Source organism: Populus nigra, chromosome 13 (assembly GCF_951802175.1).
Source record: "Populus nigra chromosome 13, ddPopNigr1.1, whole genome shotgun sequence".
In the NCBI taxonomy this organism is placed as follows: domain Eukaryota; kingdom Viridiplantae; phylum Streptophyta; class Magnoliopsida; order Malpighiales; family Salicaceae; genus Populus; species Populus nigra.
Window position 1 is genome coordinate 12,232,915 of NC_084864.1, and position 126,144 is coordinate 12,359,058.

General features: G+C 32.0%; 6 protein-coding genes, 9 long non-coding RNA genes and 1 pseudogene across 16 annotated transcripts; 12 read left to right on the forward strand and 4 right to left on the reverse strand.

Annotated features, from left to right (window-relative positions):
* Positions 1-1,569: 1,569 nt before the first annotated feature.
* On the reverse strand, positions 1,570-3,361 carry LOC133671131 (uncharacterized). The gene is made up of 2 exons (XR_009834209.1): positions 1,993-3,361; positions 1,570-1,908 (listed from the first exon to the last, which is right to left on the reverse strand). It is a non-coding gene; the product is annotated as an uncharacterized LOC133671131 (long non-coding RNA).
* A 3,445-nt stretch (positions 3,362-6,806) lies between these two features.
* Positions 6,807-7,592, reverse strand: LOC133671009 (uncharacterized). Its single transcript, XR_009834194.1, has 2 exons — positions 7,335-7,592; positions 6,807-7,226 (listed from the first exon to the last, which is right to left on the reverse strand). It is a non-coding gene; the product is annotated as an uncharacterized LOC133671009 (long non-coding RNA).
* A 6,365-nt stretch (positions 7,593-13,957) lies between these two features.
* Positions 13,958-16,063, forward strand: LOC133670563 (small ribosomal subunit protein eS8). Of its 2 annotated transcripts, none has more exons than XM_062091078.1 (5): positions 13,958-14,099; positions 14,209-14,281; positions 14,367-14,697; positions 15,500-15,672; positions 15,763-16,063. In XM_062091078.1, exons 1-5 carry the CDS (start codon positions 14,096-14,098, stop codon positions 15,842-15,844), a joined length of 663 nt encoding a protein of 220 aa, XP_061947062.1. In that variant the 5' UTR covers positions 13,958-14,095; the 3' UTR covers positions 15,845-16,063. The 2 variants fall into 2 exon arrangements, with proteins under 2 accessions (XP_061947062.1, XP_061947063.1); XM_062091079.1 differs by having other exon boundaries at positions 15,503-15,672.
* A 5,088-nt stretch (positions 16,064-21,151) lies between these two features.
* On the forward strand, positions 21,152-23,251 carry LOC133670949 (protein trichome birefringence-like 19). Its single transcript, XM_062091548.1, has 2 exons — positions 21,152-21,671; positions 21,948-23,251. The coding sequence occupies exons 1-2, from the start codon at positions 21,204-21,206 to the stop codon at positions 22,758-22,760; spliced, it is 1,281 nt and encodes a 426-aa protein (XP_061947532.1). The 5' UTR covers positions 21,152-21,203; the 3' UTR covers positions 22,761-23,251.
* Positions 23,252-23,547: 296 nt separating this feature from the next.
* On the reverse strand, positions 23,548-28,229 carry LOC133670536 (uncharacterized). The gene is made up of 6 exons (XM_062091044.1): positions 27,873-28,229; positions 25,855-25,977; positions 25,453-25,641; positions 25,277-25,358; positions 24,086-24,150; positions 23,548-23,972 (listed from the first exon to the last, which is right to left on the reverse strand). The coding sequence occupies exons 1-6, from the start codon at positions 28,155-28,157 to the stop codon at positions 23,676-23,678; spliced, it is 1,041 nt and encodes a 346-aa protein (XP_061947028.1). The 5' UTR covers positions 28,158-28,229; the 3' UTR covers positions 23,548-23,675.
* A 5,664-nt stretch (positions 28,230-33,893) lies between these two features.
* LOC133671384 (proline-rich receptor-like protein kinase PERK8) lies at positions 33,894-40,340 on the forward strand. The gene is made up of 8 exons (XM_062092143.1): positions 33,894-35,667; positions 36,560-36,970; positions 37,493-37,579; positions 38,050-38,120; positions 38,392-38,474; positions 38,852-38,999; positions 39,574-39,735; positions 39,829-40,340. The coding sequence occupies exons 1-8, from the start codon at positions 34,668-34,670 to the stop codon at positions 40,036-40,038; spliced, it is 2,172 nt and encodes a 723-aa protein (XP_061948127.1). The 5' UTR covers positions 33,894-34,667; the 3' UTR covers positions 40,039-40,340.
* A 4,748-nt stretch (positions 40,341-45,088) lies between these two features.
* LOC133670745 (cinnamoyl-CoA reductase-like SNL6) lies at positions 45,089-47,164 on the forward strand (annotated as a pseudogene).
* A 4,852-nt stretch (positions 47,165-52,016) lies between these two features.
* Positions 52,017-57,822, forward strand: LOC133671643 (uncharacterized). The gene is made up of 9 exons (XM_062092451.1): positions 52,017-52,293; positions 52,948-53,068; positions 53,230-53,330; positions 55,125-55,250; positions 55,381-55,501; positions 55,643-55,727; positions 55,948-56,061; positions 56,213-56,252; positions 57,354-57,822. Exons 1-9 carry the CDS (start codon positions 52,117-52,119, stop codon positions 57,504-57,506), a joined length of 1,038 nt encoding a protein of 345 aa, XP_061948435.1. The 5' UTR covers positions 52,017-52,116; the 3' UTR covers positions 57,507-57,822.
* A 4,220-nt stretch (positions 57,823-62,042) lies between these two features.
* Positions 62,043-67,738, forward strand: LOC133671681 (isoprenylcysteine alpha-carbonyl methylesterase ICME-like). The gene is made up of 11 exons (XM_062092506.1): positions 62,043-62,891; positions 63,670-63,746; positions 64,343-64,412; positions 64,518-64,598; positions 64,911-64,985; positions 65,232-65,333; positions 65,422-65,562; positions 66,286-66,351; positions 66,471-66,614; positions 66,957-67,047; positions 67,330-67,738. Exons 1-11 carry the CDS (start codon positions 62,521-62,523, stop codon positions 67,489-67,491), a joined length of 1,380 nt encoding a protein of 459 aa, XP_061948490.1. The 5' UTR covers positions 62,043-62,520; the 3' UTR covers positions 67,492-67,738.
* A 2,941-nt stretch (positions 67,739-70,679) lies between these two features.
* On the forward strand, positions 70,680-71,578 carry LOC133670447 (uncharacterized). Its single transcript, XR_009834088.1, has 2 exons — positions 70,680-70,820; positions 71,111-71,578. It is a non-coding gene; the product is annotated as an uncharacterized LOC133670447 (long non-coding RNA).
* A 5,627-nt stretch (positions 71,579-77,205) lies between these two features.
* Positions 77,206-78,144, forward strand: LOC133671134 (uncharacterized). The gene is made up of 2 exons (XR_009834211.1): positions 77,206-77,357; positions 77,647-78,144. It is a non-coding gene; the product is annotated as an uncharacterized LOC133671134 (long non-coding RNA).
* Positions 78,145-86,706: 8,562 nt separating this feature from the next.
* LOC133671161 (uncharacterized) lies at positions 86,707-87,572 on the reverse strand. Its single transcript, XR_009834214.1, has 2 exons — positions 87,230-87,572; positions 86,707-86,957 (listed from the first exon to the last, which is right to left on the reverse strand). It is a non-coding gene; the product is annotated as an uncharacterized LOC133671161 (long non-coding RNA).
* Positions 87,573-90,326: 2,754 nt separating this feature from the next.
* Positions 90,327-90,958, forward strand: LOC133671477 (uncharacterized). Its single transcript, XR_009834300.1, has 2 exons — positions 90,327-90,469; positions 90,761-90,958. It is a non-coding gene; the product is annotated as an uncharacterized LOC133671477 (long non-coding RNA).
* A 4,059-nt stretch (positions 90,959-95,017) lies between these two features.
* Positions 95,018-96,085, forward strand: LOC133671480 (uncharacterized). Its single transcript, XR_009834303.1, has 2 exons — positions 95,018-95,326; positions 95,769-96,085. It is a non-coding gene; the product is annotated as an uncharacterized LOC133671480 (long non-coding RNA).
* A 3,923-nt stretch (positions 96,086-100,008) lies between these two features.
* Positions 100,009-100,798, forward strand: LOC133671479 (uncharacterized). Its single transcript, XR_009834302.1, has 2 exons — positions 100,009-100,250; positions 100,478-100,798. It is a non-coding gene; the product is annotated as an uncharacterized LOC133671479 (long non-coding RNA).
* An 8,163-nt stretch (positions 100,799-108,961) lies between these two features.
* On the forward strand, positions 108,962-109,988 carry LOC133671478 (uncharacterized). The gene is made up of 2 exons (XR_009834301.1): positions 108,962-109,397; positions 109,687-109,988. It is a non-coding gene; the product is annotated as an uncharacterized LOC133671478 (long non-coding RNA).
* Positions 109,989-126,144: the final 16,156 nt, after the last annotated feature.

The window sequence follows — 126,144 nt, forward strand, 5'->3', positions numbered from 1 at the left end:
TTAATTTATTCTTTGAAAATAATTTATTAGACTCATTTACTGTTCAGTTTTAACATGATTCTTACATGCTATTATAATTTTTTTTTAATTTTAATAATTTTATTTTTTAATTATTATATATCTGATTTGAAAATACTAATATTAATAATAAATTATTCATGAAAACTTGATTGAAATCAATTTTTTTATTAAAGTATTTTAATAGATTTTAAACATAATTTATAATATTTATGATTTTTTTAGCTTTTGATTACATATATTATACATATACTATCTTGATACTTTTTATTGACTTACTTAACGATCATAAAATATATTTTTTAACAAAATAATGATTTTAATTAAAAACATTACATTGACTAATATAAACAAAATATACATGAATAGAAAATTTTCTTAAAGTGAAAATCAAACTAACTTTTTGAAGATAAATAATGAATAATATGATCCTCAAACGCATGACCATCTTTTTTTTGCCTTTTTTTTTTTTTCTTGTCATTCATATTGAAAAGGGCAAGTCATCTGTGCTCTTTTTTGCTGCTTTACCTCACATTGAAAAATATCACCAGCATTTAATCTTTAAGTACAGCTTTATCATCTCTATAGCTTTATTACGTGGACAGAATTAACTTTTGATTCAAGCAGTTAACGATGATCCTCACATGAACATGAAGTATTTGGGTGGCTGCTGGCTGCAGTGTCAGCGCCCCAGTTGTCAGAGAAGGATGGTATGCAATGATGATCAGATCTGTACGTAGCTGTTTATATCAGAGGCTGATAAATTTTAGGGAAAACACAGGAAGCATATTAACTTGCTCGAAGATGCAATCTTTAGCCATAAAACTAAAAAAGAAGAAGAGGGTTTTTCTTTTTTCAAGTAATTTGACCAAATTAAGTGAATCGCTTTAATGAGGAAACACGTGAAGCATATACTATTAGTTATTAATGGCTTCCGAAAGTTCTTCATGACTGAGAAAAACAAGTCTTTAAAGTCCAAATCATGTGATACATATGCAACTCAAACTAGACCACCCATGATCACTTCCCAAAGGTTTGTGATCCACGTCCAAGGAGGAATCCACACCATATGTTGTTGATAATTTCCTAGGCCCTGAGTTACATATATACACCAGGAGCTCTTGAGATAGCGAATCCATGGATCACTGCTTGCATACACTCTATGTTCTTGGCACATTCATGTATGTGCTTAGTATAATTTCAATATCAGGGTATATTTGTATCATTTTCATGCAGCCATTCTAACAAAAATTAATTTTAAACGGGTGGATTATACATGTTATGACTGCTATATATCCCCTACTTGGATTGAAATCTAAAATGATCATGTGAAAAGTAAATTCGACTGATCCAATGCATTCAACAAAGAGTTATGCCACAATAAATTAACGTCGAGTACTATTTTAATTGATTAAGTTATTTGTTATGGTAAAAATGTTGTAAATTGCAATTATGCTCAAGATTAGAAGGATCGGGGGGGGAATGGAGCTGTGCTATTGTATCATCCATGACAGAGCTTAGCCATGGAGGAACTGAAGACAAGAGACGAGATTAATAATTAAAAGAGAAAGGACATGTAAATATTATCTTCAATATATATATACTACGTACATGTGTTGTAGCAACTAAACATCCGGGAGGAAATACTCAAGAACAGTAGTACTGATCAGAAAGCATACGTCTTGGTCTTTGGAGAATCAGCGATCTTCAATGTCTCTTCAACGAGCTTCCTGGCCTTCCTGCTTCTTATTTCAACTCTCATGCTCTCACTCTTCTCAATCTTATCATAAGGTTTCTTCATCTTCAAGAACCTCATTCTGGATTTCAAGAACACCATCAACCTCTGTAGTCCCATCATCACCATGGCTAGCTCTAGCTATTTAAAATTACCTGCTATTCAAGTAATCAATGATTTTAACCGCTTTTAAACAAACACAGAGATGAAAAGGGGAAGAGAAGCTAAAGAGTACCTACCTACCTCAAAGGAATTACTTGCAAGAAGATAAAACTTTAGCTGGGAAAAGAGAAATCAGCAAGATTGTTTTCTTATAATTATCAGAGGACTAGTATCAAGGAGTGAATGGCGGTGCCACTTTCGAAGAGGAGTTAACCAGGGAGAGCAGAGGAGAGAAGAAGTGGAAGGGAACAAGTGACAGGGATGAAGTGAGTTAATGTATGTAACTGTAGAGGCAGACAAACAATATTTATAGCTTTTTATGATTTTCCATAGTTTTGATACGATGATATCTCAAGAACAAATTTAAAAAAAAACAAAAAACCTATTACTTCAATTTATTTTTTAAAAATAAATTCACTTCTGTGGCAGATTCCTACTGCACAAAACATTAAATTAAAATAAATACCCTGGTCAGGAATTAATGGGGGGGTGTGTGTGTGTGGTCCTAATTAATAATTAGAAATCAGCATGACTGAGGGCCGGGCTGCAAAAAAAAATTCCTGCCATGTACAGAAGCACTGCAATATTAAATTTCAAGATCAACAGAGGAGAAAGGTCAAATTATTTGTTAATGGAGGGAGGCGTGACATTAGCTTACAGAGGCCATCAAGTTGTTCGAAGTAGCTTAAGAAGTTTGACTTTACACTTCAAGTAGCTTAAGAAATTTGAGTGATAAAATTATTTAAGATGTGATGTTCGCAAAATAATATGGGGAATTAGTTCCTTGGTTGTCTTCAAAGGGTGTCCGTGGTAATAATAATTAGATAGGAGTGTTGTAATCCAATTTCAACTCCTTTTTTTTTAATTTTTTTTTTCAATGTATGTCGGTTATTTGCATGCTTTTTTTAGAATTTTTAATTATTTCTTTAATTAAATTGAAGTTAATGTTGTTTATGTGAGAAAAAAATATAAAAAATTCAAAATAAAAATAGAGAGTAAAATAGAACAAGCGACTAAAGTGCAATAAATAAATAAATAAATGATTAAAATAAAATAAAGTTGCTTGAGGATTAAGTAATAAAAGTTCAATGGGCTAAGGAATAAAATAAAACAAATAAAAAACCAAAATAAAATTAAGTTACCTGAGAATCACAAAAAAAATATATTATTCATCATCTCTTCCATCAAAACCTGAATCATCATTATTGTTTTTAGAGAATATGAGCTGAAAGGTATAAAATAAACCTTAGAAGAACGTAATTCATCTTCTCCTAGCTTTTTCTCACAAAAACCCTAACTTTATCTTTCTCTCTCTAAATTCAAAACTTCCATCCTTAATTTCTCTCACATTTGATCTCCATTTCTGCAAGACTACCACCATTTTCTTTGTTTTGAAGCCCTATACAAGCCCTCAATTAATTGAATCCAACAATCCTTACATTATTATCAATTAAAGAGACATAAAATATAACTCTTAAAACTTCTCTATTTGATTTTTCTCTCCTCCAACCTTCAAACAGGGTGAGATCACTATCATTTTTCTTCCTTTAATGAACATTACACAACCATGGAAGCTTTTAACTTAATGAAACCTTTGTGAGAAACTAGAGAGAGGAAATCAAGAAATACTGAAAAAGGAAAAATCTAGTAGCACACTGCTATTTAATGATGCTAAATCTCCTTATATGGCCGACAATAGCTTACATCATTCATTTATTTTAGTTTTTTTTCCTTTACATTTTCCTTTTGAAAAAAAAAATATTTTTTTTATTCTTATATTTAACCTATTTATACCATTCATTTTGTTCATTTTTTTATTCCTTTGTAATTTTTTTTATAATGTTTTTTTTCTTTAAACCTTTTGTTTTGAAAAATTTATCCAACACGGACTAAAAAAATAGTGTTTTACCGTAGTAATTACCACATTATTTTATTTTTTGGCTACATTAAAAATTAACTTAAAATTTTATATACTTTTATTAATGCATATGATCTTTATTATATTTTATTATATGCAAGTTTTGACTTTGTAATTCACGGTTATATTTTTTACTTCATATAAAAAATATGTTAATAACACGTGTATATTAATTCTTTTACGTTAAATAAACATGTTAAAATTTTAATTTTTGCATGTATTAACACAAATAGTTTTAATAGACTTTTTAATTTACAATTAGAATTAAAAAAAAAAATTAAAAAAAACTTACATTTTTTTTTTGTTGTTCTTTCAAGAAAACTTGTCCGACCGGCAGCAAAACCCAAATCATATAACTATTGCACTTTCTATTGTGCGTAGCAGTTGAGTTTTGTTTTTGTTTTTTTTTTCTTCAAGAAACCTCAAGAATTTTATAATCGACTCCTTGCAATACGAGACAAGGTCTTGCTTGTATGGACATGAATGTAGCATATGCACTCTTCTTGTGTTTATTCCCTTGTCTAATTCTGCAATAAAAGAAGAATCTTACCACTTGGATTTTCTTAAACCACCCACCTTTGTTTCGCGACCCTCCTGGGCTGCCGTGTCCAATTTTATGTGGACACTCCTCTTTTTTAAATATAAAAGACAAGTGAAAATGAATTTTTTTTTAATAAATAAATAAATAATTCTTGAACACACGACGTGTCCACCTTCAAATCTTGATTTCATGTCCAAATAAGTGCCACATCATGACCAACTTTCCGTGTTTTGTCTCGCATGAATATTCTTAGCCTCCCTTCCCTTTTACATTCTCTCTTGTATATATATATATATATATATATATATATATATATATATATATATATATATATATATATATATATATATATATATATATATATATATATATTCGGATTAATTTGTGATTATATAAACCTTCAATAACTATTATATGAGGCTTTAAATATAAAACCATAAAAAAAAAAAAAAATTTAGTTCCATGTTTTTCCTACTGACCGCCACCTAAATAATTGTTAATATTAATATTGAAAGGGCAAGTGGGATGCGATATGGACCCCTTTTTTATGCTTTATATTCCATTATCATTCATCTCCTCTTATCACCATGGACCGTATTAGTACTCTTTCAGGCATGGATTAATTAATTAATTTGTCGTCTTTATTAGCTAGCTTTATAACGTGGATTAACTTAATGATGATCCATAATATGAACATATAGTAAGTGGGTTAGCATTGACCGGAGTACAAACTTGAAATTCTTTCACATTGAGATATTTCCTTCTTATCCAGGAAAATATATATAAATATAAGTATAGTTAATGTGTACCCTTTTATTATATTTTCACATATTTCACCTCTTCTCCTCCTCATTTTACAAGAAAGACCATAATTTTTTTTTATCTAAACCCTAATGATATCTAAAAATCCATAAATCTCGTCTAATTTAATCGAGTCGAGTCGGTTCGGTTGATTAAAAAATAAACTTTTTTTAATAATAATATATTTTATTTATAAGATTAGATTATTCTCATTAGAATATTTTTTTTTATTGCTATTTTTATTTTTGTGTGACAAAACACAAAAATCAAATTGTTTGGTTACATACCAAATATAAGTTTGTGTTATGAAATCCATTATAATTTGTGTTCAACCTAAAAAAGCAACATCAAGCTGCTTTTTAGTGGGTTGCAAACTCAGTTTTTTCTCCTCCAGGAACTACTCTCTCGCACAAAAAACTGTTGTTTTGAAACTTGTCAAAATACCCGTTCATCTTCCCCATCCTCTTCACCTTCACCAGCGTCTTGTTGTCTTGCTTCTGTCCTCCTCTCATCTTTCTTCCCCCAAATATTATTGCAGACCTTCCCGATATTCCACATTAATTGAGATATTCATTAATTGAGATATTGACTTCATATCTAGGGAAAATATATAAAAATAAGTATAGTTTAAATGGACCTATTGTATTATTTTCACATATTTCACCTCTTCTCCTAGTTTCAAAGAGAGATGAAAACCATCGTTAATTTTCGAATTTCTCATTAAATCATGTATATGACTCACACATGTTGAATTGTTGATGGATTTTACTTATATTACGCCATCACGAGCTAGCAGTACTGGCCTAATTAAGGATTAATGCAGCTTTTAGGAAGTACGTAGTTATTTTATTTATGATAAGCAAACAGTGGAAAACTACTCATATTCTACTTGTTAGTTAACACATACCTATATGAGGATTCTGTCACAGATGATGATCTATTACTTTAAAGCAGAATGTTAGCTGCTCTACAATGAAAGAGAACAAGTCTTTGTTTATTTATGATAAGCAAACAGTGGAGGCATATTCTACTTCTTAATTTGCTGCCTTAACAAATACCTAGAGGAGGATTCTCTCACGGATGATGATCTATTACTTTAAATTAAACAAATGTTAGTTGCCCTGCAATGAAAGAGAACAAAGTCTTTAAACCTTGTGATATAGCCTGCAAGAACATGACCCATGATCACATATACGTACATGAACAACATAATTATGAATATAAGGAAAATCTATCTCTTTTTGGAGCATCCCAAGCTCCAGGAGGAATTCACACCATATGCTCTCAGTTGTGATAATATTTTTGAGGTTGTTTGTATCATATCCTTGAGCTCTTTGAGATATATATATGGTCATCGTGAAAATCCATGGACCATGACTTCGTGACATAGTTTGGCTGGAGCCTTGCTACATGTGTACCATGAATTTATCTTGACATGTTTTTAAGGTGGATAGCTTTATGGCACAATTTGTGCCACCACATGAAAGAGTTATTGATGAGGTACAAAATGTACTGCAAATTCAAGTCATCCTGGGCATCAGAAGGATTTATTAAGGGAAATGGGGTTATTTATATGTGCTATATATATATATATATATATATATATATATGGTATGAGCTAGCCATGGAGATGAAGAAGAAAATAAGAGTAACGCATGCCCCTAACAAATTTAAAGACAACCTTCTTGTATCATCTTCTATAATAAGAACATGCTTAATCAAGAAGGAAATGAAAGAAACATCAGAACATGACACAACTACGAGATGTCTTCCCTCTAATTACTTGCGGGATCTGAGATGATCATGATCAAGAACAGTAGTACTGATCAGAAAGCATACGTCTTGGTCTTTGGAGAATCAGCGATCTTCAATGTCTCTTCAACGAGCTTCCTGGCCTTCCTGCTTCTTATTTCAACTCTCATGCTATCACTCTTCTCAATCTTATCATAAGGTTTCTTCATCTTCAAACTTCTTATTTTCGATTTCAAGTTCATCACCAAGCTCCCCAGTCCCATCGTCATCATGGCCAGCCACTACCTTAATTAAAGCACCTGTTAGCCACAAAAAACCCAACTATCAGCACCTTTTAGAAAAACACAAAAAGCCATAAAAAGGTAGATCAAGAAAAGAGAAGAAAGAGTGCCTTGAGGAACTATTACTTGCAAGAAGATAACTTGTAGACAAGCAAGGAAAGGAGAGCGAGAGACTGTATAATCTATGGCACTAGCACAAGGTTGGAGAGAGAGGATGGAGAAGTGGAGGGGTTGGGGAGATGAAATGAATGAATGCAAGTGACTGTGAGAGGTCACAATGTAAGCATTAAGAGCTTGGAAGGCAGACCACGCAATACTTGAGAGCTATATTGACCTTCTGACCTCTCTGGCAAATTCTTGAGCATATATAAAATATAGTTTGTGGCATTTAATTAAATGCACTCGAGAGTTAATTGGGTGTGTTTTGTGGTATTTAATTTAAATCCATCTAACCTATCTCTAAATCAAGATTCAAATGATTAGGATTTCGTAAGCATCGTATTTTAAGAAATCATACATTTCCCTTGTATTGCTACCTTTCCAGGCCTCATAATTTTGCAATTAAACATTTGATCTCATTTAGAAGATACGATTATTTTTTTAAAAAAAGATTTTGAGGTCAATGTGTTCATACCAATTTATTAAAGTTGGTATGAAACCATTAACTAACAGAATTGACAGAACAAATGATAAAGTTATTAATAATATTTAATTTATGATTTCACAATGATATTTCTTTTTCTCTCATTTCTTATTTTTTATTATGTATTTTCTTTTGCAACAAACAATTACTCTTTCTCTACCTAATCTTGACACAATTCAACTTTTCACAATAAATTTAGTCGCCACAACACTTGATTTGTTAGTATCTATGTTCAAATTCAAATTTTATTGAGGATTCTCCACTTTATATAAGCAAATCTACCCCCTATTTCTTTTTTGAACTCAATTTTAAAATGTTAAATTTTTTTGCATATTTTTATAGTATATGTATTTTTTTTTTGTTAACTTGTTTTATAGTTTTTTCTCATACAAATTTGTTGTATGGATTTATAATTTGTACATGTTAAGGTTTGTTTTAGATTTTGTAAAATTATATTTGTGTGTAAATTGATGAAACTCATGTCGAATTTTTTACTTAGATGTTTTGTGATGAAATAAATAATTACTTATTTAACGAGTCCGTTTTATATTTTGTTAATTTTATTTCTGAGTTGAAATTTTCAATAAATATGTAGAAATTTGAATTTATGTAAAGAATTGATAACAAATTAAGAGTACTATTAAAATAGATTGAATAAGTTAGATCTAAATTAATATTTTTGCAAATTTATTTAGTTAACGTATGTAGTTAATTAATACATGTTGTCATAATTATTTTATATAGGTTTGATATAAGTAATAGATGATCATTCATGGATGTATAGAGATCCATCTTAAGGGTTGCAAAGGATGAATTATTGTAATAGAGTTCAGAGTTTTATTAATTATGCACTATCTAATCCTAGAAATATTAGTGGATGGGGTATTAGAAATCTATGCAAGATGTGTAAAAAAAAGGTTTCTCGATCCAAATGTTGTAATGATACATCTTCTACAGAAAAGGTTCATAGAGAAATATATGTGTTAGTATATATGCACAAGAAGAACCATATGTTCCTCACGATATCACGGTAGAAAAGATGGTTGACTCAACTTCTAGTTCTTACAATATGCATGGAGTTTTAGATGACAATAATAATCCTTATAAGAATATGATTATGAATGCGACGGGAATGAATCAAAGTCATGCCGGTCAATATCCAATGATAGATGAACAATCTAATGTACACGCGATCATGTTTTTTGATCTTTTGAAAGATTTTGACGAATTATTATGGGATAGTTACACAAATCACAGTCAATTATCGGTCGTTGTACAGGTGTTCACCATCAAGTCAGATCATGGGTTAAGTGGGGCCAGTTATGACAGAATTATTGAATGGACAATAAGCATTGTACCTAAAGAGGATAGACTGGAAGAGAACTTTTATGCTGCTAAGTACATAATGAAACCCCTCGGTTTATGATACCAGAAAATTAATATGTGTCCAAACTTCTGCATATTGTACTACCTTGAAAATACAGAATTGACCGAGCATAGAACATGCAAGCATTCTTATTATAAACCTATAATTGGCAAGGAAAGGACTATTGTCACATACAGAAAACTTAGATACTTCTCAATCACATTTAGAATACAGAGGTTATTCATACCATTAAGGACTGATGAGCACATGACAAGACATGAATCACATGATACGGTAAATGGAGTGGTGGTATACCCTTTCGATGGTGAAGCCTAGAAACACTTTAACAATGTGCATACTCAGTTTTCAGTAAAGATAATGAATGAGCATATTGGGTTATATACAAATAGATTCAATTCATTTAGGTCATTTACTACCTCTTATTTTTGTTGATCGGTGATACTCATGGTTTACAACTTGCCATCGAGGATGTCTATGAGGTTGAAGTTCATGTTTTTATCTACGATCATACCTGATCCTAATAGTCTGGATTGGAATATAAATGTTTGTCTTCAATCGTTGATTGATAAGTTGAAAGAGTTATGACCATTAAAGGCTTTGACTTATGATATATTGAGGAAACATGATTTTATGATGAAGGCAACTTTAATATGGACTATCAATGATTTTCTAGCTTATGGAATGGTTCTTAGTTGGAGCACGCATGGAAAACTAATATGTCCATATTGTATAGAAAATAATAAGGCATTTACACTAACAAACTACAATAAAATGTCTTTTTTTTTTCCTGTCATTGGCGGTTCTTACCAACGGATTGCAAGTTCAGAAATGACTTCTTTATTGACAAAGTTGAAAGGGATATTGCACCACCTCTTCATTTTAGGTGAAAAATTATATACATGGTGTTAGAGTATAATGACATTGTGTTTGGTTTTCAATCTAGTAGGCAAAAGTTTCTTGATTTTGGTTTGATCCATAATTGGATAAAGTGAAGTATTTTTTGGAAGCTTTCTTATTGGAAAATCAATATCCTTTGCCATAACCTTAATATCATGCATATAGAAAAAATCATGTGTGAGAACATTTTTAACACGGTTATGGATGTGAAGGGGAAAACAAAGGACAACATTAAGGCTAAAATAATTATAGCTTTTTTTTGTCACCGTAAAAATATAGGTTAGTTTATGTTTGGTCATGGGTCGCAAAGCCCAAAGCAAGTTTTGTCTTAGACAATAATGCTTAATAACTTGTCTATCAATGGCTTAAAAGTCTGTATTTTTCTTATGGACATGCCTGAACATATCAATGTTGGTGAATTTAAAGGATTGCAAATTGTATGGAACGAAGAATCATAATTGTCACGTGTTTATGCAAACACTCATTTCATTAGCTTGCCAGGATTTATTGCCAAAAGGTATATGAGATACATTCATAGAGATCAGTCATTTTTTTAGAGATATATGCTCCAACAAGTTGCAAATATAGCACATGGAGAGGCTTGAAATGAATATCATCCAGATAATATGCAATTGCAAGGCTTAGTAGAAGGACGATCTTTTAATAAAAGTTTGTTTTACTTTCACAATAACATGTTTAATAATTTTTGAAAAAAATAATTTCATTTAATGAATGCAATTTCAGGTTTACAAACATTAAGACTACAAGAATAATAACATCGGCCTTTAAATCGTCGATGAAAATTTCATTATTTCAATGACACCAGGTTTCAAAACATCCTAAATGAAAACCATAGGTCGATGCATAGTTTTCAAGGTTCAAGGTTAGTATTAACTTAAATATATTTTTTTATATTAATTTGGTTAGTTTATTGAAATTATTGAAATTTTTCTTTTATAAATTTTTACTTCAAGGAAAAATTTGAATGCGAGAGAGCTGATAATAATATTACGAGAATGGTTTAAGAGAATCACGCTGCAATTAGGTAAGATCGAATTCAAGATATTTTTTTATTCCAAATATTAAAATTTTATTTTTCATTTACTAACAAATAATTAATTTGTACCATATAAATTGCATAATTTTTGATATGAGGTGCAAAAGAAAGCCAACAAATATACAAAAAAGAGCTTCATAGCTGGAATGACATGTTGATTTAGAAGGATTATAAATCATTGTATGTCGTAGAGGCTGTATGGATGGATTACTTGTAGTTTCTATGGATTACTCTTAGAAGTTAGACACTTGGATGATTTATAGTTTGCAACAACTCAGCCTTGAAGAAGTTGATCACATCTCCAAAAGAAGATATGATCTTCAGGTAATCTTAAAGTGTTATATCTATACAACCATTGAACACATTTACCTTTTATGATAACAGTAAACTTGTACTCAAAAGGATTAACATAGTTTAAATAATTTTTTTTGGTTAAGCATCTTTCATGTTCTCTTTACACTTAATCCTTAACTTATCAACGAGGACACTATTCATGACTTCATCATTATCATCATTATCATTGTTCATGCTATCATTATTAACAAACTCATCATCAAAACATACATCAAAAATTGGTGGAGAATACAAACCCATACTTATCTTATTATAAACGATATTATCAAAATCTCCATAATACTCATCTTTAACAATAAGTTGATTTCTTTGCTCATGTCTTTGAAATAAGTTCTCAAAATTAATTATTGATTCATGATCACCCTCCTCATGATTCTCTAGTTTTTTCTTATTCATATCTGCTAATCGACGAGATAATTCTTCAACTTTTCTCTACAACTTTATCACTACTAATTAACAGGTCAATTTTGCAATCTATCTTTACATGTCTTATATCATCAGTTCCTAAACATCTCTATCTTAAGGAAGAACCTTCTCATCCCCTTTTAAATGAGAATACCATATTCTGTGATCACCTATTACAATCATGGTTATTCAACAATACATAACAACAAACCATCAGAACTCGTTATGCTCTAATACCAATTGACATATACAAAAACAACACTAGAAAAATAAGAATAACAAACAACATAAAATTCTAATACATAAGGTCACCTCACCAAAAATTCTAATTCAAAATTTTATTTCTCGATAATTCACCACACCAAGTACCTTTATTTTCAAGAGGTTTACAACTCTTTAAATAAATATAAAAAAAAAACCTAAACAACCTAGAAAACTTGAAAATAAAGGAAAAACAACAAAAGTCCTAAACAAATTAGAAAAATAAAATTATTAAGCATAATATTTAATTTTCTAAACTAAATAGAAAAAAATAAAAATAACCAAGAAATCAAGTAGCTTTTTCTTAAAAAAATCCTTTTGCATCAGTGTTAAAAATGTGTTTATTAAGAATTTTGGTAAATTTTTTAGGTATTTATGTTTTTAGAAAAAAAAATAAATTTTTGAGATTCTAATACTCAAACCTCGAATTATAGGTTACCAAAGGTGACAGAAAATGTAGAAATGGAAAACACATCGTTTGTAAAGCCAAATAACATGTCAACATTTAAAATACATCATTTTCTAAGCCAAATAACATGAGGAACTATTTTCTTTAAGTTACCAACTAGTCTTCCTTGCAAAAAATTATCACAGACTAACCATATAAAAAAAATATATAGCAAAACTCACCTTATTTCTTCTTCGTGAATTTTGACATGTTTGGAATTATGGTAGCGATGTTGGTTTAAAATATTTTTTTATTTAGAAATATATCAAAATAAAATTTTTTCACCTTTTAAAAATTATTTTTGACATCAGCAGATTCAGTATATTAAAATAATTTGAAAACATAAAAAAATTACATTTGAAACAAAAAAAAAATTAATTTCTAGAAATGAGGAATCAAACCCTTCATCTCCCTCATTTTCTTATTCACTATGCAAAGCATTTATCTCACTTTCTACCAAGAACATTTTTGTTATATACTTGTTTCAGGTTCTTTTTAATTATTTTTTAAAAAATAATGATAATTTTATAAATATTTAAACAATGTTTATTGATTTTTTTAAAAAGAATATAAATTTTTTAAAACTATGATGACAAAGTGTAATTCACACCAAACTATATGATGTTAAATATAATTTCCTCATTTTATAATACTTCTAAAAAATATTTTAATTTATCTTTGATTTTTTTAATCTCAAATCTTAGATAAATAAGTTGTACTTTCATACTTCATTAATAAGAACAAAAATCATATATCTTTATATTTAGTGAGTAGAATTAATCTGGAAGATAAATTAAAAAAAATATAAATTGAAAAGGATATATATAAAAGATTTGCTTCTTGATTAAATCTTTACTCAACTTGACGTATTATTTGATTTTCTCTGTTCTTATATTTTTTAATATATTTTATTAAACACAAATATTATCTTTTCATTCATAGTTTTTAACCCGATTCAAGATTCGAGTTTCAAGTTTTGATCAGGTTTTTAGATTACTCGGGTCAATTTTGTTTAAATCAAAACGATTTTATTTTAATAAAAAAAAAGATCAACGAGTTACAACCGGGTTTTTGATCAGGTCAACTAGATTACACAAAAAAAAAATTTTCCTATATTTTTTTTTAATTTAGCCTGATTTTAGTTCTAAATCTACCAGATTCTAGATCCATCTGCCAGACAGATCGAGACTTGCATGCTTTAATTAAAAACTTTTATTATACTAGAAAATATATTCATAATAGCGTCGCCAAAAATAAATGCCTTTGGAAAAGAAAAGAAAAGGAGGGGTATGTACAATGACAAGACTACCCCGTATTGACAGACAACTAGGGTTTTACGAATAGCAGAGCTGGAAAGTCGAAGGAGAGGCGCTTAGGAGCAGATACATAAATCAGTGGTCTCTGTAAAACCGCAACCGCAACTGCAACCGCAACCATGGGTAAGTAAAATCTCTCTCCGTTTCTTTGTCTTGAAATAAAAAAGTAGTATATCTCTGTGTGCTGTGTTGTGTTCTGCTGTAAAATGGTGTCTCTGTTTATGTCTTGAAGGTATCTCACGTGACTCTATGCACAAGAGGCGTGCCACTGGAGGCAAGAAGAAGGCCTGGAGAAAGAAGAGAAAGTACAATTTCGTTAATTCTCCTTAGTTTCAATATTTATTTTATTTATTTATTTATATTAATTACTTGCTTATTGGATTGATGAAGGTATGAGCTAGGCCGTCAGCCTGCAAGCACTAAGCTCTCAAGCAACAAGACTGTCAGAAGAATTCGTGTGCGAGGAGGCAATGTGAAGTGGAGGGCCCTCAGATTGGATACTGGGAACTACTCGTGGGGCAGTGAAGCTGTCACTCGCAAAACCCGTATTCTTGATGTGGTTTACAATGCCTCAAACAATGAGCTTGTCCGAACCCAGACTCTTGTCAAAAGTGCTATTGTTCAGGTGGATGCTGCCCCTTTCAAGCAATGGTACCTTCAGCATTATGGGGTTGACATTGGTAGGAAGAAGAAGGCTGTGGTGAAGAAGGAAACCCCTGAGGTATTATTGTATATGCTTTACCAGAATAATGCTTCTTTTCTGTTTCTTCTATATTTGATTTTTGATTTCACGTTGAGGATGTTTGCTAGATGCCCATGATCGTTATTAACATGATTTTCCCAAGTGTAAGAATGGCACTTCTACGGGATCTACTGAACGTTGTTTACGAGTAGGATAAGAGAAATTGATCTGTTTTTTTACCTTTATGGAATCAATATGAACCCTCCTCACTTCAATGTTTCGCGGCTCCTGTAAATCCTTCAAAACTATCTAAAGCATGAATTTTGATTCAGTGACTTTGACCCATCCGTATATTCTCCAGAATAAGATTTTCTTGTACTAAGGGCTGTGTGGTGTGTGTGTGTTCAGTGTCATTCCTCATTTTGATTTTTTTTTTCTTCTCTTGTATCCTGAATATTCTGGTGAACCGTTTTTCCTCCGAAGTTTCTCATCAATAAATTTGATATTTAACATAACTTCAATGCAAATATTGAATGTTGTGGATCGTCCTGTTTGTTTACAGAATATAACAAAACTGCCTTCTTCTTTTTTCTCTTTTTTTTTTAAGATTAGCAGAACTGCTTGTTGATGATGTTTTGCCATGGCTCATTTGTGTGCTAGGGTCATTAGTGTTGTTCATGTTGCCAACAAGATAGAAACCATGCTATATTTTAATTATTGTTTTTGCATGGTAATCGGCTGTTTTATCTTCTGCTTGTTTCCTGATTTGGTTTGACATATTATTATCTTTTAGTTTCTTTATGTGGTGTTCTTAATTAAAATGTTCTGTCTTGTATATCAGCAGGAAGGAGAAGCAACTACAGAAGAAACAAAGAAGAGCAACCATGTCATCAGGAAGCTTGATAAGCGTCAACAGGGTCGTAAGCTAGATCCTCACATTGAAGAGCAGTTTGGAAGTGGTAGGCTGTTGGCTTCCATCTCTTCTCGACCTGGTCAATGTGGCAGAGCCGATGGGTGAGTTGATAAGAGTTAGTTATATACTGATAGTACATGGGGCTTTCGATGTCAACTTATTTATTTTCTAACTTATCTTTTCCCCAACAGATACATCTTGGAAGGAAAAGAACTTGAATTTTATATGAAGAAGATCCAGAGGAAGAAGGGAAAGGGTGCTGGTGCTGCTTAAGCAATTCAATAACTGGACGACTCTGCTTGTTTTCGAGTTTAGTTGCTTTACTTTTCATTCTATTATGCGTAGGACAAAAATTTTGTATTTCAGTACTGATGTTGGAGCTTAAAGACCAAATATCTATATTTAGCCTTCTCCAGTGAATCGTGTTTTGGCTTGCCTGGAACTCATAAATCAATTTTCGAATGAAATTAAAACTTCTATTTTTTTGTCTCAGCCATCAATATTATGGTCACAGACACAGTTACTGAAATTGCTTCCATTGAACATCAGATGTGTCAAGTTTGTCAACATTAGGAGTTGGGAAATTGTAGGCAACGGCCAACTTGAAGAAAGATTTCAGCTGGAAAATTAATGCTATGTTCTTTTCAGATGTTACCATAAGATTTGCCTTGGTAGTTCTAGGTTTTGGCCAACTTCAGGTTCAAGTGCGCCTCTACTGATGAAAGTTTCAGATATTGCTCTGGCGTGTAGATTGTCTCCAGGAAAATTCCCTGATGCCTTGTTTGTTTTCTCCCCCGTGTTTTTCCTGACAGTAAAAAGACAATAAAAGATACTCACGACTCTGCTGACTCCAGAGCTCCAATCTACTGCTCCATGCTGTATTTTCCACTAAAATCTTGTCCCGCAATGATGCGTGTTTCTTTAGGACATTCTAAAGCATAAAAGATGTAGAAACTGAATTGGTTTTTTGTGGTGTTGGTATAACTCAGTCCAGAACAAGTGCTGCAAGGAACCTCAGCTTTCTTGATAGCTACTCCCCGTCCATTACAGCAAACTTCTTTCCTCTTGAAGAGGAGGACCATACGCAGAGGCTAAAGATGGAGATCATTCATGGAACTCTTTCCTCGAAGAAAAAAATCGACAGGCCACTAATTCCTAGGACCGAGACTAGACATAAGAGAGACAAAAGAAGATAATGCAATGAAACATTGGTCACTGCTCCAATCCAAACCAAAGTGATGTAAATGATTTAGCCTTGTCCATAAGATGCAGGGATATCGACTTTCATGAATATACAACAGCAATGCGAAGCACACGTTCCTTTCTTGGCAATAAAGACATGTCAGGAAGCTCTCTCCACTTACTAACGACATGTTATTATGACAACAAAAATTATTGCAAATCTTTATTAAAGTAAACACTTGCAAAACAGCCCAATGATGAGTACATCTCAAGGGATTCTTTCCATATCAACCAGAAGGGGCTCTTTATTAAGCTCATGAAACATTTTAGAAACCGAGGCCATACGACCTCACAGTTTCAGTTTAAAGGGGTGTTTGAGGTTATGGTATTTGAAAGCACGGTAATGATTGTTTTTCAAAATATTTTTGTTTAAAAATATATTAAAATAATTTTTTTATTAAAAAAGATTATTTTTAATATTAGTATATCAAAATAACCCAAAAACATCAAGACATATTAATTTAAAATAAAAGAAATATAAAATTTTTTAAATATTTTTAAAAATATTTTTGAAATACAAAAATAAACAATTCTGATTTCTATCATCACTATCATTGGACTTATTTTGGGTGATCTTGACCGATAGACGCCCCTATGCAATGCTAACCTAAATGTTAGGCTTTTAAAGATTGATGTGTATTCCCGGAGGTTCAGCTGGAGCTTAATTCATGGATCATAGTTTTTAGATCCGGTTCGGTCTAAAATCTAGGTTTCAGATTTTGATCGGGTTACCAGGTCATTCAGGTTAAATTTTTTTAAAAAAAATCAAAACGATGTCGTTTTAGTAAAAAAAAAGTCAATGGTTTGCAACCGGGTTTTTGACTAGGTCAGCCCGTCGGGTCACACCGGGTTTTTTCTTTTTTTGTTTTTTTTTCAACTCGATCCAGTTCCAATCCCGGATCAACGGGTTTCAGGTCGTCCCATCAGACCAGGTTTTAAAATTATAACATGGATGATGGATCCCAATTGTGCAGTGATGTGTATGGAGGATTTTATTAGGTGTATCATTTTAAAAACCAAATAATGGGTTATGGGTGAGGTCCAAAATTATAAATTGAATAAAAGCCTACAAGAGAAGAGGCCCATTTGACAATTACCCTAAAACAGGCCTGTAAAGAAATCCTAATTCATAGGCAAAATCTCTAATTCCAGTTCCTAGCATGATCATCTCAGTGTTAGATTAAGGTCTTTTCTTTTCTTTTCTGATATTAGCTGTATGAATTATAAAGGTGGGACTCAAATTTGAGACATACTGTTTTTGGCAAACCACAAATCCACTCGTATGTTTTTATTATGCATTATCTTGCAAAATATTATTAATTTCAATAGTATTAGTTTTATTTTTTAGCTTATAATTTATTAAGTATTAAATTTTATAATTTATTTTTTATTAAGTTCTATTAACCTTATAACCTGGATCGATTTAAATACTAGAAGATTGATTGAAGAAAGTTTTTATAAATAAGCAGTAATAAACTTGCTGGCTTTGTATAATTGTAAGTGTACTATATTCTTATTATATTACATATTTATGAACTAAACAAGTATGCTGTTGGTGGTTTTTTGGGCAACACCTTCAAGACCCTCCTCAGCCTTGAAAGGTTTAATGGGGTGACATTCTTTAGGACTTTTGTCACCGTCACATTTTGAAAATGATGGGATAAAGGAGGCAATTGTGTCAGGACGCAGCCGTTTCCAGTGGAGAAATGAAATTGGAGGGGTGTTTTGGAGCTGTCGTTGACTAAAGGAGTTCAGGATATTAAAAAACGGAAGGGAAAAATAGGGCTTAAAGTTCAGGTTGCTAGACATAACTGCAGCAATGGTTGTGGGACAAGATGGACACCCAAACCATTATGGACACTGGTCACCTGAGAATGTGACTATTGCTGATTGTGTTAAGTATTGGTGCTTACCAGGCCCTACTGATACTTGGAACGAGCTCTTGCTTCAGATGCTGAAGAGGGAAAGGTGGCGAGGAGCCGTTTGGTTGCAGAAAAAAAAAAGCATGTTGACGTATCTGAGTCGGTTTTCACACTGGCAAATGGCTGGGAGGAGTTTATGTGTGGAATGTGAAGGAACATGGTTCTGATTTCCAGTTTTTATTGTTTATTATATATTTGTCATCGTTTCTGAGTCAGTGTCGGCCATTTGGCCATGCTCCTAACTCCTGAGAAACGGCTGGTAAAAATTAGAAAAGCATCATAAAAATCTGATAAGTGAATGCCATGTGCGATCAACCGAAGGATAATATTGTTAATTACCTCTAGTTCTAGTTCAGAATTTCCTGTTCATGTGCAGAGAAGATCAACAACAATAAAACTAGGCACTAATCAAGGGTTCTATGCATACCCCACAGGCACCGTTAATGCCAGACAGGTAACCCTACTTCATCATCACCTTGTGACCTAAATTCTTGATCTTCCAGAATAAACCGGGGATATAATGTGCTTGATGTTTGCTAGACTGCTAAAATGCTTCTAGCCATTACTAGATAAATGAATGCAGTCAGGCCTTCACCCTAGAAAAATGTCGGTAAGTCTTGCCTTGACAGCAAATACAAGGATTCTAGTATGGTTCTGAAGAATGAACTGCATATGATCGCAGTCCCAATATATTTTGTTTCTTCAAAAAAGAAGTCCAATATTCCTTTTTCTTTATCTAAACATCAACTAAGATAACTTCATCATCTTTAAGTAACCCAGCCACAATATCGTTCAAATTCATGTGCAAGAACATTTCGAATGATAGCTGAGAAACCAAATGACCAACAATGGTTCGGCAAACCATTTCTTCTAATTCCCAACCGCTGGTTCCTTTTTCTCAGACCAATTTGATAGTAAAGTAATTTACAGCAAAAAAGGAAAGTGCTTCCATATCATTTTTCTCGTGGATATAATAAATTAATAACAGTCTACCAAGTCCCACCCTTGGTTGTCACACTGGGCAGGGAGGTGTGTAATAGGTCCCAGCTGATATTTTATTTCAGAAAGAAGCAGATGACATGAATGATTAGCACTCTATTATCAAAGCAGAAGGTACTTAAGTTTCCACCGAAAAGAAGTGTTGAAATGTGCATAGAATGAACCCAATTTCACTAAAATGCGATATGCAATCATCCATAACTTTGCTCCTAAGCCACGCCAGGCTCACTTGGCTCTAAATATAACCAAAAGAGCAGTCCAATACTTACAGTTGAAGATACCTGCAATGCTAAACACCATGAGGTGGCGCAATGTTATTCACGAGCCTTGTGATTGCTGCCAATTTCTTACTGTAAAATGTGATCATTGTTTGATTATGTTATAATTCTTCTGCAGCGCTATTCCCATGTGACCCTAGACAAAACTATGTGCGCATTTCTGTGCCTAAAAAATGAATGATAGAATCAGCATAAAGGAATGCAGTCCATTTTCAGCTTGCTCTATTTGAAGACTTGGCTTGAATCATTTCCAACTTCATCAAAAGTGTGTCAGAGAAAAGTTAATGCACATGGTTTGATTTTCATTATGGTTGCTGCTGGTTAATAGGATTAGGTGCATGTGTAATTGTTAAGCAAACTAAAAATCAAGTCTGTAAGGTACTTAAATCCTTTATGCACAGAGAATACTGGCAAAATTAGTATGAAACTAAGCAAAACTAGTACGACAATGAAAAAGGCCAAGTAGTACTCAGTTATGATCATGATGCTTTAACGAAATAAAGGGCATTTTCATCATGATGTGTTTTTCTACGCTTGCTGAAGGGCATTGATGCGGAAACGAAAAGGCTAAGAATTTCCTACGCTCGCTATCAATTACTGATTACGATGCCTCACCAAAAATAAAAAGGTATCTGTTGAAAGAAAAAAAAGGTGTAAAACAATAAGCAAAAGTAAAGAAAATACGAAATTTTAGAGGAAAATAATCTTATTATGTTTTTCTGTATGCATATTAAATTATGTTTTTAATTACAAATCTATTTATAAATATCAAGTACTATATAAATAAAAAATTAAACTACTAAAACAAATCCTATTATGAACAATAATTGTATTATACCAACTTAACCAATCAATCATTTCTAAACCAGTTAATCAATTTTTTTATTTTTTTTTTAAAATAAAATTTAATTTATTTTTAAAATTCCCTTTTAAATTTAATACCCTTATAACTCTTCATATGTCTCTCATCTTAACAACAATATCATACTTGAGAAGATTTGTGAAAATATCTATAACTTGATTTTAAGCCTTTACATATTTAATTTTAATTTTTTTATTTATAATACATTCTCGTAGATAATGAAATTTTCTTTAAATGTATCATACATGTCCAGAAACAATATAAAAACATCACTATAGGCCGTATAGAGTGTGCACAAACGCAAAGTTAATTTGTTGTTTTGCTTCACCATGAAGTTTAGTGACATCGAGTTTTCCAATGGAAAGAACACACAGCACAGCGCCCCCAAAAAGCTGCTGATGCTAGCCCTCAGTCTAGTTTTCCTCACCATAGTCCCTCTATATCTGTTGACAACTTCACGTTCACCACTACCATCTCCTAAGATTGATATCAGTCATTTGAGAAACATGGGAATAGTGAAGGAATGTGACATTTTTAGTGGAAAATGGATTCCTTATCCTAATGGGCCTTACTACACTGATGCAACTTGTAGCCTAATCATCGACCAGCACAATTGCATGAAATATGGCAGACCTGATACAGAGTTCATGAAATGGAGGTGGAGACCAGAGAAATGTGAGCTACCTTTCTTTAATGCAAAGCAGTTCTTGGAACTTGTTCGAGGGAAGATGATGGCCTTCGTCGGAGACTCTGTAGGAAGGAACCAAATGCAATCATTGTTATGTCTCTTATCCAGTGTAAGTCTTCAATCACTCATCGTTGCATATCTTCATGTGCATTGAATCACCAAGCACACTCGATGGCTCGAGTTACAAGCTTCACATCATAATGATTCGCACCATTAAAACTAAACCAGAATTTGCTGAGATGTAATTATTTCATTGACCAGACGATCAGTGTCTAAACTCTACACATCAAAATTAGATGCATAATGTTGATTGATTCAAGTTATTGTAATTGCACCAAGAATTTCTGATACAAAGTTTATTCTCATTCCTGCTCTTGTCTTTCAGGTGACCCATCCTGAGGATATTTCTCATAGGTATACAGCAGACACAACATATTTCAAACGCTGGTTCTATGCTGATTACGGGTTTACTCTAGCAACTCTTTGGTCTCCGTTCTTGGTTAAGTCCCGTGATGCAGACCCCAATGGTCATTCCCTCAACAGCCTGATGAGCCTTTACTTAGACCAAGCTGATGAGGCATGGGCTAGTCAGATTGAGAATTTCGACTATGTGATCATCTCAGCTGGACAATGGTTCTTCCGTCCTCTTATATACTACATCAATGGTCAGATTGTTGGTTGTCATAACTGCTACATGGAAAACATTACTGCTGTCACAAAGTATTATGGCTACCGAATGGCATTTCGAACTGCGTTTGAGACCCTTCGAAGACTAAAGAACTACAAGGGCATTACATTTTTAAGGACATTTTCTCCTTCACACTTCGAAAATGGAGCGTGGAATGAAGGAGGGAATTGTATAAGGACAATGCCCTTTACAAGCGAGGAAATGAAGTTTGATGGGTATTACTTGGAATTCTACTTGACACAAGTTGAAGAGCTAAGGAAAGCACAGAAAGAAGGGAGGAAAGGGGGTTTAAAATTTGAGCTACTAGCAACGACAGAAGCAATGCTGCTGAGGCCAGATGGGCACCCAAACTATTATGGTCGCTCACCTCATAGCAATGTGACTGTAGCTGACTGCGTTCACTGGTGCTTGCCTGGCCCCATTGACACTTGGAATGAGTTCTTGCTTTATATGATGAGGAAGGAAGCGTGGAGATCTTTTTATGAGAAGCTACAGAAAACTATTTCATGAAGATATGAATATATTGTTATATCTTCAACACGTTTTATCAACACTATTCATTATTCTTTGTAATCTTTGTTCTGTAATGGGTTATCGTTTACAAGTAAATGATGTTTTTAAGAACATATGAGACAAGAACATGGAAAAGCTTTCATGTTCCCCTCACATTACACATACCAACAGTCAAATCAACATACCAATGGGGTCAAATCCACTACTTCTAGCTGTTATCAGAGAAGCACCGAAGCTTTCAAATAATTGCATTTTGAGAAGCCATGGACAAACATATGTATCAAATAAATTGAACAGCCCAGTCATCCTCACCTCTGGTGTTTGGTATTGAACTAAAGAATAGAGTGCAAAAGGGGTGCTCATGCAAGATCTTTATTCCTTGGTCCGGACCCCGTTAATCCTCCCTTTCATGTTACTATCCACTGTATTTTACTGATTATGTCACCACTTACAGATAATGATGAATGTTTTGGAATTGGATTATGTTATATTCATGAAGTTCTCATCCAACTAAATTTTACATTTCTTAGGTCTATCTCAATTTGAGAACATCGAAAACTCTACGAATCACAGCTGTAATGTTGTTTCCTCCCTCTGATGTCATTGCTTTATCTTGTTTTTTTTTTCCTATTTTTCACCCACTAATCATTAATTAATTTTTCGTTTATGTGCAAGTCTGCGGAAACCTATCATAAAATTGGGAAGTGGAAACAGCTTCTTTGCATATATATATATATATATATATATATATATATAGAGAGAGAGAGAGAGAGAGAGAGAGAGAGAATTAGAACGGGCAACCAACTGCATTACGAAAGAGGAACTAGTCACTCCGTTACAAAATAATGATTTACACAACGGAAATATCTCACATTCAAATATGGAGAGGAAAATGAATTTCCTTGATGCTACTCAAAATGAAAGCTTGATGAAAACCACAATGTGCAGGAATAAAATGTAAATAACAAAAGCCGACCTCAGGAACATGAGTCTCTGTTGGTGCTCAGTTCGGCCACCAGTGGAATACGGTAGCTTGTCGACAATATAGTCTGCAAAAGCAGACCCCTTGTCCGAGGTGCTTCTTCCAAACCGGTTCCTGGCAGTATTGCCCTCTACATTGCTACTTTCAAGCCTCCTCCGCAATCCATTCAACCTTTCTAGCTCCATCTCTTTCAAATGAATTTCACTGACCAGGCCCTCTGCTTGTGCCTACAAACAAGACACCATTTTCAAAGGTTGGTGTTTATTCCATGAGGTATCTACTCCACATTGATACAGAAGTCTTAAGTAGTAGCCAATTTGTAATAAATTGTACAATCCACCTGTTTAGCTGCTAGTTGCTCGATTAGGCTATGAAGCTGTTTATCCAATAACTTCTCTCTCTGAGCTGTGGCAAAATCACTTTCAAGTCAAATTCCCCTGTGCAAGTTACTCCTTCAAGAGTGATAATTTTTCTACTAAATACCAATTACATAAGTTATCTTGTCACTAATTACAAAAGGAATACGTTTAACCACTGAACATCAACAAAACACTGTGAGAGAGTTACTGAAAGAAACACCATTTCGCAATCAGATCAAGAGATCACCATGGAAAATCCACTATAGACAACAAATCTAATCCCCATCTGCAGGTTGTAATCCTACCTGAAGCCTAGCATAAGACTCTTTCCCAAATGTTGCAATCCTATTCCAGGGAAAGCCTAGCCCAATGTTATTAAAATCACTTTTTTTACTTGGATCACTAGAGGGTCCTGAAAATCGGATTGTAAAATCATAAGATTTTACAAACTCAAAATAACTAACAAAATTAATAATATACCTATGCTCAAGCGATAATATTAGTAATTAATCATTTCTCAAACAACAATTGTAACCAATTAATTTCACTGTTAATCATAGATATGTAATTTAATCATACTTGTGTCCATGGACCAATACCGTGCTCATGCAAAACAAGGCTTTGGCCACACTGAACAAAAGAAAAATGTCGTTCCAGGTAGACAAACATACTTGGGCATATCAAGTCATTCTATGGTATAAGGTTTCATCAAAATGGAATTAGATTAGGTACTCTCATGACACCAAGGTCATATCAAATCATGTGACTCAGGCCTCTAAACCATTGACTCATGGAAGTCCAAAATAGCCCAAATTTCTTATTTACCCAAAATTCCAAAATCGTAAAATCATAAAGTAAAATTGGGATTTTACTGATTCAACAACCTATTTTACTAAGATCTTAACCAATTGTGATTGTTAGTGTTTTGAATCATTAACGCTATTTTAATTTTAAGATTTCAAAAACTTTTTTAATAACCATGGCCTAGTCTTTGCAAACGCTGATCTCTTGGAAACCAAACTCAAGTTTGTCCCTTTGACAACCTTCCAGAAAGCAAGGAAAGAAATGTAAACTAAAGTCTGATCTCAGCTCCCTCTCTTTTTCTTTCACACACACGCACACAAAATGAAGAAAGAATATCAAACTTCAAGAAGATTTCTGATATTTGAAACCTGGAGCAGGCTGCTTCAGTGCATTCTCTTGAACTTGCATCCACCTTTTATCTAAATCTTGAACAATTTCTTCCAATGAACTCTGAAGAGAATTAGGGAAGATTTTCAAGACCTTATAACAGAAGGAGCTGAGTTGAGAAAGAAAACTTGTAAGAAGTAGACAAATGCAAATCTACCAATTCTTTTTTCTTGTTATCCAACTTCTCTAATATATCAGACTTTGCAGCTTCTGCATCTGATCCAGCTTCAACTGTTGTTTCAGATGCATTAACTGATTCACCAGAGTTTCCGTGTTGTCCACCATCCATTGCAGTTTCTGCATTTTCTAGCTCCTCCATCAAAGCTTGTTCAGTCTCATCCATTTCCTAACATTTCATTACATAAAAACAAACATTAAATTACAGAAGAAAAAAAATAAAGGAAGTGAAAGGCGAACAAAGTCTATTTATTGAAGCAGAAAAAATAAAGAATGCCAGGACACCAGGAGATGTATGGTTATGACTAATGACTGAAGCGATCATAGAAAAATTGCACATCACTCATCAGAGAAGCATATAGACATGGCAGGCAAGTCTGACCTGTAACTTCGTAAGAAGTAAATCTGCTTCCCGTATTCTCTCATGTATGTTGTTCTCGCAATTTAATATAGCCTTTTCATACTCGGCATTTTCTTCCTGAAGGGTCACCTCTCTCAATTGGGCCTGTAATAAAAATAGATCCAAAATACTTGAAGGTCAGAAGGGAATAATCATTTAATGTTATTATATAGAAATTAAATCAGCCTTTGGACCAGAACTAATCCAGGTTCCCAGCAATACATGTCACTGGCTCACCATCACAAATTAACATTACACTAAGAAAGAAAATTTCTTTTTGAAAATGTGCTGATTCATTTACATTATTAGATTCATCTTGTCAAGTAGAAATTATAGAGGGAAAAAATAGAATTGGCAGAAGTAGCCAGCCTCTCTGAGTTTACAGATATTCAGCAAATGATAATGCTTAAGTTAACCAAATATTTTTACATTTAACCATTTGGAAACTAATGTTGTGCAATAAAAAGGTATTGCCAGTTATGGCCCCACTAGATTAGAGAACATAGAAGGAAAGTTTGAAAACTATCCTACTAATGTCCTTCATTGCATGAATGAATGCACTCTTATGGTGACAATCTGAGACTTTTATAATTGCATCATGCAATGGACATCAAAATTTCCTCTAATAGGGTCAACTTATGGCTTGGGGAAAAGAAAAGCTTTCTCTATGCTGTCAACCCAGGTTCCTCCAGAGTTTGGTCCTCCAGTGTACCAAGAACAAAGGAAAAGGAAATTATATAAAAAAAAAATTACCCAAATCCATAGTAACTGAATTTCAGTTTTTATTTCAATAGTTTCTCACTTGGAAAGGAAACGAATTCATGATCATCCCATTTCACATGTTGTCCTCTACTGATGTAAAGGTTGCATGCCACATATATTATCAGAATGGAATGTCTTGTCACTAACAACTCCTAATAGCACTTTTTTTAAACAGAAGAACTAAACTCTATTCACATCTTTAGAGAGATACTTCTAATTGAGCTTTGCCTAGATAGATTCATAAAATGCCAAGAGTCAGCTGAGTATATGGCTTTCTATTGCAAGAAATTTAGAACACAACTTGAGCATTTGATTCACCCAGTAGTAGAACTTTGCATGTCCAAATTATCTATAGTAATCTGTGCATGCTGCATATTGACATTTTACTCCAGAAGCCGCCTAGCAATTGGAAACTCCTTCTCAAACACAGTCACTACTCACTACATGACAGATTAGACCTGCACCATCACCTTCACCCCAAGTCCCCAACCCAAAAGAATTTACATGCCCTGTAGATCATGCTCTTTCTTTGAGCATGTAGATTAATTCCACCGCCAACTTCCCTGATCCCAAGCAATTTCTCATATGGAGCTCAATCACTCTCAAGATTGAAAAAAGTGTAAGTTCACGAAGTGAACCCACGTATCCCTACATCGAACCCCCCCCCCCCCAAAAAAAAAAAAAAAAAAACAGAGAGAGAGAGAGAGAAGCCCAAAGCGAAGTAGAAATACCCATCACCTATTTCTTTACAAACCAAATGTATTACATGCATATCCAGTAACAAAATCTCTTTAAAGTGTCGTATAAATCTTAAATTCATATATATCATTCAAAACTTCCAAATGGAAAATCTTAAGGGTATAAAATTAACCACAATGAAATCTCCACTTGAAGAGATCGACAGCAATAAATAAGCTAATATACTTATCCCCTACGCATTGCAATTTTTTCTATATTTATCAAAAGAATAACCATCCATAAAAACTAAACCAATTTTAATATCCCAAATGAGAATAACAGGTAAAAAGCGAACCAAGAGCATAAAAGCAAGACAAAACACTAACAAAACCCATCGCTTCACCAATATCCAAAAACACAAAAGACCCAGATGCCATAAGCCAGAAACACAAAAAGAAGACCACACAATTCAACAACAACCCCATAAATAAAACCCAAAAAAAAAGCCCAGAATCCAGATACAAATAAACCCCAGATTACCTCAACGACTGCATTTTTACCTGCTCTTTGGTAGCAGAATGAGCATTCAACTGGAGAGCAAGAGCAGCATTGGATGCAATGGAATGAGCAAGAAGGTGAGGTAGACGTTGAGAGATATCAGGTGGAGGCAATCTAAGCCGTAGATCTTGGATCGTACGGCTCAAAGATGAAGCCTTTGAATCTAATTCTTGAACATACTTTTGTTGGTCATCAGTGAACACAATTGGTATTCTGTCTTCTTCTAATTCATGGTTGTTTCCATGGGCCCCAACGACATCTGCTGCCCATGCCAGCAATCCCGCCATGCCTGTATTCTTGAAGACAAAATCAGTTAAAAACTGTAAAATTGTAACTGTCTGAATGTCTCTGCAGAAAAATATTGGAAGTTGAAGAAGAAGAATAGGCTTGGTCTTGGTCTTGGTCTTGGGCTTGTTATTGGGCTGATTTTAAGAAGATGAATCTAAATGGACTGGTCGAATTGGATTATCATTTTTTGGGCTTTAGAAGAAAGTTGGGTTAGACTTTTGGGTCCATGGAGATAGGTAGACTAATTATTTTGTCAAGTAAAATGAATTAAACAATTATTTAGCCAAAAGAATGAATTAAGAGATTGTGATGTTAGGTCCATTTATTTATTTTTTATTTTTTATTTTTTAAATGAATTAAAAAAATATTTAGACAAAAAAAATGAATTAAGAAATGGTGATGTTAGGCCCTTTTTTTTATTTTAGAATTTATATTTTTTTATCAGAATATTTAGAAAATAATCTTAGGATTTATTGCACCAATTATTTTTATTGGTATTTTCATATAATATTTTCTTTCGTAAATTATACAAGTCTATGTAACATAATTTTTCTTCACATACAGATAATACGAATAGTTTTCTCCTTTATAATAGTAAAAAAATAATAATAATTGTAGATTGCTTAGTGTCATGGTTTTCAAAAAGATTTTTTTTTGTCAATTAAATTAACTGATCTCATGGTTGTGATGCATTGTAATTCTTGGTATTTGCAAGCTTGTGGATTGTGATTGATAAAGTATAAACTTTGCAGCCGAAAGTTGTTCTAATTTCCAATATAGTTTTTAAAGAACTAGTTGTTGCCATTTTATTTAGCTTTGCTATTTTAGCTGAAACATTATATAAGAAACTAATACATTTAGGGGAAGACGACATAAATCAAGATATTGTTTTTTTTTTTCTTTGCATTTCAATTTTATCTTTTTAAATTGAATTTATTTAGAATCAGACTTGATGGTTTGATTTAAAAGACTTCATATTAGGCGATTACAATATTAAAAAAGAACTTCTAGTCCTTTCTATACTTGGTTTGAAAAAATATTTAGGAAACTATTATAGATCAAGACATAAATTTAATATGGATCGTAATAGTACTATAATTTTTTATTTTTGTTCAATCAAGTTTTCTTTGCTCTTCAATTTTATCTTTTTAAATTGGATTTGTTCGAAATTAGATTTGATGGTTTGCTTCAATTGACTTCATGTTAGGTTCTCGCAATGTCGAAGAAAAATTATAATGCTTGGTTGATACTCGATTTGAAAAAATGCACTTTGATTTCATTGATTAAGAATAATTGATACTTTAGGACCAAATTCAAAAATGAAATTCTCATAGTTTTGATTTCATTGATTAAGAACAATTGATACTTTGATTTCCTTTTAAAAAAATTAAATATTTTTTTTTCAGTTTCGTCCTTTAATATTTTGTTGATTGAGAATTAAGATTAATGATTTGCTTTCTATGATATTATCATAGTTTTATTTTTGTATCAAGGATTTGGCAAGTTATCTCAACCTCCAAAGTTAACATGAGTTGATCTAATACTGCAGGGTTGTGTTCCTCTAGAAAAGGATCCTTGGAAGCAAGAGGGCATGCCCTTAAACAAAGAAATGACATGATTGATTAGTTAGGATCACTTTGAATCTTTTCCTTTTATTAGAAATTCTCTATTCTCATACAACACAATCTCATTTTTAAATGCTTAATTAGAATGCATCACATTTAATTAGAAATAACTTAAACCTCACTCTAGTCAATTCTTTGTTTCTTAACCTCCATACCTCTTTTAGAATGTCCAACAAATAATTGTTGGCGCGAATGACTATGTAGCTTAAGTAGTTGTGGGGTCTCTTTTCCCTCAAGAGATTTCGTGTTCAAGCCTTTTCTTTGTAATAATAATAAAAAACAAGTAGTTATAGACAACAATGTTAGCTAGTGTAACTGTATTTCGAAACTCAAGCAATGAAGAAACCACAACCAAGATTACCGGGGAAAAAATAAGTCAATACTCATTATCTTTTCCATTCCTTCCACAAAGCTAGGTGTATATTGTTCATGTACAGGCTCTCACACGTCATACTATAAAGCTAGAAAAAAGAAAAAACCTTCATCACAGCCCAACCGAACCTCCTCCGTGAGCACACGTCATACCATCAGAAAAAGAACAATACATTGCTCCTAACATCGATATGGAAGCATGATTTCGGTTCATGTAAAGGCTCTCACATGCCATTTGAATGGCATAGAGGCCATCACATGCTGACGCGTGAATAACTTTTTTTTAATAATATTTTTAAACCTAAAATTACCGAGACACCCTTGTCAAAATCCAATAATAACAAAAAAAACTAGTCTAAAAAGATCTAAACACCCCCAACAATTAGCTTTTGATTTTTTGAATTCCAAGGGTAATTCTACCATTTAATTGTTTTAATAAAAGAAAAGAACGAATAAGCCTCTCTATACATGTATATTTTTTTCCCTCCCACTAGTATGGTCATACTTTTACTGTTTATTTTTTATTTGAAATGACAGAAGAGCCCTTCAATGCTTCTAAGGGCAAAATAATATTTATATTGTAGCAAAAGAAAGTGCATGTACCATTTTGCCCCCAATCAGATATGCAATGCCAAATATATCACATGAAAAAGACATCTCTACCTCTAATTGCATGCTTAGTCATTTTTTTCGCAGGGTAAAAATTATCTTTACGTTGATCCAATCCACGATAATATGTCTTGATGAATAATAAAAGATTGATATCTTTTAGTTTTTTTGTAATTTGGTTTATAACAAAGATAATGTTGTTTTATAAATATTGTATTATAGTTAACTGTTTTTTATTAATATATATTTTTTTATTCTTTGTAAGGCATTATCTATTCTTTTAGGTTAGTGAAATTCTTTGGTAATAAAACGAAATGCAAAGTTTGCTGACCCTTTTTCCAGAAACCAATTAAGTTACATTTTCAAAATCCAAATTGAAATTGACATTTTAAAATATCCCATTGTTGTGTTATTTGGTCTATATATTAATTAATCTCTTAAAAGCTTGTCAAAATTCTATTCATATAGAGTGATTATGTCCTTCAAGTGCAGGTCAGGGAAAGGGTGGGAACCTTGCTTAGGAAATTCCTTCAAGTTTTGCAATCAAACTTGTTATCTGATATATATTTTTTATCAACTCGAACAAAGAATTGCAAAATGTTAATTTTGGCATCAAATTTGTGTATTTTAGGCTTGTTTTAATATATTAATATGAAAAATAAATTTTAAAAATAAAAAAATATATATTTTTAATTAAAAAACACTTTAAAAAATAATCTTTACCGCTCTCGTAAACATCATATCTAGATTCAGCCCTAGCAATAATAATTTCCCACATATGAGGATGCCTTATTCGTCTTTACAATTTTTGTTTGGACAAAGAGTGGTGATTATAATCCTTCAAGGTGGTGTGTCTGAATTAAAGAATATTGGTAAAAGTATATATGCATGAAAATGATATTAGAATAGTACTGAATACTGACCGAAGAAAGCTGTGGGTGAGGTCGCAAGAACATGCATGGGAATAAAGGTTGATAATGTTGTACCTTTGCCTTTGCAATTGGCTGGTATATATCTCATTTCAATTCAAGAAATCAAATAAATTGGAATAAATTTTATTCTTCTTAGAATTTTGATCTATTCTGAAAATTTCCTTCAAATTCCAGCTGAAACATTTCAGTTTTATTCTGATTGTTTTGTTCTTGTTAAATACTGTTTTTTTTTTAAAAATTATATATATTTTTTAATTTTATCTTTTTAACACTTAGTTTATTGAATATTAAATTTTATGATTTATTATAATTTACTTTTTAATAGTTATCCAATTTTTATAATGTCAAAGAATTATCTTAATCCAATAACTTAAACTGCTAGTTAAGGTTTCAAGATATAATTTATATTATTCTCTAACATATTTCCTCAAATAAAAGCTCTTTTAGCTTGAAACTTGTACATATCCATTTAATTTTTATTAAATAAATGAAAATAATGAGATTCGAATTCGTGACCGCTTGATCATTAAGATTCTGATACCATGTCAAAAAACTATCTCAATCCTTAATTTAAATTAGCTTTCATTTCATGTATATATAAATATAGACTAAATTCTTTTTAAATTATGACTAAACAAGTTATATATAGACCTAGACTTAAATTAGTGCATTGATGATAAAAAAAAATTTCAATTTCTTCCTAGAATAAATTTACTGCTATCTTAAAATAAATATTAATTTTCTAGGAGATGCAAAATCCAAACCTCCCCACCTTCTGTTCTATCTATTCAAACAAATAAAATTAAAAATGCAGAGGCATATAAGCAATCTTACTTACCATTGAGTGTGGTTTTTATAAAATAATTATTCAAATAATTTAAAACAGTGAAGTTATATATTATACGTGATGTATAAGAATTATGTATATAAATTCTTTTCGAACCAACTAGTGTATATATATATATATATATATATATATATATATATATATATATATATATATATATATATGTATATATTCAACTTCTTTTTACGAATGCTACAAAATATATATTTGCAATTTTCTTCTGCCTGGGTAAGGCAGCACACTCCGGCACACCTGACCTGTATATCCTGGCTTAAAACTTCAAGCAAGAAATAAAATAAAAGGCAAGAGACCAAGCTTTCATCGTTAGCTCAACCAACTTGCAGAGGATCCCACCATTAACAACACCAGAAGAAAAACTAGCAGCTACAACTTGGCAGCTAGCTTCTGCCGAGTTCTGCATGGTAGTATGTGATTACTGATATCATATGGTGTTGAGGGCTGGCTTGTTTTTGTTTTTAAATACTCCATTATTCTTTCCAGCCATTATCTGTGTGTTCTGAACGTTACCTTCAGCCTGTATTTTTATAATCTTTCAGAGCCAAGTACTGTCATCACATATACAGTAACAATTATTGCACTCGTACGTGGATCAATTATTGCTAATCACATTAATTACAGTAACAATTTGCTAATGATTTAAATAAATCTGTCTTCTGTACTGCTCAAATTAGGATTAATTTCTTGCAAAATTACTTGGTGGTAACAAGTTCAGAATTTGATGCGTAAAAGAAATTCAACAGTCAAATTTCGTTGATAAAAATTATGGAAGTAACGAAAGAGATCGTGTAAGTTAAACATGGTTTAAGGGACGTTTATATATCCAGTCTAACTATATATTTAATTAAGGATATTCCACTCTTGGTTTAAAAACCTTAATTAATTATTTTTTTAATAATAAATTTTCTTATGATAAATTAGCTTGGATGTGAATAATCAATCTAAATCTAAAACCTGATAGGAAAATAACCTTAATTCAGTATAGAAAATTCGTTTTTAGATATGTTGTCATTTAAAACAAAATAAGTAAAAAAAAAAAAACAAATCTTCTTCAAAATGATATTATGCTATTGAAATTTGAAACTGTTATTTTTTCTACTTAAAATCACTGTTATTACGAAGATTAAAGGTTTATTTGGTATTATTATAGTAAATTTTTTTATAAATATTTTTTACTTAAAATTTTATTAAAATAATATTTTATTTATTTTTTAAAATTTATTTTTAATATCAATATATTAAAAATATTAATTAAATTTTTTTTATTAAAAATACTTTTAAAATATAAAAAAGAAATAATCGGTGTGGTTGAATTACCAAAAGCAAAAATTCCTCTCTCTGTCTCTCTGACACACACACTATATTCTATCGATCCATCCTCCATTCCTTCCTGCTACATGCGAGTAAAGACTAAAGGTTGGCTTTCTGTAGTTGCCCCCACGTTCTTTGCATATTTTGTGGGCACATACACCTCCATTTGCAAGAAAAAAGAGAGATACTTTCTTGAAAGAACACCATTAGAATGCAAAGTTTGCAACTTGTGAGGAACAAAAGTGCCAAAAAATCTTCATTTTGAAAGACATGCAAGAGCTTTTTTCTTCTGTGTCTTCTTTGCTGTCTTTTTGGTGATCTGGGAATGGTGCATTTGCGCATTAATGTTGAAAAAAAGAAGAGATAGTTTTGGAGTCAACTGGCTTAGTTGATCTCATTTTCGTTCAAGTTTTGAGGGGTTTTTAATCTGGGTTTTGCTCGTTGTGGAGCTTTGAGAACTGGGTTTTTGTAAATTTAGGTTGTTTGAGCTTTATCTGGGATTTAGAGGATCTGGGTCTTCCCTGTGAACGAGATAAAGTGAATTACTTTTGCATGAATTTTTGAAGTTGGTTTTGTACATTCTTATCATATGTTGAAGAACTTTGGCATTTGGTAGTGGAAGAGTTGACAAAGCTCGAGTCTTTTGTTTAGTTGGAGTATTCTATCTGACAAATGATGTAGTATTGATGTTTGTGTAATAAGCAATTTAAGATTTAGGTTTTAGTTACCGACTTTCCTAAAATTGGAAATGGCTTCGTAAGAAATTTAGACATCTTGTTCTTGTTAGATACAAACATGGCTTCCTTAACACCTTCACCAGATTCTTCCCCCTCTTTAATACCAATCTCTATTTCACCACCATCACCACCAGATTCTACAACCAATTCACCACCTCCTTCGACATCTCAGCCTGATCAGACCACTGGCCCTCCAGTGCCTTCAACACCATCTAACCCTGCAACCCCACCACCAACCCCACCTGCTGCTTCCCCACCATCTCAACCACTATCACCACCACCACCATCAATAATTCCCTCAACACCTCCACCATCTGCCCCACCACCATCACCCCCGGCATCCCCACCACAAGCCCCTCCAGCATTAATACCTCCTTCACCACCTGCTGCGCCTCCCCCTGCTTCTACTACTTCACCGCCCCCTCCGAATGAATCCCCTCCACCACCAGTGAGCACCTCCCCTCCTCCACAAGCCTCTCCAACACCCCCACCTCCCCTTCAAGCTGTTTCACCTTCTCCACCTCCTCCTGCAAATGTCCCGATACCCCCTTCTACAAATTCGCCTCCTCCGCCAACAGCAAAGTCCCCTGAAACTCCCCCTGCACCTCCTACAGTCACTACTCCAGCACCTAGTTCTCAATCTGATAGTCCTCCTCCAAAAACAAATTCTCCTCCTCCTCCAATACCCACATTGCGTTCACCACCTCCATCAGTTCCATCAGTTCCATCAACCTCATCAACACCTCCGTCAATATCTCCTCCTGTTCCTCCAGTTAATTCATCAGCAACAGGAAGTCCTACCTCACCCATTCCCTCTATCCCAACAGAGAAACCAACTGCTAGAGCAACTAATGACACCAATGTCTCTGCGAATACCTCATCTAGTGGTCCAAGGGGTTCAAACACTGGAGGTGCAGTTGCAATAGGCATTGTGGTTGGGTTTGTAGCACTCATTCTTCTAGTGATGGCTGTGTGGTTTGCACAAAAGCGAAAGAGAAGAAATGGAGAAAATATTGGTTACACCATGCCTTCTCCATTTGCCTCCTCACAAAATTCAGGTAATTTATTGAACATTGCTCTATTGTAATCGGTCGTGCAGCTAGTTTTGATTGATTCTCTGAAATTTTCGTTGCTGAAGCAGTTATGGTGTTGTTTAAAAGCCCTTAGAGTTTGTAATTGTTTTGCGAATGAGGATATGGAACATGGCTACTTGATGCAAAATCTGGATCTTCAGTGAAGAAAAATCTTTTTTGTTGGAGTAATAAGCCTTGTGAGGGGATATGTGCCAATCAGTGTAAAAAGATGATACTTGTCTGTTAACACAATCCCCTCGCAAGACATTCTCAAAGACCGATCTGATAGCTTTCCCTGTTTAGAGATATGAAATGATATTGGATGTTCAATTAATGATTTATAGAGCATCTCTAATGCATTGATTCACGCTGTTGACATCTAGCAATTTAACAAATTGTTTTGGGGCTGTAAAACAAGTCCTGGAGGCTGGATTGTATCTAAGCCCTTTTGAATTAGTGCAATTACTTGTCTTCCAATCACCCTTTTAGACAATATCATATCTGAATCATAGTTACTTTAGTTGTCTCGGTCTTGGTTTCTTCTTAATTATTTATTTTTCTAGTACTTGGCTTGTCATTTTTTGGCGCCTTTACTTTATCCGGAACAATCATCTAGTTCATTTCTGGTTTCCCTATCCTATTGACCTTAGTTTATGGATTAAAGCATAATGTGACATTTATCTCCTTTTATCATCTGTTTTCAAATGAGCGGCTATGCCAAATATTGTTTTTAAGTTTATTGGCTTCAAAGTTTTGAAGTAATGATGTTTTCTTTTATTTGAAAGACATACTGAGGTTATGCTATTAGGTTGTCCAGAAAGAATATTTAAATGCTTGCTGATATGTGATGGGAATTAATGAAAGTCTTGCTTTACAGATTCACTATTTCTAAAACCTTATCCTCCAGCTCCCTTGGTTGGCAGTCCTTCTGGCAGTGATTTCATCTATTCACCATCAGAGTCAGGTGTGATAAATAATTCAAGGTCATGGTTCACATATGAAGAACTTGTCCAAGCCACAAATGGGTTTTCAGCACAGAATCGTCTAGGCGAAGGTGGATTTGGTTGTGTATACAAAGGTGTCCTGGTTGATGGAAGAGAAGTAGCTGTGAAACAATTAAAGATTGGTGGTTCTCAAGGGGAGCGTGAATTCAGGGCAGAGGTTGAGATTATTAGTCGAGTGCATCATCGACATTTGGTTTCACTGGTGGGTTACTGTATATCCGAGCATCAAAGACTGCTTGTCTATGACTACCTTCCCAACGATACTCTTTATTACCATTTGCACGGTAAGCTCATAGTTTAGAATATGAAATATTAATTTATGCTAGTTTCCTCCATGAATGATTTATCTTGATGCATCTGACATGTTACATTTTCTTTCAAATTATCATGAGATATTTGCTTGGCGTAAAATTATCCAATCATATTGGAATTTTCACTGCAGATGTTTTAAAAATGTCGTATGCCTTGAAAACATTTTTTTCCTGAAAATTTATGTTGGCTAAATCACTTGCTGAATTATGATGCCGGCAGCTAAGTATAATATTTGTGAATAGGTTTTACAAAAATGGTTATGTGACTTGTGGCTGTGTTGGTTGCAACAGGCTATTATGCTTACTGGGTTTTAGATGTTTTTGTGCTGGCTTGGATTCTTACCAATCTTTTGCTATTTGCTAATTTTTCCCTCTTATCCTATTCAATTAATGTTAGTAAAAGTATTTTCATTTTAATTATTTTGGGGTTTTCATGCTTCATGCTTGAAGCTCCACTGCAAATAGTATTTCCTAAATTCTTATAGACCTTTGCAGGTGAAGGCAGGCCGCTTATGGATTGGGCAACAAGGGTCAAGGTTGCTGTTGGTGCAGCTCGTGGCATAGCTTATCTGCATGAGGATTGTAATTTTCCTGTTTTTCTTGGACTTGACAATTTACGTTTTTAATTTTGACAACAGAGGACATAAATGATTTGAGTCCTAGGACTAGAAGCTTTGTCCTTCTATTTTTAATTTTGGCATACAAGTGCCAATTATAATTTCTTCATCGTTACTTGATCAAGTGTAAATCCAAGACGCATTCTAGAACAGTTTGATAATATGTTGAAAACCTTCTTGAGTAATTTGAATAGGAACAAGAACAGTTGAAGTGGTTCTTGGTTGTTAGCAGAATTAACATGTTGGCAACATGCATTCTTCATCCTGCAAATATTATATGACGTCCTGTCCTCATCACACCAGTTACATATCACTTGGTACTTGCATAAAAGCTCCTGCACTATGTTCTCCTTATTGTCGCCCATCTGTTTCTATTTGTAAGTTTGCAACATTGACAGACTTTTTGGTCTCATTTTTTTGTGTGATGTGTATCAGGCCATCCACGAATTATTCACAGGGATATCAAGTCATCTAACATCCTTCTTGATGACAATTTTGAAGCTCAGGTATGTCTGTTTCTGAAAATCCTAATATCACTAAGAACCAGGTTTTGCTCTGGGGAAACTGCCCCTATGGCCAATTACTTTTTCCATCAGAATTCTGGTGTAGTATTTTATTCCTTTATCAAGTAAACAGTTTTCTTTGGCATTATTAGACTTGGAAGCTGTCTAATATGTTCCATCTCTGTGCACTTGGAACATGTTTCTGTTTTCTTCTGTTTCTATGATAAATTCTTCAAATTCCAATCTCTTTATTAAGCACATTTTATTATATTAGGTTTCAGATTTTGGGCTTGCTAAGATAGCTCTGGAACTGGATTCAAATACACATGTATCCACACGTGTGATGGGAACCTTTGGGTAGGTGCCCTAACTTATTTCTTTTATCATTTATTGTGATGCTTATTCATACGGGTAAAGCTGGGTAAAGCTTGTGTCGTGAAAAGCAATTTACAAAGGTTGAAAAGAAAGCTAAATCTACCGTGTTATGTGGAAGGAAGCTAACTTTACTTTAATGTTTACTGGTATTGTTATCTTTTAACTGTATGATTTTTTTTAGAGCACACATAGCACACAAGGAAAATCGTATTCTTTTCATAGCTGATGGAGTTTAGATGGCATTTTTGTGCTCACGTATTTTGTTCATAGCACAGTGCAGATGTAATTCTTAATGTTGATGTCCTGGTAATGTGTGCCCTAACATTCTTTTATTTCTATTTTGAACATTGATTTTCCAGGTACATGGCGCCAGAGTATGCAACAAGTGGAAAGTTGACTGAAAAATCTGATGTTTATTCATTTGGGGTTGTGCTTTTGGAGCTAATTACAAGCCGTAAGCCTGTGGATGCTTCTCAGCCAATAGGTGATGAAAGCCTCGTTGAATGGGTAAGTTCAATAACCATTCCAACCCATTTTCTAGTTGATGCTATACATTCAAGAGGTACAGATATGTTTATTTGGTTGATAAAATGTTGGAGACGTCCAATTATTACCCTGAGAACTAATTTCCCTATTTGAATTCTCTAGGAATGTCAAATTTTATCTTTTAATTAGTTAAGCATTTTACAAGCTCACAATTTAAACAATGGCTCAAGATCGAACTTTATGTACAGTCATGTTTGCAATTTTGTGCACCTAATTTCACAGTATTAATGTGAGCTTTTACTAATCTGGCTTCAAAGTTTTTCATATTCATCTTGTTTAAAAAAATTAAACTTTCTAAATGCGAGCAAGCTTCTTTGGGCTCAGAATTTCTGGCAATCCCAAATCCAAAAGTGTTAGAACTGTGCAAAATATTGACTACTTTTTAACATAAGTCAGTCATGCACGTGGGCTACTGCAAGTCCGCAGGATGTGTTCATTGGTGCTTGGTCGCAGCTTGGCAGGGTCTTGGCATATATATTGCCATTTGTAACATTAACGACATGGTACACTTTTATTGAACATTTCAAATTGTCAGGCTCGACCATTGCTCACAACTGCGCTTGAAAATGAAGACTTTGAAGCATTGGTTGATCCAGAGCTGGAGAAGAACTATGTTCCAAGTGAAATGTTTCGGATGATTGAGGCAGCTGCAGCTTGTGTGCGTCATTCAGCTGCAAAAAGGCCACGAATGAGTCAGGTTGTCATGTGTTTGTGTGGAATATTTTCCTTATTCATTACCTTATTGGACAAGCCTGGCTAATAGTATTGTTGTTTGTTTTTTCCATATTAGGTGGTGAGAGCCTTGGACTTGTTAGATGAGTCATCGGATCTATCTAACGGAATGAAACCTGGCCAAAGTGAAATATTTGATTCAAGACAACACTCTGCACAAATCAGAATGTTTCAGAGGTTGGCATTTGGTAACCAAGACTACAGTTCAGATTTTTTCGATCGCACTGAGAGTAGCTGGAGGAGTAGAGATCCTGGGGATTATGTTTAGTCCTCAGATGCATAAAAGTTCCTAAATTTCCAATCTATAACATGAAATTTGTTGTAGCTGATTTATAGAGTGACGGTGCTCATTGGTTGGATTTTGAGACCCTTGATTGAGATCTCATCCAATCTCAGCAAGAATTGCCACTGCCAATTCATGTACATTCTCTTCCATTCACTTGTACTGCTTTCATTGTCAGCTAACACGATTTCACGTGTATGGCTGCCGCATTTTGTATCCTCAGAGTCCATATTTGTATTCATATATATTATAGCAATGAAAATCCCCAATCCACTTATTCCTGCTGAGTCTTGCTCTTTTCCTAGCGTTCCTCCGCTTTTTGTTTATTGCCAGTAACTTACTTTCATCCACGGTTTAAGACCTCCCAAGTTCCTAACGCAGATTGCTCTGGAAACGTACTTATGAAAGCTTTTCCTACCACACCTAGAATTTTGCAAAGTAGATAGCTAGGTGTTGCACATGGGACGAAGATTTAGGAATGTAAAACTGGACAAGGAGTCTTAATCTAGAAATCCTTGCAGATAACGAGAGATTCCTGGATAAGAAGAAGGTTCTATTGAAGAGAGAATATATAACCCTAAGGAATTCTATCTAAGATATGATGAATAGTAAATTATGTCTATTAGTAAATTTGATCATTTATTCTCAATGGATTTTTTAGGGTTACGATGATCTAGTACAAATCAACTAATATTATAGTACAAAGAAAATATATCCTAAAACTAAAAAAAATTCCTAGTATGCATTCTCACCAAAATAAATAAACAAACAAATAAATAATAACTTGATATAATACAAAGAAAATACAAAGTTTTTCTTCTCCCTTCTTTTTTCTCTCTCCTCCACCTCAAAAAGTATGTTGGCCTTGCAAAATTACAAAGTGATTTTCAATCTTTTAATTGTATTGAATTTGATTTAGTTGTTTTTCAAATTCATCTCTTGACATTTAATTTTTTATGGTTTTTTTTTCAAATTTGATTCTTATTCTTTTAATTCCTATTTATTTTGCTTTTAATCTTTTTTCTAATTAAATTTTATTTTAATTTTTTCGTTGAATTTGATCCTTATTTCTGTGATTGTAATTTTTTTTTTATTTTGATTTCTTTTCTTTTCTTGATTTTTTTTGGAAATTTCATCCCCATTGTTTAATTTCATTGAATTTTCATATCATATTTAATGTTTATTTTTTTTTTATCATGCTTTTAAAACTCGGCCCAAGAGTTGACCCCCGTCATATCTCGGGTCACGTGTTAGGTTGAATGATTGGAGTTACCGGAGTCAATCAGATTTTTTTTATTATGCAAGAAGTAAAAATGACATTATTTTGATAAAAAAAAATGGTAAAATAAATTAGGGGGTGTTGACATGATTTCCCTCTAGCTAATCACTTGATTTTTTATTCAGCTAAAAAGTAAAAATAATATTATTTTGATAAAAAAAAATAATGGAGAAAAAAAATTCAATTATAATTCTCTTTCTTTTGATTGGTCTTTCTTTCTTTAAAATTCCTTTTTAGATTTTTTTTTATCATTTTCTCGGTTTTTTTTTAATTTTGTCCCTTAATATTTTTTTTCTAGATTTTGTCCTCATTTTCTTAATTGCTCTTTTTTAATCCTTTTCTTAATTTTTTTCTTTTAATTTTGTCCCTTGAAATTTTATTTCATTTGTTCTTTTATTCCAATCATGGTTCTCATTCTTTTAATTGCTCTTTTTTATCTTTATTTTTCGATTAATTCTCTCATTATTTTCTTTCATTAGTTTTATACCAGGTTTGGTCCTCATTATTTTTATTATTATTTGTTTTCTTTTTATTTTTTTAATGGTTAAGAAATTAAATTTGTTCAAGATTTGTTTTGGTATTTGTCATCTCAGTCTCATTACTAAAGTTGTTTGTTTAAAAAATTAGCCCGATTTAACTTTATTTTTTTTTATTTTATCTTTTGATATTAGGCTATTAGACCTTAAATTTTCTTTTTCTTCTTCTTCTTCTTCTTGTTCATTTTTTTCTTTTAAGGTTATCTCGGATCGCTACATAGTCAAGTTAATCCAGATTCATTTAGGGTATCACCGTTTGAATATTTTTTTTTATGCTAGAAAAAAATCAACATGCCTGGAGGCATAAAAAAATCTAGTTTATACCTAAAAGATCTAAATTCAATTAAATCCTAACCTAAAAAATCACTAAAACATAACAAATCTCACAAAATTAAAAATGAGATAAGGTGGCCACTTAAAATCATTAAAGGGGTGGTGATGGGAATGGTTATAGTGGGTTAAGAGAAGAGGGTGTCTTTTTTGTGGTGGAAGGAGGCAAGGGAAACTTGCATGAAGGAGAGGGAAAATTTCTAGTCTAGTGAGGTTGAAGGAGAAAGAGAGAAAAGAATGTCACTGAATTTTTAGGCTGTGTTTGTCAAAATACTCCATTGATGTAATTTATCAGTTCAATAATGCAATTTATACCTAATTTATCTAAATTCAATTAAACTCTAACACAACAAAATAAACCCCAATATAATCACCAAATACCTAATTCATTAATTATCATTTGTACATAATTGATGTAATTTATGCACTCAATTAATGCAATTTATACCTAATTTATCTAAATTCAATTAAACCCTAACACAACAAAATAAACCCCAATATAATCACCAAATACCTAACTCATTAATTATCATTTGTACATAATTGATGTAATTTATGCACTCAATTAATGCAATTTATACCTAATTTATCTAAATTCAATTAAACCCTAACACAACAAAATAAACCCCAATATAATCACCAAATACCTAATTCATTAATTATCATTTGTACATAATTGATGTAATTTATGCACTCAATTAATGCAATTTATACCTAATTTATCTAAATTCAATTAAACCCTAACACAACAAAAAAAACCCCAATATAATCACCAAATACCTAATTCATTAATTATCATTTGTACATAATTGATGTAATTTATGCACTCAATTAATGCAATTTATACCTAATTTATCTAAATTCAATTAAACCCTAACACAACAAAAAAAACCCCAATATAATCACCAAATACCTAATTCATTAATTATCATTTGTACATAATTGATGTAATTTATGCACTCAATTAATGCAATTTATACCTAATTTATCTAAATTCAATTAAACCCTAACACAACAAAAAAAACCCCAATATAATCACCAAATACCTAATTCATTAATTATCATTTGTACATAATTGATGTAATTTATGCACTCAATTAATGCAATTTATACCTAATTTATCTAAATTCAATTAAACCCTAACACAACAAAAAAAACCCCAATATAATCACCAAATACCTAATTCATTAATTATCATTTGTACATAATTGATGTAATTTATGCACTCAATTAATGCAATTTATACCTAATTTATCTAAATTCAATTAAACCCTAACACAACAAAATAAACCCCAATATAATCACCAAATACCTAATTCATTAATTATCATTTGTACATAATTGATGTAATTTATCAGTTCAATAATGCAATTTATACCTAATTTATCTAAATTCAATTAAAGCCTAACATAACAAAATAAACCCCAATATAAGCACCAAATACCTAATTCATTAATTATTATTTGTACATAATTGATGTAATTTATCAGTTAAATAATGCAATTTATACCTGATTGAGATTGATCTAAATTTAACTAAACCTAACATAACAACAAAATGAAACCCAACAAATCATTAAAACACAATAAATCTCACAATATTAAAAATGATAAAAAGTGCTAATTTGAAATTGTTGAAGGTGGAGCTGATGGGAATGGTGACGGTGACGGTGGGTGAAGAAGGAGGGGGCGATGATATTGCGGTGGAAGAAGGCTATGAAGCGACAAAAACTAGCGGTAGAGAAAAAGGGGAAATGGCTGGTCTAGCGAGGGAGAAGGAGAAAGAGAGCAAAAAATGGCAACACAACCATTTAACTCGGCATTTACGAGTAGCATAACTAAGTTGCTCTATCAAGAATATAACTAATAATTTTTTTTGTAGATTGTGCTCCTCCAAATAGAACAATTAATTAAAATTTATTTTTTTAAAATTATTTTCAGTTTACTACTTTACAGTTTTTTTCAACTACACTACTTTGCGAATTTTTTTAATATGTGCTAGTTTTTTTTAAAAAAATTTCGAACTTCTAAGAGTTAATTTGGTTATACGTTTGAAATTAATTTTTTTATATTTTTTATTGTTTTGATGCAATAATGTAAAAATTAATTTTTTATTTTAATATATTTTAAATAAAAAAAACTTTAAAAACAAACTTATTACACTTCTAAATATTAATTAAAACTAATTAGTTAGCAAATCCGACAAGACAGGTGCAATAAACAAAGAATGTGATAGGTTGGGGCTGGATCTATGTAATAAATTGTTTGGAGGAAGAGTTAGTTCCCTGGTCAACTTTTTACCGTGACAGGCATAGTTTTTTAATAATATCCGCCCCGTACAAGGTCATAAATCGAGTATATTAATTCAAATTCATTTTTTTAAAAAATCAAAATTAGTATATTTTTTTAACAAAATAAATGAAAGTTAACAGGTTTTCATTCGAACAACTATAAGTTAATTTTTTAAATTCGATCTAGAATAAAAATGGGCTGGACCGGATTTAATATATAAATAAGAGTTCTTATTAGTTATGTGCTTATATTAGCTAATTTCAATTATAAAACAATAGATTTAATTTAATCAAAGTCACGTTTATGGTTAATTAAAGTTATGGCAGTGTGTGGTCGCTCATTGAACACCAAAGCCATCTTCAACTCTTCATAATTATACAGATTCTAGATGATTTTCTACGAGAATTAATAATAATAATAACAATAATTCGTGAATGACCTTGGATCTTGACTTGACAGCATCCGGGCTTCTGACATAACGGAAATTTCGGTCTTCATTTCGAGCCAAAGACTATACTTACCACCCTCGTGGTGTCTTGTGTTCCATACAGCTAATGTTCCCATCTACCGCTTCCGAGCATTTTTATAGCCAGCTGCCAGTCCTCTTCCTTTAAATGCCATGCACAATAGAGAGATCTAGACAGAAACAGAGGGAGAATGATGGAAGACGAAGTGCTGCTTTTATCAAGACCTTCACCTGTGCCAGCTTTCTGCTGGGACGAGGGGAAGCCCTATGTCGGGGCGAAATTCAGTTCTTGCTTGAATGCAAGAGAGAATAAACTGGTCTGTGTGACTGATGGGAACTCGTTCTTGGGTTCTCATATAGTCAAGGAGCTCCTTTCTCGTGGCTACCTTGTTCGAGTCACTATCCAAAACCAAGGTGAGTAAGTATATATACAGTTTCTTGGGGGGTGTGGATTACTGCACTTGTAGGGAAATGGATTGTAGAAGAGTTCGTTTTCTTGGGTTCTTCCTTTATATGTCAGAGCTGAGAAGGATTTGGTTGGATCAGCAGCCTAGCTTGTAGTTTTCCACCAGATAGTACTAACTCTGTGTTTGTTGACCATGGTTGGTTTTCTGTTAGCAGTGGATTTTGAGGACTTGAAAGGGCAGATGAAAGAAGACGACATGAATAAACTAGAGAGTGTTGTAGTGGCAAAGATGAAAGACTTGGAAAGTCTTTGTGATGCATTTAGAGGTTGTCATGCAGTTTTTCACACCTCTTCCTTTGTTGATCCACACGGGATCTCAGGTTATTCAGTAAGTTACTGCAGTATTATAGTGCAGGAACAAGCTTTCATGTTAATCATGCATGGAATTTGAAGTTTTTAGGTGTGATTTGTGAACTTTGCAGGCACAAAAAATGTTAAAACTCCAAATGCTTTTCAAACATAGTATAATTAGAAAAATCCCGGACTCAAAATGCTAGTCATTATGTCTTACAGTTGCATGCTGTTCGCGTTATAATTTGCAGGAACAAATGGCATTCCTTGAAACTGAAGGCGCAAGGAATGTTATTGAAGCATGTGGTAGAGCAGCATACATAAGGAGATGTATCTTCACTTCTTCTCTTCTTGCTTCCATCTGGACTTCTTCCAATTTGGACAGGGTTGTTGATGAGAGTTGTTGGAGCAGTGAAGAATTTTGCAGAGAAAATAAGGTACTCAAACCTGTTGCATAAATCTTTTCTGTAGGAATTTTCTTGGTAGGACCATTTAAACCATTGTTTTGGTACTTGATTAAAAAGTGAAGTATTCATTCTCCATGGATTTTCAATATGTGAAACAGCTTTGGCTTGCTTTGGGTAAGGTGAGAGCAGAAGAGATTGCTTGGAGGAAGTCAAGAGAATTGAAAGTGAGACTCGTAACTGTTTGTCCTGGCCTTCTCATAGCTACATCGTTCCCCCATGCTCACAAAGAAACCTCTATACCATATCTTAAAGGTAATAACAACATTTAATCCATTTTTGTTCCACTTGGTTTGAGTTCGAATCCAAGATTCTGAGAAGTTGTTCCAGTTTTTCAAGTTTGTCTCTGAATCACACTTATACTTGTATTTAGAACATAACAACTAGGCAATAATTCTGAAAGAGTAGGTGGTCTCAAAGAAATAATTGGATTTTGTTCACTACAACTGAAACTTAACATATAAGATCTCATGGATAGGTGGTCCAATCATGCTACGACAGGGCCTCCTAGGAATATCAGATGTGAGGAAGGTGGCAGAAGCACATGTCCATGTTTATGAAGCTATGGATAATGGAGCTTGTGGACGATATATATGCTATGAAAGAGTAGTACAGAGATTGGATGAAGCCATTCAACTTGAAAATGAATTGAATATACAGGGTCTGGTGTCAGGAGGAAGAAGTCGAATCTTATCAGAAGAAATACACAGCAATCTAAGTAATTCAAAGCTTGCCAGATTGTTATATCAGACATCTCAAATGTCTTGCAATCAATGAAACAGAAGTTCAGCATTCCCTATATACACATCTCTTATTGGGATGGGGGATTGTTGATCAAAGTTAATTAGCTTTCAGGTCGTGCAGGAGACTGCAATCATTCTTGTATTTTTCTTCAACGTATGGTGGAAGCTGAGTACCAAAGCAATTGAAAAGTGAACAAGAAATTGAATTAGAATAAAAGTTAATGGCTGCTGTTAGTTTTTACCAACCATGAAACACCTGTTTCTAAAAGGTTTTTTTCATATTAAAATTTAATATGTTTTGGATTATTTTAATATGATAATATCAAAAATAATTTTTAAAAAATAAAAAAATATTATTAACACAAAAAATTATTTAAAAAATACTCACAGCTACACTACCAAATAAAATGTTATGGTCTCCAATGGAGCCTCCCGGAAAAACTCATTGCTTCGGAAAGAAACAGGGGGGATCGCTTAAATAATCACTTACAAGAATGACGAACCACCGTATCTTAAACTACAGGGAAAGTAACAAGTAAAGATCATTTCATGCTGATGGCATAACAGCCGAGGAAGCTGATCTGAGCCAAGTCCATTTTGATCCGTTACCACCCTGCTTGATTTACAGCTCTTAAGAACATTTTTCACACCCCAGAAATGAAGTTTTTATCATGGCAGCGACATTGACAGGAAACAATTCGGCTTTAGGAAAACCAAAACTAACAAATATAGTCAGCTGTCAGATTCTCAGAGCAGCAACAGAACAAAGATATTTATGTCCCATATAGAACTTTCTGCAATCTCTTATCATGATAAAGAATAGTTTTTTTTTTTTTTTGGAACATTAGCATCAGATTCATATATATACGCTTGCCCCTAAATGGGTTAATCGTGGAAAATTTTCACCTGACTCCCTTTAGAGGCTCCAAACATCTCCAGGATATATAATATAATCACAGAGATTTCCCTCTCAAATGGAATAATACTTCACTCGGTGGAATCGTATCCCATTAACATAAAAACCTCTATCTTGTGTTGATTAAATTGTTATCTTGTGAAGGCATTAATCAATCATGCTTCTTTATTTGAGTATAAGATTTTAGAAAGCATGTCGATATTTTTTAAAAAATTATTCATACTCAATAGGAAACAAATACTAAAATATAATTATTAATTTATAGTATTCATTATTTTATCATTATATCATCGTTCCTATCACAACAACTATTATTACATCACTACTATGATTACAACCATTAAAAAAAAAAATACTACCATTGTTACTTTACCACTATAACGTAGTCACGATCTTATTATAATACAACCAACACTTCATCATCATTCCATCATAACCCTTTATAACTAGAATTATCTTCATAATTATCATCACAATCATTATCTGGCCCCATCAGCTTTCACCACAACCACTATCTTATTACTAATATAACCATCATTTTATCACCATCCACGATAACCTTCTAAAAGCTCCATCACCACAACAACAACCAATAACCATTATCTTATTACAATTACAACTATCATAACCAGTATTATTACTATTACAAACACTACCATCATAGATAATGTTATTATTGGAAAAAGTTTATGGTGCTCATGCTATAACTAGTGATATTATATTAGTTACTCAATGTGATTCACTTTGAAGAAAAAGATAAACACAAGTGAGAGAGAGAGAGAGAATCAAACCCATGACCTACAAAAAATAATAAGAATATCTCCATCTATGATTTCTCTTTCCTAATTATATCTATTTATTTCTTTAAAGATGAAACCATTAAGTAACTAATAGGATACCACTAGTTATAACTTGAGTACCATAAAATTTCTTGTTATTATTGCAACTAACATCAACACAACCATTATCATTTTCTTTATTACAAATATTCAACTTTCCTTATCTTATTATCATCATTCAAAAATCATGAAATGTAAGATAATTTATTTTATAAGAAAATATTTTCATTGATACATCGAAACAATAAAAAATAACTTATTTTTTTAAAAAATACTTTTTTATAAAACAAACATACCCTAAAACTTTTGTTGTCTTACATGTAAATTACTAATGTATAATATCATTTAGTTAAATAAATAATAGAACATTCACCATATATTATTTCATTAAGAGTAGTTGTGAAACAGTAAGAAAAAGTATTACTATATTACCACTTCTATACTAAAACACTTGGAAATGAATATGGAGTTTTAGTATTCACATAAACAGTGAAACTCCTTTTCTTTTCTTTTTTAATTGTTTTTTTTTCATTTAACTTTTTTATATCAATTTTGTCATTTTTTTCTCAAATTCATCCCCAGATTTTTCTTAATAGTTGTTTGAGTTGTCTTTAAATAAGTTTAGTTGGCTGGATCACATTGAGAAAACTCTCATGTAGTTTAATTTTAAACCTGATCTAAGTAAGGAATCAAGTTGAGAGATTTTTTTTTCAATTTCATCATTTTTTTCTCTTAATTTCATCATCATTTTTTTTACTATTCGGCCAAGTTGCTTTTGAACTGACCAAGTTGATTGAGTCGTGTTGGAGCAACTTGCACAAGATTTAATTTTAAACCCGAGCTAGTTAAAGATTTTAGTTGAGAGGTTTTTAATACCAATTTCATCATCAGACTTCTTTTATAGGTTAACCATGATGCCATTGGATAGGCTAAGTCGACTTGCCCATAGGATTTAATTTTAAAATTGGGCTAGAAAAGGAGTTAAATCAAGAGGTTTTAAGGTTGACCAATTAGATCGTGTTTAATAAAAATGCAAATTACTTCTCTACATCCTGGATATTTTTTATTATGTTAAAAAAATTTAATTCGATGTGCAGCGTAGCATGGACTTGTATACTAATATAACTATAAAAGATTTATAGTGCATGCACTGTTCATATAAACAATGAATGGGGTTGTTTTTTTTTTTTTTTTGCATTTCCCCCCTTTGTTTTCCTTTCATTTGTGTCATTTTTTTAATTTCATCATTTGATATTTGCTTGATTATGAATTTATCTTTATAAATTATTTTGATTTTCTTTTACAAGGTTATCGTAATTTCAAATAAACATACAAACATTTGATTTGTGCTTAGTTTATGCTCGGTTTTCTGAGTATATATTTTTTATCTTATAATTAAATAAAAAATAATTTAAAAACTAATTATTAAATCCAGTGGAGTCCATCACCTAAATCATGGATTTGATGGGTTTAACCGCGAAGTCTGGGTCAATCCAATATGTCGTCGTCTCAATATAATAAAAAAGTCATCTTCATTTAAAAAAAATTATATTTTTTACTAGTCGTTAAGGTTGTATTTGGACCCTCCAAGTCGATTAAATCACATCAAGACAACTCTTATATGGTTTATTGTTAACCCTTAGTTAGATAAGGAGTCAGGTCTGAATGATTTAAGATTGAATTGTTGAACCGAGTTTAATAATAATATCAAATAACTTTTTATGGCTAGAACATTTTTGTTTTGCATTAATTCTTTTTTAATTGAAATCTCAATTTAGTAAAACCTTTAACCTAGTCTAATACTATAAGATTATAAACCTGGGACCAACGATGTTTAACAAAAAATTCAAAATTGATAATAAGACATTAACGATTCTTATTTTACTATCTCCAAGGACTAAAAAAAAAATTTGATTCATTTTTTCACCTTATTCAAAGTTTACTAACATAATGATGAAATATGATATTATCCTATGAACTTAAAGGCCATATTAAAGCTTGTGATAAGATTGTTAGTTTTCTAATTCTAGCAATTTAATTTATCATTCTTTTGCTGAGTGGCAAGTAAATCATGTTTATTATCTACAAAAAATTATTTTTTATATATTTAGAGACTCTCCAATAATTAAATTAGTGTCGATTAAAAGAGAGAGATCCATTATAGTTTTTTTGAAAAGAAAATGGCTTTTTAGAATAAATATGCCATTATATGAAAAATAAAAATAAGAAAAAACTCCCTCCTTGAAGGTTATCGTTTATCTATCTTTATATCTATTCTAAGGTCCCTTTCTCCGTTCAAAGAGGAAAAGTCAGTGTACTAGCAAAATATATTCATTTTATCAAGATAAAATCTCTTATGTATCAGGATAAGAAATTCTTGTCTTGTCAAGTAGAATATCTCTGATTCATTAAGATAAAAATATCTTTAATTTATCAGAATAAAATATTTATAACCCATGATCCCATCAGGAACTTGAGATTTCTTTGAAGTTAAAGAGAGCATAGGCCTAGCATGGCTTAGGTGAATTGTAGACTCATAAACAATGAGAAATGGTAAGTTTAGCAGCTCATTAAACTCAGTTGAAGGCTTGGTTGAATCAGAAAATAGTGGGTCTCACGATTTATCAGACCCAATTAAGTTCAGTATTTAACTGAACCTATAGCTATTGAATCATAATTTTTTTTTGTACTATATTTCTAAAAGTCAGTCCCACACAAACAAAAGATAAAAATTTAGAACCATCACATAAAAATCAATCATAACTTATGCAAATATCAAATTCTTTTTATTCTTAAAAAAAAAAACCAGCTTACTTTTCTATTCTGAAGTGAATATATAAACTTAAAATTCTCTCAAATACTGTCTTTCATTATATATTTATTTTTTAATAAAAAAACATAATGACCCAAAATTCAAACTTATTATCATAATTTTCTAACTTATTATAAATTCAATTTATTTCGACCAAATAAGTAAGTAATTGAGCTAATTATATTTAACATATAGGTGTGGAATTACAATATTAACACAAATTTTTGTAATAGATTTAGATTGATATATTTTTTCATATGACGGTCATTAATTTAAATATAGAATGTTGATACAACCCTAATATTATCAAATTTGCCAATATGTGCCCATTCTCATATTCCTAAAACTCAACCTAACGGTCAAAATTTGGTGAAACCCCAATTAATTTTTTAAAATAATATAATTTAAAAAAAATAAAATTAACCCTCTAATTTTAAACTGTGTAGTGAACGGGTTTAGGTCAATGTAAAATGTCACTCATTTGTAAAATAAAAATAAAAATAAAATAATAATCCATTGACTATACTAAATTGTGTCCAATTGTACCATTTGTGTCGAGTGTAGAAAGTTTTCAACCTCGCAAGTTTATTCATCCTCCGGAGAGAGATCAGATACTGCTAGCAAAAACAAATGGGAGAAGAAAGGGAGGATCCACAGAAGCTTAAGAGGATAGCAGCGGCTGCTTTTGATTACGAGAACGACCCTAGATGGGCTGATTACTGGTCCAACATCCTCATCCCTCCTCACCTAGCTTCTCGCTCTGATGTCATCGATCACTTCAAGCGCAAATTCTACCAACGCTACATCGTCCGTACACCATCTCTTTCTTTCTCACTTTGATTTGCTTTTGGTTCTTGACTCTTGGGTTTTTCCGGATTAATTTTAAATGGGTCTCGGTTTTTTAGGATTTAGAATCTTACTTACAATCTGATTGCTTTTGCATGTATGTAGTATTTTGATTGAATCCCAGATTTTCTTTTTATTTTTCTAATATAAGGTTTGGTACTGTTATTGGCAGTTCTAGTTTCTTGATTCTTGATTTGTCTAGAAGCCAGAAAAAATAATTAAAGTTTGAATCTTGGTTGAAATTATCAGTGGGTTTTTGGCAATGTTTGGAATTTTGGTTTTGAATTCTTTAGTATTGTATAATACGTGGGTTTAATTGAATAATGCACTTGTTTCTGCAAATGGGATTTTGTGATACGATGGATAGAGTATTGCTTAGTCATTTGATGACATTTGCAATGTTTCTTTTAACATTTTATATCTTGTCCGTATGACTAACTACTCGCATATACATGCCAAATGATGATTTTTTTCTTGCCTTTTCATTTTGCTGTTTTCATTTGTGCTTGCATTGTCACTTAGTGTGATTGTTGGTTTTCTTGGGGAAGTAATTCTTAAGAGGTGCTGCATATTTATATGCTGTGCTCATAATCTTTGTACACATTTAATTGGCAGGACCCTGATCTAGTAGTGGAGGCAATGTCTACAAATGGTTCATCTCAGTCGACAAAGTCATCTGGGTCATCCTCTTCATCATCAGCCCCTTCAAATGACCAGCCTCGACCACGCAATACAGGTCTGACACTCTGCTCCAGTTATTTAATTGATTAAAATATAGTCACATGGATCCCATTGTCTGCATATGTAATAAAAGTTGAGTTCAATTTCTTGTTATTGTTCTGTCATTTTGCTTCTTCCATATGATTGAGTAGTTGTACCAAACTATTTCTCCTGCAGGGTCAACTACTAGAACCTCTGGGCCATCAGCTACTGCAGGTCAAAATCCAAGCCCTGTTCGCTGGGATCGACAAACCATACAATTTTCTATCAATGCTTGGGTAGGGTATTCTTTTCCTTCATATGTTTGCATGTGTAATCTTTTCTGGAAATACTTTGGCAAGTGTGCTACATATTTCTAGATGTTTATAGACTGTCATTTTTTACTTTTTTACGAGTTGCTGACTTTTTCCACAGGGAATGAGAAAAAACTTATAAAACTTCATCAATATTCTGTACTTTTTCTCTACATTTAAACTAAATGATCAGAAAAGTTTAGAAAATCTGCTTTATTGACCCGAGACTATCTAGCATATTAATTATATAGAAGTCAATGGAGGTGAGAGATGATTGTTCTCCTTGAAATGCTATCTTTATCCCCTTCAGCAAGTTCAATTTTTTTTACTGTAGATGTAGCCAAAAATATGACTTCTTCTGTATTGATCATACACTGGGTAATCATTTCCACTACCCAAGTAAAGCTCATGGCTCCATTCATAACTTTACATTACAAAATTCTCTAGCCTGTTAGCAATGGTAAACTAGATGGTCAACATATTCAGCTGATTGTTTGTGCATAAGCTGTTCTTCTTTTACCTGTTTAGACTTTACCAATATCCAAATCATTCTCTTTGAACTCCCAAGTTCTCATAGAACTTAGATGAAACCTCAATTTTGATTTCCATGTGTCTGTTCTTATTTAGGTTGGTAGTTGAACTCCTTGAATTACTAGTAAAGTTTTGATCAGATGGGACATCAATTTTGGATAGACACTCAGTATAATGGAGCAGCTCTTATCAGATGTAATTTCAAATTTCATGTTTGTCAGATTGGTCAAAAGCTGGTTCTGACTATAAGAGCTCCTCATTGTACATGATTAGCTACTTCCTTCTCCACCCACCCTCCTTCTGCCTCTTCCCACCTCCTAGGCCTTTTGAACATAGCATTTCAGGGTTGATAAAATAAAAAATTAGATTGAGTTGGTTTCCTGGTAGAATTAAGAAAAGTATAGAAATTCGGAGTTTTCCATCCGCATTTCTCAGGCATTGCAGTCATGGTCCTGACAGCTTTGCTCTTAGGTTAGGGCCATGAATTTTCTTAAACTTTGTGTAACTATTCCTGTTTTTGGATTAAAGCATTATACGGATGCATCTTATAAGTGTCAATTAATCTTAACTCTGAAGCCTGTATGAAGCTTGGTCAAAACCCCAAAAATATGAACGCATTCAATTTATGAGTCTCTGATAAGCATTCATCCTGTACCTACAAACCTGGAAACTCAACAATTCTCTTGGCTTGTAAAATTAAATAGACCTAATTTAGATGAATCAAATCTTTTTTAGTCTAGTTGGATATAATCAGAAAACACTCTTGACTTCTGAAGGGCTCCATGTGGCTGTCCTGATTAAATTTCAAGAGAACATTTTAAGATGTTTTGATTTTAATTTCGCATGTTTCAGAGCTTGTTTCAGGTGTGGTAAGATTTGTTAGGTTTTCTCTTCTGCTTTTTTTTTTTTTAAAAAAAAAAGAAATATCCCATGCAGAAAATAAGAATGAGATAAGAGAACTGAAGGGGGTTCTGGTTCTGGTTCTGGTATCCCATCCAGAGATATTCTTCTTTAAACCTATAGCTATTTATTTATTTATTTTCTTTGTCTTGAGAATAGGTTTTAAGTTTCCAATATAAACTACCACTTAGTTGGTGTTAGAGAACTAAAAATTCTCACCTACAAGTTTTGACCATAGGAAATCAACATCTTGAATAGCCCTCCTTGTAATTTGGGCTATCTCTTACCCCTATTGTACTTTCAACTCAATACATGTTTCTCTTAATATGCTTCCATCCTTGCCTGCAGGTTTTCATTGTGGCTGTGCTTGCAATTATTCCCCTCGTACCTAAAAATCTTTCAAGTAGGGCATCTCGGCTGTCATTTATGGGCACTGCATGCTCATCTCTGTATTCCTTATACGCACTACATGGGGTAACCAAAAATACATATGCTTCAGTTTCTTTTTTCCCCTTCCTATCCTATAACTCATATTTTTCAGTCTTATCTTCCTGTTATTACAGTTGCTGTTATTCATCATTAACTAGGGTTTTGTCTTTTGTAGAGACCCAGAGCATGGAACTTGCAGGGTATTCAAGCTTACTTGCAGTCAATAATTGCGACCAAAGATTTTATCTACGTCATCTACTGCCTTACATTTGTCACTTCACATCTTTGCCTCAGATGTGAGCATTAATTGGCTTCTAATTTTTTTTATTCTGATTTTCTATTTTCTCAGTAATAATTTTCTGATTCTGAATTCCATTAATTGGCCAGTTATTTGGTTTCAGTGTTATGTGGAATATTGATGTTGACCTTTTTTGCAGTTGCTTTAATTCCAATTTTGTGCCGATCACTGGAGCATGTTGCCAAATTCTTGAGGTGTAATTTCAGTCGTTCCACCTTGTACAGGTAGAGAAGTAACATATTTTCACTTATATTAATGCGATATTTAGTTTCAGTAGTTTGACTTGCACAAGTTTTTATAGTTTGTCCTTGGTATTCGACTGGAGTTGATTTATTGTTACTGTTGTTTCAATTTTAGATTGTTTTCTTAACTAATGAAGTTGTAGCATCCATCTTGTAATTCTTCTTTTTTCTATTCTTAAAAAGCTTGCATTTGGTTATGTAGGAAGTACCTTGAAGACCCTTGTGTATGGGTGGAGTCCAACACAACTACCCTCAACATTCTGTCCTCTCATTCCGAAATTGCACTTGGCTTCCTCTTAATTATTTCCCTGTTGTCGTAAGTTGTTAAAGTTAAAACTATTCCTTTCTTTTTGATCTGACCTTCTATCCTTTTGGAATTCTAAGTTGTTAAAGTTAAACCTATTCCTTTCTTTTTTTATCTGACCCTTTATCTTTTTGGAATTATAATCATGGTTTGATGCATGCAGGTGGCAACGCAACATAATACAAACATTCATGTATTGGCAGGTAAATTACTTTCTGATCTTAGAGAATAATATAAATTACATTTTGGGGTTTTTTCTAATAACTTAAGGTTTTGGGTTGAGATGATTTTTTAACAATGTATCATAGCCTCGTTCACGAGTTTGAATCTCACTACTCCTATTTTATTTGATAAAATTAAGCACAAGACAGTAGTGGATCTATATAAGTTTCAACTCCAAAAGGCTTTTACTTGAGGGGGTGTGTTAGAGAATAATATAAATCATATCTTGCGACCTTACCTAATAGTTTAAATTTTTGGGTTGAGATGGTTTTTTGACAGTGATGAGTGAATTTTATTGTTGAATGTACACAAACTCCCTTTTGCCCTTTCCGTTCCTTTTTCTTGTTTTTTTTTTTGGTGGGGGTGGGTGGGGGGGGTCTAAATAGGACATGCCTATTGTCCCGACATTCTTGTTGGGGAAGCAAGGAAACAATCAGAGCTCATCCATTTAAACTGAATCAAAGTTTTGATGGAAAAATTGATCTTTTGAAAAGTGAGTGTACTAATATAAGTACCTTGTAGTAGTGCAGTTTAAGAAATGAAGGCTAGAAGACAGAATATTAACGCATGTACTTAGGCAAATGTGTTCCTCCTATATAATTCATGGAAATTTCATGGGATTCTGAAGGTGTGGACATATGAAATTGAATTACCACTAAAGAACTTGGAGCCAGCTTGAAAGTTGTTGATCCTGCAAAAGCCAAAATGATTGAAGCAAACTATGAGAAATTGATGGTACAATTAAGTCGTTGTGTACTGATCAAATGAAGAAAATGACACCAAAAACATGTGAGAGTTTGTGTTCAGGAAGGGCTACTATTAGGTTCTGCTCCTAAACATGTCATTGGTGGTTGTTAGAATGTGGTGACATTCAAACTGTTCTTTGATTTTCACGGGACACTTAAATTTTATTTGTTGTGTTTAGTTGATGACATATGCTTGCTTACAGCTAAGATAGTAAACTGATGTTTTCGTTTCGGTACATTATTTCACTATGGAGAACCTCATCCTGGGTTCTAAAATATTTTAGAAACATGACCTAACTAGGCCTTTCTTTCTTGTTTTTGAAATTTTTCTGACAGCTATTGAAGCTCATGTATAATGCCCCTGTGACTGCTGGTTACCATCAGAGTGTGTGGGCTAAGATTGGAAGGATCGTCAATCCGCTTATCCACCGTTACTGCCCATTCTTGAACACTCCACTCTCTGCTGTACAAAGATGGTGGTTTAGGTAAATGTCCGTAGATAGCAATGGAGAGAAAGGAAGAAAGACTCTTGTGAGATGTTAGTTGTTATCGGGAAGAAAAGGACCAAAGCTAGATGTGTGGCCAACGAGCCAGCTTGGTCCTGGATGGATAAACCTTGACTGTCGATCACAAGTGGTCCTCTTCCCATTCCCTCTCCTGTCTGGATTCAGGATCAGAAGTTTTCATTTTAATGCATTAGATTTTACACTATTTTTAAAGAGTATCGAGGGAAAGGATAATGTTTTTGAATTTCACTTGCCTTGAATTATAGTTTGCTGAAATGATGTAGACCATCAACTCCAAATGGCTGCTTGCTCTGCATTGTCTTTATGCGTCATTAATGTATTCAAACGATCACATAGCAGAAACATTCTTAAGAGAAGCGAACACAGGCTGTTGCAGGCTCAATAACTTCCAAGAAAAATTAGAACAAAAACAGTATTAACATCTCTCTCTTGATTAAGATCCTGTTTGAGGTTGCTGTGTTATATATTTTTCATTAAAATTTAAATTTTTGTACTTCAAATTAGCTTCTTTAGTGTTTTTAAATTATTTTGATGTGTTGATATTAAAAATAAATTTTAAAAAATTTTAAAAATTATTTTGATCTATTTTCAAGTAAAAAATATTTTAAAAATTAATAATTACCGAAATTTTTAATGCATTAATTTAATTTCATGATGTTTAATTTTTTTATTTTTATGTGCATGAAGTTGACTTTGTTTTGATTTTTATATAGCTGTGTGATATGTCCTCTTCGTATGTTTAATTTATTCATGATTTGCGTTGTCTTATAATTAATTAAATAGAATCCATGTGCATCAAAGTATAGATCTAGGGTTTGAGACTTCCATGAATGAAGGATAAATCCATAGCTCTTAGGACCACTGTAGGTTTTGCTTACTTCTCACCAGGGATAAATAAAAAAATTGAAAAAAAATAAAAAAAAAAACTGAAAAAATCAAACCGTGAAAAAAACCGTTTAAAATTTTAAAAAAACTGACTAGTTTGGTTTTGAGTTTATAAGCTTGGAATGAAAAATCAAATCGAATCCAAACCGAAAAAACCCATAAAAAACCGAGTCAAACAAGTTTGAACTGGTTTTTGTCTAAAAAAAACTGAACCGAACTGAAACCAGTCGATTTAAACCGATTTCAAGTTTTTTTTAATTTTAATTTGGTTATTTTTTTTGAATAAAAATCAACTGAACAAAAATAATCACCTCTACTTCACACATATATGATAGAGAATTGAGCGGCGAATCTACCTTTTGATTTAATGCTTGGTTCCCCTTTCCAGCATTATATTTTGGAGGTCTATCAATTATTTTCATGGTTTTTTTCTCAGCTTCCTCGAGCATTCTTAGGGATCAATTTTTAATACAAGCTTTTATTTTTAGAAATTAAATCTACCTTACTTGTGGCAGGATGGTGTCCATGGCTCTCCTGTACAATAATTCCATCTTGTTTTTTAAAGGAATTTATTTTTGAAAAAATATATCAAAATAATATGTTTTATTTTTTAAAAATTATTTTTAATATCAATATATCTAAATAATTCAAAAACACAAAAACAAATTAAATTTTAACCACCTTATATTTAAACCACAATCTAAAACATGAGTTTAGTCTCTTCCTTGAAAGAAAATACAAGGAATGAGTGCCTCCAAGAAAATACAAGGAATGTTCCTTTGAAGCTACTTCTAGGTAGGTGGAAGCTCGTCAATGGAGCCATAAACAATAAGATTATCTCCGATCCTAGCTCTCCAACAATTATTGTGAAGTTTCTAGCTTGATCCATGGATTTATCGTACACGACATATTTCTTTGCACCGGCCTCTTCATATCTAATAATGATGATAAATTTGTAATAATTATTGATGAGTATAATAGTAAAAAAAATTAAAAAAATATATATAAAATTTAACATGATAGGATAATATTTAGTAGAAATACTGAGTTTTTATTTTTTATTATATTAAAATAGAGTTATATGATATGTATTTGTGATAGAATCTTAAATCGTCCAAGAAAATTTAAATACATAAAAAATATTATTTGTCCAAGACATATTAGTAATTTTTTTAATATTTATCTATCATATTGTATCATAAAATCATAAAAATTATATTATTTTTGTGGATGAACAAATATTATCATAAAATCATAAAAATTATATGTTAAACGGTATAATTGTACTCATTTTATTCATATCATATTCTTTAGTCCATTGTGTTGGTTGGTGGTGTCAATCTCTTTGGATTTTTTTTGAGAGGACAAAAGCATCTTTAAGAAAGTTGAGGTAGAATAACGCCATTTATTTCTACATCATAAGATATGCACCTTTAAAATTAAATTAAAATAAAATAAAATAACCTTAAACTTTCATATTGCAATTACAATTATAATTATAATTACAGTTACAGTATCTAAACTTTTTCATTGTAACAATCCATAATAATTTTAAGTTTTTTTAATCTTAAATCTTATCCTTAAATTTTTTTTTTTCAATTAAAGTCTTTTATAACTAAGTTGATGACTAATTTATTGAAGTTTATTCAAGAAACAAAATTTTTTTTTAAAAAAAACCAAATAAAAAAATATAGAGAAATTTCATGAATAATCTCAAATTTGTGCAAAAAAGTACCGTTCTTTGAATTTTAATTTTAGTTTAAAATTTTATTTTTTTAACATTTTAATTTTTAATTTTGATAGAAAAAAGAGGGACTTGTTGGATATCAGAGAAGAAGACAAAAAATCATAATTGACTACTTTTTAACAATAAAAAAGATTAATCTTGATGCTAAAGAGTTTTATTTGATGGAAAAGGTTCCATTAATGTATTTTAAGACTTTCAAATTACTTGAAAAAAGTAGATCAAAGAAGGAAGATAATTCTTTTTAGTTTGATTTTGTATTTTTTAACCAATTTAAGGGTGTTTTGATTCAAGAGATTGATTTATTGATATAAATAATATTTATTAGGTGATTTTGAATCAAAATAGATTAAAATGTACTTCGAACTAGCCATTGGCATATCATTTATATGTGTTTCTTATCTAAAAAAAAAAAGAATGAGAAAGGACATGTTATCGCCCCTTAAAAAAAATAGAGGACCAGCAGCATGGTTTGCTCTCGTAAGACCACATGCGCTTGGCTCTTTGTCTGTTGAACCACACACAATGCCCTAACGTTTTTATTTTTTTTTATTTCTTTTTGGATTTAGATTTAAATGTACTTTAATTTTTTAATATTATATTTCAAATTTTATTTAATTTTGTTACTTTTCTCAAATAATATTATAGGTTGTTATGAGAATGTTAATATTTTTTTCATTAATATATGCCTAATATGAAAAAAAAAACTTTTGGATATCCAATCAACATAAAATTTATATTTTTATGAGATTTTTAATACAATTTTGATGTAATTCTATCACATTTATCCTTTTTTTTTAATCTTCAATCATATATAAAATACATAAGTTGTTTTGATGTTTTTTTAAAAAAATTTGCTTTTAAAATCATGATAAGTCTTTGTTTTGAACAAAATACTTGCAATTTACAAAGCATCTTGACATTGAGTTGGTTTTCAGTTTTGTGAGTGTTTATTTTTTACATCGTACTATTAAATAAAAGATAATTTTAAAAAATAAAACTCTATTAAACCTAATTGAATCATGACTCCAGATCATAAGTTTGATGAGTTAACTAAAGTCATCAAATCTGATGGAATTCATGACCCGATTCATGAGTTTAATAGACTAACTCAGATTAATTTCTTGAACTTTTTTTAAAATTTCTTTTTCTAATATTGGATTGATTGAGAATTGAACTTTATAATTTATTTTGATTTGCTTTCTATAGGATTATAACATTCTAAAACAAATGCCCTGATTATTGAGCTAATGTTTGATTTTACAAGTGTTATATTTTTTACATCATATAATTAAATAAAAACAGTTTCATAAAAAAATTATATAACCTAGTAGAGTTCATGATTTATATTGCAGGTTTAACAACTTAAATCAACTGATCCAAATCGATCCAATATGTCAACATCTAAATGTTTGCAAACAAATAAAAGCCATTTTTAATTTTTTTAAAAAAATTAAATTATATTTTTATTAATCATTCGAGTTGATTTTAGATATTTAAAATCATCTAGATAATATTAGAAAAACTCCTTTACAATTTTAATTTGAAATCCGGGTCAAACAGGTAGTTTGTGAAAGAATTTAGCAGAACCTAAACTTATTTCTTATCTTAAAAATAATTTAGTCTGACCCGAAGATAGCGTCTGCCAGCCATCTATACTAGTTGAAAATGAAGTTCGCCAGGTCTGCTTAATTACGTGCAGGAATTGCCTTACATGATCTGTTCTCAAGAAAGAAGAGTAAAGTTTGCTTGCAAGAGTGTTCCATGCACGAGTCACTTTCAGTCATGGCGGAAAAAACCCCTTGGCGCAAGATTTCTTCTATCTGGCAGGCAACTCATGCACCGATTTATACCGTGTTTCTTCATAATTTTGATCTTGACCGTTGACCGAAGCACATAGGATGCCCATTTTGCATGGATTGATTATATTATATTAGTGAGTTGATCTGTAAAGCAAATCAAAACACGTGAAACGATGGAGTGTTTTTGTAGTTTGAGCTATTGAATGTGTTTTTTTCTCACACCAAAATAGACGATACCGAGTTTCAATATTATTGAATATGATAATTAAGATAGAATGCTATTTAAGTAAATTACGTATAAATAAGATTATTATAATGTGATAATTTATTTAGGTTGTGTTTGATTATTGTGTTTGTGTGTGTGTGTATATATATATAAATAAAGATATTAAAGAAACAAGATAATTATATGGAAAAAAATCACTTGATGTTCCAAAAGAGAGCAGGCAAGGGGGCCTCTTCCTGGGAAGAGTAACTGCAGAGTTGCGGCTAATGGAGTTTTGTCAAGCTCCACAGTCCATTATTCCTTCTTTAAAATTGGAGAAATGACGTCTGCCCATCCATTTTCAGTCATTTCGTTCACCCACTGCTTCAAGCTCAAACGTTGTCACTCCACCAACAACACACTTCATCACCATCATCCAAATCTAATCGCCACGATGTCGTCATCAGATCCGGCACCAAATCGCAACCGTTCATTCGGAACTGAATCCAAACTGAGCGGCAACGATCAAACGGACGCTAAACCGCTTCTTTCTCGGTATTCCAGTAGTAGCGGTAGTTTCAAACAAATGCCGCGGCGACGAGTTCCCGGTAAGCCGGATATGCGGCGATCTTATAGTCGAGATATCGGTCACGCTGCCGCTGAGACTTACATGATCACTCGCCTCACCATCACTCTTCTCCGATACCTCGGGTAACATATCGTCTCTTTGAGTATCATTTAGCATTACTAGCAGTTTTTTTCTTGCTTGCTTATGTATGCATTTATCTATACGTGTATTTGTTACTGTATAGGAATATTTTGCTTGAATTTGTATTTATTTATTTAAGTTAGAGTATTCTTATTGAAGGTTTATTCTCCTTGTTTGATGATACAAAAAAGGGAAAGATCCATATTGAAAGGAAAAAGGATTTTTTTTTTCTGATGTTCATTCAAACAGAAATAAAAGAAAAAAAATTAATTTTTATCTTGCTTGCTTATGTATGCATTTATGGTATGATCATTTTATGGTAACTTGTGTTGAGATCAATTTGGAGAGCTCTACTTGTGTTATTCATGGTGGAGCCATGGTGGCCTGGTGGTCCTGGCCTCTTTTTTATTTAGCTACTGCTTTGTTTTTAGCTCATGGTGATGTGTGAAAGGGTGGTGATTCCTTTCTAACAACTGCTGTGGATAGCTAGCGTTAGTTTGTTTTGAGTGAGAAACATGAAATCTTGGAAAACTAGGGCATGGGAATCTGATGATTTTCTTGTTTGTATAGCCACCCTTTCTGCCTCCTTCTGGTTAACTTGCTTGGACAGATTTTTGTTATCGCATGTGCTGGATCTTATCTTGGTCATGATTGATTTGGTTAACATTGTTAGTATTTCAAGAAGAGGAGATGGGGAATAAAGAAGATTTATTTATTTATTTTATTGTTGCTCATTTTCATTTGCATTATGTCATGTTTTAATCATTTGTTTTCATTCAGGGTAGGCTACCGGTGGATCACGAGATTAGCAGCACTTGGTTTTTATGCTGCTCTACTTATGCCTGGCTTTCTTCAAGGTGTGCATTTGTGTTACATGAGCATTAGCTAATGATTATAAGCTTGTGGTTGTGAATCAGCCTTTTTTGTTTCAGCAGTGAAATTAATCTCCCTACATGTAATGTAAGCAAATTTAGAGAAATGAGAATTCTTTATGGAAAAAGATTCTGTTTTCTGCTGTCTTACTTCAGATGAATTAAACTGGTCAAGTTTCATGAACTTTAAATGGAACCTGCCGAGCTTTTCATATCTAGATCTATTTTCTACCTTTTTTCACTTGGAAACCCGATCATTAAACTACCAATTGTAAATATCTTGGTACGATTTTGTGCATTGATCATACTCTGCACGTTGTTATTTGTTTTTTTTCCTTTCTTTTCCCTTGTTGATAACTTCAGAGATTAATTTCTTTAGTTCCAGTGCCTCTAACAAGTAACCTTTACATTTCTTTCAATGATATGTCCAACTATGTATCTGACTATAAGTTGGAGATCATAATTAGATGGGCAGGGAAATCTTGAATGTTGTGCTTCTCAAGAAGTTGTGGGAAATTCCTTTTTTTGATTCTGTGAAGTGATTAGATTGATGAAAAATAACTTGCCTTTGATCTCTGCAGTTGCATATTATTATTTCTTCTCAAGTCAGGTTCGACGGAGTATTGTTTATGGTGATCAACCAAGAAACAGGTATTTGAATCTGTTTTTATCTTTTTTCCATAACCTTTAAACTTGTGCATGCCATACATCAGAGACTCCAAGCTATATTTTGCTAATGCATTGGTGATTTTACAGGTTGGATCTCTATTTACCAAAAACATTAGATGGACCAAAGCCAGTTGTGGCATTTGTCACAGGTGGTGCCTGGATTATTGGGTGAGCCATCTTAAGTAGCTGGCTGACTTTCCTTTCGAGTTCATGATGAATTTGCATAGTTTGAATTTCTCCAATTTTCATCTTGGATTTTGTGATGATTTCACTTTATTCATTTGTAAGCTGCCCAAGGCACAATTTGTTAATACCATATATGAATCTTTTTTCCATTTGGAGTATTGCTACTTGATACAAAACAGCCTCAAGCATGCAGGACTAGACCCAAGAATATGACATGGTCATGAATTTTCTTGCTTGATACGAGGCCATTCATTGTGTCTTAAATTAAATTGCTGTGTGTTCATGCTGATCTAGGTATAAAGCATGGGGATGTCTACTAGGACAACAGTTGGCAGAAAGAGACATCATAGTGGCATGTATTGATTACAGGTATTTGGTTTCAATTTATGCAGAACCATATTGTAGTTCTTGGTTTTTAATCATGTAAATCCATTATCGTGGGAGGGAGAACACATTTAAATTTTCAAGGGACATCTTTACTTATGATAGCTTGAAGAACGTGAGCCTTTTCTATTTTGGCAATAGTACTTATCCTGAACTTACATTTTCTTGCTTGCATATTGCCCACTTATTGTCTACCTCCATCAACCATACTTGTTCGACATGCTTTTGCAGAAATTTTCCCCAGGGAACCATTGGTGATATGGTTGCAGATGCATCTCAGGGGATCTCATTTATTTGTAACAACATCTCTGAATATGGAGGTGACCCTAACAGGTGATAGGATAATTTTTTCTTTGTTCTTCCATGTTGCTTCTTATCTTAAAACTATTTCCCTGATTTCATCATGCTTATTATTGTGTAGGATCTATCTAATGGGACAATCCGCTGGTGCACACATTTCTGCTTGTGCCCTCTTGGAACAAGCAATAAGAGAAGCTAAGGGAGAGGAGGGGATCTCCTGGAGTGTCTCTCAGATAAAGGCATATTTTGGTTTATCTGGAGGGTAAGCTTTCATCTGTTACTATTTCATGAATCTTGTGGAAGTTCACTAAAATCAAGGAAAGCATTATTTACCATTTACAAGTGGAATGATTTATTGAGAGTAAGAGTCACCAATGTGATTTCTGTTTCTTTCAGAAGATCCATACTGTTTACTGGTTTGTTTTGCTTATAATGAGCGGCTTGGTTAAAAAGAGAGAAATATGTGCTTATGATATTACCAAATTGTGGGATCAATGGTTATGTTTAAACACCTTAGCACTATAAACTGTTTTCCTAACCACTTTGGCTGCGTATATATTTCAACAATCTCATGATAATGAGTAGTGTCATTACCTCTGCCAGTTCCACTAGTAATTAAGCATCTGTGTGTGCTCTGTACATAAATGGCACTCAATCCAGCATAAGGACATCAATCAACAAAATTTCCTTTGCAGTACTTTGTTCTCTGCTATGTTATCATTTTCTTTTCAAAATTTTGGTCATCTTGTTTTATAAACAATTGATCAAAATAACTTGGAAAATAAAGTGCGATGTCTTAGAGAAAACACTGTCTGGTTCAGTACACTTCAAATTACTCATGAGTCATTGGTGTATTCGATGATATATAGAGGATTTTTGGTTTCAACATCTGTAATTTGTTTGTTTCAGCATCTCTTTCTTATCTGCTTGTTTATGGCATTATGGTGTATAATTCATACATGGATTACCTGGAAACACTGAACAGGTACAATTTATGCAATTTAGTGGATCATTTCAACAACCGTGGCCTGTATCGTGCTCTTTTTCTAAGGTAACGTTTGTTTATAAGCTCACTGGATGCTGATCACTATTTACCGATGAATTATGCTAGTATGTAATTATTGCCTGTATTTTTCCTGAATAAGGTTTTTTTCTGACTTGTGGTTACAGCATGATGGAAGGTGAAGAATCCTTGCAATCTTTTTCTCCTGAACTTAGACTAGAAGACCCAAGCATTGGAAATGCTGTTTCTCTTCTGCCTCCTATTATTCTCTTTCATGGAACAGCAGATTATTCAATACCATCATCTGCCAGGTTAGAATATCTTGTTTTTGGCATCAATGATGTGCTTCATATCACAAAGATATATAAGTGGATTATAGTTCAATAGACATCAAGTTTGATATCGTAATTCCATTCAATGCCTTGTATGAGAAAAAAAAGGGTTATTTAATTTAGAAACAATCAGCCTCCTTAATGTCTCAGATATCCATACAATTTCAATCTGAAAATTATGAGGACACTGAAATTAGAGACGAAGTTGCCTCATAATCCCTTTGGATTTAGATGTTCTAGTGAGAAATTTAACATTAATTTCAATTTCCTGGACAATTCACTACGTTATATTCACATATCTTTTTTTTATTCTGTTCGCAGTATAGATTTTGCAGCTGCTCTTCAAAGGTTAGGAGCACAAGCTGAGCTAATTTTGTTTGATGGAAAAACCCATACAGACTTGTTTCTTCAAGTAAGTGCTGACAACGTATCGTTTTATTGTTGTTATGATTGGTTTAATGTTCTCAGCTAAATTGTGCATTTTTTAATCAATCAAATCCTGCTACCACTTCATTAGATGCCGCTGATATTCTGTTTCTAATCACCTAGATTAAACTGAATCTCATTTAAATTGGCATAGCATCATATGATTTTAGGCATATTGACAACTAATAATCTCATGTACTTGGCTGTCGAAACTCGTTCATGACACTGAGAATCCAACTCAACCTAATGATTGGGTCACATCATTCAGGATCCTCTAAGAGGCGGTAAGGATGAAATGTTCAGCCATCTGGTCGCTGTGATACATGCTGGTGATGAGGAAGCTCTAGCGAAGGATGCTACGGCACCTCCGAGAAGGCGACTAGTTCCTGAGGTTCTGCTAAGGATGGCCAGCCATATCAGCCCTTTCTAAGGTTTGAACACCAATAGTTGTTTCTCATATCAGAAAAAGGCCATTTCTGCCGTGCATGCCTTACTATTTGCACATCTATACATAGCCACTGGGTATATTCATTCTTCGGAGGGCCTCTCTGTAGTCATTTATAATCGATGGTTGTTATTTATTATTTGTTTCTTAAAAACAATTTATTTAATCTTGTATGGCTCGTTGCACAAACTTGAATCCTAATTTGAACAGTAGATGCACTATCATTCTGGCACGGGATTAGCATTAGAGTCTTTTTTCTTGCATCGGCGCACCTTGAACCTGAAAACCACATCAACTAGGCGGCCATTTCCTTGGATGCACAAAATATTTCAGGTTTCACTGCCTTACGATATACCATGCAAACGCCACAATCAACCTTGGACACCATGTTTGGAATCAAATGAGATGCCAAATTGAATTTGATTCGGAAGGAAATTTGAATTTAATAGAAAACTTATGTTTGAAATAAAATTGAATTAATTATTTTATTTTTAATTTAGATATTGTTCTTGTTATAGAAATCATTTGTTTTGTTACAAGGATCTTTATATTAATTTCAAATGGTATAAAATGTAAGTATTTTAAAAAAGAAAGATATTTTATATTAATTTTTTATTAAATATTTGTTGAAAAATAATTTAAAAATCTTTTGACTGGAATGTTGAGGAAAAAATTCAAACATTTTAAATTGTTTCGCCCACTCGGCTGGGCAAGGTCTGGATTCGCGAGGCAGCATCCATTGATAATGATATTTGCTTGAAACCATTATAAATGAACGCATAGCCAGCAAAATCACGACAAAGACCAATGAGAATGAAATGGAAGAGGGTTGCTTGGATGTTCTCATGAAAATAATAATTTCTTTTCACCTACATCGAAGAATCCTGATTAGGAAGGATGATCACCACGATATCGTATATGTGTAATAAATATATTACATGTTTGGTGTGTCTTATGTTTATGTGAGAATAAGTAAGTATAATTTTAGGTTTATCTAAAAAGTGAAAAACCATTTTGTAAAACCTATGACCAAGCCAATGAAATAAGTCGCAAGATGCTGGTTTTTCAAATATTTCATTAGTTTTCAATTTTTTATTCGGTTTTTTTGGAATATTTTGGAGAGTAATTATAGTGTGGCATGACATGAACTTAGGATGAATACACGAAGATGCCTTCCGTGTATAAAGAGACAAGCAAGTCGGAGTAAGTATTGACTTGGAGTATAAATGATTCTTTTGTGTCGGCTTGGAGTCAACATGCATAGAAACAAGTTCAGTATATGAGGATCCAACAACGCAATGTGTATAGAGAGTAAAGTCTACTGGTAATATTAACGTAGTAATTGTTTTGAGGTCAGAAAGGGACACGAAAGTTGGAGACTATTGTAACGTTGTAACTTGGAAGCTAAAATTAAAGTAGCTAGTAATATTTTTGACGTGTAGTAATTTTCCTATAATCATACATAAAGCCTTTGTAAAATGTGTTAGGACCAATTTTTTTGAGGTGATATACGATGGAATAAAGCAAAATAACAATAATTATAATCTTATTTTCTCCTCATTGATAGTATGATTTAAGATATGCATGTATGTGGTTCATATTTATGTGAACATATGTTAAGATGAGTAGTTCATATATATATATATATATATATATATATATATATATATATATATATATATATATGAGAAGAATATACTGAAATTGTTTGTTGAGGAAGATCAAAATATATAAGATTAAAAAATTTGAAAGGTTATCTTTGATTGATGAAGTCTCTATTGGCAAAGAAAATTCAATTTGAGAAGGAAAATTTAAAATTAAATGTTAGGACTCAATTGAAAATTTTCAAAATTTAATTGAATTTATTAAAGGCTTAATTGCAAGAAAATTTGATTTTTGAAGTCAATTTAGACTTTAATTGAAAGAAATTAAAGTCTATGGGTCGAATTGCAATTTTTTAAAGTTAATTTGGTCAGATCAGGGGCTTAATTGCATAAATAACAATTAAATCTTATGTTGCATAAATAACAATTACCGATCCTCGCATGATTTCCAACATGTATATGTCTTCATTTTGACCAAATTTGGTTTGTTTTGGATTTTATGTTGATGGGTTTGTTTGATTTTCTTGATAGTTCTTGGTGTTATTAATTTTGTTTTGTGTTTGATCCATTTTGCTCAAGTTGTTTTGATTTTTTTTAATGTTTTGGGTGTTTAATTTATTTTTTGGCTTTGGTTTTGTTTTTAGGTTCTTTTCGGGTCAAACTAGGATTTCTAGCTCGATTGATGGTCATACCAAAAATCTCGGGTCAACCTAGTTGAGTCAACTTGATCGGGTCAAGTAAAAAAAAATGGGTCAAAGGTTTTAATACCATGTTTGGTTTGCCATAAATTTTGTTAAAGGGTTTTCGGGTGTGTTTGGCAAACACCCATTAAGATATATTTGGTAGTTTTATTACAAAGAAAATAGAGTTTTTGTCAAACGAAACCTAAAAAATAATAAAAAATATATATTTTTCTTGCATATGGCTAAAAATCCTAAAGTTATTTAAGCTTTTATTTTAAAAAAATCTAAAATATTTTGACATGTTTTTTTTAAAATAATATATGGATTTTACAATAAATTTGTAAACTTTGAAAAGATTTTGGTCTACATTTTAAAAATATCAAAATTTTTTATTTTATTTATTTTAATACATGAGATTATGAACTTATACGAAAGACATATTCCTGATATTAAAATTTAGAAAGATTTTTTTTTGTTTCTTTTAATATACAAGATCATGAACTTATAAGTAAGACATATTCCTGATATTAAATAAAAAGATAGTTTATTTTTTTATGTTGGCATTAGAACAATTTTGTTTTTAATCTGATAAGATAAATATCTCCTTATTAAAAAAGACTTTTCTTATACCTTAGACACAAAAACTTTTCTTCTTTTTTTTTTACTGATAAAGGAAAAAAATTCCTTATCCTTTCTACCCATATCATTCTTGACGATCCCAATTTGAGAGGATGATCGCCATAATACTGTAGACGTGCAACAAGACTCATCAAATTGATTAAATTACATCAAATCAATTTTCACATAATTTTTTTTAATAAAATTATATTAAAAAAAATATTAATAGCACATAGATATTTTTGGTGGTGGTGGCTATAAATAAGAGTGCAGAGAAGAGGGCAATAGCCATTTTAAACACAAAGTAATATTTCCAAGATGAAGGCCTTTCTTATCATATGCATTCTGTTGGCCGCCGTTGCCTTCTCTTCCTTTTCCACTACCACTGCTCTAGAATTATCCCATGAAGGTGAACCCACCTTTTCTATCTGCTTTCTTTTCCATTGATCTTTTGATTTAAGATAATCATGCACCTACCTAGTTCATATTTATTTATTCGAATATATGTTCAGATAACAGTTCATATGGGAGTATATGTTTATGTATAACGCTGCATCTATGCCTCTGCTTTGATCTATGAGCTGCTCCTCCATATTTTGCTTTCTCCTCTGTTAACAGTATTTTCATCACGGCACCGTATATTTACTGAGTTTGTGATAATTTTCATAGCACGTTAACACGTGTAAGTAAATCTTGCAGGTCCATACAGGACACTTGACGCTTCCATGCAACAACGTGGCCCGATGAAGCCGCCACGTGGCCCGGTCGATCCGCCACGTGACCCGAAGCCGCCACGTGGCCCGGTAGAGCCGCCACGTGACCCGAAGCCACCACGTGGCCCGGTCGAGCCACCGCCTGGAAAGAAGCCACCTCCCGGGTCACAGTAATGCTTGCAAGTGGAATTGTGAAATCCCTTGAGAATGGAACGCTACGGATTGGAAGCCAGTAAAGTGTCGACCGACAGCTAGTAGTATGATAGGAGAACATTTTATGTAAGAAAAATAAACTATGAAGTTCTCATAACATGTCAACAACCATATATTGGTATGATCACGAGGTTTTAATTCCTGTCGGGTTTTGTATTGTATTATCGTAACGAAGTCGATGCAAAATAAATAAAGTGTTTAATTAGCTAGACCATATACTCTAGCTATCTTCTGTTGTTCATATGAGTGTTATACATGCCTTTTTTTTTTTTTTAAGTTTTAAGGGAATGTAATTAAATTGGTATTTAAGAATATGATAACAGTTGTTTTTTAAAGTGTTTTTTTTTAAATTATTTTTAAAAATTATTTTTCACATCATCATATCAAAATATCTAAAAAATATAAAAATATATTAATTTAAATAAAAAAAATTCAAAGTTTTTTAAATGTACTTTATAAAACATAAAAACAATATAGGCTTGCCATCCTAATATGCGACCGACGCAAATCTCAACTGTTTGTCGGGAGTGTTCCTCAAAGAGACAAAGAGTCAAAGACTATAGGAAAATAATGAAACAAAAAATAGCGTATATTGAACATTAATTCTTGTTAATCCAAGCAGGAAACTTCAGTACGGTTTTGTGTCATCCTCCTCCATGATTATGCTTTTACAATTATTATTATTTTCTTTCCAATTAATTTCCATGATTATGCTTTTACAATGCATATTTTTTTGTATGGATCTCAAAAAAAAACCAAAACAACCTTCAAACCAAACACTCTAAGCAGTTCTTGGATTACCAGTTTTAGGGCTGTCCTCAAGAAATATTGGAGTTTATAAATAATTTTCCGGTGTTTTATATCTAAATGAGAATGAAAAATATAATTTTAGGTTTATATAAATGGTATTGTTGAGAGTAATTATCATCTTTAAGCCTTTTTTTTTTTCCATCCTATTCATCCGGGAGATATAATTGGACGTTATAATCTTTACCTTATACACATAGAATATATATTTTTATTAATTATAAATTAACCTCAAAAAATGGAGTTTGTTATTATTTTCATCCATACACGTGTAAATAGAAGGTGGTTTATATTGAATAATGCAAAGAAATGAGAAGAAACACTTAGCTTAAAAAGGTTTATTATTAAATCAAAGTATACATATTTCTACAATAATGCTAAAGTAATTTAGTCAAAAGAAATCTTTACAGATCTTCTTTACAGCTAATTATAGATAGTATGCCTTGCATCAGTTGCATGCTAATCAAAGTATACATATTATCATCGACTTTTGTGGCATGTCATTGCTGACAATCTTCATCACAAATTCGGTGGAATAGTATGCTTTTCAGAAGTTGTAAAAACATACAAAATATAAGGTCATTAACAAAAAAAAAAAACTTTCTAGTAAAAATAAAATGATTTGGTTTACTTTTAAATGGAATAGTATGCTTTTTAGAAGTTATAAAAAATTCAAAAATATAATACTATTTGTTGATTATATCAAATTTAATCTTTAATTTTTTAATTGTTATATATTTTATTTTGATATTTTTTTTAATTTCATCCCTTAAAATTTGATTTAATTTGATTTTTCTATCAACTTTGATCCTTATTCTTTTGATTATTATTTTTTTTCTCTTACTCTTTTCTTAATTAAATTTTTTAATATATCAGATTTGGTCTCCATTCTTTTAATTACTATTTGTGTTACTTGACATAATTATGAAATAAAAATATTTTTTTTTAATTTCATCATCCTTCAATTTTTTTATCTGTCAAATTCAATCCTCATTCTTTTAATAAACTTGAAAAAATAAATCACAGCATTAATAAGTTATTTTCCAACTCATTTTTCATGGCATAGACAAATACTAGAAAGTGTTTTTCAACTCATTTTTCATAACACTTAAAGATTTTTCTCTTTGAGATTTTTTTTCCACTCGAAGATATGTCATCTTCAAGATTATTCATTGGTGGAAACACCTCACCAATTCTAAGAATTTTTTCACCTAACTTTTAAAGGTATACATGAGTGATTATGTTATCATGATTAACTCTCTCAATAGAATAGATAATAGAACTCAAATTTCTAATATTTCTATATCTTACAAGATATCACTTAACAAATTTGAAGGTGTTTAAGTGTAGTGAGAATGAGATTAAATACTCTTGTGTTAGAATACAAAGGTTTTAATAGCATCAATTATAATATAACCAATGAATGATGATTTTGATGTGTTTTTTGACTTATAATAACTTGTAAAACATATAGGTTCAAATTCTCTTGCAAATTTTACAATTAAGAACAATTAAAGTATAATAAAGAAACGGTGATTTTGATGTATTTTTGCATTTATAATAGCTTGTATAATATATAGGTTCAAATTATCTTGCAGATATTACAATTAAACAAGCTATATGAGTGTGTATGTTTATAGCAAAAACTAGTGGTTAATTTATAACCATTATTGTTTAACTGACTGCTAAAATGATCGGCTAATTTCTAAAAAAATTTTAGGTGTTTATCGGTTTATCGTGGATGAACAAGTTTTGCCATATTATATACACCTGCAAGATTTACATGGGCGGGCACAAATATATATTTATGTTTTATAAAGTAGATTTAAAAAACTTTGAATTTTATATGTTAAGATGAGTAGTTCATATATATATATATATGAGAAGAATATACTGAAATTGTTTGTTGAGGAAGATCAAAATATATAAGATTAAAAATTTTGAAAGGGTATCTTCGACTGATGAAGTCTTTATTGACAAATAAAATTTAATTTAAGAAGAAAAATTTAAAATTGAATGTTTAGGACTTCATTGAAAATTTTCAAGGTTTAATTGAATTTATTAAAGGATTAATTGCAAGAAAATTTGATTTTTGAAGTTAATTTAGGCTTTAATTGGAAGAAATTAAAGTCTATTAGTTGAATTGTAATTTTTTGGAGTTAATTTGATTAGATCAGGGACTTAATTGCATAAATAACAAAGTTTGCCTGACAATTAAGAACTTGATGTAAGAAATCCAAAACCAAGGACCAAACTGAAAAAAACGTGTGAATGTAAAGGCTGAAATTAACCTAATTATAGGCCGAATTGAAGAAATTAAAAGTTTTTTTTGGTCAATTGAGGGTTGAAATGCACAAATTTAGAACCAAGGATTAAAATGAAAATAACAGTCAACTTTAGGGCTGGCAATTGAGTTTGACAATGGTGAAATTGCATGAAATTAAATGTTTAGAGGCAATTATAGGTATAATTAAAAGCAATTGGAAGAACAATTGCTCAATTGAAATATACCAAATCCTAAATTAAGAACCCTAAATGACTGTCGTTCAGACTTAATGAAGAGAAGGTGAATGACACATCTTTTATAAGCTTGCATCTCTATTTTGACAGTTTTGGCTGATCGAATCGACAACTTCAAACGAATGAATGTGGAGTTACTAACTTTTAAATTGAGCAAAGTTGGATCCAAATGAAAGGTGTGCACCCCCTCTACCACCTTCAGCTGGTTTCAGACGACGATGTCATAATTGCTTCAACGAGACCTTGAAAATGGACAACTCAGTCAACCCTGACAATGCAACCTAATGCAAAAACTGATTTGGTTTTCGTGTGTTCACATATAAAGGCTCCTTAATGGATTCTTATCAAGGGTTTACATCATTTCCCTCAAAATAAAGAGGTTAAAAATGGATTCAAGACCTCCCAAAACCCTAGAAATACCTTCCTTAAGATCAAAAAAGGCTGAAAAAGAGGGGAAGAAAAAAAGAAAAAAAGAAAAAAAAGGAATAAAAATATCAATAAAAAACATAAGTGCATGGGTCTAAGAGTCTAAACAAAACTTTTCTTAAGTTTTGCAAGTTTGTATGAGGCAATATTTTCCAAAGAAAAGCCAAGAGAGAGTAGTTGTTTTAGGTATACATTGTTGATCCAAAAGTAGATCCTTTGTGAACTGCTTTTGTTGTTTTATTTATTTATTTGGTTTTATATTCATGTTTACAAGCATAGAAAAGAGGTTTGAAATGTTTAACAAATGATGTTGCATTTACCTTTTTATTGCTGTGCTTTTATTTAAAGAAGCTATTTTGAAGTGTTTTTTATAATATTTTTTATACATGAAAGTTGTTATTTAAGTTTGTTTTTCATATACAATGTCATTTTAATTTTGTTTAACTTAAGTTATGCATGTTAAAACAATGATGTTTATCCTGGGCTTGTTAGGTTTGCTTATGCACTTCATGAGTTTAGAAAATCAATTTTGAATCCATATTGCATCAACATATATGTTGATTTAAGTTGATAGTTTTTTTGATTTGGTACCTCATGCTTGATTTTGATGCTTTGATGTTTTTTTTGTTAGTTTTTTGGTTCAAACATGTTTGTGTATGTTATTTTGACTTTTTGAGATAAAAAGAGTATGTTTTATAAACAAAAAAAATACATGCCTTGACTAGGAACTTTTCTAGGTTTTTTAGGCAATGTTCTTTGTGTTCTTGAGAAGAACGTTGCCTTAGCCCATAGATTCGGATCAATTTCGATCCATTTCCTTGCATACAACCCTTTCTTATATGATTAACCATTAATTCAGTGTTTATTTGCATCAATAATATGATTTTAACGGTTTTCAATCCTAGAGTTTTGGTTTATAACTGAAATCTATTTTGACAAAATTGTTATGTTTAAGTGATAATCGAAGTAAATAGATGTCAGATTATCGATGTTTGCATGATTTCCAACATGTATATGCCTTCATTTTGACCAAATTTGGTTTGTTTTGGATTTTATGTTGCTGGGTTTGTTCGATTTTCTTGATAGTTCTTGGTGTTATTTGTTTTTTTTTTGTGTATTTGATCCATTTTGCTCAAGTTCTTTTGAATTTTTTTTAATGTTTTGGGTGTTTAATTAATTTTTTGGCTTTGGTTTTGTTTTTAGGTTGTTTTCAGGTCAAGCTAGGATTTCTAGCTCGATTGATGGTCAAACCAAAAATCTCGGGTCAACCCAGTCGAGTCAACTTGATCGGGTAAAGTAAAAAAAATGGGTCAAAGGTTTTAATACCATGTTTGGTTTGCCATAAATTTTGTTAAAAGGTTTTCAGGTTTTAGGGTGTGTTTGACAAACACCTATTAAGATATATTTAGTAGTTTTATTACAAAGAAAATAGAGTTTTTGTTAAACGAAGCCTAAAAAATAATAAATTTTTTTTTCTTTCATATGGCTAAAAATCCTAAAGTTATTTAAACTTTTATTTTTTAAAAAATCTAAAATATTTTGACATGTTTTTTTTTTAAATAATATATGGATTTTACAACAAATTTGTAAACTTTGAAAAGATTTTGGTCTACATTTTAAAAATACCAAAAACATTTTATTTTATTTATTATAATACATGAGATTATGAACTTATACAAAAGACATATTCTTGATATTAAAATTTTAATTTTTTTTTTCTTTTAATATACAAGATTATGAACTTATAAGTAAGACATATTCATGATATTAAATAAAAAGATAGTTTATTTTTTTATGTTGGCATTAGAACGGTTTTGTTTTTAATCTGATAAGATAAAGACCTCCTTACTAAGAAGTACTTTTCTTATATCTTAGACACACAAACTCTTATATTTTTTTTTTTACTGATAAAAGACAAGAATTCCATATCCTTTCCACCCATATTATTCTCGATGATCCCGATCCGAGAGGATAATCACCGTAACGCTGTACATATGCAACAAGACTCATCAAATTAATTATATCACATCAAATCAATTCTCCTGTAATTTATTTTTAAAAAAATTATATTAAAAAAATATTAGTAGCACCTAGATATTTTTGGTGGTAGTGGCTATAAATAAGAGTGCAGAGAAGAGGGCAATAGCCATTTTAAACACAAAGCAATATTTCCAAGATGAAGGCCTTTCTTATCATATGCATTCTGTTGGCCGCCGTTGCCTTCTCTTCCTTTTCCACTACCACTGCTCTAGAATTATCCCATGAAGGTGAACCCACCTTTCTATCTGCTTTCTTTTCCATTGATCTTTTGATTTAAGATAATCATGCACCTACCTAGTTCATATTTATTTATTCGAATATATGTTCAGATAACAGTTCATATGGGAGTATATGTTTATGTATAACGCTGCATCTATGCCTCTGCTTTGATCTATGAGCTGCTCCTCCATATTTTGCTTTCTCCTCTGTTAACAGTATTTTCATCACGGCACCGTCTATTTACTGAGTTTGTGATAATTTTCATAGCACGTTAACACGTGTGAGTAAATCTTGCAGGTCCATACAGGACACTCGACGCTTCCACGCAACAACGTGGCCCGATGAAGCCGCCACGTGGCCCGATGAAGCCGCCACGTGGCCCGGTCAAGCCACCACCTGGCCCGATGAAGCCACCACGTGGCCCGGTCAAGCCACCACGTGGCCCGGTCAAGCCACCACCTGGAAAGAAGCCACCTCCCGGGTCACAGTAATGCTTACAAGTGGAATAGTGAAATCCCTTGAGAATGGAACACTACGGATTAGAAGCCAGTAAAGTGTCGACCGACAGCTAGTAGTATCTTTATGATCATGGATGGTAATATGATAGGAGAACATTTCATGTAAGAAAAATAAACTATGAAGTTCTCATAACATGTCAACAACCATATATTGGTCTGATAACGAGGTTTTAATTCCTGTCGGGTTTTAAATTGTATTATCGTAATGAAGTTGATGCAAAATAAATAAAGTGTTTAATTAGCTAGACTATATACTCTAGCTATCTTCTGTTGTTCATATGAGTGTTATGTTATTTTATTTTTTAGTTTTAAGGGATTGTAATTAAGTAGATATTTGAGAATACGGTAACGATTTTTTTTTACAGTGTTTTTTACTTGGAAATGTATTAAAATAATATTTTTTAAAATTATTTTTACATTATAATATCAAATAATCTAAAAAATATTAATTTAAATAAAAAAATTCAAAGTTTTTTAAATGTACCTTTTAAGACATAAAAACAACATGTGCTTCCCATCCTAATGTCACCGACGCAAATCTCAACTGTTTGTCGGGAGTGTTCCTCAAAGAGACAAAGAGTCAAAGACCATAGGAAAATAATGACACAAAAAATAGCCTATATTGACATTCTTGTTAATCCAAGCAGGAAACTTCAGTACGGTTTTGTGTCATCCTCCTCCATGATGATAAAATTTAAATTCGTAATGATTTGATTAATAAAATTATATATAATCAGTTGATTAATAAAATTTTTATATAATGCTAAGAAACTATCTTAATAAAAAAATTTAAATTATTAAATAAAATTTAGTATATAATTTATTAAATAAGCTTTCTGAGTCTTGAATTGATGAAAACAAAAGGCAACCATCCGGCTGCCAGTCCTCAAACAACTTTTCTTTAATAGAAAAGACCCAAACCTCCTTAATTTGAGAAAGGAAATTGAGAAAAAAAAAAAAAACAAATGATTTATATCTTCGCACTCCATTAATTACCACAATGAATACAAATTGTATTCAGTTTGCGTTCTTTGCATAACATATATAATATCATCTCAGAAACTCTAGCCTGTGAAGGCAAATCTTGCGTTCCAAATTCCATCGGTAAATATAAGATCGAATTCTAGTAGTGAGAGATCTTACGATTTTCAACGGTCTGATGAAATGGCTTCCATACAAATGTTATAAGCTTGAGTAATTTTCACCAGTTTCTAGAACAGCTATTGGGTGCATTATGGCTCCAGAAACTTCTGTTGAAATGATGATTATTAAATAACCTTTTTTAATTTTAAAATTTAAGTTTTTAGTTGAGATTTCAAGATATAATTTATATTATTTTTTAATATATTCTTTTAATATATATTATTTTTTAATACATTCCCTTGAGAGAATTTTTTGAGCTGGAAATTTACACATGTCCATGTTATATTGTATTTATTTTTATCAAATAAATAAGAATGGTAAGACTTAAATTCGTGACCGTTTGAAAAACTCTAATATTATATTAAAATATTAATTCAATTAATAATTTAAATTATTAAATAAAATTTTAAAATATAATTTATATTGTTTTCTAAAATTACCAGTTAAGTAAACTTCGATCTTGCCTGGGATCTGATTTGCTCTCGTACAAGTCAATTATGAGAGCTGCTTTCAAGATTCATATGAACTGCTGCTTTCCATGAGCACTTTCTTTACGGGTTACAGCAATAAAATTCAAATTTTGACACCCCCTTTTTATGACAATTTCCCCTCAAATAACTAGCCTTTGCTTTCGGTGAAAAGGGGAGGAATAAAATTCATTCAAATGGGTATAAACTTATGCCTAGTAGCTAGATATATGATCAAAGAGGATACCAACACTTATATATATATATATATATATATATATATATATATATATATATATATATATATATATGTTTGATTTGAGTTTGTAACAATTTAGTTATCAAGGTTTTGATATCATATTAAATAATCAATTCAATTTAAAAATTTAAGTTTTTAGATGAGATTTTAAGATATAATTTATATTATTTTTTAATATTGATCCTATTATCTTTAAACAGTACTTGGATTAGTAGTTTTAGACTGTGTTGTCTAAGTGAGAATGGAAAATATAATTTTAGGTTTATATAAATGCTATTGTTGAGAGTAATTATCATCTTTAAGCTTCTATTATTTTTCCATTCTATTTTTATGATTCATCCGGGAGATATAATTGGACATTATAATCTTTACCTTATACACATAGAATATATATATATTTTTATTAATAAATTAACCTCAAAAAATGGAGTCTGCTATTATTTCCATCCATACACGTGTAAATAGAATTGCAACCATACTTTTCGAAGGTGGCTTCCATTGAATAATGCAAAGGTGGTTTATTATTAAATCAGAGTATGCTTATTTCTACAATAATGGTGAAGTAATTTAGTCAAAGGAAATCTTTACAGATCTTCTTTACAGCTAATAGTATGCCTTGCATGTGTGTCCCGTAACCATTATCATCGACTTTTCTGCATGTTTTTCTGGATTAAACTTTTGTGGCATGTCTTTGCTGACAATCTTCATCACAAATTCGGTGGCATGATATTGTTGACTTTCTTTGGCCACCAATTTTTATGTAAAATAGTTTTTTAATTAGGCTATCTTCGGAACTTTTTCATGTTTATTTAGTAATTAAAAAGGTGATTAATAAAAAAAATACTTTGGTTTAATTTTTTAAGAAGTGTTTTTTATGATTTTAATTTTGGATGGAATAGTATGCTTTTCAAAAGTTGTAAAAAATTTAAAAATATAATGTTATTTGTTGATTATATCAAATTTGATCTTCAATTTTTTTGTTATATATTTTATTTTGAATCTTTTTTTCTTCAATTTCATCCTTTAAAATTTGATTTTTATATCAACTTTGATCCCATTATTTTGATTGTTATTTTTTTTTTCTCTTACTCTTTTCTTAATTAAAATTTTTAATATGTCAGATTTGGTCTCTATTCTTTTGATTGCTATTTGTTTTATTTGAAATAATTATGAAATAAGATTTTTTTTTTAATTTCATCATCTTTCAATTTTTTCATTTATCATAGTTGGTCCTCATTCTTTTAATAAACTTGAAAAAATAAATTCCAACATTAATAAGTTATTTTCCAGCTTATTTTTCATGACATAGACAAACACTATAAAGTGTTTTTCAACTCATTTTTCATAACATTATCAAACATAAAAAAAAAAATTCACTTTCTAAGAATCTTTTTCTATGAAAATCATATGAGGAATTAACACTAAGCTATTTACTACACTTGAAGATTTCCCTATTCGAGATTTTTCTTTCACGTGAAGACATGTCTTTTTCAAGATTATCCATGGGTGGAAACACCTCACCAATTCTAAGATCTTTTCACCTAACTTTTAAAGGTATACAGGAGTAATTTTATTATCATGATTAATTCTCTTAATAAAGTGAATAATACAACTCAAATTTCTAATATAGATAATACTTCATAAATTTAAAGATGTTTAAGTATAATGAAAATAAAATTAAATATTTTTATACTAGAATACAAAAGTTTTAATAGCATTATAATCAACGAATAATTGTGGAAATATAGGCGAGATTGCATGTCCATGGAAAGCCAAGACAAAAACGTTGTGAGCCTTAATTAGAGGCGTGATTGTGGTAACCCTTGAAAATCGATCACTTTGGATCAGAAGCAAGCAAAGTTGTGTGCTTGAAAGTATAGACTGCTAGTGCACCCAGTTTCTTGGCCTAGCTGTCCTGGTAGAGAATTTCTTATCTCTGCTCTTTAGGTTCAAATTTTTGTGTGCATGTCTATTATCCTTGCAGTGTCTTACCTGTCTACTGGGCTTGCAGGGTGTTCAATGGATCCGGAGATTAGTCGTGGTACGCGTAAACTGGCCTGGACGCCCCGGGTTATAAAAAAAAAGTATAGACCGCTAGTAGTGTATATCTATATGAAAGTTGTGTTACTATGTTATTTTGAAATGAGAACCATTTACGTCAGAAGAACTATTTATGTTATATGCATTTGAAGTTTTATAATTTCTATCGTTCGAAAGTTCTCTTGTCTGTAATATCCGGCCCATCTGAGATTGATCAGTTATATTGATGAATTATGTTGTGATGTTATGTCAAACTACTTTTGAAAACACTCACACTCACATACATACATATATATATATATATATATATATATATATATATATATATATATATATAATCTCACACTCTCCTTCAAGCGAAGAGAAGACAGCCCTTGTTCTCGTCAGAATAGAGAGCAGTTGGTCAGATGATGGCACAAACTTGAGAATAAGATCGGCGGAGGCCATTCATTCTCGCAGCTATTGAAATGGGACTTTGGTGCCCAAAATAATTCATTTTGGATGGGCTTGTGAGCTGTTTAAGTATCCACCAATCTGTGTACATGAGAGAAGTGAGACTCAAGCCCCTTTAACTATCAATAATTGATCATTTTGTATATGGACTCGTAAGTTTAGCTGTAGAACCAAGTTGGAGTGCGATAAAAACTTATAGGCGTTTTGTTGGATGACCACTGCTTATCTGGCCAAGAATAACATATTTGAGGTCACCGATTCGATCGAATTTCAGGTTATTAAATACTTGCATGTTCGTTAATTTGAGAATTTCAAAGGATTAGGTGTTACTAAAAATAATAATAATAATAATAACATGCTTGAACCGTCTTTCTCTAGGTTTTGGAGACTCACGTAAAGTCACATCATGTTTTGTTGGAGGTGATAATAACTCATATCATATACTGATTTATTACTTCTTAAGTATTGTATATTTTTTACAATTATAATGACTTATTACATTAAATTACTAGTATTATACTAAAAAAATATATATGTGTAATGAGCCATTACATGATTAGGAGTAATCATGCAGGGACCTGATTGCAAAGAGTTTTTCATCATGAGGACTGAGTTGTAATTTTATTAAAAAATACAAGGAAAGAAATTTCAAATAAAGATTACTTCCATCATATGTGTGGATAGAATGCACTCTTACTTTTCAAAGGTGTCTTATTCAATAATGCGAAGTATTTGATACGTTCGTTAATGATCTTGGGCTCGTGTGGACTTTATTTCAAGAATATATAGTTCCCTTCGAATGCTGCTAAAAATCATGGTGGCTATAAACAAGAGCGGTGGAGATATAGGAGAGCATAACCATTTTAGTTAGTCACATATTTCCAAGATGAACTCGAAGGCCTTTCTTATCGCATCCATTCTCTTAGCTACCATTGTCTTCTCTCCCCTGTCCACTTGCACTGCTCGAGAGTTGGCCGAGCGAGGTGAGATTTTATTTCCAACATTAACTCCAGAAAAGCAGCTCATTTTGTGTGTGTAATCTCTGTGTACGCCGGTTTTTTTCATGCACACAACTTTTTGTTATAAAACTGATTAGTCAACCTTTACTTTTACTTCCAGCATTTTAATTAACTTAAGATAATCATTTCATGTTATATGTTATTTAATTAATCTGACGTCGTGGGCTATCTTATAAAAAGAAAATGATTTTCAAAGGTGGTAACTCCATTTAAAAGGTAAGAAGAAAACTATTGTAAGATCTAATATTGCTTGGGATTTTCCAAAGGCTTTGTAGAAAAAGCCCTTAATTCTATTAATTAAAAACCTTTCACCATGTATTTTGATACTTGTTTAATAATTGCCATGATTCAATTCGCCGTTATCTTAACAAGCTAACGTTTATATACGTGTGTGTAAATCTTTCAGCTGTACACAGCCCACCTATTAACCCTCTTAACCCAGGCAAAGTTCCATTCAATTGCGGTAGGGGTAAGCGATATTGCGTACCTAGCCAACCACCAACATCAACACCATGTCTTCCTTACAAGCGTGATTGTGGGCGGCGCCTTTAAGATTAGAAGCAAGCAAAGTTGAGTGCTCAGAAGTATGGAGAGCTTCTGCTGTCTTTATCAATATGTAAAATGATGAGAACTATTTATGTGAGAAAAATAAATAAAGTTCTCCAGTGGATTAGAAGAAGCAAGCAAGGTTGTGTGCTTAAAAAGTATGGACGGCTCATCGGTGTTTATCAATATGTAAAATGTTATTTTGATATGGGAACTATTTACGTGAGAAAAATAAATAGAGTTCTTAGTGACTTTCATGGTATCTTTTGAGGTTTTAATTTCGGGCATTATGCAGTCCTCTTATTTGTTGTCTCCCATGAGAATTATTAATGAAGTTTAATTATGCCAAACAAAATTAATGCTTAATTTAATGTTTTTTCATGTAAAAATCAGTTTGAAAATTAGGTTGAATCACAAAAATAAATACTCTCTGAAGCTCTAATACCATATCATCTTAACTTCAAAGCTTATGTTTCTACGTAAAACTTTAAAGCTTCAGTTTCTCTTTTATCTCTCAAAACCATGTTCAAACTATTATTTTCTATTTGTATGCACTGTTTCTGTTTGGTTTCCTAGAAAAAATGGGACAGGTTAAAAAAATTGATGGTAAACTGCACAGCCCTTGTTTGAGTGGGGTTTTTTCCTTTAATTTAGTCAAACGACATGGAAAAGAAATAGATTTCATAATTTATAAAGAATCTCTCTATTATTTTTTATTTTATTTTCAATTAATGCAATACTCAGTTGAACATGTCTCTTCGGGCTATAATACATAATTATTTTTTTAATTATTAATTTTTATTTCTAATTTTCTCGATCTTTACTAACCAAAAAAATTATCAATAAATAGTGGCTAAAATAGCAACATTATATTTTATTGAAAAAAATCACCATAATTTATTCGATGATATTTTTTTTGTTAGTATTTAACAATTTTCTAACACTAACTAATTTTTTAATAGATATCAATCATCCCACCATAGATGAGTGGTCTTACCATTTCAAATGGTTCGATGAATTTGTTTTTTTTTACTGTTAAAGAATAATATATATTATATCTTGAGATCTCATCTAACAGTTTAGACTCTTGGGTTGAATTGGTTTTTTAATATGGTATCAGAGACTTGATGACCAAGCGGTCACGAATTCAAATCTCACCATCCTCTTTTATTTGAGAAAAATTAAGGATAAGGTAATGTGAGCTCAAGCCCAAAGAGCTTTTTCTTGAGGGTGTGTGTTGGAGAATAATATAAATTATATATTGCAACCTCACCTAACAGCTTAAATTCTTAGGTTGAATTGGTTCTTTGACACGTACAGATGTTATAAGCTAGAGTAATTATCATCGGTATCAAGAACAACTATTGGGTACTTTATGGCTTTAAAAGCTACTGCAAAAATATAATTACATTATTGTTAAGCAGTTTTTGTATTAGTTGTTAGTAGTATATTGGCTCCTGCTCTGCAACGGATTAATATTTTTTAATGTAAAAAAAATATTAAGAATGTAGTAAATATTTTAATAGCCTTGAGTCAGGTAGTCATCCCAGACCCAAGGTGCTTAGGCCTGGCGTAGTTATCAAACTCAAGTTTCTTGGGTCTGGAATGGTTGTCAGACCTAAATAGTTTGGGTTAGGTATGGTAGTCAGACCCAAGGCACTTGAATATGATAATAATACTAGGTGCAAGCTACTTTTTCATCTTTTCTGAGTCTAAAAGTGTTATTTTATTGAATGTGAAAATTGTAAAACTCGAAATACCCTTTTTCAAGAGCCTCTCCGTTTTTTTTTTTTAATCTTAGGGACAAGTAAGTATTTTTATCCATTACTAGCTGGTTGACTAACGGTGAAAGGTTCCTCCTTCAGAGGTCTCTAAGCATAACATAGCGTGTTGGATTAATTTAGTGCATGCATGTAATATACCATAGTAAATGGATGCCGGGTTATTGTAAAAAGTATGATTACTGCAGTTATGTGCTTTAATTCCTTCGCTATTTCACCTCCCCAATTAATTAGCGACAACGTTATACGAAAAGGCACACATGATTATCAAAACTTACCACCTCATATTGAATCTACCACAAAAAAAAATAGAGTTAATTATAACTTCGAAAAGTATGAAGGCAATTGTATCTACATGAGCAAAACTTGAAAAATTTCGTGTAAAACTTCGAAAAGTATAAAACTTAAAAATTAAGAGATAGGTGTAAATCAAGATATTTAGTCTCTATACATGAGATACTTACCCGACTGTATTTAATAAATTTATTTATTAAAATAATTTTTTTATTCAAGAAAATGGTAATAGAAATAAAAACACAAATTAAATTGATTAAATATAATAAAAGATGAAAAAAAAAACAATGCGTGACTGCACATATTAGAAATATTATCTGAAAATATTTATTTTTTATTTTCAAAACTAAAGTTCATTCATACAAAAGATTAAAAAATTTATATTATAGATGAATCAGAAAAACTTTTAAAATTTAAATGCATAACCAAAAAAATTAATTGCAATTTAAAAGAGGCTCTCTAAATAAAATGTATCATAACCCAATTTTTGAATAAATAATACAATGGATAAAAATATATTTGAGAATGGAGTTAAAACAACACAAAATTTGAATTTTGAGGATGTAATTATTAAATTTGAGAGTCAATTGGTCAATAATGGAAGAATTAATAAGTTGGAGACTTTAATTAAAAATTTGAGTTAGTTTAATTAATAAATCAGGTGCTTAATTAAAGAATTAATGAGTTTGAGGACTTAATTAAACTTTGATTCAATTAATTAAAAGGAATCAGGAATTTAATTGAAGAAATACCAAAGTTTGGAGCTGATTCAAGGAAGATTGTTAGAAAATTAAAGTCCAACGACCAAATTGAATAGTCCAGAAACTAACTCAGGGATTCAAATTGAATCTAATCCAAGGGCACAATTAGAAATTAATTATTACTGATTAAGATCCCAATTGTTGAGTTTAAAACGTTCAGGGGTCAAAATGAAAATGTCCATTGCTGCCGAAACGTTGCCGTTGCTGGTGGAACAATCGTGTTCATCTTCTCCATCCCGATTCAACAGGCTGAAAATCTGCAACGGATTCGATCCAATCGTGGATCACGTCTCTCGCCCACGATCTCGTTCATGGCAAATAACAGTCCTGCAAAGGCAGGACTGGTTAAAGGAGGCAGCTTGGGAATCTCTATAAAAGAGAGAAAAAAACCTGGAAAAAAAAAAAGACGGAAGCAGAACCAGAGAAAAACAGAGCAATCAACCCAGAAAAACAGAGCACACAAAACACAACCCAAAAAAATACAGAGTCAAGGCCGAAAAATCAACCTAGAAAAACAGAGTTAAGAACAAAAAAAAAGCAGAGAAAACAGAGCACAAATCCAAATACAGAGAGAAAGAGAGAACAAGAGGGCAGCACACAGTGAGGAGAATTATCCTTGAAATTGTCTTCGGACCTGCAAACAAATAAAAAACCCGGATTCAGCCAAAGAACACTCACAGCAAGCCCGAATCTTCCTTGTAGATTTAAAAGCTGTTGAGAAATCAAGAAGGAAAGCACAGACAAGTGGTCACAGAAGGAAGACCAGAGGAAGCAGTAGGCGATAATCATCATCAACGCTGCAAGCATCTTCGGTCTCCAGGAGCAGCATCTTCGGTCTCCAGAAGCAGGTATGACTTCGTCCCCTTTGCATCTTCATTTAAAAAAAAAGTAATTCAGTGTTGCAAGAACACTGTGTGAAGGTAATTTAATTACCTTCACCAGTGTTCGTGCACGCGTGAACAAGTCATGCGTGCCTTTAGTTTTTTTGCCCAGCCGGGTCACTGGCTTGGGCCAGTGACCGGGCTGGGCTGGCTGGTGTAACCCCAGCCCAAAAATGTAAATAAAAAATAAAAAGATAAAAGATAAAAAATAATAATAAAAAAATGTGTGTAAGTATAAATAAAAAACAAATATGAATTTATTATTTTTATTCATTGATGCCAGAGTCAGAATAAAAATACTGATTCAAATTTATTTTATTGTATTTTATTTAATTACATAAAAATGAAAAATATGCATGCAAAAATAAAATAAAATAAAATAAATTTATTGGTTTATTCACTGATTCCAGAGTCAGGAATAAAGATACTGATGTAAATTTATTTTATTTTATTGTAATTTACTTTTATTTAGTTACATAAAAAATGTGTATGCATAAAAAATAAATTTATTTTTTAATCTAACATTTTAATTTATGTTTTTGTAGAATTTGATGAAAGTTTAAAAATCTTAACTGATTATTTGTAAGTAGTATTGGTGGCTTGGTGGCTTGGTGCAATCTTGAAATATAATTGTTTTGCGTAATTAATTTACTTTACCTTGTTAATTTCTCTTAAAATTTTGTATACTTAATTCTTTCAATAGTTGAACTCTAATATGTTGCTAATTTGCTAGTGTTTTTTAATAACATTATCCTTGCTGGAATTTTTGGATGCTGGTGTTGCTAGGTTTTTTTCTTCAAAGTTCAAATTATACCGGATGTTTATGATAATTTATTGCTGGTTGCTAATGTATTTGCTTGTTAATGTTAACTTTTGTAGTGCGAATAGACTTTTAATTTGAGGTGTTTAAATTTGATCATGTATCTTACATATTACATTGATTTAGCACTTTAGGAAGTATATTAAAAGTCAGTCAATTTGCATCTCTGTGGGATTTTAATTAATGTCCAAATTCATGTCCAGATTTTAATTCATATTGAAAGTTAGTCAATTCATATTAAAAGTTAGCCATGTGAATTAGCTTAACATTATAAATTTTTAAAAGCTGAACATCAATTTGCTTTAAAATTTAAAGTTTAATTTAATGTAAGGCAAAATCCTTTTTCTTTGAAGCGAATTCCTGCCCTTTGGGATATTTTGTAATGAATCGAAAGACTAAATCTTTAATCTTCCCAAACCATAAGCCAATTTAAAAAAAAAATCAAAAAAAACCCATGGGATTAGGTTTCCCGGTTTTTTCCTTAGAAAATCGGATTTAACCGAATCGGATCGGTTCGGTTTGAACCGGTTTCCGGTCCGGTTCGGTTAATTTTTGACAAAAATATTGTAATTTGATTCGGTTGGTTTTTTGAGTCTAAACCGAACCAAACCGAACCGTGAACACCCCTAGCCTCTCCTCTTTTTCCTTTTTTTCTTGTCTTAGTTGCTCCATTATTCACGTTGCATGTGAACAGTGGAGAGTTTCTCCATTTTTTTTCTAGGTTGGACAACGCCGGCCCAGACCAAATTATTTTTTTTCACACGACTCGTCATCTGATATTTTTTTCAAAATAAATTGGGGCAAATGACATGTCATCTGATCTAGTTACAACAAAACAATAAGGGCCTAGACACGTGGGCCTGCAAGGGCAGGCTCGTGTGTGGGCCCTAACAAAATAGGTCAGACATCAAGCCCAACAATGCCTGACCTTTGCCTTTTCTTTTGAAAATGATTTTTTTTCTAATTTTGTTTTAAATTAATGATTTTTTATGGTTTTTTCTCTAAATTTTTTTAATTTATATTTAGATTAGTAGCCCTTCTTGCTTTCATTTTATTTAGAGAGCTTCTTTTAAATTACAATTAATTTTTTTCTTATGCATTTAAATTTGAAATTTTTTTCTGATTCAACTATAATATATTTTTTTTAATCTTTTGTATGAATGAACTTTAGTTTTGAAAATAAAAAATAAATTTTTTCAGATAATATTTCTAATATGTGCACACGCATAATTTTTTTTCCTTTTTTATTTTATTCAATCAATTTAATTTGTGTATTTATTTCTATTATCATTTTCTTGAATAAAAAAATTATTTTAATAAATAAATTTAGCAAATACAGTCGGGTAAATATCTCATGTTTTGAGATTAAATACCTTGATATACACCTATCTCTTAATTTTTAAGTTTTATACTTTTTGAAGTTTTACAAACAACTTTTTTCAAGTTTTGCACGTGTAGATACAATTTCATTCATACTCTTCGAAGTTATAATTAACTCTTTTTTTTTTTTTGGTGGTAGATTCAATATGTGGTGGTAAGTTTTGATAATCATGTGTGCCTTAGCGTAAAACGTTGTTGGTAATTAATTGGGGAGGTGAAATAACAAAGGAATTAAAGCACATATATAACAGCAGTAATCATACTTTTTACAATATCCATTTACTATGGTATATTACATGCATGCACTTATAAATTAACCTAACACGCTATGTTTTGCTTAATTAGAGACCTCTGAAGGTGGAGCCTGTCACCGTGAGTCAACAGCTAGTCTTCAGCTTTATATATTAATGCATATTATTAATTAAAGCATATTATTATCTTCCATCATATGTGTGGATAGAATCCACTCTTACTTTTCAAAGGTGGCTTAGTCAATAATGCGAAGTATTTGATACGTTCGTTAATTATCTTGGGCTCGTGTGGACTTGATTTCAAGAATATATAGTTCCCTTCGAATGCTGCTAAAAATCATGGTGGCTATAAATAGCTAGGAGCGGTGGATAGGAGGAGAGCATAACCATTTTAGTTAGTCACATATATTTCCAAGATGAAGGCCTTTCTTATCGCATGCTTTCTCTTAGCTACCATCGTCTTCTCTCCCCTGTCCACTTGCACTGCTCGAGAATTGGCCGAGCGAGGTGAGATTTTATTTCCATCATTAACTCCAGAAAACCAGTTCATTTTGTGCGTGCGTGCGTGTAGTCTCTCTGTGTATTGCAAACAATTTTTTGTTATAAAACTGATGAGTCAACCTTTACTTCTACTTCCAGCATTAATTAACTTAAGATAATCATTAATTTCATGTTTTGTATGTATATATTGTTTAATTAATCTGTCGTGGGCTATCTTATAAAAAAGAAGAAGATGATTCTGCTATAATATCAGATTATGTCAACATGAATTTGCTGTAACATGCGTGAATCTTGCAGACGGATCCCGAGGAGCTCTTGACCCCGGCAAAGTTCCATTCAATTGCGGAAGGGGTAATCGATATTGCGTGCCTAAAACACCAAGAGGTTGCCCAAATCCTTACAAGCGTAACTGTGGGCGCTCTTAAGATTAGAAGGAAGCAAAGTTGAGTGCTTAAAAGTATGGAGAGATTCTGCTGTCTTTATCAATATGTAAAATGATCAGAACTATTTATGTGAGAAAAATAAGCAAAGTTCTCCAGTGGATTAGAAGAAGCAAGCAAGGTTGTGTGCTTAAAAAGCATGGACGGCTCATCGTGTCTCTATCAATATGTAAAATGTTATTTTGATATATGGGAACTATTTACGTGAGAAAAACAAATAGAGTTCTTAGTGAGTTAATTTCATGGTATCTTTTGAGGTTTTAATTAATTTGGTCATTACGCAGTCCTCTGTTTGAAAATTAGGTTGAATCACAAAAACAAACTCTCTGGAGCTCTAATACCATATCATCTTAACTTCAAAGCTTAAGTTTCTACATAAAACTTTAAAGCCTCTTTTATCTCCCAAAACCATGTTCAAACTATTATTTTCTATTTGTCTGCACTGTTTCTGTTTGGTTGCCTAGAAAAAAATGGGACAGGTGAAAAAAATTTGAAGCATGGTAAACTGCACAGCCCTTGTTTGAGTGGGGTTTTTTCCTTTAATTTTGTCAAATGACATGTGGAAAAGAAAGTGACTTCATAATTTATAAAGAATCTCTCTATTATTTTTTATTTTATTCTCAATTAATGCAATACTCCGTTGAACATGTCTCTTCGGGCTGTAATATTAACATGTTATATTTTAATTGTTTTTTTAATTATTAATTTTTATTTCTAATTTTCTCGGTTTTTACTAACCAAAAAAAGTTATCAATAAATAGTGACTAAAATAGCAACATTATTTTTTATTTAAAAACATTACCATAATTTATTGATGATATTTTTTTTTTGCTAGTATTTAATAATTTTCTAACACTGACTAAAGTTTTAAAGGATACCAATCGTCCCACCATAGATGAGTGGTTTTATCATTTCAAACGATTTGATGAATTTGTTTTTTAACTGATAGAGAATAATATAAATTATATCTTGAGATCTCATTTAATAGTTTAGACTCTTGGGTTGAATTGATTCTTTAATATGATATCAGAAACTTGATGACCAAGCGGTCACGAATTCAAATCTCACCACCCTCTTTTTTTTAGAAAAATTAAGGATAAGGTAATGTGAGCTCAAGCCTAAAGGGCTTTCTCTTGAGGGTGTGTATTGAAGAATAATATAAATTATATATTAGAACCCCACCTAACAGCTTAAGCTCTTAAGTTAAATTGGTTCTTTAACACGTACAAATGTTATAAGCTAGAGTAATTATCATCGGTGTCAAGAACAACTATTGGGTACTTTATGGCTCCAAAAGCTACTGCAAAAATGTAATTACATTATTGTTAAGTAGTTTTTGTATTAGTTGTTAGTAGTATATTGGCTCCTACTCCGCAACGGATCAATATTTTTTTTTTAATGTAAAAAAAATATTAAGAATGTAGTAAATATTTTAATAGCCTTGAGTTAGGTAGTCATGCCAGACCCAAGGTGCTTAGGCCTAGCGTAGTTATCAAACTCAAGTATCTTGAATCTGGAATGGTTGTCAGACCCAAATAGCTTGGGTTAGGCATGGTAGCCAGACCCAAGGCGCTTGAGTCTGGTAATAATGCCAGGTGCAAGCTATTTTTCATCTTTTCTTAGTCTAAAAGTGTTATTTTATTGTATATGAAAATTGTAAAAACTTGAAATACCCTTTTTTGAGAGCCTATCCTTTTTTTTATTATTATCTTGGGAACAAATAAGTATTTTTATTCATAACATTGTTATGAATATTGTGAAAAGCCAAGAAAGCCCTTGGTCAACAGTTCTAATATCTGTTGACTTTAGGGGTAAAAGAGTACTTTAATTGTGTCTCAAGCGTCTTGGGTCTGACAGTCCTGCCAGACTTGCGCACAATAAACAAATTGGATAATTATGCACTTTAGTTGTCATGAGAGAGAAAAGAAAGAAAGAACGCAAACAATCAATCACTAAGAGCAATCCAATCATTATCTGGCTCCACGCGCTATACCATTTAAAAGAGGGCACGACTATGCTTCCAATTAGATAGCGGTTGGCCAAATTTGACCACTAAGAAGTACCATACGCGTCTCCTTAATGGCGCGGACACTGCCCACTTACTAGGGCGTGATTAAAAAATAACAAGTATATCGTGAAAATACTAAAATGTTCCTATGGTCCACTTAATTACACAAAATACCTATATAAAAATACTAAAATACCCCCAAATGCAAGGCTTTTTTTTTTGTCTTTTATGAGGCTATATGCGTTATATGAGTGTACTTGAAAATTTAAAAAAATCTGAATACCCTTGTGAAAGAAGGCCAAAGAAACGTTTTGTAAAAAAATAAAAATTAAAAGTAAAAATACTATTACAATTTAGAGTAAAAAGTCTCTTGATCTACAGTAATTTCCCCATATCATTTAACTTTTATTACATAGGGTTATTCTCATGAAAATATTGAAATTTATAAATAATTTTCATCCAAGGTGTCTTGTATCTATGTAAGAATGAGAAGTGTAGTTTAGGATTATTATGGTTGAGGGTAATTATGTACGAAGTAATCTCATCTAACAGACTTTCTTCTTTAATCATGTTGAGCGCGACATGACATGAACGGAAGATGTTTACAAGAAGATGCCTTCCGGGGCTGTTTATTCTTTCTTTTAAAAAAAAAATATATATATATTTTATGATTTTTTTAAAACAGATATCGCTTGAAAATTATCTTTTTTATTTTTAGATTATTGTGATGTATTGATATGAAAAATAATTTTTAAAAAATTAAAATTAAAATATTATTTTTATATATATCTAAACAATAAAATATTTTTAAAAATAATCCGCATAATCTTAATATATAAAAAGGACCCATAAAAACACTATCTTAATATATAAAAAGGACCCATCAAGCTGACATAAACTTAGGAAGAGTACACGAAGATGCCTTTCGTCTATATTTGACTTGGAGTATAGATAATTCTTTTGTATTGACTTCGAGTCAACGTGCATGGAAGCAAGTTGAGTATAAAAGGATCCAAAGAGGCGATATTTATGGAGTAACGTCGCCTACAAGTCTACAATGGTGTACTAAGGAGGCTAAAATTAACGTTGCTGGTAATATTAAGTACAAAACTAAAATGTGTGAGTTTTTTTTTACCGTGTATTCATATATTATCATGGATTAAATGTGTAAAATCTTTAGTTATTTTTTTCAATTTGGTTTTAATTTTTTTTGATGATTTAGTCCTGATTGTGTAAAATCTTCTCAATTAGATGTTTTTTTTTTTACTTTTAAAGTTAAAAAAAAACATATATAAACTCGAATTGATTTTTAGTTTTGGGTTGGTTTTAGTTTTTAGAACGTTTTTTTGAGCTCAATAATAGATTTATCATCGTTTCTAAGATGTTTTGTAGATATTTTAAGTAAACAATTGGTTGAAAATGGGTTTTTGGGTCAAAAAAGTTAACCTTGATTTTTCAGCCATTGTGGTGCCCGGAATCTAAACAAATCAAACGACTCGTCCTTTGATTTTTTTTTCAAAAAAAAATTGGGGCAAAAGACATTCTACAAAAAAAAATAAGAGCCCAATCACGGGGGGATGCCAGTGCAAGCTCGCATGTGGAACCTAACAAAATGGGTGAGGCGTCCAGACCCAACACAGAGCCTGGCCTTTTTTTTTTTTGTAAATTATTATTTTTTTAATTTTTTTAAATTAACGATTCTCTAATTTTTTTATTTTTCAGATTATATTTATAATATGTGCAACCGTGAATGATGTTTTTTTTTCCTTTTTATTTTATTCAATAATTTAATTTATGTCTCTATTTCTATTATCATTTTCTTTAATAAAAAAATTATCTTAATAAATAAATTTAGTAAATATAATCAAATAAATTTTTTATATTTTAAAATTAAATATCTTTATCTTCACATAACTCTTAATTTTCTAAGTTTTATACTTTTCGAAGCTTTATACCTTAGAAAATGATACCTCAATTTTGTACTTATGAACTATGTTTTGCTTGGAAACCTCTGAAGGTGGAGCCTGTCACCGTGAGTCAATAACTAGTTTTCAGCTTTACTAATGCTGAGTATCTTCTTCATGTATTATTAAAGCATATTATTATCTTCCATCATATGTGAATAGAATCCACTCTTACTTTTCAAAGGTGGCTTAGTCAATAATGCGAAGTATTTGATACGTTCGTTGACTATCTTGGGCACGGGAGGAATAGTTCCCTTCAAGAATGGTTCCCTTCGAATGCTGCTAAAAATCATGGTGGCTATAAAGTAGGAGCGGTGGATAGGAGAAGAGCATAACCTCTTAGTCACATAGATTTCCGAGATGAAGGCCTTTCTTATCGCATGCATTCTCTTAGCTACCATCGTCTTCTCTCCCCTATCCACTTGCACTGCTCGAGAATTGGCCGAGCGAGGTGAGGTTTTATTTCCATCATTAACTCCAGAAAAGCAGTTCATTTTGTGTGTGTAATCTCTGTGTACGCCGGCTTTTTTCATGCACACAACTTTTTGTTATAAAACTGATGACTCAAGCTTTACTTTTACTTCCAGCATTTTAATTAGCTTAAGATAATCATTTCATGTTATATGTTATTTAATTAATCTGTCGTGGGCTATCTTATAAAAAGAATGATTTTCAAAGGTGGTAACTCCATTTAAAAGGTAAGAAGAAAACTAGGTCATTGTAAGACCTAATACTGCTTGGGATTTTCCAAAGGCTTTGTAGAAAAAGCCCTTAATTCTATTAATTAAAAACCTTTCACCATGTATTTTGATACTAGTTTAATAATTGCCATGATTCAATTCGCTGTTATCTTAACAAGCTAACGTGTGTATACATGTGTGCAAATCTTTCAGCTATACCCAGCCCAGGTCTTAACCCAGGCAAAGTTCCATTCAATTGCGGTAGGGGTAAGCGATATTGCGTACCTAGCCAACCACCAAAACGTTGCCCTCCTTACAAGCGTAATTGTTAGAAGCAAGCAAAGTTGAGTACTGCTTAAAAGTATGGAGAGCTTCTGCTGTCTTTATCAATATGTAAAATGACGAGAACTATTTATGTGAGAAAAATAAGTAGAGTTCTCCAGTGGATTAGAAGAAGCAAGCAAAGTTGTGAAGTATGGGAAGTATTTATGTGAGAAAAATAAATGAAGTTCTTAGTGAGTTTCATGGTATCTTTTGAGGTTTTAATTTCGGTCATTATGCAGTCCTCTTAATTATTTGTAATCTCCCATGAGAATTATTATATTAAGTTCAATTATGCCAAACAAAATGCTTAATTACTTCTTAGTGAATCACAATAACAAACACCCACTTACTCTAATACCATATCATCTTAGCTTCAAAGCTTAGGTTTCTACATAAAACTTTAAAGCCTCTTTTATCTCTCAAAACCATGTTCAAACTATTATTTTCTATTTGTCTGCACTGTGCCTGTTTGGTTGCCCAGAAAAAATGGGACAGGCTAAAAAAAATTGAAGTATGGTAAACTGCACAGCCCTTGTTTGAGTGGGGTTTTTTCCTTTAATTTTGTCAAATGACTTGGAAAAGAAAGTGATTTCATAATTTATAAAGAATCTCTCTATTATTTTTTATTTTATTTTCACTTAATGCAATACTCAGTTGAACACGTCTCTTCGGGCTGTGATATTTTAATTGTTTTTTCAACCATCGATTTTCACTTGCAATTCTCTTTGTATATACCAATAAAAACTTTTCATCGATGAATACCAATCAAGATGGCAATATTATTTTCTATCAAAAAATATCGCCATGATGATATTTTTTTTTATTGATATTTAACAATTTTCTAGTAGTAATTAAAGTGCTCAAGGATATCAATCGTCCCATCATAGATGAGTGGTCTTACCATTTTAAACGGTTCGATGAATTTGCTTCCATTCAAATGTTATAAGCGCTTGAGTAATTTTCATCAGTGTCAAGAACAACTATTGAGTACTTTATGGCTCCAAAAGCTAGTAATTATATAATCTTTAAGCAGCTTTTGGATCAGTAGTTACTGGTATATTTTCTAGTACTCTGGATTAATATCAAAGTTAAAAAAAATATTAAAAGTATAGATAATGTTTTAATAGCCTTTGATTAGGTAACCTCAAGGCTGTTGGGTCTGAAATGGTTATTAAACACAAGTAGTTTGGGTCTGGTGTGGTAGCTAAACGCAAGGTGTTTGGGTATGACAAAAACGCTACATGCAAGCTACTTTTTCATTTTTTTTTATGCTAAAAACGTTATTTTACTGAATATGAAAATTGTAAAAACCTAAAATACCCTTTATCCGGCAATCTATATATATATATATATATATATATATATATATATATATCTTTGAGGCAAAGAAGTATTATTACTGTTACGAATATTGTGAAAAGAAAGCCATTGGTCAATAGTTCTAATTTTTGTTAACTCTAGAGGTAAAAGAGTACTTTAACTATGTTCGAGGCGCCTTGGGTCTGACAACCTTGTCAGATCGGCATCTAGATCTGACAACCATGCCAGACCGTGTCGGGCTGCCACACCCACGCATGGATCTCGCAACCATGTTAGACCCACGCACCACAAACAAAGTGGATAATTGTACCCTTTAGTTGTCAGGAAAGAGAAAAATAGAAGAAAAAACACAAACAATCATTCACCAGCAGAATCCGACCATTATCTAGCTACACGCGCCATATTATGTGGAAGAGGGCACGACTACGCTTCCAATTAGATGGCGGTTGATCATATTTGGCTACTAAGAAGCATCATATGCGCCTCTTTAGTGGCACAGGCACTGCGCGCTCGCTAGGGTGTGAGGAACACTGACTCGCAACTTTTCAATTAAAAAATAATAAATACATCGTGAAAATGCTAAAACGCCCCCATGATCCTTTTAATTACACAAATATCCATATAAAAATACTAAAATACCCCCAAATGCAAAGTTTTTTTTTATTTTTTCTAAGGCTAAAAGCATTATATAACTATACTTGGAAATTGAAAAAATCCGAATACCCTTGTAATAGAAAATCAAAGAAACATCTCGTGAAAATATAAGAAATTAAAAGTGAAACTACTATTATAATCTACAATAAAAAATCTCTTAATCTATAGTGATTTTCCGACATCATTTAATTTTTATTATAATTGAGCTGTTCTCGTGAAAATATTGGAATTTATAAATAATTTTTATACAAGGTGTCTTATATCTATGTAAGAATGAGAGGTATAATTTAGGATTATCTGAGTGGTATGGTTATGTACTAAGTAATCACATCTAACAGACTTTCTTCTTTAACCATGTTGAGCATGATATGACATGAACGGAAGATGGTTACTTGAATATGCCTTTACGGGCCGTTTATTTTTTTTTTATTTTTTTTTTGTGAAAGCTGTGTTTTATGATTTTTTAAAAAATATTATTTCTTGAAATTAATTTTTTTTTTATTTTTAGATCTGTTAATATCAAAATTAATTTTAAAAAAATAAAATAAAAATATTATTTTTATGTATTTTTAAATAAAAAATATTTTAAAAAACAATCATATCACATTTATAAATATTATTTTAATATATAAAGGACCCAGCAAGTTGGATTATATTTTGACTTGGGGTAATCCTCATAGTGTGGCTTGGTTAACCTGTACGGTTTGGACAATGCTTTCACTCATTGTTATTAAACCCGGCTCGGCGGGTCGACCCGGTAGGTGGACCGGTCCGGGTTTAATAAAAGACCGGCTGAGGTAACAGCTAGGCCAAACCCGGGAGACCCGACGGGTCGACCCATGACCCGAGCGACCCGGGCGAACTCAGACAAGACCCAGTTTTTTTTTTTCAAATGTGGGATTTCAAACCCATTAGTATATATACTTTATGTTCTCAAGAAAAAAATCATGTTTTTTCAATGTGGGATAAAAAAACCTTTTGGTTTAAATACTTTAACTTAAAAGGATAAGATAGTATCTTTTCAATGTGGGATTTGAAGCCCTTTCGTATATATACTCTATGTTCCCAAGAAAAAAATAATGTTTTTTCAATGTGGAATAAAAAACCTTTTGATTTAAATATTTCAACTTAAAAGAATAACATAATATCTTTTTAATGTGGAAAGCAGTTCATTTTGTGTGATTTAGTCCTGATTGTGTAAAATCTTCTCAATTAGGTGTTTTTTTTACCTTTAAAATTCATAAAAAAAACATATATAAACTCGATCGGATTGATTTTTAATTTTGGGTTGATTTCGGTTTTTAGAACGGTTTTTTGAGCCCAAGGATAGATTTATCATGGTTTATAAGATGTTTTGTAGGTATTTTAAGTAAATATTGGTTGAAAATGGGTTTCTGGGTCAAAAAAGTTAACCCTGATTTTCCAATCATTGTAGTGGCTAGAATCTAAACAAATCAAACGACTCGTTCTCTGATTTTTTTTTCAAAAAAAAATTAGGACAGAAGACACGTTCTACAAAAAAAATAAGAGTCCAATCATGGGGGAGCCTACCAGTGCAGGCTCACATGTGGAACCTAACAAAATGGGTGAGGCGTCCAAACCCAACACAGAGCCTGGCTTCTTTTTTTTTTGTAAAATTATTATTTTTTTAATTTTTTTTTAAATTAGTGATTTTTTTCTCTAATTTTTTTTCAGATTATATTGGTAATATGTGCAACTGTGCATTGTATTTTTTTTCTTTTATTATATTCAATCAATTTAATTTGTGTCTCTATTTTTATTATCATTTTCTTTAATAAAAAAATTATTTTGATAAAAAAATTTAGCAAATATAATCAAATAAATTTCTTATATTTTAGAATTAAATATCTACATCAACACCTAACTCTTAATTTTCAAAGCTTTATACTTTTCGAAGCTTTATACCTTAGAAAATGATACCTCAATTTTGTACTTATGGACTATGTTTTGCTTGGAAACCTCTGAAGGTGTAGCCTGTCACCGTGAGTCAACAGCTAGTCTTCAGCTTTATTTATTAATGCATATTATTAATTAAAGCATATTATTATCTTCCATCATATGTGGATAGAATGCACTCTTACTTTTCAAAGTAGTCTTATTCAATAATGCGAAGTATTTGATACGTTCGTTAATTATCTTGGGCTCGTGTGGACTTAATTTCAAGAATATATAGTTCCCTTGGAATGCATGCTGCTAAAAATCATGGTGGCTATAAATAGCTAGGAGCGGTGGAATGGAGGAGAGCATAACCATTTTAGTTAGTCACATATATTTCCAAGATGAACTCGAAGGCCTTTCTTATCGCATGCATTCTCTTAGCTACCATCGTCTTCTCTCCCCTATCCACTTGCACTGCTCGCGAATTGGCCGAGCGAGGTGAGATTTTATTTCCAACATTAACTTAAGAAAAGCAGTTCATTTTGTGTGCGTGTAGTCTCTTTGTGTATTGCAGCGTTAATTAACTTAAGATAAGCATTTCATGTTATATATTATTTAATTAATCTGTCGTGGGCTATCTTATATATATATAAAAAAAAAATGATTCTGCTATAATATCAGATTATGTCAACATGAATTTGCTATAACATGCGTGAATCTTGCAGACGCAAGTGGATCAAACAACCCCAAAAAACCAGTGTTCGGTTGCGGAAGGGGTAAGCGATATTGCGTACCTAAAACAGCACCACCACCATGCACAAGTACTTACAAGCGTAATTGTTAGAAGCAAGCAAAGTTGAGTACTGCTTAAAAGTATGGAGAGCTATAATACTATCTTTATCAATATGTAAAATGATCAGAACTATTTATGTGAGAAAAATAAGTAAAGTTCTCCAGTGGATTAGAAGATAAGCAAGCAAAGGTGTGAAGTATGGGAACTATTTATGTGAGAAAAATAAATGAAGTTCTTAGTGAGTTTCATGGTATCTTTTGAGGTTTTAATTTCGGTCATTATGCAGTCCTCTTAATTATTTGTAATCTCGTTGAAAATATACCGACAAAATTATTCCGTCGGTGATTATGGCATATGAAGTAAATATTTTTCAACTCTCGGTGAAATGCCGACAGATTATATCCATCTGTAAAGACGTCGATGATTATGGCATTTGCAGTAAATATTTTGCAACTCTCGGTAAAATACCGATGAAATATTTTTGTCTGTTAAGATGTTGGTGATTGTGGTATTTCCAGTAAATATTTTTCAACTCTCTGTAAAATACTGACGAAATGTTTCTGTCTGGAAATCCATTGGTGATATTTTTTTAAAAAAAATTATATAAAATAAAAAATATAAATTAATAGTAAAAAAACCAATTATGCAAATAAAATTGTATTAAACATAATAAAAATAAATTTAAATTTAAATTTAAATAATATTCATCAAAATATTCATAACAAATTTAATGTGTTTCCCAAAAAAATTAAACTAGAACAATGGCGAAGCAGAATAAGGAGGAGGTGGTGGAGGCTGGTCGTTTTCAGGATGAAACGGCAAAAATAGAGGCGCACATGTATCATCCATTTGTGATGTAATTTTCATGAGCATTTGGCGGAGTTATTCATAACTCATCAAGAGTTGCTCGTGTTTTGAGGTGAGATGAGATGTGTGTTGTTGCTAGGCCACGATCTCCTTAGATTTGGTGCTCAATACTGATTGAGAGCTCCCAACAGTTGAGATATTATGGGCCGCTCACAAGTTCTCGGCCGTAGTGTTGGAGAGCTTGTACACCCAATTTTTATCGAGTCTACCAGACGATCCTACCTCCATCCACAAATTCGGATCGAAATCCAGATGGGTCGAAGGATCGTTCTCATATCTCTCCTTGAACTGGCTATTATAGGTTTCCTGAAAATGAAAAAAGAAATCATCATATTCAATTTAAAAAAAATAATAACTTACGAAATAAAATAGTTGAACGAACATACCACGAAGTGTTGAGTGTGGTTGTCAACGAACTGTTGCACCTTCTTTTGGCGATCTTCACTCCACACGTGTGTCTCTAAAAATAACTCCACTGAGCTCGACTCACGTCCAAAAGATATAGCCTATAAAAAAAAAATTAATTAAGTAACAACAAATTAATTAACGATATATTTCATTTAAATTAATCTTACTATCTATTTTGTATATGTAGTAAATAAAACGGAGCTGCCATGTGAACCGGACTGTCGGTTCCGATACCAGACTATATACATTAATAAACGTTGTCATCATTCAGGTGATGCCTCTACTAGAGAGGTAATTATACATCAAGAAATACTTGTAACAGGTGGTGAATGATTAAATGAACTTTAGAATTCTTTGCTTTGATTACGTTCAAAATGGCCCAAAGACCACAACTTGCTATTAATGGGTTGGGCTGATGTGAAGTCATGATGACCCAACTTAAATTTACTCGATATAAAGAAACATTCACATATATTTAAAATTCAAATTTAATAACAAACGATAAAGTAAACACGACTATATATATATTTTTAATTTTTTTTTATAAGCAATTGATATATGTTGATGTTGCTACTAAAAAGACAATTATAAGTCAATAAATACTATTTTTTTTTATTAATGTGAATGTTCGGGTCAACTTACGCATACCTCGACTAATTCTATCGGCCCTGAAATTTGTTGCTATTCAATTTTTGACCTATGTTTTTGATAAATTTACAAAAAAAAATCAAAAATAGCAAAAAAATAATGAAAACTCCAAAAAATATATTTTTGATATATTTGCATCGTTTTTAGCATTTTCAACGTCATCTTAAAAAAATTTAAATTTTCAAAGGTATTTAGAACGCATTTAACTTTTAATGTGTAAATTTTATGATCACTGATTTTTTTTGTTGAGTTGATGTTAATATTACTCGCTTTTAAAAATATAAAAAAATAAGAAAAATAAAAATTTACAAAAAAAAAAGAAAAAAAAAAGTTGAGGGATTAATTTGAAAACCTAGCAAAACTTTTCCTATAGATACTATGCTATAGTAAAAAAAAAAAAAAAAAAAAAAAAAAAAAAGAAGAAGAAGAAGGGAGGAGGGAGGAAAATTGACAGGCATGGGGGCGGATAAAAAATTAAGGGCAACAAAAGAAAAAACCTGACCTAAACTCATCTACAGGGAGCCGCCGCCAGCATCTTCTTTGATTTTTTTGCTCCCGAAACCAACAGGCCGCCCCTTTGTCAAGAAAAACCAAACCCCCTCTCCCAGCCAAGGACAGACCCGGCCATCTCCCCCTCCCTTTTGAAAAACCAGAAGATCAAGGCAGCCGCCCCTAACCTCCCTGACCTTTGCCAAAGAAAACCGAAGGGAGCCCTCTCCTTTTTCCCTTCTCCAGCCGCCGCTCACTTCCCCTCTGTCAAAACAGAGGCTGGCCGCCCCTCCCATCACCTGTTGGTCTCCCAATCTTCTTGGCAGAGGAAAGAACCAAACAGACCGGCCCCCACTGCACACAGACCGGCCCCCACTGCACACAGACCTTCCCCTTCCCTCAGCCGGTTCTCTCTCAAACAGCCGCAGCATCTCCTCCTCCCAGCAGCGGTGTCGCCGCCTCAAACCGCCGGCCACCCACACAGCCGACAGACCCAGCTGTCTCTCCTTCAACCGACTACAAGCAGCACCATAGAACAGCCTCATTTCCCCCCGACCAGAGAACGGGCAGAGCCGTTCCCCATCTCCTCAGACCCACGGCTCCCGCTTCAGCCAGCGGGTCTTTCCTTCCTCAGCCGCCGAACAGCCTCCAGTGGCAGCAACAACCCAGCAGCGCCCACAGACCAGCAGTCCTTGGTCATGCCACCGGCCACCTGAAACAGAAGAAGAGGAAACAAAAAACTTGCAGAGATGCAACAGATATGAAAAGGAGAAGGGGGAGAAGCAGATCCGGAAACAATGAAAGAAAAATCAACTGTTGTTGCGTTTGTGGTTGTTTTTGCAGGTCGCCACCGGCAAGGAAAGTGAAGAGGGGAGGAAGCTATAACAGATCCCCCAGGCGGTTGATTTTGCGGCGGCGCTGCAGTTCCAGAAGACCTCCTCTGCAATTCCTGGATTTTTTAGGGGTCTGTTTTGTAATTTTTACATGCTGGAATATGTATTTAAATTACTGTTAGTTTTTTGCTTAATTTCTGTTATTTTGTAACTTGTAAAAATGATGTGTGAGTTGATTATAGTAAAAAGTGACGTGTGTGTATGTATTTTATTTTACATGTTTTATAAATGTTAAAAAAGACAAAATTAATTGTTTAATTTGAATATGATTAAATATCTCAAGATAAATAAAATCATGTTATATTTTTTTTATAAAAATATAAGAACATGTTGTTATATATATTTTGGAATTTAATAACTGATTTATTAAAATATTAGAATTTGATTAATATTTTAAATTTTTAAATTACATTAAATTGCAAAGCAACTTATCTTAGGTAAGGTGTGCTAATACTTTTTCTAGTCACAACCAGTCCCTTACCCTCTAATCTCTGATAAAGACCAGTACATTTAGGTTTCCTAGTAACCTTTCATTAAATACTAAGGACCATGTAAGCCTCTAGTGGCCCTGAGGTTTGTGGGACTCAAACTGGTGATCTTTAGGGAGCGTCGTGTGAACCGCTTAGATGTCACGTGCTTAATATATTACGGTTATATATCCCTTGGGATGTTTGGCGGTTTGAAATCCATCCAAACTGTCACGTCATTTCAGCCTTATAGACCGTTATCTCTCGTGTATTTTTTGGTCTTTTTTTGTGTTATATATCAAAAATCATGCAACCTACTTTCATAGTGATAAATTAGATTTTAAAACAAAAATGTTTTTTTTTTAATATCGTATTGTTTTCGATGTTATCTAGTTGTTGCGTGATTTTCTCACACCTTCCTCACAATATTTTCATGTATGTTTTTGAAATTAATCTAACAAAATAGAGTTTGTTACTAAATTAGTGGTTAATGATTTGCTAGGAATCAAATGAGTTTTTTTTAATATATATATAACAAATGTCAAGATGTTGTTTATATGTTTTTTAGGAAAACAAATATTGTGGAGTTGACTTGACGTGACCAATCCACTTTACAAATCTAAATAATCGGTCAAATATAATTTTGATAAAATAATTGTAAGATGATAATATTTTATATATAAATATTAAGATAACAACATATTAAATTGATTTGACTTAACTTGTCAAATTCATGACTCAAGTCACAAGGTTATGATAGCTTCATTGAAAATAAATAAAAATAAATTATAAAACTCAATTCTCAATCAACGCCATGTTATAGGATAGAATTGAAAATAAAATTAATTAAAAAAAGACAGAATAAAAAATCACAGTCAACCTAAATTAACTCATTAAATTCACGACCCGGGTCATGAGACTAAAATAACCTCATAGATAGCAAATCAAATCAAATTATGAAGTCTAATTCTCAATCAACTCAATGTTGAAAGATGAAATTGAAAAAAAAAATCAATTAAAAAATGATTCAAGAAGTCAACTCAGGTTAATTTATCAAGTTTATAACCCTGATTATAAGATTATAATAACCTCTTAGAAAAAAAATCAAAATAAATTATAAATTATATTTCCAATAAATTTAATATTAAAAAAAAATAAAAAAAAATATATACATATGTATGGAATTGCACTCATATTTTTCATAGCTGGCTTATTCAATAATGCAGAGTATTGGACACGTTCATTATTTGTTTTCTCTTAATTACGCGTATGCGAACCTCCATTATTAGTTCAGATGCAATGCTGCTAAGCATGCTGGTGGCTATAAATAAGAGTGGCAGAGAAGAGGGAATAACCATCTTAAACACAAATTAATATTTCCAACATGAAGGCCTTTCTTATCATAGGCATTCTTTTAGCTACCGTTGTCTTCTCTCCCCTGTCCACTCCCACTGCTCAGGAATATAATTAAGGCCCATAAAGGTGAACCCACCATTTCTATCTGCTATCAATTCCCCTGATCTTCTGATTTAAGAGATAAGCATGTTCGTAGTTCATGTTTTTGTAAATATATATGTTAAGAGTTCGTATCTGTACTGTGTTTATGTATAATATATACTGCATCTATGCCTGCTTTTGAATGCAAGCAAATATTTGTTTCAAAAACTTTATATATTTAAATAGATATCTTACGATCTTACCTTAATTGTATACAAAAACCAAGCTTCAATTCAAGATTACCCAGCCATGTTCATGCTGCTATCTTTTTACTTCCTTTGATTTTTGGTCATCGGGTTCCATTTTCTTATTTTCACTCCCTTTTTTTTGTATATATAAATATTAGTTAATTAATATTTACTGAGTTTGTGATAATTCTCATACGTACCACGTTAAACATACACGTAAGTAAATCTTGCAGGTTCATATGTGACAACTGACCCTTCCAAGATACCATACCATTGCCGTAGCCCTGATGATCCAAATTGCATCCCAAGGCGAATCCCCGTACGGCCTTGTAATCCTTACAAGCGATATTGTAAAATCCCTTGAGAATGGAAGTAAAGTTATTTGCTTAAAAGTGTCGACCGACAGCTACTAGTTTTTTTATTAACATGATAGTCCAGTGGTAAAATTTTAGAATTAAAATATTTATTTTTTCTATGATTTCAGATTCGAACCTTATGGTTGCTCATATGATGACCACTGAAGACTTATATGGTCGTTAACTTTAAAACCCGTGAGATTAGTCGAGGTGCGCGCAAGCTGGTCCGGACACCCACGTTAAAAAAAAAAAAAACATGGTAATATGATAGGAGAACATTTTATGTAAGAAAAATAAACTATGAAGTTCTCATAACATGTCAACAACCATGTATTCTTAAAGCATATCATTATCTTCAATAATGCAAAGTATTCAGTAAGCGGTAATGCAACCCTAAAGCTTGCAGAAAACCTTACACCCTGGGTTAGATGAGTATGGGATGGCTAATAGTGTCTTTATCATTATATATGTAAAATGTTATTTGTAAATGAGGACTATATATTTATGTGGGAAATTTAAAATAAATAAAGTTCCCATGATCAGTGGATGGAAGGAAACATTTTGAGGTTTAAATTTCTGTAATATTAAAGAAAGTTTATGCCAAATGAAGTGGTTAATTAATTAGTCTAATTTCTTATTGTGGTGCTTATATGGTAAAATCAATTAAATAAATTTGGAACTGGATGCTTATATATTATTCAAGCATTAAAATTAATTACGGGAGTGATAATTAATGATTGATTTATCTTTTGTTAGATTAGGGAGGTAAACTTTATCTCGACTTATGAAATATGATCCAATAATAAAAGTTTAACTCCTTCTTTTCTTCTCAATTTTCTCTTAATTTTTTTTTATTTTAATGAAAGTTTCATTGAATTTCTTTTTCTTAGTTTCTCATTTTGGTTCTACTTTGGTTTAATTATTATTTTTTTACAGTTTTTTATGTTTTTCAATATTGTTTTATTCCTTGAATCGAGATTTTGTATCTTGAAGAGCATTTTAGTCATCCTATTGGAAAATTTGTTGAGATGTAAGGGTTATATATGTTCTCTATTTTAGGCCTTAGAAAATGATTGACGAAATAGACTAATAAACTTAACTATTCACGCCTGTGTGTGTGTGTATGTGCTTATTGGTGATTTTCCTTCGCACTAAATTTAACTCTTCAATCTATTCACCACTTGATAAAAGCAAGTCGAAATACTATTGACCCAAGCCATTTTGATGTCCACGTCCGCTACTCTTGCTACTCTTATTTGGAAATGTGATGTAAATTGTATTTTTTTTTAATTTTTAATTTTTTACAAAAATAAAAAGAAAAAGCAACACAAAAACTAGAGAAAAGAGGAGGAACCATCGCCTGCCGCCATAACATCACCACCTGCCTCTCTTTTTTTTCCTTCTTTTCTTCTCTTAGTTGCTCTATTATTCACGTTGCATGTGAACAGTAGACAGTTTCTCCACTGTTTTTATAGGCCGAACAGCGCCAGCCCAGACCAAATTATTTTTTTTCACATGACTCGTCGTCTGATATTTTTTTAAAACAAATTGGAGCGAATGACATGTCGTCTGATCTAGTTACAACAAAAAATAAAAGGGCCTAGACACGTGGGTCTGCAAGGGCAGGCTCGTGTGTGGGCCCTAACAAAATAGGTCAGACATCAAGCCCAACAATGCCTGACCTTTACCTTTTCTTTTGAAAATTATTTTTTTTCTAATTTTATTTTAAATTAATGATTTTTTATGGTTTTTTCTCTAAATTTTTTTAATTTATGTTTAGATTAGTAGCCCTTCTTTCTTTCATTTTATTTAGAGAGCCTCTTTTAAATTGCAATTAATTTTTTTGGTTATGCATTTAAATTTTAAAAGTTTTTTTGATTCATCTATAATATATTTTTTTTAATCTTTTGTATGAATGAACTTTAGTTTTGAAAATAAAAAATAAATATTTTCAGATAATATTTCTAATATGTGCAATCACGCATTGTTTTTTTTTCATCTTTTATTATATTTAATCAATTTAATTTGTGTTTTTATTTCTATTACCATTTTCTTGAATAAAAAAATTATTTTAATAAATAAATTTATTAAATACAGTCGGGTAAGTATCTCATGTATAGAGACTAAATATCTTGATTTACACCTATCTCTTAATTTTTAAGTTTTATACTTTTCGAAGTTTTACACGAAATTTTTCAAGTTTTGCTCATGTAGATACAATTGCCTTCATACTTTTCGAAGTTACAATTAACTCTATATTTTTTGTGGTAGATTCAATATGAGGTGGTAAGTTTTGATAATCATGTGTGCCTTTTCGTATAACGTTGTCGCTAATTAATTGGGGAGGTGAAATAGCGAAGGAATTAAAGCACATAACTGCAGTAATCATACTTTTTACAATAACCCGGCATCCATTTACTATGGTATATTACATGCATGCACTAAATTAACCTCACACGCTATGTTTTGCGTAGAGACCTCTGAAGGTGGAACCTGTCACCGTTAGTCAACCGGCTAGTCTCGTCCTTTTATCGTCTTCCATGTATTTTTAAGCTTAAGGTCCCCGATGAAATTTCAGTGCAGTGTCACAATACCTTAGAAAATGATACCTCAATTTTGTACTTGTCAACTATGTTTTGCCTAGAAACCTCTGAAGGTGGAGCCGGTCACCGTGAGTCAACAGCTAGTCTTCACCTTAACTATCGTCTTCCGAATATTTAATAAAGCATATTATTATCTTCCATCATATGTGGATAGAATCCACTCTTACTTTTCAAAGTTGGCTTATTCAATAATGCGAAGTATTTGATACGTTCGTTAATTATCTTGGGCACGGGAGGAATAGTTCCCTTCAAGAATGGTTCGGTAAAAATCATGGTGGCTATAAGTAAGAGCGGTGGATAGGAGGAGAGCATAACCTGTTAGTCACATAGATTTCCAAGATGAATTCGAAGGCCTTTCTTCTCGCATGCATTCTCTTAGCTACCATCGTCTTCTCTCCCCTGTCCACTTGCACTGCTCGAGAATTGGCCGAGCGAGGTGAGATTTTATTTCCATTATTAACTTCAGAAAAGCAGTTCATTTTGTGTGTGTAATCTCTGTGTACGCCGGCTTTTTTCATGCACGCGACCTTTTGTTATAAAACTGATGAGTCAACCTTTACTTCTACTTCCGGCATTAATTAACTGGAGATAATCATTAATTTCATGTTTTGTATGCATATATTATTTAATTATTCTGTCGTGGCCTATCTTATATATAAAACAATGATTCTGCTATAATATCAGATGTCAACATGAATTTGCTATAACATGCATGAATCTTGCAGACGTAGGAACTCGGAACCCCAATAAACCAGTGTTCAGTTGCGGAAGGGGTAATCGATATTGCGTAAGTGGCAAACCACCAAAACGTTGCCCTCCTTACAAGCGTAATTGTTAGAAGCAAGCAAAGTTGAGTGCTTAAAAGTATGGAGAGCTATCTTTATCAATATGTAAAATGATGAGAACTATTTATGTGAGAAAAATAAGTAGAGTTCTCCAGTGGATTAGAAGAAGCAAGCAAAGGTGTGAAGTATGGGAACTATTTATGTGAGAAAAATAAATGAAGTTCTTAGTGAGTTTCATGGTATCTTTTGAGGTTTTCATTTCGGTCATTATGCAGTCCTCTTAATTATTTGTAATCTCCCATGAGAATTATTAATGAAGTTTAATTATGCCAAACAAGATTAATGCTTAATTTCATGCCTTTTCATGTAAAAATCAGTTTGAAAATTAGATTGAATCACAAAAATAAACACTCTCTGAAGCTCTAATACCATATCATCTTAACTTCTTTACATAAAACTTTAAAGCTTCAGTTTCTCTTTTATCTCTCAAAACCATGTTCAAACTATTATTTTCTATTTGTCTGTACTGTTGCTGTTTGGTTGCCTAGAAAAAATGGGACAGGTTAAAAAAAATTGAAGCATGGTAAACTGCACAGCCCTTGTTTGAGTGGGGTTTTTTCCTTTAATTTTGTCAAATGACATGGAGAAGAAAGTGATTTCATAATTTATAAAGAATCTCACTGTCATTTTTTATTTTATTTTCAATTAATGCAATACTCATTGAACATGTCTCTTCGGGCTGTAGAAAATAGTTTCAAATGAAATCCTTTTATTTCAAGTCATGGGCCATTAATAAGAACCCGATTTAAGGCTTTCAAAGCCTGTTATTGAAGAGGATGGAAGAACTCGCATTTGTTATGAATGTTAAATAAATTTCAAAAAGAAATCGTGTCAGATTAGTTAATTATTTTTTTTATTTTACTAGTTAATTAGAATTCTTATTAGATTTTGATAATTAGAGGTGTAATCTCTTCTCTTTATATGTATTCAAGAATTTTAAGAGTAATAAATATATAAATTAGAGAAGGGAGGTTCAAAATACTATCAGAGCAAAGGTGTGAAGTATGGGAACTATTTATGTGAGAAAAATAAATGAAGTTCTTAGTGAGTTTCATGGTATCTTTTGAGGTTTTCATTTCGGTCATTATGCAGTCCTCTTAATTATTTGTAATCTCCCATGAGAATTATTATATTAAGTTCAATTATGCCAAACAAAATGCTTAATTACTTCTTAGTGAATCACAATAACAAACACTCTTCCTCTAATACCATATCATCTTAACTTCAAAGCTTAGGTTTCTACATAAAACTTTAAAGCCTCTTTTATCTCTCAAAACCATGTTCGAACTATTATTTTCTATTTGTCTGCACTTTGTCTGTTTGGTTGCCTAGAAAAAATGGGACAGGTTAAAAAAATTTGAAGCATGGTAAACTGCACAGCCCTTGTTTGAGTGGGGTTTTTTCCTTTAATTTTGTCAGATGACATGGAAAAGAAAGTGATTTCATAATTTATAAAGAATCTCTCTATTATTTTTTTTTTATTTTCACTTAATGCAATACTCAGTTGAACACGTCTCTTCGGGCTGTGATATTTTAATTGTTTTTTCAACCATCGATTTTCACTTGCAATTCTCTTTGTATATACCGATAAAAACTTTTCATCGGTGAATACCAATCAAGATGGCAATATTATTTTTTATCAGAAAATATCACTATGATGATATTTTTTTATTGATATTTAATAATTTTCTAGTAGTAATTAAAGTGCCCAAAGATACCAATCGTCCCATCATAGATGAGTGGTCTTATAAATGTTATAAGCTTGAGTAATTTTCATCGGTGTCAAGAACAACTATTGGGTACTTTATGGCTCCAAAAGCTAGTAATTATATAATCTTTAAGCAGCTTTTGGATCAGTAGTTCCTAGGATATTGTCTCGTACTCTAGATTAATATCAAATTTTAAAAAAATATTAAATATATAGATAATGTTTTAATAGCCTTTGGTCAAATAGCCTCAAGCCTGTTGGGTCTAAAATGATTGTCGAATTTAAATAGATTGAGTCTGGTGTGGTAATTAGACATAAGACATATGGGTATGGCAAAATCACTATATCGCAAGCTAATTTTTTATTTTTTCTGATGCTAAAAATATTATTTTACTATATATGAAAATTATAAAAACCTGAAATATCTTTTTTCCAGCAATCTATCTTTTATATATATATATATAAAAGACAAAGAAGTATTATTACTGTTACGAATATTGTGAAAAGTCAAGAAAAGCATTGGTCAACAGTTCTAATTTTTGTTAACTCTAAGGGTAAAAGAGAACTTTAACTATGTTACAGGCGCCTTGGATCTGACAGCCTTGCTAGATCGGTATCTAGATCTGACAACCATGTCAGACCGTGTCGGTATTTGCCACACCCACACATGGGTGTGGCAACCATGCTAGACCCACGCACCACAAATAAAGTGGATAATTGTAAAGTTTAGTTGTCAGGAAAGAGAAAAAATAAAATAAAAAATGCAAATTGTCGCACGTATATGGCGTCGCGACGAATATTCCACTTCAAATCTAAATGTATCTATCTGGCAAATATAGGTAGACAAGAAAAGCTTGTCTGTTATCGGTGGAAAATGAAATGGAAGTCGCCACCTAGTATTTTGGTCATTAAAAACCCTAACTTGTCTCAGAGATCGGGTACGAGGACTGATCGCGTAAAGAAAAGGTATTAACACCCCAAATATATCTTACCTAAAGTAAGCTGCATTGTTTGATTATCTGATAAAAAGCTAAGATGTTATTGTATTTCTAATTATTGGTCTTTCTATGGTTGAAGAAAAGCTCTTTTCAATAAAAAAAATCCTTATATTATCGAGTAAAATCCTAATTGTTCTAACATCTATATAAAAAAACTACATTTTTAATATCAAGTGTTGCACCCAACAACATGGCAGCCTTTAAAATAATTTTTAATGAAAAAAACATCTTATTCTTTGATGGTGAATGGTCTTGTTTAAGGAGTCGCCACCTAGTATTATAGTTACTAGGAATCCTAACTGATTAACAGAGAGATTTTATGGTACGAGACTGATTACGCAAAAGAAAAGATATTATCATCCTTAAACATCCTGTCTAAAACAGACTGCATTACTGACTTTGTCATAAATTACTAATATTTTGTTGGTTTATACTACAGTTGTTTTACGTGTAATATTTCTGACTCTGGCATCAATGAATATTTAACTACGACGGATATTCCCAACTCTGACTCTGGATCCACATGCCGCCGCCAGCGGAAAAACAGCAGCCTGGTGGATCAGGATCGTCTCCTTCTTCTCTTCCCGTCCGTACCAGCACTGCATCTCCCAGTCACCTGCAAAGCAACTCAAAAACACAAACAGTTTCCGGTTCTCCTTTTTTAAGATCTGCCTCGGCTTCTTTTGGATCTGCTTCGTTGCAAATCGGCTGCTTCTGCTCATCCTCTTCTCCTCTGTTCCATGTACTGGCAGCAAGGAGGAGTGCTGGAGGCTGGCGACCGGCAGTGAAGGAGATCGGCCGCTGCTGTGGTGGGTTGCGGCCAGAGGCCCGCTGAGGGAGATGAAGAGGATGGTGGATGTGCTCTGGATGTTGAAATGGCCGAAGGGAGGGAGGCGGCAGCTATCCTCTAGTGCTCTTTTGGCCAAGGAAGGGCCAGCTTTGGCTGGTTTCGGGAGAAGCAAAGGAGAGAGGAGAGGCGGGGCTGTTTGAGAGAACCGGCTGAGGTATGGGGAAGGTCTGTGTGCAGGCGGCTCCTCTCCTCTGGTGGTCTTTTGACCAAGAAAAGGGGAAACTTTGGGCGGTTGATTGGCTGGGACTTGAGAGGAAATGGCGGCCTCTGTTTTTGGTTTTAAAGGGAGAGGGGCCTCTGTTTTTTCAAAGAGAGGGGGGCGGCCTCTGTTTTTTCAAAGAGAGGGGGGCGGCCTCTGTGTTTGTGGTTCTTTTTTTGCAAAGGTAGGGGACGGCCACTTTTGGTTTTTGCCGAGGGAAGGGGGCAGCCGCCGAGAGAGGAACCAGTTTAGGTTGAGGGTTTTTTTTACTGTTATTTCCCCCAAATTCTCTCCGTTTTTCTCCCCAAAAATTTTCTCCCCTGTTTTTTCACTGTAGCGTGGCATTTATAGGAGAAGTGTGGCTAGGCTAAAATCACAATGGTCCCTCAACTTTTCCTTTCCTTTCTTTTTTTTTTTTTTTAATTTTAATTTTCTCTTTTTTTTTATTTTTAAAAGCGAGCAATATCTACATTGACTTAACAAAAAAAATCAGTGATTGTAAAATTTACACGTTAAAAGTTACACGCTTTTAAAATACCTTTAAAAATTTAGATTCTTTTGAAATGATGTTGAAAATACTAAAAATAATGCAAATATATCAAAATGTATTTATTTTGAGATTTTCATTGTTTTTTTGCTATTTTTAATTTTTTCTAAAAATTTATCAAAAATATGTATATGGATAGCAACGTATGTTTTGCCTAGAAACCTCTGAAGGTGGAGCCGGTCACCGTGAGTCAACAGCTAGTCTTCAGCTTTACTATCGTCTTCCGAATATTTAATAAAGCATATTATTATCTTCCATCATATGTGGATAGAATGCACTCTTACTTTTCAAAGTTGGCTTATTCAATAATGCGAAGTATTTGATACTTCGATAATTATCTTGGGCACGGGAGGAATAGTTCCCTTCAAGAATGGTTCGGTAAAAATCATGGTGGCTATAAGTAAGAGCGGTGGATAGGAGGAGAGCATAACCATTTTAGTTAGTCACATAGATTTCCAAGATGAATTCGAAGGCCTTTCTTCTCGCATGCATTCTCTTAGCTACCATCGTCTTCTCTCCCCTGTCCACTTGCACTGCTCGAGAATTGGCCGAGCGAGGTGAGATTTTATTTCCATCATTAACTTCAGAAAAGCAGTTCATTTTGTGTGTGTAATCTCTGTGTACGCCGGCTTTTTTCATGCACACGACCTTTTGTTATAAAACTGATGAGTCAACCTTTACTTCTACTTCCAGCATTTTAATTAACTTAAGATAATCATTTCATGTTATATGTTATTTAATTAATCTGACGTCGTGGGCTATCTTATAAAAAAAAATGATTTTCAAAGGTGGTAACTCCATTTAAAAGGTAAGAAGAAAACTATTGTAAGATCTAATATTGCTTGGGATTTTCCAAGCTAACGTTTATATACGTGTGTGTAAATCTTTCAGTTGGACCCAGCCGAGGTCTTAACCCTCTTAACCCAGGCAAAGTTCCATTCAATTGCGGTTGCGTACCTAGCCAACCACCAAAACGTTGCCCTCCTCCCAGGCAAAATTGTTAGAAGCAAGCAAAGTTGAGTGCTTAAAAGTATGGAGAGCTTCTGCTGTCTTTGTCAATATGTAAAATGATGAGAACTATTTATGTGAGAAAAATAAATAAAGTTCTCCAGTGGATTAGAAGAAGCAAGCAAGGTTGTGTGCTTAAAAAGTATGGACGGCTCATAGTGTCTTTATCAATATGTAAAATGTTATTTGATATGGGAACTACTTATGTGAGAAAAATAAATTAAGTTCTTACTGAGTTTCATGATATCTTTTGAGGTTTTAATTTCGGTCATTACGCAGTCCTCTTATTTGTAATCTCCCATGAGAATTATTAATGAAGTTTAATTATACCTTTCATAACCCAATTTTTGAACAAATAATAAAAAATTAAATATAGTTGACAATGGGGTTAAGACAACAAAATTTGAAGTTTGGGGATGTAATTTGAGAGTTAATTGATCAATTTTGAAGAATTAAAAGTTAAAGATTTAATTAAGGGCTAAATTGAACAATCCGGAAATTAAGGACTGTTTTGTAAACAATGTTATAATTCAAGGATTCAATTGAATTTAATCCAAGGGCACAATTAGAAATCAATTGTTTCTGATTAGGATCCCAATTGTTAAGTTTAAACTGTTTAGGGACTAAATTGAAAAACAGCCATGCCCGAGGACACAACGGCACCGTTTTGGAAGCATTGTTCATCGTCTCCTACGTTTGCGCGGATGAAGCCGATTCAACAGGAAATCTGCAGCAAATCGTGGACCACGTCTCTTGCCCATGATCCCGTTCGTAATTTGAATAACAGTCCTGCAAAGGCAGGACTGGTTGAGGGGCAAGTTTCTCTATAAAAGGGAGAAGAAAACCCAGAACAGGGGGAACCGACAAGAGTGAGGAAACAAGCAGAGCAAAACAGAGCATAAACACAGAAAAAAAATATACCCAGAGAGAAGGGGAGAAAGGCAGAAAGGAATCAGAGATCAACCCTGCCATCATTTTTCATCCCTGCACAAGAAAAATCAACCCAAAACAGAGCCAAGAACAGAAAAAAGACAGAGAAAGACAGAGCATGTGAGAGCAAGAAGAAAAAAAAAACAGACCGAGAGAGAGGGGACAGACACAGGCGAAAAAGGAAAAGCAGAGGAGATAACGTGAACAAAAAGAGAACCAGGGGAACGCAGAGGAAAAACAAACACAGAAGACAGAGAACGAGAGCAAGAAAACAAAAAAGGAGCGACTGGAAACAAGAATAGGGGACGAACAAGCCAAGAAACAGGGGACGAACAAGCCAAGAACCGGAGAAAAACAGAGAAAAAGGGACGAACATAAGCAGAGGAAAGCCACCGTGACCAGAACCATTGTTGCTGCTGCCTTCGTTGTATCCAGAGCCAGGTAAGTAAGTTTCTCTTTCACCGCTTTTCATTTTAATTCACTTCCTACTGTACACTCTCAATTAATTCCTTTATCTGCTAATGCACGCGTGATTTAGTTCACGCGTGCTTCATGTTGCCCAGCCGGGTCACTGGCTTGGGCCAGTGACTGGGCTGGGTTGGCTGGACTAGACTGGCTGGGCCTAGCCCAGCCCATATGGACTGAGCTGGGCCCAGCCCCAAAAAATATAAAAAAAACAGAAAAATAAAAAATAAAAATGTATATGCATGAATAAAAATAATGTAAATTTATTGGTTTATTCACTGACGCCAGAGTCAGGAATAAAAATACCGGTTTAAATTTATATTATTTTTATTCGTTGTATTTTATTTTATTTAGCTAGAAATATAAAAAATATTTGTATTTGTAAAAAATAAATTTATTATTATTTATTTATTCACTGGCGCCAGAGTCGGGAATAAAATAAAATATTGATCTAATTTATTTTATAGCTATGTAATATTTACCAACGCCAGAGTTGGAAATATTCGTAGTTGAATATTCACTGACGCCAGAGTCAGGAATATTATAAGCAAATTTTCATAGCATAAACTAATAAACATTTAGCAATTTAAGACGAAACTAGCAATGCAGCCTGCCTCAGGCAGGACGTTTAAGGGGTGATAATATCTTTCCTTTTACGTAACCAGTCCCGAACCATAGAATCTCTGTTGACCAGTTAGGGTTCCTAGTGACCATCATACTAGGTGGCGACTCCTTAAACAAAAAATATCCCCATTAAAGAACAGGATGCCAGAAATCCGTTCTTTCCATGATATAATATAAATTTTTAAAGCCGCCGCGATGTCGGGTGCGACAATGCCAAACAAAATTAATGCTTAATTTAATGTTTTTTAAATGAAAAAATCAGTTTGAAAATTAGGTTGAATCACAAAAATAAATACTCTCTGGAGCTCTAATACCATATCATCTTAACTTCAAAGCTTAAGTTTTTACATAAAACTTTAAAGCTTCAGTTTCTCTTTTATCTCTCAAAACCATGTTCAAACTATTATTTTCTATTTGTCTGCACTGTTTCCGTTTGGTTTCCTAGAAAAAATGGAACAGGTTAAAAAAAATTGATGGTAAACTGCACAGCCCTTGTTTGAGTGGGGTTTTTTTCCTTTAATTTTGTCAAATGACATGGAAAAGAAAGAGATTTCATAATTTATAAAGAATCTCTCTACTATTTTTTATTTTATTTTCAATTAATGCAATACTCAGTTGAACATGTCTCTTCGGGTTGTAATATTAACATGTAATATATTAATTGTTTTTTTAATTATTAATTTTTATTTATAATTTTCCCGGTCTTACTAACCAAAAAAATTATCAATAAATAGTGACTAAAATAGCATCATTATTTTTTATTGAAAAACATCACCATAATTTATTGATGATATTTTCTTTTTTAGTATTTAATAATTTTCTAACACTGACTAAAGTTTTAAAGGATACCAATTGTCCCACCATAGATGAGTGGTCTTACCATTTCAAACGGTTCGATGAATTTATTTTTTAACTGTTACAGAATAATATAAATTATATCTTGAGACCTCATCTAACAGTTTAGACTCTTGAGTTGAATTGGTTTTTTAATATGGTATCAAAGACTTGATGACCAAGCGGTTACGAATTCAAATCTCATCACCCTCTTTTATTTGAGAAAAATTAAGGATAATGTAATATGAGCTCAAGCCCAAACGGCTTTCTCTTGAGGATGTGTGTTAAAGAATAATTTAAATTATATATTGGAACCCCACCTAACAGCTTAAGCTCTTAGGTTGAATTGGTTCTTTGACACGTACAGATGTTATAAGCTAGAGTAATTATCATCGGTGTCAAGAACAACTATTGGGTACTTTATGGCTCCAAAAGCTACTGCAAGAATGTAATTACATTATTGTTAAGCAGTTTTTGTATTAGTTGTTAATAGTATATTGGCTCTTGCCCCGCAACGGATCAATATTAATTTTTTTTAATGTAAAAAAAATATTAAGAATATAGTAAATATTTTAATAGCCTTGAGTTAGATAGTCATGCCAGACCCAAGGTGCTTAGGCCTAGCGTAGTTGTCAAACTCAAGTCTCTTGGGTCTGGAATGGTTGTCAAACCTAAATAGCTTGGGTTAGGCATGGTAGCCAGACACAAGGCACTTGAGTCTAGCAATAACGCCAGGTGCAAGCTACTTTTTCATCTTTTCTGAGTCTAAAAGTGTTATTTTATTGTATATGAAAATTGTAAAAACTTGAAATACCCTTTTTCGAGAGCCTATCCCTTTTTTTTTTTTCTTTTTTATCTTGGAGACCAATAAGTATTTTTATTCATAACATTGTTATGAATATTGTGAAAAGCCAAGAAATTAAGCCCTTGGTCAACAGTTCTCATATCTGTTGACTTTAGGGGTAAAAGAGTACTTTAATTGTGTCTCAAGCGTCTTGAGTCTGACAGTCTTCCAGACTTGCGCACAACAAACAAATGGGACAATTGTGCACTTTAGTTGTCAGGAGAGAGAAAAGAAAGAAAAAACACAAATAATCAATCACTAAGAGGCAATCCAATCATTATCTGGCTCCACGAGCTATACCATTTAAAAGAGGGCACGACTATGCTTCCAATTAGATGGCGGTTGGCCACATTTGACCACTAAGAAGTACCATACGCGTATCCTTAATGGTGCGGGCACTGCCTACTTGCTAGGGTGTGATTAAAAAATAACAAGTACATCGTGAAAATACTAAAATGCTCTTGTAGTCCTCTTAATTACACAAAATACCTATAAAAATACCAAAATACCCCCAAATGCAAGGCTTCTTTTTTGTCTTTTATGAGGCTAAATGCGTTATATGAGTGTACTTGAAAATTGAAAAAAATTTGAATACCCTTGTGAAAGAAGGCCAAAGAAACATTTTTGTAAAAAAATGAGAAATTAAAAATAAAATTACTATTATAATTTATAATAAAAAATCTCACAGTAATTTCCCCACACTATTTAACTTTTATTACAGTAGGGTTATTCTCATGAAAATATTGCAATTTATAAATAACTTTCATCCAGGGTGTCTTATATCTATGTAAGAATGAGAAGTGTAATTCAGGATTATTATGGTTGAGGGTAATTATGTACGAAGTAATCTCATCTAACAGACTTTCTTCTTTGATCATGTTGAGGGCGACATGCATGAACGGAAGATGCCTTCCGGGGCTGTTTATTCTTTAAAAAAAAACAGTATTTTATGATTTTTTAAAAAAATATTTCGCTTGAAAATAATTTTTTTATTTTTAAATTATTATGTTGATATGAAAAATAATTTTAAAAAAATTAAAATTAAAATATTATTTTTATATATATCTAAACAAAAAAATATTTTTAAAAATAATATGTATAATCTTAATATATTAAAAGGACCCATAAAAACACTATCTTAATATATAAAAAGGACACAGCAAGCTGACATAAACTTAGGAAGAGTACACGAAGATGCCTTTCGTCTATATTCGACTTGGAGTATATTGATATTTCTTTTGTATTGACTTGGAGTCAACGTGCATGGAAGCAAGTTGAGTATTTAAGGATCCAGAGAGGCGATATTTATGGAGTAACGTCGCCTTCATGTCCACAATGGTGTACTAAGGAGGCTAAAATTAACGTTGCTGGTAATATTAAGTATAAAACTAAAATGTGTGATTTTTTTTTACTGTGTATTCATATATTATTACGGATTAACTGTGTAAAATCTTTTTTTTTTTCAATTTGATTCTCAATTTTGTTTTTGAGATTTAGTCCTAATTTTGTAAAAAACAATTTCAATTAAATGGTTTTTTATCTTTATAGTTCATGAAAAAACATTTATGAACTCGGATTGATTTTTTTATTTTTAGTTGATTTTGAATTTTAAAATGGTTTTTTTTTTAAATTATTATTTTTTTTAATTTTTTTTAAATGAATGATTTTTTTTCTATTTTTTTCAGATTATATTTATAATACGTGCAACCGCACATCGTGTATTTTTCTCCTTTTATTCTATTCAATCAATTTAATTTGTGTTTTTATTTTTATTATTATTTTTTTAATAAAAAATTATATTAATAAATAAATTTAACAAATGCAATTACATAAATTTCTTATATTTTAGGATTAAATAACTTATACACCTAAATCTTAATTTTCTTTATACATTTCGAACCTTTATTAATGCATGTTATTAATTAAAGCATATATATTATTATCTTCCATCATATGTGTGGATAGAATCCACTCTTACTTTTCAAAGGTGGCTTAGTCAATAATGCGAAGTATTTGATACGTTCGTTAATTATCTTGGGCACGGGAGGACTTAATTTCAAGAATATATAGTTCCCTTCGAATGCTGCTAAAAATCATGGTGGCTATAAACAAGAGCGGTGGAGATATATGTTTCCAAGATGAATTCGAAGGCCTTTCTTCTCGCATGCATTCTCTTAGCTACCATCGTCTTCTCTCCCCTGTCCACTTGCACTGCTCGAGAATTGGCCGAGCGAGGTGAGATTTTATTTCCATCATTAACTTCAGAAAAGCAGTTCATTTTGTGTGTGTAATCTCTGTGTACGCCGGCTTTTTTCATGCACACGACCTTTTGTTATAAAACTGATGAGTCAAGCTTTACTTTTACTTCCGGCATTAATTAGCTAGAGATAATCATTAATTTCATGTTTTGTATGTATATATTGTTTAATTATTCTGTCGTGGGCTATCTTATAATAATAAAAAAGATGATTCTGCTATAATATCAGATTATGTCAACATGAATTTGCTATAACATGAGTGAATCTTGCAGACGTATCCCGGGGAGCTCTCAACCCCCATAAACCGGTGTACGGTTGCGGAAGGGGTAATCGATATTGCGTACCTAAAACACCAAGAGGTTGCCCAAATCCTTACAAGCGTAATTGTGGGCGCCATTAAGATTATATAGAAGCAAGCAAAGTTGAGTGCTTAAAAGTATGGAGAGCTATAATACTATCTTTATCAATATGTAAAATGATCAGAACTATTTATGTGAGAAAAATAAGTAAAGTTCTCCAGTGGATTAGAAGATAAGCAAGCAAAGTTGTGAAGTATGGACGGCTCGTAGTGTCTTTATCAATATGTAAAATGTTTTGTTGAAATGGGAACTATTTATGTGAGAAAAATAAATGAACTTCTTAGTGAGTTTCATGGTATCTTTTGAGGTTTTAATTTCGGTCATTATGAAGTCCTCTTATTTGTAATCTCCCATGAGAATTATTAATGAAGTTTAATTATGCCAAACAAGATTAATGCTTAATTTCATGCCTTTTCATGTAAAAATCAGTTTGAAAATTAGATTGAATCACAAAAATAAACACTCTCTGAAGCTCTAATACCATATCATCTTAACTTCTTTACATAAAACTTTAAAGCTTCAGTTTCTCTTTTATCTCTCAAAACCATGTTCAAACTATTATTTTCTATTTGTCTGTACTGTTGCTGTTTGGTTGCCTAGAAAAAATGGGACAGGTTAAAAAAAATTGAAGCATGGTAAACTGCACAGCCCTTGTTTGAGTGGGGTTTTTTCCTTTAATTTTGTCAAATGACATGGAGAAGAAAGTGATTTCATAATTTATAAAGAATCTCACTGTCATTTTTTATTTTATTTTCAATTAATGCAATACTCATTGAACATGTCTCTTCGGGCTGTAGAAAATAGTTTCAAATGAAATCCTTTTATTTCAAGTCATGGGCCATTAATAAGAACCCGATTTAAGGCTTTCAAAGCCTGTTATTGAAGAGGATGGAAGAACTCGCATTTGTTATGAATGTTAAATAAATTTCAAAAAGAAATCGTGTCAGATTAGTTAATTATTTTTTTTATTTTACTAGTTAATTAGAATTCTTATTAGATTTTGATAATTAGAGGTGTAATCTCTTCTCTTTATATGTATTCAAGAATTTTAAGAGTAATAAATATATAAATTAGAGAAGGGAGGTTCAAAATACTATCAGAGCTTAGGAAAAATCAGAGAGCATATACGCAGCAGAAAAATACATCTCTTTGACGAAGATCTCAGCAGCAGCAGCAAATTATCGTCGCAGCAGCGAAATATTACGAACTATCAGTACGTAGTTTCTTTTTCCGTAGCAGTATCTTGTACCAGCTGACAGCAACAGCGTTCTACAGCAGAACACCAAGTAACAGCTGTTACGTTCCTAGAGATAGCAGCAACAAAACAAAAAACCCAAGAGATAGCAGCCGTTATGTTCCAACAGCTGTTTAGAGAAGCTTGTAGCAGACTCAGCTGCTGTCCAGTTGAAGCAGCACGTAACTGCAGTTTAGAACATGCTCCCAGCAGCAGCTTCAAAACAACTCATCATAAGTTCAAAACAATAGCTTACACGCTAGCAGCAGCTTCTTGAATTAACAGCAAAGTTTTTTCAGTTTTAAATTCTGCAGCCCTCAAATCACGAGCAGTAACAGCAAATAAGTAGCAGTTTCATATGTTATTGTTGAATCAATCCCACGTTATTGAATCCCAGCTAGCAGCTCCCAACAGCAATTGTAGATACTTAATGTTTTTAGATACTTATTGGTTTTTAGTCCTCCCAGCAGCTGCATCTAACGGCCTTGGCAGCAGCTCAATCCATAACACAATTTATTCCAGTGGTAGTGTTTTAAAAAATTCAGCATTTAAATTTGAAGGGCATGTTTCTATATCGTTGATCAAAGTATATATGAGAATCTATATATAGTTGTACGCAGGGTCATGGGTCGGCCTGGTTTTATCACTTCGGTATTTACATTTGAAGGGCATGTTTCTATATCATAGATCAAACTATATATGGTTGTAGTACCCTTGTTTCTGTCTATGATTGTTTGATAGACATAAAATGTTCTATGCCTATTGATTTGTGAGTTTTATTGGCAGCTATATATTTGGTTGCAGAGAACAGAATCCTGAAAATTAACTTTAATCATGTTAGCAGTGCTCCGCCAGCAGTACAGGTTTTCTTTGCTTATAAATATTATCATTTTAAATAATAATATTTCATCACCTTATCATATATACATCCTCGTACCGTTCAATACTAGGAATGTGACTCGTAAATAAATTACAAATTATAATTTTATCACCTTTTATATACTGAAAGGCTACGAAAACTAGTGTCATTGCTTATAAAATGGAGAGACAGTACTGGTAATTGAAAATCCGAAATAAGAGAGAGATTAAAATTAATTTATAATTTTATGGATGGTATATAGAATAAATTAATATTATTATTAAAAAAAAACAAAATAACACAGTTATTATACCAAAATAAATATATCCTCCAAACTTTCCCTTCCATTAGTCCCACAACATGTACATGTTATCCCGTCATAAAGCACATGATAAACGGCTTCCGTTAGTTTTCTTATTTTTATTTTTCTATATAATATTAATAGGATTCTATATATATATATACATATATATATATATATATATATATATATATATATATATAAGGTTATAATAGCCTTAATTTTAACTGGTAGAACTTGAATGAATAAAAATTAAATATATTCAATATCTTTTCATGATTATGGTATTCTTTGTCTTTTTGAGTTTTGATTTATAATAAATCATGTTATTTTTCATTCTCAGTTGCATCGATTGTTATGAGATCTTAATGATTTCTTAAGGTTAGCTACTATCTATTATTATTTGAAATCCTAATAGTAGAATCCATAATGATATAACATGTGTAATAGTGTTAGGGACGCCCCATAATGGGGTGATCCTCACACAAAAAAATAATTAGTTTTCCGATTGAGGAGGTTTTGCTCAAAAACACATTATGTTGGATGTTTTCATGATAGAAAATGGTTTTTAACTAAAAATGTTCTATCTCATAAAAAAATTGAATTCAATGACAAGTTCTTTCCAATCTAGAGAGAGTGAACCATAAGCTTTTTGGAAAAATAAATATCTTTTTTAATTATTTTTATTTCTTCTTATTAAGTTTAGAAATTTTGTTTTTCATTTTTATTTTCCTATTTAGTATTATTATGCTTTTATTTCTATTTGAAGGAAGTAAGTGTTAATAGAGTTTTCTAGTTTTTTCTATATAAATGATTGTAATGGCTTTTTGGCAAGCGAGACTTGAATGAATAAAAATTAAATATTTTGAGTGTTTGTCCATAATTATAGTGTTTTTAGTTTTTAAGAGTTTTAACTTATAATAAACCTTATTATCTTTTGCTTACAGCTACATCAATTGGTATAAAATTTAAATGATTAATGAAAGTTAGCTACTGTATTCTGTTATTCAAGATTCTTATAAGTCAATGTTCATAAATGTATTAGGGATTCATGTTAGGATAATCCATAAAAAAACATTAGAGACCCCTAATATGACATCTCACAAAAAGGTGTAAAGAATATATAATGAGATGGTCTACACAAAGCTATTATAGATTCATGATAATTGGTCCACAAATAAAAAAAATCATTAGTTTTTTTACTAAGAAAGTTTTGCTCGAAGAATGTTATGTTAGATGTTTTCACAATGAAGAACAGTTTCCAACTAAGTAGGTTGTGTCTCATAAACAATTTGAACTCAATGATGAGTTTCTTCCAATATAGAGAAACTGAAACAAGAGCTTTTTAAAAAAATATATCTTTTTTAATTATTATTTTTAGTCTAGGAATTTTATTCAAACGCTTTTCTAGTTTTTCTATTTAAATAAAATATTCAATATTAATATGGTTTCTTATTTTTTCAATATAAAGGGTTTCAATAGCCTTTTGATAAGTGAGATTTGGATGAATAAAAAATAAATATTTTGGATGTCTCCCTGTAGTTATAGTATTTTTAGCTTTTGAAAGTTTTGATCTATATCAAACTTTGTTATCATTCACTCTTGGTTAAATCAATTGACATCAAAGCTCAATAATTTCAAGAGATTATAAGTTATTTAAAATTCTGATGAGTGGGTTCATATAAAAGTGTTAGGAATTCATGATAAAAAAATCATAAAAAAATATAAAGTATCCATAATAGAGCAACTCGTATACAAAATAATCGTTAGTTTTCTAGCTAAAGGAAACTATTGAACTTGAAAATAAGTTTTTTCCAACATAAAAAGACTGATAGAGGAGCTTTTAGAAAAATAATTTTTTTATTAAATTATTTTTATTTCTTTCTTTTTAGTTTAAGAATTTTATTTTTTATTTTATTTTCCTATTAAATAGTATTATGCTTTTCTAGTTTTTCTATTTGAAAAAAATAGTTTCTTATTTTTATTTTTCTATTTGAAATTAATAGGGTTTTCTAATTTTTTCTCTATAAAGAGTTGTAATATACTTTTTAGCAAGTTAGACTTGGATAAATAAAAATTAAATATTAATTATTTAATCTTATAATTTTTCTATGTAATTTTATAATTATATTTCAATTAATAAAAACTAATATTCAAAATTGCATCAATATGAAATGAAAAAGATTAACTATCAAACATGGAATAATGTGGTTTTTTAATTAATATTATGAATTCATTAACTAAAATTACAAATCCTTTGAATATAGATTTTTGATCACCATTTCAATATCAATTATTGCCTTCTTCCCATTTTTAACCA

Bases quoted from the DNA above. Each gene is read 5' to 3' on its own strand.
- LOC133671643 (XM_062092451.1), top strand. From the start codon at position 52,117: ATGGGAGAAGAAAGGGAGGATCCACAGAAGCTTAAGAGGATAGCAGCG. The intron at 52,294-52,947 runs GTCCGTACACCA...TTTAATTGGCAG, and splicing joins AATTCTACCAACGCTACATC to GACCCTGATCTAGTAGTGGA. The intron at 55,251-55,380 runs GTAACCAAAAAT...TGTCTTTTGTAG, and splicing joins CCTTATACGCACTACATGGG to AGACCCAGAGCATGGAACTT.
- LOC133670563 (XM_062091078.1), top strand. The intron at 14,282-14,366 runs GTACAATTTCGT...GGATTGATGAAG, and splicing joins GCCTGGAGAAAGAAGAGAAA to GTATGAGCTAGGCCGTCAGC. The intron at 15,673-15,762 runs GTGAGTTGATAA...TTTCCCCAACAG, and splicing joins CAATGTGGCAGAGCCGATGG to ATACATCTTGGAAGGAAAAG.
- LOC133671384 (XM_062092143.1), top strand. From the start codon at position 34,668: ATGGCTTCCTTAACACCTTCACCAGATTCTTCCCCCTCTTTAATACCA. The intron at 35,668-36,559 runs GTAATTTATTGA...CTTGCTTTACAG, and splicing joins TGCCTCCTCACAAAATTCAG to ATTCACTATTTCTAAAACCT. The intron at 39,000-39,573 runs GTAAGTTCAATA...TCAAATTGTCAG, and splicing joins ATGAAAGCCTCGTTGAATGG to GCTCGACCATTGCTCACAAC.
- LOC133670536 (XM_062091044.1), bottom strand. From the start codon at position 28,157: ATGGCGGGATTGCTGGCATGGGCAGCAGATGTCGTTGGGGCCCATGGA. The intron at 25,978-27,872 runs GTAAAAATGCAG...TTTTTATTACAG, and splicing joins ATTCTGCTACCAAAGAGCAG to GCCCAATTGAGAGAGGTGAC. The intron at 25,642-25,854 runs GTCAGACTTGCC...ATGAAATGTTAG, and splicing joins TACTTCTTACGAAGTTACAG to GAAATGGATGAGACTGAACA.
- LOC133670949 (XM_062091548.1), top strand. From the start codon at position 21,204: ATGAAGTTTAGTGACATCGAGTTTTCCAATGGAAAGAACACACAGCAC. The intron at 21,672-21,947 runs GTAAGTCTTCAA...CTTGTCTTTCAG, and splicing joins TGTTATGTCTCTTATCCAGT to GTGACCCATCCTGAGGATAT.
- LOC133671681 (XM_062092506.1), top strand. From the start codon at position 62,521: ATGACGTCTGCCCATCCATTTTCAGTCATTTCGTTCACCCACTGCTTC. The intron at 65,563-66,285 runs GTAAGCTTTCAT...AACACTGAACAG, and splicing joins TATTTTGGTTTATCTGGAGG to GTACAATTTATGCAATTTAG. The intron at 66,615-66,956 runs GTTAGAATATCT...TTCTGTTCGCAG, and splicing joins TCAATACCATCATCTGCCAG to TATAGATTTTGCAGCTGCTC.